General features: G+C 40.7%; 12 protein-coding genes across 16 annotated transcripts in view; 7 read left to right on the top strand and 5 right to left on the bottom strand.

The window, feature by feature from the left end:
• evi5 (ecotropic viral integration site 5) overlaps positions 1-859 on the bottom strand; it is a 34,250-nt gene extending 33,391 nt beyond the window's left edge. The window contains exon 1 of the mRNA XM_022759374.1: positions 792-859. The gene's annotated coding sequence lies outside the window, so the exon portion shown is untranslated. The remainder of the gene's footprint in view (positions 1-791) is intronic.
• Positions 860-3,678: 2,819 nt separating this feature from the next.
• Positions 3,679-10,160, top strand: rpl5 (ribosomal protein L5). Its single transcript, XM_022759179.1, has 8 exons — positions 3,679-3,903; positions 4,414-4,483; positions 4,592-4,707; positions 5,078-5,212; positions 5,482-5,684; positions 7,777-7,954; positions 9,695-9,783; positions 10,001-10,160. The coding sequence occupies exons 1-8, from the start codon at positions 3,679-3,681 to the stop codon at positions 10,098-10,100; spliced, it is 1,116 nt and encodes a 371-aa protein (XP_022614900.1). The 3' UTR covers positions 10,101-10,160.
• Positions 10,161-10,235: 75 nt separating this feature from the next.
• On the bottom strand, positions 10,236-19,150 carry fam69a (family with sequence similarity 69 member A). Its single transcript, XM_022759377.1, has 5 exons — positions 18,941-19,150; positions 12,104-12,238; positions 11,851-11,958; positions 11,572-11,748; positions 10,236-11,474 (listed from the first exon to the last, which is right to left on the bottom strand). Exons 1-5 carry the CDS (start codon positions 18,992-18,994, stop codon positions 10,662-10,664), a joined length of 1,287 nt encoding a protein of 428 aa, XP_022615098.1. The 5' UTR covers positions 18,995-19,150; the 3' UTR covers positions 10,236-10,661.
• Positions 19,151-36,649: 17,499 nt separating this feature from the next.
• LOC111232033 (adseverin-like) lies at positions 36,650-44,158 on the top strand. The gene is made up of 17 exons (XM_022759375.1): positions 36,650-36,778; positions 37,972-38,164; positions 38,296-38,450; positions 39,491-39,652; positions 39,749-39,898; positions 40,048-40,137; positions 40,231-40,363; positions 40,571-40,659; positions 40,765-40,980; positions 41,068-41,201; positions 41,874-41,964; positions 42,344-42,514; positions 42,615-42,789; positions 42,878-42,993; positions 43,103-43,180; positions 43,279-43,339; positions 43,423-44,158. The coding sequence occupies exons 1-17, from the start codon at positions 36,665-36,667 to the stop codon at positions 43,590-43,592; spliced, it is 2,298 nt and encodes a 765-aa protein (XP_022615096.1). The 5' UTR covers positions 36,650-36,664; the 3' UTR covers positions 43,593-44,158.
• A 283-nt stretch (positions 44,159-44,441) lies between these two features.
• LOC111232038 (retinol dehydrogenase 8-like) lies at positions 44,442-47,836 on the top strand. 2 transcript variants are annotated; one of them, XM_022759380.1, is made up of 7 exons: positions 44,499-44,585; positions 45,786-45,802; positions 45,957-46,118; positions 46,285-46,464; positions 46,550-46,643; positions 47,131-47,314; positions 47,444-47,836. In XM_022759380.1, exons 2-7 carry the CDS (start codon positions 45,796-45,798, stop codon positions 47,681-47,683), a joined length of 867 nt encoding a protein of 288 aa, XP_022615101.1. In that variant the 5' UTR covers positions 44,499-44,585; positions 45,786-45,795; the 3' UTR covers positions 47,684-47,836. The 2 variants fall into 2 exon arrangements, with proteins under 2 accessions (XP_022615100.1, XP_022615101.1); XM_022759379.1 differs by lacking the exon at positions 45,786-45,802 and having other exon boundaries at positions 44,442-44,585.
• Positions 47,837-48,412: 576 nt separating this feature from the next.
• dr1 (down-regulator of transcription 1) lies at positions 48,413-51,747 on the top strand. The gene is made up of 3 exons (XM_022759382.1): positions 48,413-49,307; positions 49,444-49,607; positions 50,553-51,747. Exons 1-3 carry the CDS (start codon positions 49,088-49,090, stop codon positions 50,697-50,699), a joined length of 531 nt encoding a protein of 176 aa, XP_022615103.1. The 5' UTR covers positions 48,413-49,087; the 3' UTR covers positions 50,700-51,747.
• Positions 51,748-51,834: 87 nt separating this feature from the next.
• Positions 51,835-55,387, top strand: LOC111232034 (protein wntless homolog). Its single transcript, XM_022759376.1, has 12 exons — positions 51,835-52,061; positions 52,244-52,507; positions 52,610-52,734; positions 52,824-52,979; positions 53,084-53,220; positions 53,795-53,963; positions 54,053-54,150; positions 54,235-54,298; positions 54,410-54,553; positions 54,661-54,744; positions 54,864-55,029; positions 55,143-55,387. The coding sequence occupies exons 1-12, from the start codon at positions 51,956-51,958 to the stop codon at positions 55,241-55,243; spliced, it is 1,614 nt and encodes a 537-aa protein (XP_022615097.1). The 5' UTR covers positions 51,835-51,955; the 3' UTR covers positions 55,244-55,387.
• Positions 55,388-55,487: 100 nt separating this feature from the next.
• Positions 55,488-83,005, top strand: LOC111232040 (guanine nucleotide-binding protein G(I)/G(S)/G(O) subunit gamma-12-like). 4 transcript variants are annotated; one of them, XM_022759384.1, is made up of 4 exons: positions 55,488-55,562; positions 62,457-62,520; positions 80,786-80,906; positions 80,991-83,005. In XM_022759384.1, exons 3-4 carry the CDS (start codon positions 80,814-80,816, stop codon positions 81,114-81,116), a joined length of 219 nt encoding a protein of 72 aa, XP_022615105.1. In that variant the 5' UTR covers positions 55,488-55,562; positions 62,457-62,520; positions 80,786-80,813; the 3' UTR covers positions 81,117-83,005. The 4 variants fall into 4 exon arrangements, with proteins under 4 accessions (XP_022615105.1, XP_022615104.1, XP_022615106.1 ...); XM_022759383.1 differs by lacking the exon at positions 55,488-55,562 and adding an exon at positions 56,409-56,616; XM_022759385.1 differs by lacking the exons at positions 55,488-55,562; positions 62,457-62,520 and adding an exon at positions 79,290-79,344.
• A 2,871-nt stretch (positions 83,006-85,876) lies between these two features.
• LOC111232041 (growth arrest and DNA damage-inducible protein GADD45 alpha-like) lies at positions 85,877-88,006 on the bottom strand. The gene is made up of 4 exons (XM_022759387.1): positions 87,849-88,006; positions 87,215-87,316; positions 86,898-87,105; positions 85,877-86,663 (listed from the first exon to the last, which is right to left on the bottom strand). Exons 1-4 carry the CDS (start codon positions 87,896-87,898, stop codon positions 86,550-86,552), a joined length of 474 nt encoding a protein of 157 aa, XP_022615108.1. The 5' UTR covers positions 87,899-88,006; the 3' UTR covers positions 85,877-86,549.
• Positions 88,007-89,900: 1,894 nt separating this feature from the next.
• Positions 89,901-102,757, top strand: sec16b (SEC16 homolog B, endoplasmic reticulum export factor). Its single transcript, XM_022759180.1, has 21 exons — positions 89,901-90,172; positions 92,430-92,632; positions 92,724-92,875; positions 92,969-93,030; positions 93,213-93,351; positions 93,436-93,666; positions 94,073-94,170; positions 96,006-96,087; positions 96,207-96,324; positions 96,419-96,530; positions 96,717-96,822; positions 96,947-97,084; positions 97,168-97,284; positions 98,657-98,741; positions 98,882-99,041; positions 100,104-100,264; positions 100,364-100,392; positions 100,563-100,670; positions 100,757-100,849; positions 100,943-101,012; positions 101,304-102,757. The coding sequence occupies exons 1-20, from the start codon at positions 89,901-89,903 to the stop codon at positions 100,961-100,963; spliced, it is 2,487 nt and encodes an 828-aa protein (XP_022614901.1). The 3' UTR covers positions 100,964-101,012; positions 101,304-102,757.
• A 2,183-nt stretch (positions 102,758-104,940) lies between these two features.
• On the bottom strand, positions 104,941-105,825 carry LOC111231908 (zinc finger protein 648-like). Its single transcript, XM_022759181.1, has one exon. The coding sequence runs from the start codon at positions 105,823-105,825 to the stop codon at positions 104,941-104,943; it is 885 nt and encodes a 294-aa protein (XP_022614902.1).
• Positions 105,826-117,280: 11,455 nt separating this feature from the next.
• LOC111231924 (glutamine synthetase-like) lies at positions 117,281-119,969 on the bottom strand. Its single transcript, XM_022759201.1, has 7 exons — positions 119,886-119,969; positions 119,259-119,441; positions 118,987-119,148; positions 118,750-118,896; positions 118,515-118,642; positions 118,222-118,421; positions 117,281-118,119 (listed from the first exon to the last, which is right to left on the bottom strand). Exons 2-7 carry the CDS (start codon positions 119,422-119,424, stop codon positions 117,801-117,803), a joined length of 1,122 nt encoding a protein of 373 aa, XP_022614922.1. The 5' UTR covers positions 119,425-119,441; positions 119,886-119,969; the 3' UTR covers positions 117,281-117,800.
• Positions 119,970-141,323: the final 21,354 nt, after the last annotated feature.

The following is a 141,323-nucleotide window of genomic DNA, read 5'->3' on the forward strand; positions in this document are numbered from 1 at the left end:
AAAATCTACTAAGTTGCTGTAACAAGAGTAATTTCCTCACCTGGAGGGGACAGTTTGGCATAAGTTATTGTGGTTATCAAGGGAGCATTTTGTCATGTCCCATCACTGACATTACTGCCTCAAGAGTGTCAATCACCTATCAGCACTGACAGAATGGCTTGTAATAACCCTTCCAGCAGCCCATAAACCAAACTGTGTGACCTCTCTATTGTTCATCCATTCATCAGTTCAACATAGATTGGATGACACTAATGAAATGGATAGATGGATAAATTTACACTATGCCACGGGGATGCAGGTATAAAAATATTACACAGTGACAACCTTACCTATTCAGACATAACATTATCTGAAACAAGACACATTCCTATTATCAAAAACTTCCCTGATATAGATTAAAAATGTTTTAAAGGTGAAAAGGTTTATTACCTCATTCCATTTATTCAATTATTCTACTCCATTTTGGCAGCACTCTCCAAAAAGGGGGTAGACCGTAGAGGACATGGTGTTAAGGAAACAGGAGTCGATGAAAGGGAGCATCTTACACACAGCCAAAATAAACGTATAAATTCTTTCAATAAGTGTATGATGAGATATCACCTCACTTTGTGACACTTTATCAGAGATATTACAGAGTCACCTAACAAAATTACAGGCCCTATAGTATGGTCTCTTTGTGTTTCAGCCCAGCGCATTATTAGTGCTTTGTTAAAGAAAAGAGCTTAAAGCTTCCTGTAGTGTGTGGTGTCTGATCAGTATCTGATCAGTAAGAGATCCTCAAAATGTCTTACCTGAAGTTCATCGCTGAGAGGAAAAATACTTCTGTTGGTGAAGACTGGAGGTTCAAACCCTTTAGACTCAGAACTATCTGCAGCTCTTTCAGTGGAGGTGTGTTGTCGTCTTGAAGAAACTGAAGATATCATGAATCAGTTTATGAAAACTGTATTCTTACGTTAGTTTTCACTAAACCAACCTATAAAGTTAAATAAATGCTGTATATAACAAAAAATAAGTTATTTGTAATTGACTAATCTAGCGTTCCCTGAGCGAGAGATGTCAACAGAAACTCACGATGAAGTGAAAATTCGACTAAGCAGACTGCCTTGATTCACATACCAAACAGTCATAAAACCTACTCTTCAGGTTTAACATGGGAGCAGTGACGCATATCTTTTGTCGGTTGTTGGACACTCCTCTATTCATAGAAGTAGATGAAAGCAGCTGACGTTGAAGGCTAGACTTGGCAACAGCACGGTGACTGTAGGCCTCTCAATCTGGTACACTGTCACAATAATCACATCTCAGTCATCAGACATAAATAATTAGAGAGCTATGAACACAGTCAAATACTTCTCAGTAATGATATAGTCCGTGAGGAAACAGTTGAATCACTCCTGCACTAAATTAAAATGGAACGAAAAAGAAAAATATTACAACTATAAAATGTCAAACTAGCTTTTTATAAAATCATTCATTCTAATCATTATCATTCATTCATTAATCATCATTACTCAGGTAACTGCTGCTCTGCTGGTATTGTTTGCAGTCACACTCATATCCCCAGATCATCCTACTATATGCACCTTTTAACCCAAGCTGATTAATGGTTAACTACTCTAGTTTTGATTCATAACTACATAAATAACCTCTGTTTGATGTATGAAGACATCGTGGGTGAAATATATCTTTATGTGTTGAACAGCATTTCAAGCTCCTCTCATGTGGTTTGAAAGGGCTTCAAGGACCCAGAGGCGGTAGATGTTTGTTTTCCAGAGGATAAATCACTTCACCTGATTTTAAAGGGTAGGTTTACCTTAATGGCAAATACACTTGCCCTCTATACTACCTAGCCATGCTGCTAGTTTTAATCTTATTTGCAAAGGTTTTACGATTGCATACTAAGACCTGCCACCACCCCGATACAATGGAGGTGAATTGAATTTCTTTGTGGTGCTACCATCATTGAAATCAGTTTGTCTTCACAAGAAAATGACAGTGGATCATCCAGAGGAACAAGGATGTTGTTTCCGGTAAGGGACATAACATAGGGTTTTCAACATGTTCTTTTTCAATGTTGTGAGTGCCACATATGAAACAGTGACATCAGAAAACATAGTGGCAGATTCTATCTTTAAACATCGCCGATGAAACTATCTGCCAGATACCGCTAGTAGCAGGTGGAAGAATTTATTTGTTTTGAATCGCATGAACTGATCTTTTAAGGAATGAAAATCAACAAGTAGCTGTAGTTGTAGTTGCCTATAAGATTTTGATTTTAGCTTTCAATTGTTGTTGTAACAACAACTCACAACTTAAAAACTAACACAACTAAAATGACTTAATCTGCAACTCAGTTAGGTATTGACTATAGTCTTAGAGGGGCAAATGGTTGTTCCTCAGTGGCATTGTACAATAAATTCTACTTAGGCATTTTGAATGAAAGGACTGATCTAAGATATGTATATCTGGCTACCAAACTCTGTGTACTTATTATGAATACCAGAAAGATAATTTCCTGCAGAAAGTGCAGGAGAAGAAGGAAGGGGGAAACAAATGAAGAAAACACTGAAATTTGACAATATATACTGCTGACGATTACATACATTTGTCAATTGTCTGAGATTTTGACACAAAAATTATACAATAAGTCTATGAACAGCTCTGTGTAGGCAATATTAGGCAAGGCAATATTGCAAATCAATGATAATTTTATGGCAACATTTTATATATTTGATTTTTGTATCAGTGCCCAGTATTTAAATTGCTGGACTAATCAGATAACAGACATTTCTGTGTAGTTATTTTGTCAGGAAATAGTTTCTCCTGTGCTTTTCCTACTCTAACATCAAAGTGTCGTCCATGAACAAGGTCTACTGTTCATAACTCTTTTCATTCTTTTAATGTGAATGAAGGAGGCTTTTCTGAGTCTGCATATCAATAATGTGTACACAGTGGGGTAGAAGCAGGTTAAAAGTGCCTTCATTTTTTGTTTTTGCCAAAGACAGCACTAGATGGAATTACAAATCTGGGCAGCACTCCCTCTGCTCCCCTTGAGCTCCATAAATGATAAACCAAGCTCATTAACCCAGTAATAGGCAAAACATCAATGTTAAAATCTGAAAAATCTTGAAATTGTAATATACACTGTAAAACTATGTAAAGGTATTGAAAAAGCTGAAATAAATGCACTGAATAGTGTTAAGTGTTGTATTATGTTATGTGAATGATGTTTGAATGAGAGTTGTAAGTGATTGAGGAAGGGTTAACAAATCCTACATTTTGCCTTCATTATTTATGTATGGAAAAGTAAAGTTATGGGTAATATGAAGGGTATGAATTAGAAAGATTATTAAATGAGCTCAACATTTAGTCCTTATGAGGAAAAATACTGATGCAGATGGTTTGAAAATTGCAAGTATCTTAAATTGTGGGAATTATTTGGTCAGCTTTGAATCTCAATTAGACTCGTTCCTTTATTTTTATTTTATATAATTGTTTATTACGTTTTTTTCTTTCTTTCTTTCTTTCTTTATTTATTCATTCATTCATTCATTCATTTTCTTTCTATTCTTATTATTGCTTGCTCTGTTGTTCCTGTTGTTTCAGCAGTTTTCCCTCTGAACGTCGTTTGTGCCTTTTTGTCTGTTATAAAGATTGTTAATAAAGTTAGACTCGTTCATGGTTAGAAGAAGAGAGTGGCGTTATTATGCTAACTGGCAGCCCCAGCTCGACAGGGGGCAGAGTGGTAAATCCTCTGCAGCATGGCGTCTCAGCCGCTCATCCTGTGACACGCTATTTACGGCGCATGCGCACGCCCGTTCTTCCTTTTTCCAGTGCAGCGGAGTCAAGCCCCAGTCTTTGGCTCCGGGCTCCTTCATAAGGAGACAAAAAGACTGCAAAATGGTTTGTAATTCGTCCCAATATGTACCTACGTGAATACCTAAGACATACATTTCGTGCCGTGTGGTGTCAGATGTTTAAAAACATGTTGCTGATGTTCAGATGAAGATAGATTCAGTCCAGCTAATGCTCACCAAGGGTCTGCTCAAACGTGGCCTAATGGCTACCTTCACAAACTCACTGCTTCCTGTTGTCTGTAGACTGCTTTAGTGTTATTGTTTTCATTAGCATGTGACCAGTGTGTCCCCAGGTTCACATCCCCCTGAATTTCCAATTTATACAGCTTTCCAGCAGCCTGTCTTGCTTATCGTCAACCCTGTGTAGCAGTTGTGCTAACTCCCGTCGTTCATTCCCTATGGCTCAAGCTTGCTGCTGTTAGCCTGGTCTAGCTTTACCATTTGACAGCACAAACTACTTACCACACAGCGAAAAGCAGTAAACTAACGTGGAGTTAGCTCTTGTTTCTCTCATTGTCAAGTCCCCGATGATGAGTGGATGCTTGTCTTGTTGCAGGGTTTTGTTAAAGTAGTGAAGAACAAGGCCTACTTCAAGAGGTACCAGGTCAAATTCAGGAGGAGGAGAGGTAAGACACCCCTGCGACTACATCCTACCTCCCCAAAGTTCAGGTTACATTGAGTATTATTTGTAAGTAATTAATGTGTGTGTGTGTGTGTGTGTGTGTTCTCCCCAGAGGGAAAGACTGACTTCTTTGCTCGCAAGCGCCTGGTCGTTCAAGATAAGAACAAGTACAACACACCCAAGTACCGGATGATTGTCCGTTTTTCTAACAGGGACATCATCTGCCAGGTGAGCGCACGCTGAGATTACTTTTTTCCTCACTTAATCAACATATGTGAATGCACAGGAATGTTTAACTGGAGAGCAGCTCTGTTAATCCCATAACATAAATCTGTGCATAATAAGTTGTAGATAGTCTTGTCTAACGAACCTTAACTGTGCTAAAATAAATACGGTCAAATCCAGATGTGAAGAATTCCATCTTTAGTTGGATTATATGCTACATAACATCACTCTGAGCTGCTTGAACAATGTATGTAAGCATTAGAAATACTGTCTTCTGTAGATCAATAACAGTAGTCAATATTCTTAGTCCATTGTCAACGTTCAGGGATATGAATGTGCTGTAAATTCATGATTGCTTGCCATTGCGTTGCAGATCGCCTATGCCAAGATTGAGGGTGACATGATCGTGTGTGCTGCCTACTCACACGAACTGCCAAAGTACGGGATCACCGTGGGCTTGACGAACTACGCAGCAGCCTACTGCACTGGTCTGCTGCTGGCCCGCAGAGTATGTATACCTCTGGTTCATACTGGTCCTCACGCCTGATGTTGACCCTAGATTAAAGTGACTTGGTGTGAAGAGATTCTGTTCATTTAAAAAAAACAACAAAAAAAAAAAAAAAAACCTCACTTCTCACTTGAAATTGTGTCATCAAATAAAAAATGTGGCTTGCATAGGTAAACCTGTGGAGACACGTTTTTAAAAGTAGTTGGCTTCTGAACCACATATTGAACTTTGAATCTGAAATCTTTTTTTAAAAAACTTTTTGTCTTCAGCTCCTGAACAAATTTGGCCTGGATAAGGTGTACGACGGCCAGGTTGAGGTGACAGGTGATGAGTTCAATGTGGAGAGCATTGACGGTCAGCCAGGCGCTTTCACCTGCTACCTGGACGCTGGGCTTGCCAGAACCACCACGGGCAACAAGGTGTTCGGTGCTCTGAAGGGGGCTGTGGACGGAGGCCTGTCCATCCCACACAGGTAACCTTGTCCCACTTTTGCTTACAGACATGTTTAGATGGGAACTTCTTTGCTTGGCAACGCAGGCTAAGTGGGGGAAATATTTTCAAGTGACAACTTTGATGAAATGTCAGTAAGAAACTTAAGTGAATTAAACTCAGTAAAAGCTGCACATGAGAATGCGGAAACGGTTTACATCTTTTTAGAAACTGTCGATGTGGCTTCTTGATGATTCATTCCTTTGTTTTTTTTCATGGAAAATATTTTGGCATGCCACAGTATGAAAACGCGGGTACAAATGATAAACGGCTGGTATCCATTTAGCACATCATTAATGTTATTAACACCTTGTAAATCCTAAAATGGCAACGGTTAGCTCTGAAAAGTCTATTCATGACTTTTTTTAAGATAACCTTCATTTTTCTTTGTAGTTGGTTTTATTTCCACTTTAATCGGAGCGTAAACAATCTTTTAGTTGAAGTGCGCAGGCCTCCTGTCAAACCACTGAGTCAGTGAGGATTGCTGTAAGAATGATGCAACGAATTACACTTAGGAGTGGTTGCTTTTATATTCCGTTTTATCATTTGTGAAGTCGATGTGAATGTTTGTCAAAGCTTGAGCCGAGGCTGCTCTTGTCAGATTCTGGAATTACAATAGGTTTCATCTCATCTACCAGCAGCTTTTTGCTATTTGCAAACACTGATTTTTACTTGAAATATTTAAATATGGCTTTAAAAAAAAAAAAGAAATCACATAAAATAGAAGAAATTGGAATTCATCAGTAGCATATACCTCATTTAAAAAAAGCCATGCGGGTCACAACCACAGTCGTCCTATGAGGATGTGTCATCTGGATGTCTCGTCCAACCATCCAGAGCATTGTTGACCAGGGAATGCAAGTCAGTCACTGCCTTGGGTGAACAGGCATCACCGTTAGGAATGTAAATAACTTTTATAAGAGGCTTTTATCCTCATAAGAACGGACTGAATAGAGAGGGAGTTGTATGACTGGACTCAACACAGGTTGAACGCTAGCTCAGCACCTTTTGCGTCAAATGTGCATCTCCAAAAATGAAAGATAATAGTAGGTGAATAATCTGACTCATAAGACTTTAAACAGTGGTTTTAACCTCAGACTGACAGTTTTACTTGTCACTTTGGCAAGTCACTAGCTACTTGTAAAACTGCTCATCAGGTTGTCGCCATTAATTTTTCATTCAGCAGCTCCTACATCCTGTCCGTGTCATCTATTGTCAGTTAGCGGAGGAGCTCAATCACATAAAAAACATGCAAAGCCTATATGTTTGCCACACGTACCATTGTTGCATATATGTGCACACAATGATTTAAATGAATGAATCTTGTGCTTCACAACACTCGGGTGGCATCTGATTTTGTATACTGGCAGTACTAAGAGAAGACATTCAAAAATAAAATGGGCGTGTGTGTGGTCTAAAATGAGGAGGAAGAATACTTGAGGATGATTTCAGTGTTGTATTGAGTAACTGAATGTTTGTTGTTTGGTTACTAAAGATCCATTTAAGCAGTTTCCAGTTGATCTGCTTCTAAAATATGATGTGCACCAGGATAAAGAAATTGATGCGTTTCAGCGGCAGTGTAGTAGATTTGCCTGACAACATGTTAACTGTTTATATTTTGGTCTAAGCAGATTTAAATAATGTCTGTACAGCTTGTTTGTGTTCACGAGAAAGCGAGGTGGAAATAGCAGCTGAATGCTCGACTCCCTGCTCGCCACCTCTATAATTTCCATATACTGACATCCAGTCACAGTTTGGACGGAATACAAATGAGACGGAAATAAATAATAAATACTAAGTGTAGATGCAAGAAGCACAATGTGGAGGTGCTACCTGGTAATTTATTTAGATGCAGATCGTTTTTTATGGCAGGTGGGAACAGGGCCCACGTGGAAACGAAAGTGCCGGCTGCTGAAACAGCAGCACGTCAGAAGAGTAACTGTACATGCTGTAATGCACTGCTGTTCTTAGGCCTTGAGTTAATGTCTTGACACAATGTCTGGAGGTCGTTTTTTTGTTTTAATGTTTCAGTATTTTTATTTGTTTGTTTTTTTTTTTTTTTCTTCATCTTCCAGCACGAAACGCTTCCCTGGATATGATACAGAGAGCAAGGAGTTCAACGCTGAGGTCCATCGCAAACACATCATGGGCGTCAACGTGTCGGAGTACATGAGCTACCTGATGGAGGAGGATGAGGACGCTTACAAGAAGCAATTCTCCCGCTTCATCAAGAATGGAGTCACCCCTGATTCGGCAAGTCTTTTTTAAATTTTATTTATTTAATTTTTTTTTTTAATTTTAAAATTAATTTTTTTATGAATTATTATACAATGTACAAAGACTTAACTGGTACTACTACTTATGACACTGCTTATTGATCCAGTATTTAAACAATACTCTAATTGTTTTTTTTTTATCGTTCTAAGAGAAACAAAAACAAATTGAAAACATAATTAACATGGTTTATTTTTTATTTGATATACATTATATTAATTAACATTCTTGAGTAGCAAACTGCAACAGCATTATTTGAACAAACCACTAATGGTTACTTTTGTGTTCATATTATTTAGTTTGCTCCGTGTGTGGGTCTCTGACAGATGAACTACGAACTAGCCTGTCCAAAACTGTGTTCTTTCATTTGTGTGCGAGATGAACTTTTTCTAGGTGTCTCCGTCCTTACAGGCAAAAGACTTGTTGCACTTATCGCGATGAGCGTAAACGCACTTTTGAACATTTAGCGCTCTCTGCCATTGTCACTTATAGCAAGGGTCTGAGTGTGTTGGAAGGTGCTGCAGTGTGAGAGCTGCCCCTTACACTCAGGCTCAGGGAGAGAGAGAGAGCTCTTTCAGGACTGGAAATGTGAGAATGCATCATAGACAAATGTCTGTAGTTAGGAGAGTACAACAGAAAAAGTTGGAGCTTAATGATATTGAATAATTAAACACCATGGCTCATTTAATACCTGGTTTTGACATACTTTCCATGTAGCAGCCACAATTCGTAGCATGATATAGTATCTTTAAAATTTGTCAGTGATGGCAGTCGATGCTGAAAAAGCATTTGATCGTCTTGAGTGAGTGGCCTTTTTGTTAAAGTCTTAGAAATATGTAATTTTCCAGCTGAGATGACACATTTTGTAAAAAAAAAAAAAAAAGAGAAAAAAGAAATTATACAAAAATCCTAGAGGTAGGATTCATAGAAATGTCTCATGCTTGAGTCTTGCCCTTCAGTTAATTTCCTGGCCCATGAGCTAAGAGCTTTTGCCTATCAAATGAAAATTACACTCTCATTAGTGGCAAATTTCATTTGGCCCATTAGTGATTCCTCATTAGAAAGCTGTGTCATGCTGTAGTGATCATGTCTTTTGAATCAGGAAAGTACCAGTCTGAATTCACTCCAGTTAGCGCTTGTGTAGATGGATTTTGTACAATTTCAAATAAATCATTGACATCAACTAGCTTTAATTCTGCCCCAGCTTGTGCACAATTGGGCACTAATTGATATGATATGACTAATTGATATATGGAAGTCCTTTCAAAAGTTGCATTGAAATACTGATGCAGGACGTGGTTCCCTCTGTGCAGGCGTCTAGAGGAGCAGTACCGATCAATCCCTTGTACAGAATCAGAAATGACTCGTACACACAACATTGCATTTGTTCATTATGTTACCTAATTGTTTACAAGCTCGTGGATCTGTCTTGGTAACCCAGACCTTATTAATCACAACTTAAAAGGCAGAGCATTTGCCCAAAGAATTTTCCCACCAGATGGGATTTTGTATGTTTGTGACTTATTGGACCACGATACAGCAACACTGGAGAGGAGCAGGGTTTGGCCATCATCTAGACTGATGTGGTTTTAGGAGGAAAATGACACCAATATTTAATACTTATAACGGTATTTACCATTACAACTACTTTTAATTTAGGAATGAATTGTACCCAGGGATGATGTGAAGTAAATTTTTGGCTGGTTATCCATCTTTCAGATTGAGGAAATGTACAAAAAGGCTCATGCTTCCATTCGTGAGAACCCAGTCCATGAAAAGAAGCCTCCCAAAGAAATTAAGAAGAAGAGGTAAGAAATTTAAAATGCTCTAACAAATGAAAAACTTGTATGTAGTGACTTTAATACATATGGCTTTAGTATAAATACAATTGGGAATTTAGGTTAGACCTGTGGACACACCAGTAAGGTACAAAACACCACGTGTCTTTTTGAACTAGTTTTACGTAGCATTTTGGATGTCATTGTATGAAATGGCAGATGCTAATTGTGCGTATCTCTGACCTAGGTGGAACCGTGCCAAGCTGTCTCTGGCCCAGAGGAAAGACCGTGTTGCCCAGAAGAAGGCCAGCTTCCTCCGGGCTCAGGAACAGGAGGCCACAGACTGAAGCGTCAGTCTGCTGGGTTCCTAATGCAAAAGTTTGTCCTAATAAATCTTTCGAAAAAGAGTCAGGAGCTTTTGTGTACTTTGTCATATTGCACTTAATGTATCCTATCCCTGCCGTGCCGGGGTCCTCGTTTTTTTTTTTTACAGGACTTGATTTTGTCATTTTGAGTCATGCAAAGAAAAGACTCATCATTTCAGCGAACACATAAACCTTCTACACACAAGTCGTCATCTGTCTCGAGTCAGATGGATGTAGACGGTGCGCTGCACTCACTATTCAGGAATATGGTTCAAATTTATTTATTTTTTGTCATGGTTTCAAAAAATTGCACTTTCTAATTTTGCTCCAGTACATTAACAAAGTTTACTTAATATTACATCATTTAATAAAGTGATATTTCATGACGGAACTAACTCCTTCAAAATAAAATACATCAGTTATACATGTAAAGTTGAATACAAGAGGATTCTTACTGTTTCCACAGTGAAAATGACCATTATTTAATTTAAAAACGTCATGGGGCAGGAGTCTGTCCTTGTGCCTGTGTGCAGTGCTTGCTTACTAGGAGTCTTTAGTATGAGAGATTTTCTTCCACAGCAAAGTCTTGAGATTGTTCAGAATCAGTGAGTGCTCTATTTCCATCTGTTCCGATGAGCCTTTCAGTGCAATGCAGGCATACAGCTGCTTCTCAAGCTCCTCTCTCACGTCAGATGGTGCTCCCCTCAGAATATAGTCCTTGAGTGCTTCGCAGGCTTTGGCTAAGTTTGGCCTGGTCACCTCGGGTGTGCAGCGGTGTTTGGTGAGGTCGCAGGAAGTGAGGCAGTCGGCACCGTAGAGACAGTCCTCGTCCACATCGCAGCGCTGCTGCCTGATAACCTCTTGGAAGATTGCCTCAGGAACAATGTACCGTGCGTCCATCACCTTCAGGTCATGGCGGTCGTTGTAGCCAAAACTGGTGGCGCTTACATCGCACATGAGGAAGCTGCCAAAAGTGCCATGGAAAACGTCCTCGACCAGCTCCAGTAATCCAATGGAGATCTTGGACTTGTGTGGCCAGGAGGGGGTGAACCACTGGTCCATGCTGCGGCGCAGACCCGCAGGAATCCACACCTCGATAATCCACGGTAGACTGATCCCATAAAGAGGAGAGTGTGGCACCTTCTCCATCACATAGAGGTCTCCACAGAAGCCCAGCAACTTGGGTGTGTGCTCTCTATCTTGTAGGACTAACGCCAACAGGAACTCGTTGAGCTGCAGCAGAGCCCACGTGGAGCGAGCCTCAGGCAGCGAGATGTGACCATCCTTATTGGCATCTGCAATAGACAACACTTGGGTTGCCAGGTCTGCGAGGTTGGCCTGATCCCCGACTTTAGCCTGTCGACAAATCAAAAAGTCACATGACAAACCAAGGTTTTTGATTCTGACCTGGTGTTGGACTTAAGTTTCTAGTGTTTAATGAAGACTTTCTGACCTTTAGGTGGTTGAGGATCATCTCCCTGAACTTTTCCACTGAGGTGCCCTTGGTGGGCTTGTTGAAGGCCACAGCCTCCTTCCTGGGCTCCATCTCATTTCCCAAATCATAATGAGGAGCCTCCTCCATCTGGCACTTAATGACCCCCTCCAGGTCTCCCCAGCTCCCAGAGTAAACCTAGAATAAAGGTAGGCCAGAGGTGAAGGTGGATTACTAACAAACAGACTGAAGAGGACTGTTTGATTAACAGAAAAACAACAAAAAAACAAAAACACTGACCTGGCTGTTGGGCTTGGCAGTGAAACACTTCCCCAGGTAAAGAGTATCTTTCTCACACAGGCTGCTGCAGGCCGAGCCATCAATCACTCCTTTTCTGTATTTGTCACACTGGGGGGAAAAAAAGAAATGGGTGGGAAAAAATGATCAACAGCACAAAAGGAACTGGAATATGAACTTGTGCTGCAGAGGGGTCAAGTTTAGGGTCACGCATTTTGCAGGGCAAGATACGTACGGGGGGAAAAAAGACACTCACTATTGAATTTTTGCAGTCGTGCCCACGACACAGCTCCGTGTAGGATGAGTACTCCACATACACTATCCAGCTCCCCACGAACACCGCCAGCCAGGAGAAGAACAGGTACTTCATATGTAGGTAGGAGAATCTGGCCTGTTGAAAAAATGTCAGAGATTTGAAACACCATCCGTCGGAACAAATATCTGCTTTAAGAGTGACTTTACAGATTTACTGTGATATGCTCAAGTACTTTCGCTTCAGTGGTATTTGGATATTTACCGATCGAGCTATTTGAATTTTACACTTGGGTGTGGATGTTTCAGTCCAATAAAAACAGATTTCTTTTTCATATAACATACATTACAAGAGATTAATGAAAGGATGAGAGTCATGTCTGTTGCCTGAGGACCTGTTCATCAGCCCCGTCTTTCATGTGAGGAGCACACAGTCTGCCCTTACCCGGAAAATCTTGTTTTTTTTTTTTTGTTTTTCAAGCAAAGCAGTGACCTTTGCATTAATCTGAATATTCTTAGTAGCAATGTTAAGTCTCAGGATAAATGCACAATACACAGCTGTGTAAGGAGATGGGTGTTCACCTGACAGGGAGGTCTAAAGAAAGACACTAATTATTTGCACCATAGGAAATGTAGGATCCAGCGTTTTCCCAGCATGGCACATATTAGGAAATAAAAGTGAGGACACCTCAGCTTGTGCTGCTGTGATTCAGTTCATTTCAAAAAGATTATTATTTTTTTTTGTCTCTTGCAAGTGACATGTCCTCCTCTTCTGCCTGCCAGCCTCTCTCCCCCTTTTTTTCCTTCTCTCTGTCTCTGTGTGTGTGTGTGTGCACTTAATTACAGGAGGGGAGTCAGGTGCGCAGGAGTCTAGTGAGCAGCTGCCAGCCATCATCATCTTCCTGCTCTGACTCAAATAGCTGGTTCCTAACCTCATCTCTCCTCGACTGTCTGTCTCTCGTGGACTGTTTACTCCCGTCAGTCATATTTTCAGCCTCTCTAATATATCCCCCCCCCCCCTCCCGGTTTCTAAATCCTCTTCTCCTCTGCCTGCAGTTCCTCGGCCTGATTTCTGCCCTCGTCTTCACTCTTTCTGTCTCCACACTTTACGAGTTGGCTCTGTTCTGGATCCCGGCTCCCTGGACTGCACTTCCCCAGCTTCCTTTAACAGGATCCCCACCAAACCCTGATCCAACTCTGGCTCCAGCCCCAGCTAAGACCTATCCTGCACTCTGCTCTGGCCCAGTTTTAACTGCCTCTCAGGCCCAGTCATTCCCCTACATCTGAGCAAGCTATCAAATTAAACGATTTACTTTATTGATCCTGCTTCAAGCCTCTGTGGTCTGCTCTTGGATCCACTAACAGACTTAACAATAACCGAATGGATGTGCAGTATTTATTTGCTTTAATAGGTTTTTTTTTTGTGAAAACAAATTATTTGGTAGTTGAACTGATTAGATTTAATCTTTTAAAACACTATCTAATGGAAAGGCTGTATTCAGGCACATTTCTTTACAGACTAGCAGTATTAATTAACACTACTTCATTTGGGGTGGCTGTGGCTCTGGAGGCAGAGTGGGTTGTCCACTAGTCAGTTGGAGGTTTGGGTTTTTTTTTGCCCCGCTCCTCCAGTCCACAAGTGTCTTTGTGCAAGACACTGAACCCCAAATAGCTCCTGAAGGTAACCAGCACGTTGCATGGTAGCTTACCTGTGAGTAAATGAATGGGTGAATGAGGCAAATTGTAAAACGCTTTGGATAAAAGCTCTAAATACATGCAGCCATTTACAAATATATTATTTCTGGCTCTTTGGGTCCAGCAGAACATTATCTCCTTTTTAAGTTAAAGTTGTCATGTGGATGTTTTTTTTACACATCCAGCTCCTGAGGGAAATATCTCGCTCTTAAGAAGGTAAACGCTCTACTATGTTCACCAGGTAGTTGCTAACTTTGCCTGCCGAGTCCGTCATGTGTCTCTTTAAAAACGATGAGCTAAAAGATGCTCAAAATCCTCCACAGGACTGACAGGAGCTGTTCGGGTAGGGTCGTCACCATGATATCAATTAAAGGCCAAGCTGAAAAAGAATAGTATGAGAACATGATACATCAGAAAATGCAAACTCTGTTATGGAGCTGAAGTAGCTGTGGATGTTGACCGTATTACCTGACATCACAATAAAAGCGTACCATCATAGGAGATACTACTGAACCATTTAATGAGATGAAGATGCAGTTTTACAGAAGTGACAGAAAAAACACTTGGCTTCTTTTCTTATCTGTGGCTAACATCTTTGGACCACTATTAATAAATTGGGGCATGTTATGTGCTCAGTGAGTGGTGTGTCAACCTTACTGAAAACATTTTTAAGAGGTTATAATATGCTAAAAGTCAATATAGAAATCATTTAATTCATGTTTCATTTAGCCTATTAGTAGGAGAACAGGCCTGTGAGTGGAATACAAATTAGTTCCAAACTGAGTTGTATCAGACTACATCATTAATGCAATTGCCTCTAAATAGGTGCTATGTAATTAACAGTAAATGCTGTTTGTGGTCTGGCACGGCAGCAGTGGAACATTTAGAGCGACTCCAGACTCATTACCTCGTCTTTTGATTTTCTTTCTAATTCCCCAGCTGATAAATACAGTCTGTGTAGATCCATAATGGTGTTCCTCCAATTGGAGAACATTAGTGAAAAAGAACATACTTTTTTGCAGCCCTACTTTCCACTCTATTAATGATTCTTGCACTCAGTGCTTGATATTGATGGACTCCCTCTGCCTCCACCCTCTGCCCCTTTCACTTCCAGTTTTCTTTATTGGCTTAAGTGTCTTTATCTCCCTCTGCTATTTGTATTTCTGTAACACTTTGTGCTTCATCTTCCTGTGAGATCTTTTTGATAACTTTTACAGTAAAACAGAAAATAGCTTGATGGTGTGAGAAAAGGCAAATGTGAGTTTGAGTCATTTGTATTTGTCTTTAAATGGATTTTCCATCCGCTTTTTTTTATTTATTTTGACATCACTGACAGTGCAGAACTGAAGCTCTCAGACAGCCTCTGTATGGCACACTCTAATCTAACTTTAATCTTTTATCTCATATAGTCTGTATTGTGGAAATGCCACGATCGGCAGCAGAGTTAGATGACTTTTTGATTTACTGGATGGATTTTTTTTTTTTCAGTAAATTATGTAGGAGTACATATGTCACAGAAAATATATTTAAAGGTCCCAAATTGTATAAAAGTAGATTCATTCTTTGATTATACAGCAGGTCTCACACCGCCTGTATTCAGAAACTGAGCCTTAAGACAAGCCATCAGGACTTCTGTAACTTTGTGATGTCACAACAAAACGGTCACCGCTCTCAGCCATGACCCCAGCATGGCCCACTCACCATCCAGCCTGGCAGGATTTGGTTTCTCTGTTTACCTGAAATCTGGTAGATTTTTATTTGCTCACTCAGCCAATCAGAAGAGAGGCTCAGAGCCTCCTCTCCTCTGATTGGCTCACTGCCCTGTTGTTACTAGAGCTCCAGAGAGAAGCCTGAGAGAGGAGATGAAAAACTACATCGAGATGGTTTTTGGTTCTTAAAACCACAAATACATCTTCTTATGGATCAAAACCTTAAACTAAATGTGAAGTGTACAATATGGCACTACAACTAATGTATAGAATGAGAATTAATATTACTAATCAGAGGCATTCGCAGGTATTTCATTGCGGCTGGACAGAAAAATCTGTCTGGCCTGTCTAGAATTCGACCCAAGTGTTTCTAAAATCTGATTGTCACTCGTATTTAATCGTGATCTGTCCACAATTAATAACAAAGGCTACACATATAAAATGTGTGTTATAGTCATCAATCAATAGATGTTTACATTACAGCATTTATGTACCATTCATCTTACAAACACACCACATATCATCATAATCCAATTATCCCCGGCAAGCTCTTTGAGTATGATATCTGCTGCCTGATCTATTGATTGGTTTGCTTACAAATCTGACCATACAGACCCACAGCAAATTTAACAGAAGTGACCACACAAGTAAGCGCTCCGTCCACCTCGCATCGATTTTTCCCTAGGTGAAATGCATCAACAGCAAAAGCATTATGGAAATAACACTCTGCGGGGGAAACAAATGTATGGCTGGCCTTTCTCTGATCGATAGATTGCGGCTTTCATTTCAACTCTGGCCGATGCATTTCTATCTCTGGGATTACATATTGACCCTTTGTGAGGAGGAGAGAGTTACACAAACATGGCTAATGAGGTGATATTGATTGTGGCTGCTGTGACAGCTATTAATTAGAGACTGACTGGGAACTGTGGCCATATGCTGAGGTGGGTGGAAAGAAACGTCAGTCTTGATCTAGATGAACTCCTTCCTCTTCTACCCACCCACAGCCCCGTTATCCAAACCACATTAAACCTTAAAGTTCTTTGAAATGACACACCAGCATATGAGTACATGCTGTACAGTTACAGAGAGCCACCTGACGTTGAACTACAGAGGCAGAGAGGAGATTAAAGCTGATCAAGAACAGCACATTGCTGCTCTGACACTTGGTTTTTGCAGCCGGCACACCATTCATCCATTATGTATGATTATAAAGCTATCCCTCAGAGGCTGCCGGTTAATGGGCTGCTGAGAAAGACATGAAAACATGGAGAGAGCTGGAGGAGTGAAAAGCGAGATATATATATATGAATAGTTTGTTTGATGTCATTGACAAATATAAGCCATAACACCTGAGAGAGTTACGCTCCTACAGCAGTCCGTGTCTCGATGCCACAGTCTGCACATACACTACAAAGATCTGACTCATCAGAGTCCAGACAGCTCGCAACCCCCCACCACACACACACACACACACGCCACCACCACCCCTCCACACACACATACAAGGAATGCATTTCCATGCTGACTCAACACTGCGACATTCACACATGTGAACATTACTTTATCAACGGTTGCTCTGTCTGTCATGACGCTGTAAATCTTAACAATCCAACAAACAAACACCATGTGCACATGGTCCTCTCACAAACAATACACACAGTAAAATGCAAGCACAAGTTATTGCTGCAAGGACTGCGGCTTCCTGTTGGGGGAAACTCCCTCCAATATCTGAACTAACAACAGCTTTAGTGTGAAAAAAAGTCCATAGTAATATTTTGCTTGTAATAGCTTATAGGTCATATTTGTAAAGCATTTTAAATCATCACTGAAATCAAATTGGAAGTTGACCAAATTTGGATCTTCATTACTTTACTTTCACACAGCTGCAGCTACAGTGCTCTCTCTCTCTCTCTCGCTCTCTCTCTTCATTTCCACTCTTGCTGATGGAGCTGTATTCACAAAATGTCACGATTTAACATTTTCTATTAAATTCAGGTTATTCATTACATTACATTCCATCATTTTAAATGTAAATTAAAGAAAAGTAGAATATAAAATTATTCATTTATACAATACATCTGTGAAAAAAAACTACAACAGTGAGGCCAAATAGTAATGGAAATTCAAAAATAAAAACTGGTGAAATGATTAAAGCTCTTAATGCAAAGAAAATCAGTCTCAATAGACGTCACTGTTCAGCATCAGCTTGACTGACTGACACTAAAGTTTTCAACTGGCACTTCATGCTTTTACCTACTTCACCTTTAAACTGTGTGTTTGAAGCCTCTCTGCAGTATGACACGAAGACATAAGCGACGACATGATCCATTAAGCGTGTGCAGGAAAACTGTGCTGGATCAAACATGTTTGTACTTGATTGTGATATCTGTACTTGATTCTAAAATATGAACGGGCTATAATAGGCTACAGCAGATCTGCATACGAACAAAACCATAATTTCGCGGCTTACAGGACTTGTCAGTTTCTGTATTTCAGTGGAAGTAGCTTCTCTCCAAGGATCCCTGAATGACACTTCTTAAGTTGTCACTGGAAGGCTGAGGTGGCCTAGAAAACTGAACGATGCTGGTGGCTGTCTCTTGAGACTGGCTGTCTCTCCCTCTGTTCCCTTCACTTGACAGTTTTTGTCTCTAACATGCAGCGGCAAGGACAGGAAGTGTGCAGCACCAGCTGAGGCCCAAGGATCCTAAATTTGGGTTCCTCAGACCTACACATATCCTTGAGGGGCTTCCCCAGCAGAGTTTAATTTAACTTGTGAAGAACGTCACTGTGGACTTCACCTAATTTCACTCACAGCAAACTGTTACATAATGTTCTTCAAATGCTTCCCAGATGAGGATGATCAGGGCAGCACCACATGAAATACATCTATGATTTAGTATTCATCCACAGGACGTGAAAGGTAATTCCACTGAATGATGGTAAAGCAGCCCAACAATGTAAAGCATTTCTTACTCTGTGGTTATTTACATGTAGAAAGCCCCCCCCCCCAAGAAAAAAAAAGTCACGTAAACAGCATCAGACTTATGTAATATAATGAAGGTTGGTGATAAAGTTTTACAGCCTCAGACACAGCAAGCCTCGCTTGAACGTATGACTGTACCAGCTGGATGCATCATGGAAGTGGTTGCTACAGCAACGGGGATCAGGAGGATGGTTGATTCCTGTCGAGCCGTCGAGCATCAAGTGAAACCTAACAGCAATACCTACAAATTATCACCAAATCCATTTGCAATATATGAAGGTCAAATGATGAAACGGTTGAAGGCTGTGACAGTTATCAGTCGCTTCGTCGCTTGCTGTCTACTTTTAAGATTACCAAGTGTGTGTAACGGACTACAGCTACATAGATAGAGACGGGTAGATTCCCAATTGCACTTTTCACCGGAGTGAAGAGGGATTTCCCAGAAGCTTACCTGGATGTACAGAGGCTTTCTGAAGAACCCCCATGGAAACAGACCTCTTGCCATGGCAAATGCAGAACATCTCACAACAGCTGCTGAGGAAATAAATTCGGCGTGCACTCGGTATCAGACAACGCCTATTGGGCTAACCCTGGAAAATGTCCAAATATTAAGCATCAGTGATTCTGTCGGCGGCAGCGTGGATGTGCACTTAGATGCGGCGAGGCAGCGGACTGAGCTGCGCCGCCGACTGCAGCGAAGTCAGACTCATGTTGGCCATGAGCACTTCTGGGGCGTTTTGACCAGTTACAGGAGGATGGGCAACACTTCGTAACCACTTGTGCTTCATTTTCAATTTTGCACGTTTTTTGTTGTTGTTGTTTCTCTTAACAAAAACCATGAGCTTTTTTTCCCCTTAACAGCCATGTAGTCTATTGCTATGAACAAACCACAAATTGGATAAAAAACGAAATTAATAAATGAAGTCAGATGTTGTTAGACAGTTTTAGAAGTGTCTGAAAACCAGGTGCTTATTTGCCTTTTTTATTGTGAGAAAACTTTAAAGCCACTATAATCAATATTTTTTCCATTAAGGCTGTGACTGAGTAATGTGAAAGAGGTTGTTTGCAGTGATGAATCTGCAGAGAAGTGTCTCCTGACTCTGCACGGCTCTACACAGTGATATGCATAGACTGTAAATAAAGATGGTCGTAGCCTCCGTGATGTCAACCACAGGTTTCTGAAGAGCGGTTTTTTGAAGCTCAAGAGTGGGCTGTCACGCTGTCGCCACCTTGGCAGTGCCTGACCCCAGCGAACTCCCTGGCTAATCCAATAATGGGCTAAAGATATGCACACGTGCCCCTATAGAGCTGAGACTTCGGTGCATGCCAGTATGTGGCGAGCATTGCTCACCTACCTGTCACTCAAAGCTGCATGCCCTCAATTATGCATAACTTCAAGCTTTAATAAAATTTAATGAGTGAGTTATGTTAAAATTCAGACCCTGTACAGTTGTCATGAAGGAGGAAATTAACTGTAGAGACCAAAGCTGGTATGCAGCCTGTTTGTTATCAAACAACAGACAGACAGAGTGAACGACTATCTGGTGAACATCAGTGTTGAGGAAAAAGGGGGAAATCTAGTTTGGTTAATAAAGCCACATAGAAAAAGTAGTTCAAACTACTTTATCAAATTGACAATGTACATGTGATGGAATTATAACAAAGTATAATACAAAAAAGTAATATGTCAGCAAATAATGCCACTCAGTTGAGTTTATTCCAAAAAGTACCTACTTGTTCACAGGTCATAACATCAACCAAAAATAAAATACCCCACCATTCATGGGAAAGTGCAAGGAATGTCAGTTCTGGTTGCGTAAACAATAACTGATTAAGTATGGCCATGGTGATTCTTCCTCGGGCTGAGAATCAGGAGGTTTATCTATGATGATGTTGTAGCTGTGAGACCACTGAGCAATGCCCTCAGCTTTTGCACATGCACTACACAAAGGTCAAGTATGTGGTGTGGACTGCCTAACAAATGCATTGCCTGGAAGTGTCTTCACAGCGGTCAGGGCTGCTCAGAGGGCGTTCAATTACAGTAGAGAAGCAATGGTGAAATAAAAAGTCCTTTTGTGGCCTAAAATTGTTTGTAGTTTCAGTAGTTAACTCCAACAAAAATGGCAAAAAAAAGGAGTAACTAGTTGAATCACTATGCTCATTTGAATATAGTTGAACTACCAGCAAGCTACTGCAAAATGTAGTTAAACTATTAATTTAATTACATGTAGTTCTCTGCTCCCAAAACACTGGTGAACATAGTGGGTATCCAGCTGCTAAAGAGCCAGATATTTTTCTCGGGAGTTGGTCGGAACCAAAACAAGCTTGATGGAGAGTGAATGTGGATTTACCTACATACATCTGGTGACCAAAAAAACCTGAATCCCAATGGATACTAATGTTGTTCTCAACCACAGTTATCAAGTCAAGTCTTTCTTCAGTTAATAAGTAATTATGTTCATCATAACAAGTCTATGAAGCGATAATAAATGGAGCTTTAACTAATAGCCATAAGGTTTATTATAGGTCAGGGTAGAGAATGGTTTTGTCTGTCAGAGGGCTGAGCGGATTTATAATTGCACAGCCTGATCTCCACCGCGGGGCCTAATGTTAGTTCAACACACCATTCAAAATGAACCCAACCTATAGCACATTTCAGCATAAAGTTACCAGTGGGAAAATGGGTGAATGCAGATTCTTGGATGTTAATAAGCTTGACTACAATTGTCTAAAGTCAAGTTTTTCTTTTTTTTTCAAATGAGAAGACCTGTTCGATAAAGATAGAAATGTGATTTTGGAAGGATGTAAACATGTAAGGGAACCCCTGTGAGGCAAAGATGGACAGAAAATTGTGAATTCTTATAATGTTGGTTGAACCTAATAGCTAGCTTACTAAAGCTGAAAGGGACCTTTAAATTCTTTCCTTGCTACATTTTGGAACAAATGACCAACACAATCAACCTTTGTTCCTAGAAAAGTTGCCTTCAGGGAAGCGTTGCTGGTTTAAAACAACAACAACAACAAAAGGTCCTTCCAGGCAGACTATCTCAGTCTCGTTGGAAAGTGCGAGATCTGTCTCCTCGGAGGACGAGACAGATCTTAAGGGACAAGTCTCACAGCTCAGAGGGAAGCAGCTTGTGTCAGCGGGGGAGGAGGAGGAGGAAGAGGAGGAGGAGGAGGAAGAGGAAGAAGCTGTCAACTTCAGAACCAAAGTGTGGTCATGAATCACCACCATTTTTTGTCTTGATTTATATTTTATAGGGTTTAGCCGTCATCCATGTTAAACGCACGTCTGTTGCTGGACACTTTCTAACAGTGGGGACGCAGAGGTAGCAGGCAGCGCATCTTCTTCTTTATGTGCTCAGATGACGCAAACACAATTGCATATTAAAAAAGCATAAATATCAGATTATTACTTTGTCTACAGTCTTTTGTACTTGACTCTTTGGGATGTGAGACGTCTTGCTGGCATCCTATAAAAGCAGAGATAAAAGACTGTAAGACTGCTTCTCAGGGGAGTGCACCAACAAAAAGGTAATGGGCACTCAGTTATACAACACATTAGCATGGGCAGCACATGCATTATCATCCATCAAAACAAACAACAGCCTAACTTTTCTGTCACTGCATTTCAGGAAAAATCTGTGCCAAGTGTGAAAACACAACAGAGCAATTTGTCTTTACAATTAGATATGACGGATTTAATTGCGCAGGAATAAAGAATTCATGAAGCACAACAGAGCTGCATCGCTAAATTCCTTATAGAGAGAAACACAGACTTGTAGGAGCCTTGAGGATGGTAAGTGGATGCAGATAAGGTATTTCCTGCGATTATGTAATACTGATCACCTTGAGGCAGTTTGAGTGGGCAGATAAAAAAAAAGAAAGACGAAAAGAAAGAAAATCATATTTCCACATAAGAACCATTCAACAACAGCCTTGCTGATGCAGAGATGAAGATAGCGGCACCACTGGAGTGCACAGTGGATATGACAGAGAAATATGGGCTTTTGCAGTTCGATGGAGTCCTCTTTTGTTGTTAAGAATAGATAATTATGTACAATTTTCACAATGTATTCACAACATAATGAACGCCTCATCCACAAACATAACCTTTCAGGTTAATTAACACTAGAAAACATCTGCACTCATTTTGAATTTCCATGCCTAAATTAAATTTACCGTTCATCGCATACAATAAACCTTGCTCTCGCGTCCTACAGCCCACACCTGCTCATTACCTTGTTGGTCCATTAACATCCATCAAAACCCAATAAGTGGCCTGCATGGGCAAGGAATGAAAGGAAGTGTCTGACACAAAGCACAACAGAAATAATTTACCATGTCAACATTTACTGATGTTAGCACAGTGTGTACCCGTGATGAAAATAAGGACAATGACCAGGAAGATGTTTGTAGCAGTTATATGTTTGAGGGTGACGACTAATTTCAAAGAGGGTGATAAAAATGAAAAAAAAAAAAGAAGAGATTCACAACAGAGAAAAATACTTTATTAAACCTGCTTTGCAGGGAGAGAGCAAACAAAGATGTAAGAATAACTGTTGCTAGCCTTCCCCCTCATGGCGACACGCTTGTATTACAGTTACATCCAGCTTTCTTGCAGTAAGTCACTTGGGATGCAAAAGAGAGGAATATTCAGAACATGTGGGAGTAAGTTCAGGCTGAAATATGACAGGAGCTAGAGAGGTGTAGGAAACATCACACCAAGAATGTGTTTTTTTCCCTAATGCAGCAAATCTCATTGGATTGGAGTTTTTTCAGACTGAGAAAAATACCAACACAATGCAGGAGGAAAGTCTGTCAACAAATCCCAGTATGAGATCCAAACTTAGTATAGTGTGTGGATCCTATCTTATTCTTATCTTATTATGAAGAACACATCACTGATTGTCACTGTTGCACTGGCTGATATGTTCTCTTATTACCATGGACACACACGCGCAGTAGATTATTAGACTCAATACCACATACACGATATCCGACTGGTGTAGAATCGTGTGACATATGTGTGAACCAAACAGGAAACCAGCCCCTGACAGATGCACTCTTTCCTCTTGTTTGCTGTATTAAACTGTATTTGACTGTATTATATGTAGCTGTTTGATCAAAAAGGGCTTTCCGATGTTAAACCCATTCGCACACAGAGCTACCATTGTGCAATTTTTGGGTTCAGCGTCTTTCCCGAGGCTTCTTGTTAACCTTTTTTTTTTCTGCTCACAACAGGCGCATTGTGTGAGAGTGCTGCATTGAATTTAGTCAGGACTGTGAAATCCTTGCTCTTACATTCTGTGAATTACACGGGGAAAGCACCTCCTTCATTTTCCACTGACATAATGGTTACAACCAGCAAAGATGTTAAACTCGCACATAAACCTGGATTATTGCAATTAAACCACCATCCACTGGCCTCTATGAAACCTCAGTCTTACCTCAGTAATATGGGCTTATGCTCATCATGCATTAAGTCATTAAACGCTAAGACCTCTCTCAAAATATATTACACAACATATGCAAAGACAAATCTATTTATGGAACAGGATTTTTCTGGAAATATGCGGCTCTCAATTGAAATTACATAACAGATGTGCATTGCTTTGAGAGTGTTCTTTGTAAATGTGATGACTAATGTTTTCGCTGTGATGCTGTAGAATGAGACACTGAAAAATTATGCACAGTGACCCTGCTATGTTCCACTGTAGCTCGCTCTGGTGAAGATTTTAGCAAAACCCCTAATGGTTAATTTCGCTATCTGCTCCTGACTCAAATTTTTCTTGTAAAGTTTTATAACCTTTGACAACAACAAGAAAATTTAGTTAAATCTTCACGTGCATTTATGGGAATTTCTGGAACACAATTAGCTCATTGTAGACAAGTGTATCAAATGTATTCACTCGCATTTTAACACAGCAGCCTTTTATAGGTCGCTCCTCACCCCGAAGGAAGACGTGTTTCTTCCTGAAATAGATCTCATATCATCCAAGAAATGTTTGTTTTTTTTCATCTTTTATGTTTTAAAATCCCATTTGATTCCTTGTTCAAATAAATAAAACACTCACTTTTATTATTGATGAAATAGCCTGTTATCTAATATTTTATTGTTTTGTAATTGAGGCGCAGGGGAGCAGAGGTTCAACTGGTGTATGTGAAGAAAGTGAGAGCATCAGGAAACAAGAAAGCTCAAACACCTGAATGCCAATCACTCTATATTCAGTCTCAAATATCAGGTTAGTCAGTGAAGGTAATCATGTTTTTTGTGCCACATCCGATTTGAAATTTTATGCGGCTCGACTCAGTAAAGATGCTGTTGTTTGGCAAGCATGTCTAATTCTCGATTCTCCGCATGATGCAGCCTGTACATTATATCACCCGCTGTTTCATAAGGTTTGATTTAAAATTTTCAAAAATAAAAGTGATTTTTGTTTGTGTTTCTGCATGTGGCCAAGGGCCTGAGGGAAGGAGGTGGAGTCACAACGCAGGAACCAGAAGAGAAAGCCACAGAAAGCCTAGAAGGTGAGTGACCCTCATGCAGGGACATGTGGCGGAGTAATAATAGCACAGAAAGTTGAAAACATAGAGCGTGGCCTTCAGCGTGACCCGCTAACTAAGCTCGTTTGAACATGATTTATCAACAATTAGCCTACATTTATGTCTAATCACTGCAGTCAGTAGCTACTGATTAGCTCTGCTTGACACCAGAGAGATGTGCACAAGACAGAGGAGGAGTTGAAGAAGCAGCACCAGCAACAGAGGAACATGACAAAAGGCTCAGTTTTCATCAATCATGGAGCAACACAGTCAAGTGAGCAGCGTACAGAAGCCATAATAACTCTCTCTGCCTTTTTTTTTTTTTTTTGTGCACTAAATCTTGGCACCATAACTGCAGTACACAGCTACGAGCTACAGCTACTCTCCTCCCACGGCCAGTCATCAAAACACCAGAAAGACTCTCACTGTGCCTCAGGAGTATATCTCTTTGCAACGGGCCCTTGTGAGAATACAGCGTCACAAATTCCTGCCAGTAAAGAAGAAAGGCGGTACATGAAAGGGGCACAATCTTTAATGCACTCAAGTTGTAAACAATATGGTCAAATTCAAAACTGGCACCTGCTATGACCTGATTCACAGGTCATAAAGTTAACATTAACATTAAGTTATTAATGTGTAACTGGCAAGTGATATTTATGTTACTTATAAAAATCAATACTTGAATGAGCATGCTTCCACTACAAATATTAGCATAAATATTCACTAGGACTCAAGCATAAACTGATTAGATTTTGGTGGCTAAAGGTCAAAGGTCAAAGGTCATGGTGACCTCATAAAACATGATTTTGGCCTTGTGATCCCAATATCTTGAGAACTCCTCCAGGGAATCCTTTCACATTTGGCAAAAACATTTACTCGGACTCACAGATTAATTGATTAAATTTTGGGGGTCATGGGTCAAAGGTCAAGGGTATGGTGGCCTCACAAAACATGGTTTTGGCCTTGTGAACGCAATATCTCCGTAACACCTTGGATGGAATTTCTTCAAATATAGTACGAATGTCCACTTGGACTCGAGGACAAACTGATAGACTTTGGTGTGGTTAATGGTTAATATGTGGTAAAACAGTTAATATTTTATATGACTCTGACGTAACCTGAAACTAGTCTGAGTGGAGGAGGCAGACAACCGTTAGGAGGTGATTCCAGTTCTTTACTGTTGCTCTTTTGCAACATGAATCACACACTATTGTTTGTCTCTGTTTTGCTGGTCAGTGGGATGAGATGATTAAACAATAAGAATGAACTTTGATGTGACTTTATCTATCTGGAGGCTCTGGATCACAGCCATACAACGCCCTGCTGTGATAAGGGTGAGTGTCTATAGGTCAGAGTACAGTCTGTGTTGTCCACCCGTGTGTTCATGACTGGTGTCCAATGTGCCGATCCTAGTATAGCCGGGACAAGATAAAAAAAAAACAACTCCTTTTTGGATTTGAAGAAATTAGTTTGCACTGTGATCTCCATTAACAAGCAATGTCAGATATTACTGGTAATTGGTACATCTGTTATGACGCACCTTATGAGGTCAGGTGAGAAGATTTGTCACCACGCCCAACTCTTAATGTGAAGGACCGACTGTAAATGAACAAAACATCCAGGGATGCTCGGGCACGTCTTCGCAAATGTGACTAACTGCCAAGCCCGAAACATAAAGGTGTGCTGTTGTCTGAACAAGATCTAATTTTGAGAATTAAGACTTTAGGAGCTCCATCCACTTGCTGGGCAGGGGTGGAACTAAATCTTCTAAAACCTAACACAAATTATACAGCACAGGATCTCCACTGATTCTCTATTATGTATATCCACTCCCACCTCAAGTGAACTCATTATTTAGTGTCCCTGTACTCTCTAGCAGAGGTGGGAGTAAGTCACAAGCAATTCTCAAATCACTGCGGAGAGAATCAAACAAGTCAAGTCACGTCATTGCTCAGATCGAGCAAAACACAAGTCGAGTTACACTAAATTGTGATGATGACAGTGGCCATTAAAAGTTTAATTTTTACTTTCAACATGAATGAAACCTGTTGAGCTGCTTACACCATATAAATCTTACTAATGTTTAAAATTTTGTGGCAGTCATATACATAGTCTTATTATTATTACCTGCGTCAAGGAGGTTATGTTTTCACCCGTGTCTGTTTATCCGTCTGATTTGCACCAAACTTGATGGAGGGATGGTGCATGGGTCAGGAAAGAACCCATTAAATTATGTTTTATCACGTTCTTTAATATTTAGGATTGTTTATATAGCATGTATTATATGTTTATTATAGCTATTACAATACATCTCTGTGTGATACTTGCATTGTGCTGTGTTCTCTTTCCTCCTGCAATCCAGGTTTTAGCGTTTGTGGAACCTAACCCCTCCCCGTGAGAACCGGTCTGCAGGCATCGCACTAGAAATCACCCGATCATCAGTCAAAAATAAGATGCAACTTAAATAGAAAAAATGTGAGTATTTAGCAACAAAAAGTCAAATCCTTTCAAGTCGTCTGTCTCATATCAAGTCAAAGTCAGGTCGAATCTTTCATCAGTGTTAGTGGAGTCAGGAGTCACGTCTGCGCTTGAGAAGAATAAACAATGAAGACAACGACAGAACAAATAAACAACACAATATAAAATGAATACCACATGTACATATATACATAGCCTATATCCTAGCCTATAGATTATATTATCTGAATAGATTTGGTCTCAGTAAGAATGAGTGTGCCTGGCATGCGGGAACAAGCATGACTGCTGTGAGGATCACTCACATGGAGCAGAATAGTGCCTCATTTTCTCTCTAAGTAGTTCACTGACATGCTCACTGACTGACTGCTTCCACAGATGATATGCTCTGTAATAAGATTACACAGACTGAGTTGGAAGGACACTGTTTTGTTGCCGCCATTGCTGGTGTTTTCTTGATATGTGATCAATCTGAGAGAGAGCACACAGCGTGTTTGTGCCTGTCTCACTTACAAGAGGTTTTTTATCCTTTTATTTTTTTATCTCACAGACCTGTCCTGTGTTGGCCAGAAAATATTTTTTATTTTAGATGCTTTAGATGTGTCATGCTCCTGCCAGTGTAATATCATGAATAACACACTGTTGTCACTGCATTGGTTTCATAGTCAGCTCATGTTCCCCAAGAGTTTTAAAACTCTCCCTCAGGTGTGAATAAAGACAGTTATTTCATTTGTTTTAAATCATACAGAGGGACAAGCTGGCCGACTTCTGTTCTTCCTCAGAACTTTTTCACCACTGACTAAGTATAAACATTATCAATTTTGCTCGAAGGCTTTGTGAAGCCGGTCTTATGACTCGCCTATTGTAACGGTGCGTACTGAGAGTTGGCTGTTTTCAGATGACTCCCAGACACGTGCTGGGGTTATGGCCTATAAAAAGCTAGATATCTCCAGCAGTACACTTCATTTGCAAACAAACCAGCGTTTCATGTGCTGCAGCAGAAGAACGAGAAGTCCACGCTCTTCAGACGATCCAGAAGTGGGACATTAGTGGATGTTGAAATCGTTTTTTAAGAAGCCTCATCTTGCGTCTTATGTCCCCCGGCTGTTGTGTCGTAAGCCGTTCAGTGTCCAGGTGTTGCAGGTTGGGCTGTTCAGATCTTTAACACCAGATATGAGTAAGTATCACAGTGAGCTGACCCAGAGGGAGCAGGAGTTACTGAAAATGCGTCGAGACAGCGACACTAAAGCCGCTCAACTTGTCAAGATGGAGAAGATGCTGCAGCAGACCAAGAACCTGATGGAAAAGAAGCCAGAGCCTGGTTCAGATAGCATGGGCTACCAGGAGAACATGGGTCTGTATCACAAACAAATGTGTCTACCTTCATACTTTAAACAGCTCCTGTATGTTAAAAAAAAACTCATACCTGTGTGTCACTGTGTTTTCTGGTCGCCTATTGCAGTGGAGGATCTGGAGGAAAAAGTGCGCTCCAGCAGACGGTACAGGAGAAACTCCCTCCATCACACACAGATGCTGGAGAGCCAGATGAAAACAGTGAAAGGTGAGTTGGTGGGCACACTGGACCATCTACAGGAGCTGAGGAACGTCTTGCGCCGCTCACAGCAGAAAGCAGAAGAGCGCAAAGCGGCGATGGAGAAGCTGGCAGCGGGGCTCAGGTGAACCACCTTTAACACACCAACCGAATGTTCCGATCCGACGTCCTGCATCCTGCCAGAGAAGCTGTGCAGAGATTGCATCTAACAAGACCGCACCCATACACTGGTTAAATGGTAGAAGAAAGAGACTTGAGCTGCTGTGTTGGTCCTCACCTTGTTCTTCTCCGTCTCTGCAGTGAGGCCATCATTCGGCATCACTAAAGACTACATTTAAAAAGACTACCCATGGTATTTCAGAAGCTGCTTCTAACAAATGATTAAAAAAAATAGCATCTTCTTTTTCCTTCCTTTCCTTCCCAATTTTTGTGTCATTGTCTTATTACTCTCATATTCTGAGGGCTTCATGTTGAAATGCTTTGAATTTGTCAGTTGGTTTTTTTTTGAGCACTGACAAAGTTGTTGTGTCTTCTGGAAACAATTTGAAGATTGTTGTAAACCACTGCAAGCTGTAAAGACACAGAACAGTTTTGAAACTACAAGAAATTAAACACACAGTCTCCACAGCTCTGTTTTTTTTTTTTAAGTCTGAAGAACTAGGGAGATTTTTTTTTTATTTTTATCTCAGAGGCAATAATGACTAGCATCCAAACTCCAAAAATAAATAAATAAATAAAAATACATCATCTCCATCAACATGTTTCCTCTTGGTTTCTGTGTGTCCATCTATTATAAAAAGTAAATATCTCTATGATATCAACTTTGTTTGGACACTTTCCATCTGCAGCCCCAGGGATCCCCTCAGTGTTATTGCTTCATGAATCCAATTTTAATGAATTTAACCCTGCCAATACATAACATGTAAGTTGTCTTTTATAATGTGAGTAGTACGTAAGTTTGCCTACCAATAAGTTCATGCGATAGTATCAAAACAGATATAACAAGCTGATTCTTATGCATGACGAGTTTATAAATTCTAGCTTTATTTGTATCTATACGTCCACATCATATAAACAGAAAATATGTGTGATAACAGCACAGAGATCATTATGCTTTAATATCCTTGTGTTTATCTTTTGTATCCGGCATAAAGGAAAAAAAACAAACATTTGCCCTAATTTGTCGTTTAAATGAACTGTTTGATCATTTATTGTCAGGATCATACAAATAAAACCATCCTGAGATGTGAACATTAAATGATAAATTACAGACAGATCTGAAGAGAAACACAGTTGCATTTTCTTGTCTCTGTAATGCAGTTTTTTTTTCCTGGATGACAGAGAAGCGTGTTCAGTGCTGCGCAGATCCCTCCAGTGTTTCGACTCCCTCTGGGATCAATAGTCTGTTGTCTGTTGTCTGTTTCCTGCGGTGAGTCATCTGAAAGCTGTATATGTGCCTTCCCTGTGGCTGAGATGTGATCACATCTAATTTAGCACAGTTTGTTTTCACACAGTGTCACATGCTGTGAGGCTGTGAGGGGATTTCATTCACTGACCCTGACCAAGATCAAAACTGTAATTATGACCCCATCACAGGCCGAAGGTACATCTATTATATACAGCTGTGTGTTCTCTTATGTGTCCTGTCTCTGATTTTAATCAATACATGAAAGTGATGATTATATATGATTATTATTATGCGCCGGATTGTAATGTTCAGTATTTACTGAATCTGTTTGAGAAGTGTTGGTTTATTTTAATGGTCAGTGTGGAGGCTGTAATTGTAATTGTGGTAATGTTTAAGTGTTCTGGGATGTACTGAGAAGTGTTCTTAATGGGACCCCATTATTTTTATATTCTAGTTATTATTTTTCTCAGCTAAAAGTGTTTGTGCAACAGAAACTACTGGAGAAAAACTCACGAAACATTGGCACGGTGATTGCAAATTCCAACCACTACTCAGGCACCAAAAATGAAACTAATTGCCCGATAGGTGGCGCTACAATAATGAAAAATACGTTTTTGCAATTTTCTCAAACGGCTTGGGCTACTGTTAAAATTCTTTTGTCATTTTGATCTCCGAAATCTTCTGCATCTTTGCTCATATGGTCTTCTGCTCTAAAGATGCTTCAGTTTTCAGCCATTAAAAAAAAAAAATCGAATGAAAACCCAAAACGAACAAGTCCCAGTTCATCTAATTCTCATCAGATTTGGTCTGAATCATCTATAGACAATGCTAATGAAAAGTTTTAAAAAGAATTTCAGTTTGTCAATCTGTTTTGAAATGATAAACTTTTAAACCTGTGTAGTTAAGATCAATGTTATCAAAATGCTCTTAAATAAAAAAATTGGCTAATTTAAGTGTTTTAAAGTGTAACAAGCTAAAATTTTGCACGTGATGTCATTGCCTCAACTTGTGTGAAGGCAGGTGGAGCACATGGTTACCCAGAGGCGCAATCAGTAAGTCACCTTCTCTGGGGATACCAAGGTCAGGGGGTCAAAACCCCAGATGGCCTAAGTCCTGCTTCAGTCCTGATCAGCAAAAAAATTAAATGCTTGCGAGCTGCTTGGTCCCTGATAATTGCTGCTGGCAGCTTTATTTATTATTATATTTATCATTATAAACATTAATGTGTGTGGGCTTGTTGCCACGAGTGAGATGCTCATGTCTGTATATTTAACTGAGATTCAAAAAGTGAACCGAAGCTGATTTGTGATCATTAGGGGAAGAAGCAAGATAACGAGGAACCACAGGAAACACTCAAACATCCATCATCACATTGTGAATTAAGGACATCGCCCTTGTTCCTATCATTTTCAAAGGAGAATTCAATCATTTTTCTTTGATTTTTAATTGTAATAATCAAAGTACAGAGGCGGTTTTTAAACAGATCAGATGTAGAGGATCACGACAGATGACCCTGCAGGGGGCACTGGAGACTTTTCTGTGAGTCTGGAGAAACAACAAGCAACATGTTCTTACTGTGCTCCTTTAAGACCAAATGTCGAGACTTGTTTGATTAGGTTTGTATTATTTGGAACTATTTAGTTGAGCTTTTGACCGTAAGATAACAGGCCACAAAAGGTCCGTGGCCAGACTTGCATCCTCAAACTTTTACATGTCCAATCATGCAATTTATTCCCCTTCAAATACTAGACTAACTAGCACCAGAACAACCTTTCTCTGCAAGATGTCTCACTGAGAACAGATGACTTGACTGTAGTGAGAAAACTCACTTTTTCATTTCCAGAGTCACAGACATGGAGAAAACTGCATGGAGAGCTTCACATTTTTCAGAAAACCAGGAAATTTATTTGTATCACAGTAATTCTTGATTTTCAAGGAACCAAAAATTGAGTCAAAGGGACCAGAAGGTTTCCCTACGGTTGCTTTTACTGAATACTGTACATTCAGTTTGCGTCATAGCTCTGTGAAGGAGTCGCACCCCCCTGAACAGGCTGCATTTGGCTGTCAGATGTGCTCAGTCATAAAAGCACATAATTTGGCAAGTCATTAGAGGGTTCCTCGTCGGCATGGTCGTTATTGCTCTCACCCTTCATGTTTCTACATGCAGTAGATTGCTCTGGGAACACTTAAAGTTTCAGGAAATGTTCCTTTTTTGTTTGTTTGTTTTCCTATGGAGATTTAGGTGAAAAGATCAATACCACTCTTGTCAAGCTGCATCCAAGAGATGTTAGCTTAGCTTAGCATTCAGACTGGAAAAGGGGAAAACAGCGAGCCTGGCTCTGTACAAACTATAGGCTAGCTAACAAAGTTTACCTGGTAACCTGGTTGCTTGGTTGGTACCTTAGTTTTTTAGTTTTTGCATGGATTAATCAATCAAAATGTAATGTGTTAATTAGTGAGCTTTTGAGGTGCTCATATGGCAGATTGGACAGAGTCAGGCTAGTTGTGTCTATCCGTTTCCAGTCTTTGTTTTAAGCTAAGCTAACTGGCTTAGTTAGGCTGAGTATTTCCCAAAATGTAGAACCATTCCTTTAATTCTTGCCGCATCTAGATATTGACGGTTTCACCTCTGTCATTTTTGTGTTTATGCTGAAATAACTTAACCGCACAGGGATTTTTTTTTTTTTTATCACCCTTATTTCTTGCTTTGTATGCAGTGTTCTCCCCCTTCCCTCATTCAGCTTTGTGTAGGTAAATATTTACTTATAATACCTTTGCACCGCCTAAATAATGGCTACCATCTAACTTCACCAGCAACACCTTTCCACTGCAAGGAGGAGGGAGAGAAAACAGGTTAGCCTGCCTGCCAATAATAGTCTTTGTTCAAGTTAAATGTGGCCGTTGACGACTTTTAAAGGGTTGCCTTTGAGTTTTGAGGCACCACCTACACATTCGCCACAAGCATTATATAACATGCTCCATCACACAAATTATTCTGTTCTTGTGTTGCACAATTAACAACCCATGTAAGATTGCGCAAGCACTGGTGACACAACTTCAGAGGATTGAGTGAACGGATTGTGTGAGTTGGTGCTAAGTTTATATTGTATATGCTTCCGCAGCTATGACAGATGTGTCCTTGTTGTGACAGTTTTACAATATTTACATTCACTAAAACCACAAAGCCCTGAAATAGGCATCATAACAATGAATGTGGCGATCTCAACCTGGGGGGGGGGGCAGGAATGACAAAGGCTGGTTCATTGGCGATGGGTAGACGAGGCTGCTGAGCCCAAAGCTGTGTTCCTCGTGGGGCAACCGATTTAGTGTGAATAGGTTGCTAAAAGTTTGCCTGCATTGATTAAGTATCAGCTAAAACAGGAGCAAAATGTAGAGTTTGCAGAGTTTTCTGTGAAGATACAGATGTATACGGATGTATGTAGCCACTATGGACTAAGCTAACAGAGTAATTGACACCACTCACAGACTGCACCCACATTTGTTTGTGAAAGATTGGGTGACATACTGTTGCCCCCAGTTTCCTCTCTCCTGTCTTTCTTTTATTTCTATTATTTATTTCTATTCATTTCTTTGGCTTTTGATATAAATTGCTGAATTCGCTCTGTTTTTGTTCAGGCACTGTAACATAGATCAACACATGGAACAAAAATCCACTCAGGACCAACATATACAATGTACTGAGCAGGTCCAGCACATGCATCTACACCTACGAGAGCTCCACTCCTGACCTGTGCTTCATCTGCACTCTTCAGGTGAACTCTGCCTGAAAGCCGACCTCGGCCTCTGCAGCATTATACAGTATTCCAGTCAAGTTATTGTTCCCTTTCCTTGTATCCTGAATAAATCCCATATACATTAAAAGTAAACTTTGTTAAATGAAGGACAGGGTGTTATAAGGGGCTCTATGGGGAATTGCAGATAGGCCAAGAATATTACTTAACAATATTCATCTAAATGTATAATAAAAAGCAGACTCCTATTTCTCTTTCAAATAAGTCTGAATTTTATTTGCTACTTGCGGTAGCAGTTTTGTTGCTATGCTTTTTTTCTCATCAGCAAATGAATGTGTTAGAGAAAATATATTGCTTTAAAATAATAGTTCAATATTTTGGGGAAAACACTTATCTGCATTTTGTCTCTGAGCTAGATTATATCTGTATAAAGCTACAACACAGTTAGCTTAGCATGCAGCCTGGAAGTGGGGGAAAGCTAGCCTGTCCAAAAGTAACAGTTCAGTCTTTTTGCCGAGCTACGATATCGCCCGCTAATTGTATTTAATGGACAGACATGTAGATTTGTGAGCTTTAGAGATGCTTGGAGGCTGCGTCTTACGTTTGGACAGAGCCAGGTTAGCTGTTTCCCACTGTTTCCAGCCTGTGTTAAGATAACACCTAAGAAACAAATAAGTGTATTTTCAAAAAGATGAATTTATTTTAATCTAGATTAGAAGAGTCAAACCTATCTAACGCGTGATAAAACAGATGAATTAGCAACGATCAAGACTGGTGGCAAGTAAATTCCCTTTAACAGCTGCAAAAGATCTCCTTCATGAGCAAGTGCTGTGGCAGGAAATTAAAACTGGGACACATCTGCAGACAATTTTCACATATCCATTGTCCAACCAGGGAGAAGCCTTGGTATCAGACTTCTGAAAAAACACTGCAGAGGGCTGCTTGTGTCTTCATGTGAAATTTTATGGCCCTGTAGGCTATGATGGCTGCTAGTATCCTTCATAGTTTTGCAATATGAATTTTCAAGTTAGAACAAGTTGCCTGTAGTTGGCAGCCTTTGTGTTCAGCCACCATGCTAGGATTGCGTGTGTGTGTGTGTGTGTGTGTGTGTGTGTGTGTGTGCGCGTGCATGCGCTTGTGTATGTGTTTAGTCTTGTGGAGGCACAGTGGTATGTTCCAGACAGGGAATGTGTGTGTTGTGTGTACACTACACAACAAGGCAGAATGTGCTGATGCAGCTCTAACAGTAGGAGTGATGGACCCAGCCCTAACCTGAAGTGGCGGCTCAGAGGGGAGATTTATGCTTTCCCTTTCTGTCACGTTGACACATGGGAGTCAGAGTGGTCACAGACTCCGGCCACTCCAAACACATGCTAAAAAACAACAACGCAATTACCAAATCAACTGTGCAACCACATAAGTCGAGTGTTTTGCACAGTTCACACAGGATTAATGACTCCCAGGAGATGGCTGCTGGTCTTGCCACTACAGATCCACTCTGGGACTGAGGAAGCAGAGGAGTCAACAGTTCATATTAGATCCAGTTCACTAATGTGATGATTATAGAACGGACACATGTTGCTTCATTACATTTCATTTCTGACATAAAACTAACATTTACATTCTCATATATCTTGTGTAAGTCAGGCATCAATGTTAAAGCTCTGATGTCTGTTTCCTACACTTACAATCCTGTCGTCATGCAAAATTAGCTTTCTTTTTTTACCTACAGTGGGCTACTATGAATTGTATGATGAAAAAGATAACAGTGCTGATATGGTTTTCATTTTTTTTTCTCTTTGCAAATCATAAATACCCCCAGGTGATGTCAGAATTACATCACATGAACCATCTTTCATTTATAAAAGCTGCATGCACTGACTGTTCATGAATGCATCATGATGGATTTTTGCTTTGATGGAAGAAGCATTCAGATCAGATCTACTCAAACAAAAATCATTCAAATGTTCTGAAAGTACAAAACTAAAACTAAGAAAAATGACACGTGAGTGTTATTTTATTATATTAGTGGATCAGTTGCACTGATGCATCAACTTCTAGTTAGCACCACCTCCACCAGCCTTCAACTTCTGTTGAGGCTGGTGGAGGTGGTGCTAACTCTAGTAGCGGAGAAAGTGTGAAGTAGCAGATTAAGGAAATATACTGAAGTAGAGAAGGAGAATACAAATACCAAAATAGCAGAGCACTTCTTAAATAACTAGTCTTGCCCAGTTTTCTGTTGTTCTGAGTTTTTCTATTATTTCATACACTGGATTACCCTCCGTGGAGAAGCATATACCAACTCTAAGGTTTCACTTTTAACCCAGTATTGTGTCATAATGTACATATCTTAATTCGTGGCTGCATGCAGGGTGTTGGTTATGTAGACTTTGAGCAGAGTGGGCTGGTTCGGGAGGAACACGCCTCTTGGTCGGAACGCGGATGTTTTCTGCAGCTTATATAGCAGAGCAGAGCGCACACATCCTGGGCGGAAAACCTGAGAGAGCAGCAGTTTCACCTTCTTCACATCCAACATCTGTCCTCTGTCCGCACCAGGTAATGGAAAATTGTTAATCATTTGCACGGGCCTATTGCATATTTCTGCAAAAATGATTAATGCAATAGAAAAACTCTCTGCAGCGTCAAAGAAATTATAGAGCAACTGGTTATTTTGGCGTCTGAGAAAGTAAATTATTCACAGCATACTTACACTGACAGGAACTTTTTTTTTTACAGTACATTTGTAGAAGTTTTGAATACATTGTACGTCAAATTTAGGACAATGAAAGAATGCGTGAATAAAGTTGTTAATGTTCGCCTGGCATTGAATAATAACCAGAAACTCTGTCACTTAACAACAGGGGGAAACGACTGTTTCCTGTGGAACATGATATCGAGTCATATATATTTTTTTATTTTTATCTGTGTTGGATCAGAACATGGCAGGGCAGTAATAACATATTGAAACAGATGCATTATCTTTGTCTGTTGGGAGTGGCTCTTCATGCCCCAAAATACAATTACCATACCATAACACTTTCCTTTGCAGTTTGACAGTGAGTGGAGAGGGCACTCCCTGACACATCAGCTGATTTATCACCACTTTATATCACCACATGTCTGTTAATAACATGCCACCTGTATTACAGGTTAAGCAACATATGTAGTGTAAATACAGGAGAAAGAAATAATTAATTACTGACAAAAAGATAAAACTGCTTGAGTGAGCACTTGAGTGCTTTGTGATGTGCATCGTTAATTTTCCTGAGATTCTCAACATCTGGACTATCTGTGGTGATGATAAAAAACAAGTGGGGATCAGTATGTTTGTACTGCTTGTTGTTCTTTAGTCTGGGAGTTTTTCTTCAGTCTAATCCAACTTGATGAGAACGGTTTCCCGACTTCAGGAGTCTCAGTGGCAGAATTCAAATTTATATAAAACCGGAGCAACAATCGGTTATTTTGAATCTATAAAATGTCAGTAAGAAAAAGAAACGCTGGAACTAGAGGATGTTTGTGATTTATGCTTGAAAACTTAAGTTGAGTGAATTTTCTGTAGATCAAGAAATTGCTTAATCAATCATTGTTTTCAGCCCTGTATGAACCTGTCACAAACTAACTCTCTGTGATTAATTATGGTTATTTATATATATATATTATTTATTTATATATATTTTTATATTAAGTTGTTGTCCTTGCTGTGATCTGGTGAGTTACTTGTTAATGAAGACAGACGTGTCTCCTCTCAGGCCTTTAGCACTATGGCGTACCACAAAGAGTTCGAGGCTGCAGGGAAGAAGCCCGGCCTGCAGGTGTGGCGGGTGGAGAAATTGGATTTGAAACCTGTCCCCTCTCAACTCCATGGAGACTTCTTCACCGGAGACTCTTACATAGTGCTTTATACCACCTCTGCTCCTTCTTACAACATCCACTCGTGGATTGGTATGGGATTCAGATTCTCTCTGGCTTATTCCTCACATTTGTCTGTCCATACTCTCTTATCTGATCATCATTCATTGTTTTGTTTTGGTGTGTCCCCCCCCCCCCCCCCCCCGTTATCTGTTATACCATAGGCAATGAAGCTTCCCAGGATGAGAGGGGTGCTGCCGCCATCTTTATGACCCAGCTGGACGATTTCCTGCGAGGAGCCCCAAGACAGTTCTCTGAGTATCAAAACCAAGAGTCAATCACCTTTCAGGGCTACTTCAGGTCCGGCATCAAGTACAAGGTGAAACATGATACATGTAAATCCTTTAAAACATATTTTCACATTTCCCTTTAGGAAACAAGAGAGATTCAGTCATTTCTTTGTAGTCTACCAAACAACAAAAGCAAGTCTTGAGCTACCAATTGAAAACATTGTAATGACCTAAGCTAAAGTGGTTGTTTAGGTATTGTATGTGTATAAGGGAAGTGGAACTCCTAACGGTGCTATTTTGGGAACTGTTTGGAGCTGTGGTTGGTTGCTCCCTCAGGTTTTCCGCTGAAGGTTTCCATGGAGAGTTTGATCCAGAAAACAAGCTGAGCAGGAACATGCTCGCTAATGCCAAAACACCAAAGCTGCAGATGTCATGATCTGAAGTGGCCAACTGGAAAATAGACAAGCCTGTGTTGTATTTTTGTATCACAGCTGGTGCAAATTATCCAGTCAGAATATAAACACCTCAGATACACTCATTTGTTTTCTTATAAGGAAGATTATGGAGCTACAGCCAGGACACAGTTATCTTAGATTAGCCCTAAAGACTGGAAACAGAGAAAACAGCTAAACTGACTAAGTTAAAAAAAAAAAGTGCTACTACCAGTGCCTCTAAATTTCATCTTTTTTGTGAAATCTGTACAAAAACCAGTAAAACTGACAAGTTGTGGGTTCTTGCCCAACTGACTTCCTTGAATTGCAGATGGTTTCCTGTCAACATTCTGGTGATGACAAGTCTCCACTGGCCTGCCAAGAAACAGATCCACCATGTAACAAACTGTAAAACAGTTTACTCTTTCAGTTTTTGTACATAGTAAACAAACGACAGACCAAGTGCCATATCAGCCGGTGTAAGCAGTTCCCCCTTGTTTCCAGTTTAAACTAAGCCAACCGTCTCCTCGCTGTAGCTCCAAACATGAGTGCTATCAGTCTTTTCATCTAATCTAATCCTTCATCTTGGCAAGAAAGTCTAATAATATTAATCTTTACAGCTATCCTTTGAAATCTACATACCATACAGCTTTTATTCAAATAGTTCTAATGCTTTGTTCAACTTGACTTTGTCACAGAAAGGGGGAATAGCTTCGGGCTTCCAGCATGTGGTGACCAACGACGTAAATGTCAAGCGCCTGTTGCACGTTAAAGGTCGCCGGCTGATCAGAGCCACAGAGGTGGATTTGTCCTGGACCAGCTTCAACAAAGGAGACTGCTTCATCATCGACTTGGGAAAGGTGATCCAGAATTAGGACCGGATACCCAAAATATGTTAGACAGCGGTTCACCATAACTAATCTTGTTTTCCTCTGCTGCTCACTGTGAAATCCTAGGACATCTACCACTGGTCTGGCAGTGAAAGCAATCGCTTTGAGCGCCTGAAAACCACTGAGCTGGCCTTAGATATCCGCGACAATGAGCGAAAAGGCCGTGCTGAAGTACACATGATTGAAGAAGGCTCTGAGCCGGAAGATGTCATTAAAGTGAGCTTTTTTTTTTTTACTTTTAAAAACAGTTTTGTTTAGGAAACCTCTGGAAATATTTGTGACTGTGGCTGTGTCAAAGAATTTATCTGGTGGCTCATTTGCCTGCTGGGAAGGATGTAGCTAATGTGGGGTTTGTTTATTTATAGGTGCTTGGAGCTATGCCCAACCTCCCACCAGGAAGCGCAGATGATGTGTCTGTTGATAAGAAGAACAAGGGCCAGGCATCTCTCCATTTGGTAAATACACACAAATATAATCAGCCCTTTAAATGAACTCCTGTGAGTAAAGTTTACTTTAGATGATGCTTTGTTTATCCCTTTTCTTTCTAGATTTCTGATGCCGCTGGCTCCATGAAGACAACTATGGTGGCTGATAAAACCCCGTTCAAACAAGACATGCTCTCCAGCAGCGACTGCTACATCTTGGACAATGAAGGAGACAATAAGATATTTGTCTGGAAAGGTATGAGACATGCACATCTGTTCAATTCTGCAACCTTTTTGTTCATTGGATACACTCTATCTGGTGTATTTATCATTGTTCAGTTTTATCATAGCAACAAGCTCTTAGTCTGCACTCTGTGGTTCCTCTCCAACTGAGAACAAATGAGTCATTCATAGATGTTTGTTTAGAGAGTCTCTAACCACTGTACCACACCCCAAATTGCAGGAAAGGATGCAAATGCTGATGAGCGCAGAGCAGCTTTGACTGCTGCAAACAAGTTCATTAAAGACAAGAACTACCCCAAAAATACTCAGGTAATGTGGCCATGTAGTCAAAGTCTACTACCAGAACTTCATCCGTCCTTGTCTTGCTGTTTATGAATATGCACGCACACTTCTGTTTGTTTCCGACATGTACAGATCCAGGTCATGCCAGCAGGGGGTGAGACCACCCTGTTTAAGCAGTTCTTCTTCAACTGGCTGGACAAGGATGAGACTACAGGCCCAAGCAAGGCCTACACCATCGGTCGCATCGCCCAGGTGGAGCAGATTCCCTTCGATTCCTCCACGCTCCACAGCAACAAGATCATGGCTGCCCAGCATGGCATGGTGGACGATGGCTCCGGGAAAGTCCAGGTATGTTCACTAGCCCAGGTGCACTCATGCTTTATATTCACCTCTTCAAAATGTCAATATAGATGTGACAGCTGTGGGTGTTTGTAGATTTGGCGTGTGGAAGGAGGTGACAAAGAACCTGTGGACCCATCCACTTATGGACAGTTCTTTGGAGGCGACTGTTACCTGGTGCTATACTCGTACAACACAGGAGGCAGAGAGAAGCATATCATCTACACCTGGTGGGTGCACCCTTTTCAGCATGGTTGGATTTACCCATTAGACCCCCTTTATTCAGGAATGTGCACCATGTGAGCACAATCTAAACTAAAATGATAAAGGTCTCAAAACTAGATTAGGACACAGACACCATCTACAAGACAGGTTCACAATATTAAGTAATACGACAGGAATACTAATAGAGGAAGTAAATAGTTTAGCTGTAGTCAGACAAGATATCTGGATGGCCGGATGTCTTGAACCCTAATAACATCTGAGAAATATTGGTTTCTGGATCCCATGAAGACTAGTCTACAGACATGCTAGTGGCTCCGTGAGGCTATACTTAGGCACAGTTGAGCTAAATGCTAACACACCAGCATGCTAATTTCTTGCATAGTGTTTACCATGGTCGTAGTCTTGGTGTAGCATGTTAGTATGCCAATATTTTCCTATTAACACTTAACATAAAGTGCTACTGAGGCCGATGGGAATGCTTTTTTTCTTATCAAATAGATGCTGGTAGCATGGCTTAAAATTAACATCTGGCCACACAAAAACATCTGGGTATATTGTTTGTTCCTACAGATTTTGTATTACAAAGAAAGTTGCCTTTCACATACTTTCTTGTGAATATCACAATTAATTTAGTGTGAAGCTGGAATGAGTAACGGATGTGGCTTTGCTGTCTTTAGGCAGGGGCAGAAGTGCACTCAGGATGAGCTGACTGCTTCGGCCTTTCTCACCGTCAAGCTGGACGATTCCATGGGTGGAGTAGCTACACAGGTAAGATATTTCGTACAGTGAAAAAAAAAAAAAAACTTGGTTTTTTCTTTCTTCCAGAATAGTTCAACATTTTGAGAAATACTTGGCAAGAGTTGATGACTCTTATAATTGACTGTTAAAAATGAAGCTACTGCCAGCGGCTGGTTAGCTTAGCATAAAAACAGGAAATGAGGAAGCAACTAGACAGGTGATAATTTAGTGTTGTTAATGTTGCCATGTTACCATCAATCTTTTACCTACTCTCAGCAAGAAAGGGAATAAGCATTCTCCAAACTGTTAAATTATTCCTTCAGTGGCTTACGCCTGCCATTCTAGCATAACTGCTATCACCCCCGTCTTCGTCAGACATATAGGTTGAGCTACTGCCGTGTCTCTGCAGGTTCGTGTCACTCAGGGCCAAGAACCCGCTCATCTTGTGAGCCTGTTCAAGGACAAACCTTTGGTCATCCACCTGGGTGGGACATGCCGCCATGGCGGTGAGAGCAAGCCTGCCACTACACGGCTCTTCCATATCCGCCAGAGCTCCACCAAAGCCACACGGGCTGTTGAGGTCAGCGTCGCTTACCACATTGAATGAGCATAAGCTTAACAACACCTAATAATGAACAATTTACACCATTTCACCCTCCCTTTGTTTCTCATTGACCCAGGTGGAGCCCACCGCCTCCTCTCTGAACACTAATGATATTTTCGTGCTGAAGTCACCCAAGTCCCTGATCCTGTGGATGGGGAAGGGAGCAAATCCAGGGGAGATGGCAGCAGCTAAGCATGTTGCCCGCCTATTGGGAGGAACTGCCACTGAGGTGGAGGAGACAAAGGAGCCGGGTGAGTGCTGAAAGTAGAGCTTTTAATCTCTGCGGGATAACAATACAATAGTTCCTTTGGAAAACTGTCATTTTCTCCTCATCGTCAGCTGATTTCTGGGCTGCGCTTGGTGGGAAGAAGGACTACCAGACCTCCAGGACCCTGCAGAAAACAGTTAGGCCTCCTCGACTGTTTGGCTGCTCCAACAAGACTGGCAGGCTGATAGTAAGTATTTAATTTTTTATCTATTTTGATTTATTAAGAATTCATTTTTTGGCTTTTTTTTTTTTTTTTAATACAGCCACTTTGTAAATGTGTACTGCTCAATTTTTAGGCAGAGGAGGTGCCAGGTGATTTCACACAGATGGATCTGGCAATCGATGATGTCATGGTTTTGGACACCTGGGATCAGGTATGGTGTCTTCACTTTTGATGAAATAGATCAGTTTCAGTTTTCATTTATTGCTGACTTATTCCTAAAATGCTGTTTGATTATTGCTTTCCCACCAGATCTTCGTTTGGGTCGGAACGGAGGCCAATGAGACTGAGAAAAGTGGATCTCTCAAGATTGGTAAGAAAAGCACAGCTATTAGAGATGGGGAGAAATTACAGAAGAGTACTAGTTCACAAATGTATCCTTGTTTTCCTTTTCAGCCCAAGAGTATGTGAATTCTGACCCCTCTGGCCGTCGTGGTACCCCCATCACCACCATTAAGCAGGGGGAGGAGCCATTCTCCTTCACCGGCTGGTTCCACGCCTGGGACCCCAAGATGTGGGACAAAGATGTTCTGCAGCGCATACAGGACCGTATCAAGAAGCATTAGTAGAAAACCACAAAGCAGTAGCTTTGGCACAACATCAGAAAAGATTGAATCCTCATGGTGGGTTTGGAATTTCAAAGTTCTGTGTGGGTGGACGGCAGCTTGGAGATACACGGAGCTTTAGAAGATTTGTCATCCCATTTTGCAAAACAGGTGTAATTAGCATCTCAAAGGCTGTATTTGAAATTACACGGCAAAGTCTGAAATAACATTCACACTGTCATATAAGAACACAGACAGGATCTTATTATTCCACCCTCACAGAATTTTAAATATATTAAATCGAACCTTTGCTGGAAAAGTTTCTGGGATTTTTCTTTGCAGCTTGTTTTCCTTCTTTCATGTGCATTAAAACAATAAATTGTAAAGTGTTTACGATCCAGTTGAAAAAAAACCTGATGCCTTATGTTTCATATGAGGTGCTGGAATTTTAAACAACACAAATTTCTTTGTGACGAAAATAATGTATATTTTTACTTAAAACGTACCTTTCACAGCCTCGATTGCCAAGATGAATTTAGATAAAGAAATGCTGAATTTTAAATAAAGCATCACCTTTTTTGAAAGTGGTCTTTTTCTGATTGCATTGGTTTTCATTCAAACCAGAACATGCAGCTTTTGCCATCGAGTCTTTGACTATGTTTTTCAGATCTCACGACTCACTGCCACAATAAACTTGTTATGATTATCCTAAATCCTCACTGCTCATCAGCACCGTGTGTTGGCCATGCTTGATGGTAATCTCCAGGCCATGTGCACAAGGCTTCTGCTGAGTTGCAGACCTGTGGATTAAGGAGTGGGCTTTAAAAGTGCCTTCGTGTCACCTATTACTGCTCCTCTTTTGTCCTCTTTCATTCTCTGCCGCTGGATCTGCAAGACAAACACTATAACCAGGCACAATGAACCAGAAGGTGGTACTCATCACAGGCTGCTCCTCTGGGATTGGCCTTGCCTTGGCTACCCGCATCGCAAAAGATGAGAAGAAGAGGTTCATGGGTAAATTTGCCACGTTTTTAAAAGGCTTTGTTGAAACTTGCTGTGGTTGACAATCCATTACTGAAACTGTGTAACTGGTGTGAAAATAGAGGGAGGAGCAAAAGTCGAATGAAAAGAAAGAAAAATTGCATTTTAAGGTGTCGGTGTGGCACAAGTATTAGATTGTGGAGAGAGGGGAGGTCAAACGGGGAGAGTTTGCAATATAGGTTTTCTTTTTATTGAAGAAGTTTTTAGAAGGATATGATGGGGTCTTTTAACATTTTCTCACACAAGATTTCAGCCTTTCCTTGAACACAGAGCTGCTGCCTGAACCTATTCATTTAGTCACTGATGGTAATAACTTAGTTGCTCTTGGTTTAAAAATAGAGTGGCTGTAGTATTTGGGTGCGCTCTTTGTTAGCCATAATTTCCAATGGTTTAGGGTTAGGGAGGGTTGGATATGATGGAAAATTATTGTTCCATTTACATGTTCAGATTCAAATAATACACCATTTTCAATTCTTTATCTTTAGTACAGATAAAGTTATTATTCAACAAGTTGGATCAACTGCTGTTATATTATTTTGAGATATTAGGGGAGGCTGTTACAGTGTTTTGTGTTTTCTAAGTCAAAGTTGGGTTCTGTTGGCAATTTCAGTAAAGTTGGGGAGGTCCTTTTAAAAAAGCGGACCATAGGGTTCAGCTGCCATCCACACCCCAATAATTTCTGTGCAGTCCCTTGTTTAACCAAAACTTTGATCAAAAATAAAGATGGTGGGTAAACAAGTGACTTTAATAAGACTATTAGTCAGCAGTAATGTGACAGCAAAATGTATTGCTCTTGAACACTATGCTTTTGTACTGCACACATTTCCACCTTAAATAAGTAAAGAACATTTAAGAGAAGAATGGCTGGTGTGTTCAAGGGTCAGTTTATCCAAATCACAAAAGGAAAGGTATTTTGCAGAATTTTTTGGTTTGGTTTTTCATGCGTGAAACTTGTGCTGGCACCAGTAACACCTCTTTCCAGAAATGATGTCCTAATCACTTTGGATAATCCACACACCACACTGTCAACAGTTCTTCAATGGGACTACTTCCTATGAAAGAAATAGTCCTGAGGTCTGTGGGACATTGTTTCTGGAAAAAGGTTTTGTCATTTTTCAGTGCTTTGAACTTTAAAAACTGAATTCTATCATGTCCATTGTATTGGTGTGGCAGCAGACATACCATGACGGGTAAGTTAGAAAAATGTGTTATAAATTTGTAATGGCGGACTTGCTATTTAAGAATCAGTGTCTGATGTACTTTGGTAGACTTTCATTTCACCAGCGCCTCTGCATCTAAGTGGTAAACAAAATCACTGCCTCAAATTAATTTTGTTTGTCATAGTCTACGCCACCATGAGGAACCTGAGTAAGGGTGAGGCGCTGGTTGAGGCAGCAGGTCGGACTCTGGGCAGGACCATGGAGATCAAACAGCTGGACGTATGTAACGAGGACTCCATCAAAGCCTGTGTGGACAGCCTGCCTGAGCGCAGGGTGGACATTCTCAGTACGTCCGCATCATTTGGTTCAGTGCGTTCAGAAAAACTATTCGTTCTTCAACCGCAGCCTTTAATGAGTATTGCTTTGCGTCTACGCACATTTTTCCAATACATTGCAACTGTGCTGTACATACCTTGATGACATTTCTTTCCATGCTTGGCTTCCTCTCACAGTAAGTAATGCTGGGATGGGTATGATTGGACCAATCGAGTGTCAGTCAATTGATGAGATGAGGTCTGTCATGGATACCAACTTCTTTGGGCTCGTGCGGTTGCTGAAGGAAATCCTTCCTGACATGAAGAGGAGGAAAAAAGGCCATATTGTGGTCATTAGCAGTGTCATGGGTATTCAGGGTAAGGATAGTTCCCCCTGTGTATCATTAGAGCACTTATTCATAGTGACAAAACAATCTCCTAACTGTTTCTTTCTCTGCTTTAGGAATTCTATTCAATGACATCTATGCAGCCTCGAAGTTTGCAGTGGAAGGCTTTTGTGAAAGCTTGGCAGTACAAGCCCTGAGATTTAATCTCAAGTAAGATACAGATTATTTTATACTGCTACTGCAGAACACAGACACTTGCTACTTCATTGTGTTCTAGTTTCTCAGTGAGAACCATATTGTGCTCACAAAACCATGAAAATGCCTGCAAACCAACACTTGTCCATGTCTGAAGCATCTGCACACTCTTATTGCACAACAAGAGCCACCATTATCCATTGTCTCACCAGTGAGAGGAAAATATTCCAGGCAAAATATGTCACGTCTAACCACAGCACACCCTGGTTTGGGGCAAGTCCAAACACAGCATCATTCAGTAACCAAATGTCAAAGTGAAGAGCTCTGCAGGGTGGTTTCAAATAGGAACTGATGAACTGGGGCATTTACTTAACACAAAATGTTCAATTACAGTGTATTAAAAATAATATTAGCTCTGAAGCATTCAGCCTGCTGCCCTTCAGTTTCTTATTGGGACGATATGATTATGTTTGCACTGACATTCTTTTTCTTCTTTCCTCAGTATCAGCCTGATAGAGCCAGGTCCAGTGATAACAGAGTTTGAGCGTAAGGTCTATGATGAGGGCTTGAAAACAGATCTCAGCAAAGCTGACAAAGTGACTGCTGACATGTTCACAAACATTTACTTGAAGAACTACAAACAAATCTTTGAAACCCTTGGGCAGTCTGCAGACGATGTAGCAGAGGTACTGTTCATCTACAAACAAAATCCAGCCATCATATATTATTTTGTCTTTACTACACTGCAACTGACATAAATTAGTGAGCATATTCTATACCTCTGTTTTACGTTTGTTGTGTGTTTTTTCTCCTAGCACACATTCAAGATCATCACCATGGAGAATCCGCCTTTTCGTCATCAGACCAACACTCTTTACACACCTATGACCACACTCAAATACGCTGACCCCAATGGCGACCTCCCAATCGACACGTTTTACAAAATGGTGTTTGAACATGACAAAGTCTTCAACGCCAGTCTGAACTTCCTCAAACTTCTGCGCTGGAGAAGTCGGAAAAGTTTTACCTTGGAAAAGGACAAGAACAAAGACTAACAGAGAGTCCATGTCTCATCCTTCTTATTTTTGTGAGATACATTCATCCATGCATGGTTTCCTGTAATTTTCCTTTACTTTATTTTCAGCTGTAAGACTTCTTTGTGATGAAATGCTGAAACACATTTAAAAAACTGCAAAGCAACAACTAACGGTGACTATGTAATCTCTTTTCACATATGTGTCTGTAAGCTCCTGCTGCGGGTTTTAAACATTCAACTGACTACCATAACTGTCTTAACTCGTTAAGCCTCCAAGCCCCATATTATACAATATGTGAGTAGTAAGCAAAAGAATTTCAAGGGCAACAGCAAGGTCAGATGAAGCATTTAGATAGTTAAATTGATTAAAATACCTTATTGAGGAGTTATATGTATTTCAAAAGACACTGTAAACATTTAAAAGCAACCTTTTAAAGATATTAATTACCATGCTGACCAGAGACATATTGTGTTATGACAGTGGATTATGGATCATTTACACATAGTCTAATCTGGGATTTAGTTGTTTGATTTGAGCCCCACACCTCATAGACATTTACTAAGGAACATTTCTATTTAAAAGAAAACAAAGCTTTTAATGTGCAGGCAGAAAATAATGCACAATTAAATAGAATACAATAGAATAAAAAGGAATATAAAGGTGTAGTTCTCTATGTGGACAGTAGGTGGCAGTAAGCGCTAACTAGGCGACTTCGAACACCTCTTGGTGACACCCCGTATCCGGCTCTTTGTTTGACGTTGTATCCGGACAAATCTAAGCTAACATTGTCCAGAATACAAAATTATAAATGAATTGCTAGTAGCTTTAAGATTGTTTGACATGTTTGGCATATTTGGTGGATGAAAGGACGAATTACTCGCTGTGTTGTATCAACTTTATTCTACTCGTCGTCTCTTTCTAGCCAACTATTTAGCTACATATGGCAGGGACAGTTCATTGTTAGCCTAGCTTTAGCCATGCTCTCAGACTTCGCTTTCACTTGTCTTCTGGGTTGCGGCTTGCTTGCGACAGGGACCACGGCTACTAGCTAGCTTGTTAGCTAGCTAGCTAAGCATTTTCTCTAGTATCAACGTCGTTTTTGTGTTTTCTTATTTGTGCTTTAACGTTTCTCGGATATTTCATTATTGGTCTCATTCCGTTTAGAAGCAACACTGTGTAGAAACTCCACTAAGTCCGCTTTAACGAATAAACTTAGCTGTTAGCTTAGTTGGCAAGCTAGGCAGCCGGCTAACTTTGAGGAAACGTCTCTTGGCTTGATGACATTTAAGTCGGTGTTTACGTTGTATTGACCCCGTTATCTTCATTAAGGGTTAGGGTGTCAACGTGTGCTAACTTTTGCCACCACTCAGCCAAGGATCGGAGTTTTCATTTATCTGGTTTGTGATCATTTTTCCTGCCACGATGGCTTCTTCCTCTGGAAACGACGACGACCTCACGATCCCCAGGGCAGCTATCAACAAGATGATTAAAGAAACTCTCCCTAACGTACGAGTGGCTAACGACGCCAGGGAGCTCGTGGTTAACTGTTGCACAGAGTTCATACACCTCATATCTTCGGAAGCCAATGAAATATGCAACAAGTCAGACAAGAAAACCATATCTCCTGAGCATGTCATCAACGGTGAGTCCTGGTCCAAGTTTGCACAACAGCTAATGCACTGAGTTGTGAGAGGAGGGGGTGTGTCCGACTCCACGCCAAGAGTCTTAAACCACATGGAGTAATTTTTTCGCTTTCATCTCTTGTTTTCACACCACAGCCCTTGAAAGCCTCGGTTTCGCATCATACATCACCGAGGTGAAAGACGTCCTGCAGGAGTGTAAAACTGTGGCTCTGAAAAGGAGGAAGGCCAGCTCTCGACTTGAGAACCTGGGCATCCCAGAGGAAGAGCTCCTCAGACAACAACAGGAATTATTTGCCAAGGTATGTTTATAAAAAAAATACAAGTTACACACAAGTCTGCAGTTCTTCATGTATTGAAGTTACTGTACATCTCATGTTCAGGAACTGGGGATCACTGTATGGTTTAATCTAGTATGATAGTTTCAGTACCCACAATAACAAACATAAAGGATAATTGGGTGGTAGCTATATGTGGTGTATTGTAAGATTGCAATATTGGTGTCTGTGTAATTCAAGGGGTAAAAACATGCTTTAATATGAGTTTTTCCATTGGGAGTATTTGAAACACTTTTTTGTTTGATCACCCCTTCTACACAACTAGATAAAAAAGTTTATATAGTAGGTTAAAGTTTTGTGTACAAACAGGGGAGGAAGCAGACATTTAAACATGCAGATGTATGATCAATAAGTGAAAGGTACTCCAATAGAATAAAGAGGTCAATGAATAACTCATGATGGTATAATGAAAAAAAGATGAAATAAAACAAAAATACGGTCTGACCAAGTGTTGTGCTGGAACTGTAGTGTAATACATGAAGATAGATGTTAAATAGGTGGACTCAGTCATATGCTGTATCTGTTTGCTGAATTGTGACATGCTTTCACTTTCATATTTTTATAGAAAACTTAGATAACACAGTGTGTGGAGAATTGGAACGGCAACTTGGCCATAGTTATTAAGACAACTATTCTAATTATTATGATGATGATGGTTATTAATGTTCAACACTAACCTTTTAGCATGTCCTCTATGGTATGCCACACCTGCCTCAGTAATGTATTGCATAAAACCCTCATGTTTTTTTCTCATGGCTGTTAGAATAATGGCATAATATCTTCATGAATCAAAAAAGTTCTAATCAAACATCAGATATCTCCACCAGGATCCTTTTTAATTGCCTAAAAAAGCTCTTCATTTGACTTCTCTTGTCCTATGTCCCTGTTTTGGTTTGACTGTAACTGCAGGCACGGCAGCAGCAGGCAGAGCTTGCCCAGCAGGAGTGGTTGCAGATGCAGCAGGCCGCCCAGCAGGCACAGATGGCGGCAGCATCTGCCAGCGCCGCCCAGCAGGCCGGTTCCTCTCAGGATGAAGACGAAGAGGATGACATGTGATCCCAGGACGCCGTTCAACTTGTCCAACTCCCTTCCTGGGACAGTGTTGGCACACAAATCTCCCAGTACTGTCATAGGCAGAGACGTGATGCGTGTTTCACAGCTGGTATACATCAGTGAAACATGGGAAATGCACATTTGGAATGGACAGTGAAGAGAATGATGGAGGGGGATTTGAAGATTGCCACCCGTTCATATAACAGTACCTGCAAATGATTTGGATTGAGAGGCTGTTGATGAAGTTTTTGATTAGTCTCATCTCCCCCCTTTTTTTCTAATTGCTTCTGTTAAATTTTGTCTTGATCTTATGTTGTGAGTAATTTGTAGAATTCTGGATGTGTTGTGGACACCCTGAAGGCAGCCGTTGCCTGGGATTTGTCGGTGAATTTCAGTGATAATGCTGCAAGTGTTCGCTCAATAGCTTACTTTTGTTATCCATTTTACTGGATCACTTTGGTGGTTTAGGAGAACTGGTTTGGAATAATTTCAGAGATGTCAATTCCTCCTTTCTTGTGGTTTGATGGTCATTTTTACAGGAAGGGTTTTCTTCACCCCGTCTTGGTATATTTGTTCAACAGAGGATGATTTGAGCGCTTGTGAATATTGGAATTGTTTTTGTCAAGTAGAGGAATAAATTGACATTTAGCTTAATTTTAGCTCAGTCAAATATTTTATGTTGCATACTCTTCTACCTTGAACCACACACAGTATTGCTCATTAGCTGCACCTTTCAGAAACAGAATATTTTTGTCTCATAGAACCAAAGACAGAGGACAGACTAACAGCCCAGACTTAGTGTATTTTAAAGGTGTAGGTGCTAATGTAATTCTTGTTGCTGACTCCAGGTCTGTTAAGGATTATCAACCTATGACTTTGTAAGATGCTTTGATATTCAGGCTGAATTTGTTATTTCCCCTCTGCACGGGTGCAGTATCAAACATTTGCATTGTGACTGTGGTCAGTCCTCAGTGTAAAGGCAAGTAACCTAGTTGTGATACACATACTTCAAACTTGTATTCTTTAAGCAATAAAGGAATTGTGTTTTATAGACAATTGTTTGAAATTTTTTAAAATCTAAACACATAATGGTTACACCCACCATTCCTCCTGCACACGCTCTGTTTGACAGTGATTGCTGATGTTTTCCCGAGGACAGTCAGATCTGTGCGAGCAGGTAGACAAGCTGCAGTGAAGCACTTAGCCTGCTGGGACCAAGAGACGTTTCGAGCGTTACTTTTTCAAACAATCTCTTAAAAATGGCAGGGGCAATCATAGAGAACATGAGCACTAAGAAATTGGTTTTCTTGGGTGTTTTTATTTTTGTTCTTCAAATTCTTTCCATCATGATTGGAGCTTTAATAGGTAAGTACACAAATTCTATTACTTTATTATTGATTGTAAGTAGAAATAGTTTGTTTTTTTCATAGAAAGTGTGATGCATGGTTTATGTGTTAAAAGTGCACCAAAAGTCTATTTGAACCAGCTTTCCTATTGCTGCTAAATAAATAAGCTGTCTATGACAGATCATTTCCCATTTGCCGTAGCTCCCAGCCCCACCAGTGCCATCCGCTACTTGGCCACCAAATGTATAAACCGCCACAGGGCACGCGGCTGGCTCGTGCCGTGGGGATCAAATCGATGCCAGCAGGTCCGCAGTTTTGATGAGCCTTTGGCAAAAACACTGGATGCCAATGACATTGTTTTTGCTGTACATGTCCCTCTTCCCAACATGGAGATGAGCCCCTGGTTTCAGTATATGCTGACTGTTCTACAGTTTGACATTGCATTCAAGATGATCAATCAGATTGGTAAGATGTGTTGTCTTTGTCAGGAAAATGAATAATATGGCTTCAAGCCACTGTAGTTCTTGTGGATATATGATAAACTGGATTATGTCCCTGTCTGTGTAGAGGATGATGTTGTCATCACTATTGATGCTGGCATCGCATACAGGGATGATCTGATGTCTGAGTGGACTGCAAAATTTCGCTCAGTGGAGCAAAGGCCCCTCAGATGCGTATTTACAGTCCCCAAGGTAAACCTGCATGACTGCTTTTAATGCATGCAGATAAGTTCTATCAAAATTTGTCTCTGCTCAGTAACTAACAGTCCACGCTTCTGCAGACGTATGACAACGAAGGTCGCTTTTATCACTGTGACCCCATACCATTCATGGAGCTGGGTACTGTTGCCCACAAATATTTTTTAATCAACCTGCGCTTGCCAGTGAATGACACAGTGAATGTTGGCATTGGAGAAATAAAGGACATCCATATAGTGGTGAGTTAAATTCTACTATTTTTACTTCCATTATATGCTTTGATTGAATTGAATTCCAGAGCCTGCATGTGTCACAATCACATTTAATGTCCCCCTTCTCTAAGGGCATCCATCAGAATGGAGGCTTCACTAAAGTGTGGATCAGCATCAAGACTGTGTTCACTCCCTGGATATTTGTGGCGACGGGTTGGTACTGGCACAGAATCAGCCTGATGGCGAGACCGCCAGTCCTTTTGGAAAAGTATGAGCCAATAAGGAAGAATGCATTTATTTAACCATTACTAGTAATGTGTAGCCACATCAAGAATATTGCTAGATTTTAGTATTAAACATATAGAACCCAAAACTGTCAATATTATATATATATATAAATTATATGTTATGTATATCAAAACATCATAATAGCATTTTCCCAACTGACCATTTTATTTCATGCCACATCTTACTTCATAATGTCACTTATACTTTATAAACCTAGTTAATTGTACAGGCTTTAGATACTGTATTTTATTGCAGACTGAACACAGCGTCATCTTTTTTTAAAGGCAGGGTGAAGTTATGCAACACAGCCCCATCACTCTTAAGTTAAAGTGCACCTCTTCTCTCTTTTAGTCTCTCCATGAGAGCTTAAAGCCACAGACGAACCTTGTATCATACTTTTTAAGAGGTTTGAAAGGCTTCAGGGGTGGCATGAAAAAGTCTTGATCTTGAGTGCATGATTGGCCTGGTAGAACCAGGTCAATACTCTGCCTGCAGAATAATGTTACTTGCCTTTTTAAGAGCAAGTCATTATAGCATGTATCTGCCCTGTTCAGGGTGATTTTCGCTCTGGGTATCTCTATGACGTTCCTGAATGTACCCGTGGAGTGGCTCTCCCTGGGCTTTGAGTGGACATGGATGCTGCTGTTTGAGGACGTCCAACAGGGCATCTTCTACTCCACGCTCTTCTGTTTCTGGATCATCTTCTGTGGGGAGCATCTCATGGTTAGCGTTTCGTACTTGTTCTCAACCGTACCATCCTCCATACTTTCATGACAGTTAACGCTGTTTTCTTCCGACAACAAATCCTTTAGGACCAAAGTCAGAGGAATCGTCTCTCAGCGTACTGGTGGCAGGTTGGACTCGTGGTGTTCGGCTCATCTGTTCTCCTCATATTTGACCTGAGTGAAAGGTAACGATGCAGCTGCTCTTGACGAGGTCTTGTGTTTCTCGGATGTTGTTTTCTGAGTATTAATGTGCTTCATTTCTATTAAAGGGGGGTTCATTTGACCAACCCTTTCTACAGTGTGTGGGCATCAGAAATTGGGACAAAGGTTTCAGTATCCTTCAAATATTTACACTGTATTATAAAAAGTCAGATTAAGATCACACCTTAAATGTGCTTCTCTCAGTGACACCAAGGCTTTTTTTTTCCATGACCGTCCTCACAGATTACCTTTATTATTGTGGCAGGGATTTCTGTTTGCCTGTATTTCCTTTCCCTGTGTTGCATGGTGCGTTGTGTGTTCAGGAACATCGGTGGGAAAATACAGCAACTTCCGTCAATGCCACAGGCGAGGAGGCTGCGCTACAAGGTTTGTTTTGTTTTATCTAATATCTTTATCACCAAAAAAAAAAAACTTTTATACGATGGATGAAACAATATTCTGGTTTGTTTTTCCGCTCTCGCTGGTATTGGCAGGGTATAATCTTCAGGTTCAAGTTTCTGATGCTGGTAACTCTAGCATGTGCAGCCATGACTGTCATCTTCTTTATCTTAAATCAAGTAGGTATTATTCCCATAATAATCAACATGGAAGTTTTAATGACTGGTTTTATATTATTTAGTATTTTTCACAAGACTGAGCTCCTAAAATAATGCCAAATGTTGTTATTTCTCACCAGGTCAGTGAAGGTCGCTGGCACTGGGGAGACTACACTCTCCAGGTCCACAGTGCCTTCCTCACGGGGATCTACGGCATGTGGAACCTCTATGTTTTCACCATCATCTTCCTGTATGCACCTTCCCACAAGCACAACCGAGACAAGTCGGGAGACGGTCGACCCGCAGGTCTGTAACGTTTCTGCTGTATACTTAGCATCCAGTTCTGTGAGAGCAAATGAGAGGAGATAGTTTTTGGTGAACAGGAGACAAGATAACAAGGTCATGCTCACTATTAACAGATATGATGGAGAAGCCGGAAAGCCAAAACACGCAGCTGACATGTGGAGAGCAGGGCCCCACAGAGACCTACAGGATCACTGGGAAGGTGGCTGAGGAATAACTGCCGGCCTCGGTGCAGTTTAGAAAACCTGTTTTGTTGCAGTATTTTCTTCATACTGTAGACGTTGCCTGACTTTTGTCCCCTGTGCCATGGCGTCATTAAATAAAACACCCCTGTAATTATCATGCGTGAATATGCTGTGTATGCGAGTATTTGTGTATAAATGTGGATATATCCTATAAGAATGTTTCTTTCATGTCTGTTTTTATGAAACCTCCGCGGTGGAGGAGGATGGGGTCCCTCCCAGCGGACGACCATCTATCCATATACCAGGCGCTGCGCCGTCCTGCTGCTGCCAGAACCTCCAAACAAGCCCAAGGTCCTATTTACAATCTCGCCTCCGTAAAGTTTGTGTCGTGCTGATGAGATGCAGTACCGACGCATCATCTTTACCTGTGACATTTTCACTCAAACTAATATCTCAAGTTTGTAAAGCAGCAGCAGGATTGATATTTGCATCTCCAGATTTAGAGAGAGGTGCTGTGCTCTGGCGCCCCCCAGAGGTCCGACTTTGTCATTTGAATATCTTATGACAATGATAATAATCTAATACTTTATTATTTAACTCTATTCAGCTTCTGTTTTCTGATCTGTGCCCTGCCATCAGCATCATCTGTAAATTAGTATCATCATGTGCACACAGTTCTGTAGCCTATTATCCTGGTTTTAACCATATTCAGGACATGATATAGAACATGACCTGATTATTCATGGCTCTGCGTGGTTCTATCAGTGTCAGGTTACTGTTCATCTGTGTCTTTTTAATGCCTCTCCTGACCACATTTTATAATGTACAGTACCAGTCAAACATTTGGACAAACTTTCCCCGGTCACTCCAGCATTAACAGCAGCGCTGTAGAGTTGTGTTCACCCTAAATATCACTGCAGTGAATGCAAAACTGGCTTTGAGCAAACATCCGTATTTCTACCTTATCATCTGTTTGAACACTAGTCTCCATTTACAGGTGCCCACATGAGAAGTTAGGCCTCAGTTATCTGTAAAAAAAATACTGTCATAAAGACTTATCTAAACAAACGGAGCCTGTTGCCTGTCGAGGATGAATCAGGGTTCAGTGTTACCGACAGAGGGCGCTGTTGTCTTTTGCAAACAGGAGAGTCCCAGCCTCTTTACACAGTCCATGGTCCCAGCCCAGCAGCTCAGCAGCCGCCAGCAGCAGATGACTGTCTCCGTGTCTCTGCGCTTTCACATCAACAGGGTTAAATGTGTGTTTTCGCTGTTGTGAAACTTTTCGTTCGACACAACTAGAGAACAGTTATTTTTTCTTAAATTAGAGAAGCTCCGTCTGGATTATTTCATGGCTCGACTTTGAAAAACAAAAAACAAATCCAGTGTCGGATCCGAGAGAGGCCAGGTGAGTATCGAGTATCGGCGGAGAGATTGCATGAATGATCTTTGAGCAGCTGTAACATGTCATGATAGCTTTGTGTTGGTTAAACAACAGCAGCAGCAGCAGCTGGAGAACTGGGAGCTCCAGTCGATTAACACAAACCACGAACATACATATGTAAACAAGAAACAAGCACACCACCACGATGAGCAAAATGTGTGTTCATCAAGTTGATATGTCTGTTACATCTGCCATATGGGATTTAGGATGTGAAATTGTGAGTAAATAACATCCTGTAAATACACTGGATGGTGAACAGGTGTGTGGAGGCAACGTAGGTGACAGGTGGTCGTATAAGAACAGAGGAATAGAGGAGGGAACGACCTGTTTCTCAGTAACATGGAAATGTGTTTCTGTGAAGCTCAAGGCTGTTGTTAAAGTGCAGTGAATACCAGAGAGAGATTTACAAACAGGGATATGGCTTACAGTTTTCTTTGATAAAATAAAACCAGTGTGGAATCAAAAGTTTATGCCATATGGAAAGGCATGGACAAACCAGAGAATACTATATAAACTCTCACAACAAATTGTGAGGGAAACACTGTGAGAAACATGTTAAATGTTTGGAGGAGGAAAAACATCAGTGATTACATGAGGAATAGAATCAGCGTTCAAAAACCAGAGTGCAAAAACTCATACTCAAATGTGTCAAATGTGGGTTTTTTTTTTTACTATTTTTGTACAAGGCCTTTTTACTTCTGTCTGATGCTACACATCAACAATATTAACAAGCAAGCATCCTGACCTCACTGCATTGCACATTGCAGTGAGGTCAGGAGAGGAAGATTGCTCGGTGTCACTGTTACAACGAGAATAAGGCAGTCTGTTATCTCGGTTAAGTCTCTGTAGTACGTCTGATTTTTAACCTTGACTACTAATCTTTGGTTGTTGTGTCAGCCTCAGCTTGGCCCTGAAGCTCCACTGATGTGGTTGTGGCTGCAGGTGCTGGTGCTGGTTTGTGCTGCTTTTGAGTCCACACAGATGTCAATATGATACAAGAATGACAAAATAAAACTTTCTTCTTTTTTTTTTTAAGTGGAGAAATACATAGGCCTTTGTGAAAGTGCACGTTTTGTGCAGTGAGCCAGTGCAGAATAGCTGCAACAAATGATGATTTTCATTATCAACTAATCTGTTTATCAAATTCGTCAATTAGTCTATGAAATGTCAAAGGAGAGAGAAAATTGCCCGTCACAGTTTCCCAGGGCTTTAGGTGTCACTTTCAGATTTGTCTCATTAACAGCTGAAAACCTAAAGGTGTTTAATTTACAATTATATAAAACAGAGACAAGCAGCAAATACTGACATTTAGGAAGCGGTGCAACACGCTGCAGACATGCTTGAAGTTCAGTACCCTTCCTAGTAGTCTAACAGTGAGCTGTCTTAGGGGAACACATGGTATTAGCACAGTAACAATGATTTTTGCTGCTCACCAAACTGATGTGGATAAATAGCGCTTTCAGGCTGTTTAGATGGTTTGAGCTGTTGACATGTTTATGTGTCTGTAAATCTTCAGAATGAGATTTATGTGAGCGTGTTTCAAACAGAACTGTGTGTGGAGTTTACGGCATCTCAAAATGATTAAACAGGAATATCTGACATAAACACTTAATGTGACTCTTGATTAACTCTGTAACGGAGCAGAAAAAGAAAGGAATCCGAGTGCTTTTTTGTGACTCCACCTGTGTGAGTTTTTGGTTGCTGACGTGGGTTTGACCATGTTGCCTGGTTACACCACAGTCACTGGTACAGACCTTAGTGCAGTTTAATCTTGTGAGAGTGTTGCCCCCGCCGCCCGCCCCCACCCTCCCTTTGCCCCCTCCCTTTGCCCCCTCCATCCCTAGACTCAAATTCCACGCTCGGCCTCTTGGGAGCTCGTCTGTGCGTCACTGGTCTGGTCACAAAGACCTTCAGAGAATGCTTCCAGTCAACACAGAGGAGCTGCCGCGCTCAGCCTCCAGCCCTGTTAGTCCACAGCGATATGTGAAAAATGCTGCGCTGCTTTGACACACGTCAGAGCTCACGTCTCGGCCTCCTCACCGGAGCATGAGCATTAACTGCTTATCGGAAAGTGATGCAGGCTTTTCACGACGGGCTCTAATGGCTTTCCGTCACAGATACTTGACATTTTAAAATTGATGATATGTTTGCATGCACACTGTTGTCCCAGTAATTGATCTTAAAATGATCTGGTTCTAGCTTTGCAAATGTGAGGATGTCCTGCTTATTTTGGGTTTTATACCATTGGTCAGACAAACCAAGTAACTCAAAAGTTGTCACCTGAGAATTTGTGATTTTGCTTAATTTTTTATTTTTTACTCTTTTTTTTTTTTTTTTTTTTTACTTTTTAATCCGTGACCCCACATTAATAAAAAAAACAATTATTATGGATTTCAGCTGTAAACCAAAGTCCTGGTTGACTGTTAGTAGTTACAGTATATTTAGCTGTTGTGTTCTTTAAGTTGAAGTTCAATATTTATTGCCACCAAGTTGAGGAGCAATTCTTTACATTAAGTTGATGTAAAGAAACTGTTTCACTCCTTTTGATGCTCCTGTGTGCTGTAATGGTAAATGGACTTCACTGATAAAGTCTAATCAACCACTCAGTGGAAGCCACATTCACCCATGCATTCATATAGAGCTTTTTCTAATATACACACACATTCACACACCGATGATTCATTGAAGGAAATTTGGTGTTCAGTATCTGGATTGACCTTCCCGTTAGTGGACCACCCACTCCTCCTCCTGAGCCACAGCCGCCCCGCTCTAACAGGCAACGATCAGGAATCTGGATTAGGTTAAAATAACATCCTGGTTTCTGTAGAAAAAACCGAGAGTGCAAACACAGTATTTAGTTTGATATAGGTCCATTATATAGACTGGCCTTTGTTGGTACAATATCTTAAGTGGATTTAGCTTGTGATGAGGGAATTAGCACATTTTTTTGGGGGTATGAAAGCAAATATGTTCGACTGGGATGTGACGCCGATGTCAAATAGCAGAGTGTTGCCTTGAAATAGCAGATTGCTGCAGGTTAATGCTTTATTCTTACTGTCAGTCTGTTCGGGTCATGTGTTTCTGATTCAGAGCAGCAACAGGTAGAAGCCACATGTGGTGCGTATGTTCCTGCGTATGTTTGGTGGTAGGTTTGACAGAGTATTGATTGATAGTAGTTGACCTCAGAGTCATTGATGTCTGAATTAAGAGAGCAAAGTAGGGCGCAGTTTGGTTGCTTTTGAATTTGTCTTTGTAGTTATAGCTCATAGAGCCCCTGGGACTTCAAAACTCTTTAGCCTTTGATCAGACAGTGAGAGTAAAAAGTGCTGCCTCACTGCTGCCCTTCCTGTCCCTGTGGCAGGACGTCCTTGCAGCTTCTGGGTCGTTGTCCCCGCCGAGTGACACGCGGGCCTGTGTGACAGCAGCCAGGTCACCGGCCGGCGTCGCCCTGTATGTGGTCTCGCTGACATTGTGGGATCTGTCATGTCGCTGCAGTAGGACATTTATAGATGTGTGCTTTGTGCAGTCCCACATGACATGCAGCTCAACTGACACAATTACACAGATCAACTCCGGGTCTCTGTGGTGCATCTGTGCAGCATCAGGGGAATGAGTCTCCTAATAAAGCCACTGTCATTAAATTTAATTATCTTCTCTTTATGCCCGCCCTCCGGTCAGCTGCTGCCTGTGGGTCAGGTATGCACTGATGTGTAATTAGTTGGATAGGTTGTACTATGTATGTCTCTCAGGGTATTTCAATTAAACTAGACCTATTGAACACAGATGACCACTATATAACAAAACAAGTCAAAATTACACATTTAAAATGATGAATAAAGGAAAACTGAGATTACACATGACACAGATTTTTACAGCTCAGCCTTGTACTTTTTTCTGTCCACTAAGATATTAGAATACCTAAGTTGCAACAGCAAAATACTGCAAATTTAAATATTTGTTTTGAAGCAAGAACACCATGCATATTTAAAAATTTAAATTTAATTTCTATGACATGTGTCCCTGATTTAACTGGTTCAGTGTGGGACTCGTATTTGTATGAATATGTTTAATATTGTTAGGCTACTGATAGCAAAACATTTCCCCCTGATATTCTACATATAAAAATGGATTTAACTAAATACTTGCACAAGTGAATGAATGCATGAATGATAACTGTAAGGATGTTACTCATATCCTAGTGAGGAAGTGTTTGTATGTACAGTTTAACACATTTGTAAATCAAGCTTTATATTGATTTCATTATATGGTAATTCCCGTTAGGCTACATTATTTTTCTTATACTGACATACAACAATTCTCCACCACCCTGCACTGATACTGGACAGCACAGTAAATTACATGGAGGGAAGAGGTTGCTTAGCAACTGGAACACAGCAGGTAAAACATCTTTGGTTTCAGTATTGTACAATAACAGAGCTCTGGGTGTTAGTTTAACACATGAACGGTTCTTCCTACTGTGATAATATGTTGTATTTCTGTGTCATATAACTTGGACTGCTTTGCTATAGGCTGAAATAACTCAGAGATTCACTCGACACACTGACTCAAGCAAAGCTGTGGTTCACCCTAAACTGTTTTATTTTGTTATATTCACTTTGTTTTTTTTTATGTTTTATCATAATTCAATGAAGACGGGCTGTTTTAGTCCTGTGTTCACAAACATGCCTGCTGTAAACAAACCTGTGGCAGTGTCATAATTGAATGGTAGCAGTGAAAGGTTCATATCTTAGACTTGGACTCCGGTAAAGCTTTTGTTTTCAATCCCAAACTGTGCTTTTAATGAATCATTGGAAAAGCACAAATGCTACTTAAATATGCACTAAACCATATTTATTATATAAACAATGGATCAAATGATACCTCTAATGTGAAAGGTGTCATCCATAGTCACAAACACACAGAGATTTATCACTGCCTACTGCTAACGTCTTCTCTGTAACAACTTTATAAGGTGATAATAGGTTAATATTATTGTATAGCTTCGTTCTCTGCCTCAAGTGGCCAATATTGTATTATTGCTACTTTAATAAATGTGAGCATACTGTATAAAGCATTGCCAGTTGGCATATGTAAGCATCTTCGCGTAGTTTCCTGACCCTGAGATCAAGAAAGTCTCCTTCGTAAAATCCATTGATAATTATCATCATTATTATTATTTTGCAGGGCAATTTCCTCAAGTAAATTCTCATTTTTATGTTTAAGATATGCGTATGATGGACTAAGCCTTTAAACGAGGGAGAAATGTGAGTGCTGAAAGCAAACAGAGAGAAGTGTGAGCAGTATTTGGGACTGTCTACTCTCCAGTTCACACCACACACTACCAAGCCCCACCCCTACTTGTTGTGATGGAGAGTGCAAAGACACACAGAGAGTTCTCACACCAAAGGACTGGCCATATAACTGGTTTCACTGGAATGTGGTAATGAATGCAAATAGAGTAGAGGCTCGAGTATCTCCGCCCACAAGCGACTCGGCCTGCCAGCACTCAACGTTTTTCCCTAAGTGATGAGGCAAGTGGTGTCAGTGGACTGGCATTCATCGCACTGTGGGAGCTTATGGTCTCACGGTCTGCTGAGAAGACTGATGGATAAACAGTTTCCTACAAATCTTGTCAGTGTGTCTGATGAGGTTTAACTGTTTGCCATTGTCTTGAACGTTGATGTTTTCCACCTTATGCTCACTTCCAACTCTCTGGTGTTGGAAACCCATTTAGTTTCACTGGTTGGTTTGCTGTCATAGCTAAGTGACAAATTCTAACACATTCACTTTTCTTTCTTTTCCAGATTTATGCTGATCACAGAGACTGGGACACCCAATACATGCTCCTCGAGACCTTTTCCCACACAGGTCAGTGTCTCTGTTGTAGACCGTGTCTCTCGTTCGAGTCAGCTGTTGCCACCAGCGTCCCCAGCCTCTACTGTAATTGAGAGAAGGATTAGATTACAAACATTGCTACACCAGTCTATCCATTATTAATCTGACCCAGTCTCCATAAGTCTTTCATATCTGCAGTCACACTATGAACGGCCTGTGCTGTGAGGTGCTGCCCTCTGGTGATAAAAACAGAGTTTACAGTGCTGTTGTAAATGGCGGCGAGCAGGCTGTAGCAGTTTGAATATGTTTTTTTTTCTTATTCTAAAATGTGTCCCGTGGTATCATCGCTTGCTGAGGGGAATACCACAGACTTTACACATGAAGTCCGGTCACGTGTAGAGGTTGAATGATGTCATTTGAAAGTTCACCATAGCTAACATGAGGCTTCAGTAGTGGTCGTCTGTTGAGTCAGGTGGGAAACTCTGACAGTCACAGTAGTTTTATTACGAATTCCACTCTTTCTGTTGCCGTGCCTCTCCTGTGGCTCAACAGAAACAGGGATCATCTCACTTTCTTTAACTTTGGAAGATGCATACTTCATTTGTCTGACTCAGACTGCTAAAGCCTAAAACGAAGCTCTGTATGGAGATTTTCCCCAACCACTTACAGTGGAATTACATTAGAAAGACATTTTGTTTCCAGCCATCGTAAACAGGAGGAATGATTACAGCATCCAGTAACTATTTCAGTGTACATGTGGGTATAGCAGTACTGCATTAAAAATGTGAACATATCCTCTAAGCAGCTAACGCCTTGTAGTAATAAATTTACTCCACATGATGGCAGCATTGTGCAGTCTATTCCACTCAGCTGTAAGAAAAGCAGTCATCATTGTAGTGCTCTTCCTACTATACTGTATAATGCTTGAAAAAAAAAATCAGTTAGCTAAAACCCTCTTTCTTTGTTTATTTGCTTTTGCTATTGAATCACTGTGAATCAGGGAGTCATCAGTTTTTTTTATAACTTTAGCATGTACACCTGCTGCACTCCTTTTTTCTATTTTTATCTGTATTTTCACATGTGATGGACATTCATGTGTGGTGGCATATGTTGCTTAAAGGCTCATCATCGCAGTGCATTAAAAGGTTTTTCACGCAGGAAATATTCTGCACATATGTGAGTGCAACACAATAAAACTCAAACTTCCCCTCCGTAGGGAGAAATGAGGCAGGACAGTGGATGTCTAATGGCACCCAGAGAAAGAAACATTGACCAATATCAGCACAAGGTAGTTTTGAATTAAGTTAAGTACAATGTCGTTTGTGGGGCAGTCCCTCAACTCAACGGAAAGAACAGGACATAAAACTTTTTAAAATTAGCTCTAGCTCAGAAAAAGGGAAAATACCAATAGATGTAACTTCCTAAACACACACATATTATGAGAGGGGAAAAAAGTGACCCAGTCGACATGCAGGTGTTAAACAAAGGCTCTTTTTTGCCAGTGTGCAGGTGTGTTGCTAATCAGCTCCAGGGCCTCTGTCTATTGTGCACAGTTGGCAGAAACAGAAACCTGCTTCCTCTTAATGGATTCAGCACTGATACCACTGGTTATTTGTGGGAAATTATAAATCATCCCAACCCCTGCTTGCATTTTGAACACCTGATTGTATTGATCATTACATAACAACAAGGTTTCGGGTAAGGATGTTTACTGAATACACTAGACCGGGGTGTAGGTGTCAGGTTGAATGAAAGTTTGGGCTTGCTGCAACTTGAGCTTCTCAGTGCCGGGATGTGTGTTTATACATGTAGGAGGAGGTTTACACATTTACTGCATTATTGTTGCACCCGGGGGAGATCTCAGGCCTCTTCAGGCATGTCCTCCATCCTGTTTCATAAGTATCTGCTCATATATGGGCATCTTCCTTCCTTCTGCTCTGCTGCACTACGTCCGCTTCCTGAACAACCAGCTCCTTCCTTCCAAATCTTCCTCCCACTCCTCCCCCCCGCACCACCCTCCTCATCACGCACGCACACACACACAGACACACACACATACACACTCCTACTCATGTTGGTTAGCTACGGGGCAGAGGCGGGAGTGGCTGTTCCTTGTGCAGGAAGTAATGTGGTTAATACTCATTTGATCACCAGTTCTGATGGCTTGCATCCATGAACAGCAAGCCGGCACTGGTTTTGTATGGTTTATGTTTTTTTTTTTTTCGTGGGTGCAGGTTCCATCTGTAGCCATATGTTAATGCAGATGGAAATAGCTCATATGTCTGCACGTGAAGCTGTGTGTTTCTCTCATGCCACACATGCTACGCTTTGAATTTCTTTAGAAGCAGAAGAAAAAACCTGTTTGATCTGCGAGAGACAGATCTGAATGTATTCTTTTTCTCATGTACAATATCTTCAGAAGCTTTCTTCTCTTCCCAGGATCTATGATGTAGTTTGTGTTGCTTATAGAAATAAATCTTTGACTCGCAGAGATTTATGTTCTCAATGTTATTTATGGACATGGACCTCCGATTCTGGAAATTCAAACCAGGATCTGTGTGCACTGGGTGGCCTCTGAGTGCCCTAGATGCATGCAAATACCACTTGAGATTAGCTGTGCTATCTGCACAGCTATAATGTAGACACATGTTGGCTTTGAAGTAGGACTAATAGTCTCATTAACTTTTTGCCACAGGGCTTAGAAAGTATCACTAGTGTGCCGCTGGGGCTTCTTCAGCCACTGAATTCAACCTTTTTCATGTTCACCTGAAAAAATATTTACAACATGAACCACATGCATTAGATTAATAATATAAATGTTCTGTAGTTTATTAGCACAGGGACGTTTCCCGTGTGATGCTTTATGGGAAGAAAACAGAATGTTAACCCCGTGCCAACATCGAGCCTACACAAAACCATTAGTGTGGATGAATTATTACTGCAGGTTCAGATGTGCAATTACCCCCCCCCCCCCCCCACCCATTGCCTCTTTGTGACATATTATCAACCCACTCAACAACTAGGTCACTGCAGATCCTGTTTCCATGGGTAGGATTCTCACAGAACTGCCTGCCAGGTGCTGTCTTCACCTCTGTCTGCGGAGGGAATTGCATGCAAGGTTATGTGTATATATTGTTTTTATCCAGGCTAGCGTCATGTCTCTGGGGATGGATACGTCAGCAGGCCGGTCTACTGCTTACTTATAGGTCCAGCACGACGACCAAATCTCCACGACTATTGGATGGATAAACATGAAGTTTTGCACAGACATTAATGGTCGCAAGAGGATGAACCCTGCAGATTTTGGTGATGCTCTGATTTCTCTTTTTTCTTCCTTTTTGTTTTTTTTTTTTTGTGAAATGTCTTGAAAGGGAAGTGCGCTGATTTTACACATCAAATTCTGTACAGGTCTTGAGGAATACTACGGCATATGTGAAGTGGTTTCAAACCTTTTTTGGACACAGAGGCAGCTGCAGAAAATCAGATAAAAAATCTGAGCCTGTGATGTTAGCCCGCTCCGCATCTCTGCTTGAGGCTAGCCACTAATAGCATTACACACTTTCAATCTTGGACTGAACTGTTAGCAGTCTAGTTGCATTGTGGGTAATGTAGGTGCCAGGAGTTGACAAGGAAAAAGAACATGTGGAATAAAAAAAAAAAGATGATAGGATGCTTCACTGCTGAAGTGGTGGGCTGCTCTTTTGAGGATGAGGATGAATCCTCCAAGACTGCCTGACCTCTCTTCTGCCTTCACCAGCAGGTCAAAGTTTTCACTTATCCAGAGAAATATCTCCACATCTATTAGATGCATTTGCACAAATATCTGTAAAATATCACTTTAGTGATCCCAAATGGTTCAGACATTCATATTCCCCTCAGGATGAATTATAGTCACTTTGATGATCTCTTGACTTTTCCTCTGATGCATCAGGTCAAATTTTTCATTTGTTCAAAACGTCAGTCTACGACCAAATACCTGTTTAGTGCTTTCTGTTTAGTGGTAATTAGCAAATGTCAGCATGCAAACATGCTAGACCAAGAGGGTGAACATGCTAAACATTATCCTTGTTTAACATCAGCAACATGCTAATGTTAGCTCAAAGCACTGCTGTGTTGGAAGTACAGTCTCACAGAGCTGCTATGGTGCTGTAGACTTGTTTCAGTTCTTTGTCATTCTACATGCTTGTGTTCAATATCCTACAAAGTGCTTCTGCATAGCAACACAATGTTTTCTCTTAAAAACCCCTGTAATCATGGCAGCAGGGTCCTGACAATAAACAGTCCACACAACTTTCTTTATCTGTTCAGTTGCTGCCGTGTCCACTTTGAGACACTCTTGTGCCACGTGTCTGCCAGACAAGAATTCCAGCCACCCTGATCTTTGCTGGAGGAGCCGTCCAGGGAATGTCGGCATCCAGTTAACAAACATAAGGGTCTGGCAGTTAGGAGAGGAAGACCAAGCAGCAGTCAGGATGTCACCCTGCCCAGAAAATCTGCCCAGCCACTGGTTACATGCCTGACATTCTTTTCTACAGGCTACTCTTTCCTGGTTTGATTTTTTTTTTCCTGAAACGTTTTCCTCCACCAGACGGTGGCAAAGGAAATATTTTCCAGTCCAGAAATAAGTTGTCTTTGACTGCTTTGCCTTGCACGTATACACTTGGTGGTCTGTAACGCTGTAAAAATGCACCTTTGATTGATGTTCATTAGGGGCGAAACAGGGTGGTATGCTGCTCAGCATTGCAGCCGCGTTCCATTGGAGTTACACTGTTCTGAAAACAAACCGCTGCAACCGGCCCGCACATACTTTCCCTGTGAGATCCTGGTCGGTGCTTTGAATGAATACAGCATTATAATGCTCCAAAATGCATGACTGAAAAAGGCTCAGTCATCAGTTGAAGTCTCTGCACCAGACAGGGTATGAATATCATATAATCTATGTCATTGTTAACTGAGGTAAAGCAGAGAAGATGAGTTCCTTATTTTAGATAATAAGCAGGTTAACATTGCATTAAATAACAGACCTCTGCCCTTTAAAGGAGCAGACTTGTCTGGGTCTTTGTAACCTCATGATGGCATAAATGTTTTCACTCACGTAAATCATTTACTCTAGCGTGATAATGTGTATTTAGAAGTGTGTTTACCTTGGATTGTCAAACCACATTCTGGTATTTGTTCTCAGGAAGAAAAGCTGTTGAGTTTTACCTCCACACAGTGACACAAAGGTTCTGTAATAAATCTTGTGAGTGCATTCAATAGACTGTGGTAGTTAGTATGCACGTGTGCAGGCCTTTGAATTAAGATAAATGCATATTTCACATTCCTCCTTTGCAAATATCTATACATTTCCTTGGAATTTTAACTCTCATAACAACTGTCACATCCGATTCACGTGTTGGCATTCATCTGCTACTGAGCAGCATAGAGAGCATGAGACAAACGTGCCTATTTGCATGAGTGAAGGCACAACAGGAGTCATACGGTTTTGGCTTTTGCCACCACACCCAGGTCTATACTGAACCTACACCCAAGACTCTTTTTTTTTCCAGATTCTCTTGTTGCTGCTTTCTCATTTTGCAGAACTTCACCATGATGAATTGTGCACAACTGCCACAACTTCAAGGAGGAAAAGAGATGTGTCTCCTCTCTTCGCCTTATCACAACATGAAAGGTCTTTGCCCCCACTGCTTGAGAGACTCTTTCATTCTTAGTTTCCTCAAAATGAAACTGTGCAGCTCCCCGGTGGAAGAAGAAGTACTCAAATCTTAAAGTGGCTATAATTAATATTTTCACATCAACAATGAATCAAGTGGCAAATATGGAAACAATGTGATAGTATGTAAAAGTGGTCACTTGCAGTGTTGAACCCACAGACACTTTTTGTCTGAACCTACAGCTTCCCTCGGTTTATGGAGCTTCATAGAGAGTTTCAGCTCATTGTTTATCTGTTCACACCACTCTCTTACGTTGTTGCTTTCAGCCACAGCAGGCAGCTGTTTTCACTGGAAAAGCTCTAAAATAATGTTGCTCCATAACGATAAAAAAAAGATATGATTTTTTTGCAGGAGCATTTTTGCCTTTAATATGAATCCAGGCAGAAAATAAGGGATGAGATAGAGAGAGGCATGACAGTCTTAGACACAGCTGCTTTGAGCTAAATGCTGATTTCAGCATGCTAACATGCTCACAGTGACAATGCTGACATGGTTAACATGCTGATTTTTAACAGGTCCAATGTTTAACATGTTCAGTCTTAGTTTAGCATATTAGCATGCTAACATCTGCTAATCGGCACAAAATACAAAGAACAACTGTGGCTTATGGGATACTGCGAGCATTGCTGAAATGCATCATATTTTATAATCTCATCACGTGTTTTGTATGTAAAATGTTAATCTGCAACTGAACTAGAAACTATAGCTGTAATATACATGTACAAGGTGCAATATTCATGTCTAAAATGTGTAAGGATAAAGTGCAATAACGAATAAATACAAGTAAAATAATAGTACTATAATACTTATGTACTTTCCGTCTCAGAGAGAGTTATATTTTCCAGGGATGCTGTAAACGTTTCTCAGACAAACAATCAGCAGGAAATAAATGAAACGTGTGTGTGCTCCCTCTGAAAACGTGCACTTTGTGCCTGCAGTGCTGCAGTGACCCTTGCGCGGATCTGGGTGAGGTGCATGTTTGGGATTCTTTCACTGTTAATAATACCTTCTTCATTGCTCTGAATCGCTCAGCTCACCGTGTATGCAAACTCTCTGGTAATAACGTGTAGGGCCAAAGGGCAGATTACTAATGCACCAAGACTTCAAGCTCACAATCAGGTGGCTTCCAGACAGAGAGATGTCATGAGACAAAAGCTGCAACCAGTTGTGGAGCCTCCCTAAAAGGACACTTTGGAAGTGGTGTCCACCCCAACGGCTCTTACGTCCACAGCCCTCTCCTCTGCCTCCCCCATGGCTGCTCATTATGTGCTGTTTAGTGCTCACTCAGCTCTGGGGCACTCCAAAGTTCACAGGAAGGAAAAGAGGGGGGAGTCATTCCTGTTACTGAGGTCAGAAGGCTGTGTTTTTTTCCCAGCCCTCCCCTTATTCTGTCTCTCTCTCTGTCTTTTGTTCATCATGATAAGCAGTCAGGTGGCAGCAGTGAGGAAGCCTCCCTATCACCTACCACCAACACGGTCCCTCAGTGCTGGGCATGTGCTGATTAGATCGTCCTCTTTAAATACACACACCACAAGACTTCTGTCATTTCCTAACCATTAAGTCTCTATTACCCTGTTGATGCAGTCACTCTATATGCATGGTTCAAATAATCTGTCATGCAACATTATACAGCTGATTCCATTTGATGCATTTTTTTTTTTTTTATTGTGTGCAATATTAGAATTGAAATGCATTGCTCCGAGTGGTGGAGCTGATTTTCTCCAGTGTAAAGAAGTTCATTAATACTCTGATCCACAAACCAAGTATCTGACATGACTGATATTTCTCCACTCAAATTTCATGAGAAACATCATGAGGAAGCTCGTTGTCAAATTCTTCCCCCACTGTATTTTCAATCTGAGAATATTGTTTTTGATGCCAGTACAAATTAAACTCATTTAAAGGGGGATGGTTCATTCCCTAACCTTGGAAACAATAGTTTGCAATAGGCTGCCATATACAGTAGCTGTTGTGGAGCTTTCAATCACATAACAATTTTATGAGAACTGGGTGAACTCCATCTGCAGAGGAAGCTCCACAACAGCTACTAAATGGAGAACATAAAGCAGAGCTGCAGTTGCGTTATTGATCTTATCGTAGAACATTAATGTTGAAGTTATGTCTTTAGTGTCATAGCCTGTTTTGTTATGGGAATTTTGGAGTTTTAGCAATCTGGGGAATTCTGCAGATAAAAATGTTTTCACAAGTAGTAATTGAACTGGGTGATTCCAGTAGTTTTAGATATATATGTTTTACATTATAGTAAAAACATAGATATAGGATTTATTGTTTCCCTACCAGGATTTAGTCCTAGTAGCAGAAACATCATTTAGACATTTCATGGTTTCTATTTTACGAAAAATAGAAACTGATCAGTAGAAAAAAAAAAATGGGAGAGTATTCAGAGCCTTTATATTTCGTGGGTGGTCAGAATTTCCTCAAGGTTGAGGGGTTGCAGAGGGGAACTCTGGACTTACAACATCGTGTATTTCTAAAATCCTTGCAACTGTCCTGCATGGAAACGTATCTATTATCCCGCAGCTGTTAAAATGAAACCTGAAGTATGAAAGTTAAAAAGTTAAAAAATGAAATGGTGCTTGTTGCTGAATGTTCTCATGCACAACAGTGTTGTAAAAGTGGGGGCAGAGGGAGTTATTTTAATATAAATGTACTAGAATTTGTTGGAAAACGTTACACCCAGTAACCCAGCAGTCTGTATCATGCTGAGTAAACCTTCCCATGAAACAGAATCAATAAAAGAAAGACACAAAGAAACCTTAGCATGCATGTGAAATGATGACTGTGTGGGTGGGTGTCTGCTTGCAAGGCATGGGAGGCGGGAAGTGGGGAAAAGGTGAGAGAACTCTTGTTAGTAACCTCGAAGGAATTGCATGAAAAGGTCGGCTCTGGAAGCTCGGTGAGGCTGGGGAGGAAGAATTGCTGATGTTTATCCTAAAGCAACAGGCCGTGTAAGAAAAAAAAGAAAAAAAGTGTGTCGCCCTCTCGGATTGACATGTTATTCAGTTCTCCGTGCCCTCACCCGACACTGTTTGCATCCCATATTACTGGTTTAGATGCTTGATCTGAAGCAAGCAGAACACGATCGGTGTGTGTTGCAGTTGGAGATGGAATGAGAGGAATTTTCTGCAGCTGGTTTTACATTCCCACATAGTTAGAGTGAAAGAGCTGATTTTAATGCACAGAAAGAAAAAAAAAAAAAACCCTGTTAAGCAAAATGCACCAATTTCTGTTATTCACATGAAAGACAGGGAGGTGCATTGAGCTTGGAGTGTAAATGCCTGATCGTTGTAACAATGAGACCTGTGACTCGGTTTGTTTGGTGCCATGTGAGAGCGTCAGGCTAAAGGTGGTGTGAGAATGTGGGACTGTGGGTTTACTGAATTCCTATCCGGTGAGCGGAGCATTGGTTTCTGTCTAGACAAAGCTCAGTTGTCGGGGAGACCCGTGCAGATCCAGGGCTGCCCCGGTCTCCAGGAAGTATTGGTGGGAGACAGCGGGCTCTTTTTTTTTTTCTTTTTTCTTCATCCTGCTAACTTTTCCCTCCTTGGGAGATTTCAACGAATGCAGTCAACTGTTCAGAGCAGAGTTTTTTTTTTTTTTTGGTCGGTGGTGGGAGTTTTTCTCCCATGGTAGGGTGGAGACAGTTTGGTGCATTTGGGCAGAGATATCAACGGCATAAAATTCTCACTGCTTTCATGTCTCCCACTCAACAGGAAATAGCAGCCTGGCCCACCTTGCACACAGGGCATTCACAGACACACACGCACACACACACACACACACACACACACACACACAGATTCATGCACTCACTGGTGTAGGATACTGTGTCTTATCCATTGAATTTGCAACTTTTTACCTCCTGACACCAAACCACAAAAGCAACTCTCAATATCTGTGCTTGTGGAGCCGCTCTGTGCGGCTCTATTGTCTTTGAGTGAACGAGATAAGACAAAGACCGTCAGCGTGACGACTCACAGCGCCGGACCAGGGAGCAGACAGGGCAGACTAAAGGGTTCATTAACTGTTACACTCAGCTGTGCCCTGAGGGCTCTTTCTTGGAGCCGTGTGCGTCGTTCCACTGAAGAGGCAGTTTCTTGTTTTCAGAGGATTTACAGTGATGACAGCTGAGTTATTAGGAGAAAGTAATCTGATCTGGAAAAAGACAAAAATAACCCAAACTGTATTCGTTCAAAGTTTTCCACACTTGTTGCTGGATTTTGAAAAAGAGGAGGATCATTAACCCTTATAGGCTGCAGGACCTTGTGTATGCCAAAGGGCGGCTGTCAGGGAGAGTGGGTCGTCCACTAATCGGGAGGGTGGTAGTTCAATTCCCGGCTCCTCCAGTCCACATTGTGAAATGTGCTTGAGCAGAAAAGCGCTGTATGAATGTGTGTGTGAATGGGTGAATGTGACTTCCATTGTAAAGCACTTTGAGTTTAAGAGTAGATAAGTGCAGTCTATTCAACATGCCTTTTCAGGCAAGTTTAGGCCCATTGTTACTGTCAATCTTAAAGTAGGAACTTAAAACTGAGAGTAGACATAGATACCAACTCCAGTATTACCCAGTATAACCCTAACCCTTTAATAAGTGGAGTAGAAAGGGTTTGTTAACTTTAAAATATGTTATAGTATAGTCTGCTTATGTCCCACAACCTGAAATATAATTTTTATCTTCTAATTCTTCTTTTTTCCCCCACAGTTATGCACTTCACTGCCCACCACTGGATGGCTAACAGAGGTCTTATCCCCTTTCTAAAACCCTGAGGCCAAAGGAGTTGTCTCAAATTTAAACTATTCCATCACGTAACTTGTAATAGTTATCATCCTTTAAAACAGATGTTAACTGTATTAACTTAGTTAGGGACTTGCATGCATTATGCTGCTGTTGTTGATAAATGCACTGAACACAGAGTACAGCTGAGGCTGATGGGAACATCATTAGTCTTGATAATAACAGCACCTGTTTCAGGGCTGTGTAGTTCAAATTGAATTTCAATGTGATGATGACACTAGAGGAAAAGTCACAGGGTTAAACTAGAATTACCGCTTCGCGGTTGTACTGTATGCCTCCGCCACTCAGACTAGTTTCAGATTACATCCCTGTTTATTCAGGATAATACAGAATATTAACCGTTTGTGTGAAGTGTGACATTTTGTCATAATTAATGTGTGAAGTCTTGAGTTACGGCTAAAAAGTGTTCTGTGTGCATCCTTGTGTCCCAGTGGACATTTGTGCCAAATGTGAAGAGATTCCCTTGAGGAGTTCTCGAGATACTTCGTTCAAAAGGCTAATAATATGTTTTGTGAAGTCACTGTGACCTTGGCCTTTGACCTTTAGCCACCAAAATCCAATCGGTTCATCCTTAAGTCCTAGTAAATGATGGTGTTAAATTTGAAGAAGTTCCATCAAGGCGTATGTGCGATATGGGACAGACGGACAGACAATCCGAAGACAATGAATACAAATTCTTCCTGACAGGGACGTGATTGTCTTTACCATACTTCATGGCCACCCAGCGAATAACTGTCAAGACATCTCATACAAAACCATAAATGTCAACCTCATGGTGGCGCTAGAGGGACAGTCAGGGGATCACCAAAGGCAGCAGGATTCATCCTCTGGGGACCATGAATGTCACTGCAATACATCCAATAGTTGTCGTGATATTTGAGCCGGGACCAAAGTGGTGGAGTGACTGAGTGTGACACTGCCATCCCCAGAACCACGCCACTGTCATGACAAAAAAATGTCATTCTCATTATTACACTTGAGTCATAAGCAGTGATCTGCATGCAACAGCTTGGCATGATGACCCCCACCCACATGCATTCGTGTGACAGCATTTCTGTATTAATATTAGCAGCTGGGGGCACATTGCGTTGCATCTGGCCTTCCAGATTTAACTTCAGACATGGCAGAGCAGATTCTCTGTGTCACTTTTTTTCACTTCTCTAATCTCCCCAAAGCCAAAAAAAAACAAACAAAAAAAACAATCAGCTGAACACATGCAGGATGAAATGTAGTAGAAGAGAGCAGCACCTGGTTCAGGGTTGTTTTAGCTGCTTCTCTTCCATTGATTTCTAAAAGTCACCAAAACTTCAAAGACAGCCCCTAATCCGTGGATGTTACTCACTATACCTCTCCACAGGGTGTGTATGAAGGGCCATGCATGAACTTATATCTCAGGGAATCAGAAGCACATTACTCAAAGCTTTGAACTTTTAAACGGCTGTGACTGTCTGGCCGGCTGTGTGACGGGACACACACACACACACACACTTATACACACTCACAGGAACCTGTTTTTCTGCACATGGGGCCCAGGTGGGAAGAAAAGGACAGGATGACAGAAACTGGAGTGAGAATCTGTTGTCCTTCAGCTGACCCCACCCTTGCCGAAGCCTGTTCCCTGCCGCTGCAGAGCTTCGAGGTCGGGGGGGGGGGGGGGGGGGGGGGGGGGGTACAGTGAAGTGTGTGGAGTCCAGGGAGAAACTCGCAGCCCGTGACTCAGTGTCTTGGAAGCCTCATCGCCTATTTAAATCTGCAGCGTGAACACCGACGCCTCCTGTGTTTGTTTTCATGTTGGCTGACTTCACACATCTCTTCACACAACACTTTTTGGACATCATCCATGACGCCTTTAAAAATCTGTCACCATCAAAGCTTGTAATTGATGATATGTTGCATAGACTGGAAGGTTATACCTTTAGTCATACAGTTTGTCTCACCAGAACGTGGAAGAGACATTGTTTGTGTTTGTTTCACATTGGGAGGCCTCTGTCTCTTTCCTCTGCACGCCTGACTGGACAGGCTGGCTCCCAGATAGCATCAGGCTGTCTGAGATTAGCACTCATGAGGGCGCAGTTAAACTTGTAAAAGCTCCTCTAGACTCCTGTCCCGGTGCCTCTGTCCTACACAATGCCCAAACAGCAGTTGTGAGTGTGGCACAATACTGATAGCCCGTCTGCATTGTCACTGCGCCTCTCACATGTGCCTAAGCTTCAGAGCTTATTGTCGCGGCAGCCACAGATCCTGGCCCAGGAGCGGACTGTGGAGGCTGCTGCTGTTGTTGCCAGGCAGTTTAGCACTGTTTCGCACAGATAATGGAGCTGCTCACTGTCCCACGGCCCGGCACTTTTGGAACTGGACAGCTGATAAGTAATCATTCAGGCTGCAGCTCTCAGCCTGCCTTCTGTTTATCAGACGCTGAAAAACACCACCGTAATCGGTGAACAAGATGCTTATTATGTTTGCTTGTTACACAATTAATGTGATAAATGCTTGGAAGTTTGTTTTCACTGGTGAGGAGATATGTCTGATATAATGCATAATAGTGGAACACAGTTCAGTGAAATTATAGGGCTGCAACAACTGGTTGTTTTCATTGGGATAGTGTGATATTAAAGGTTTGTCTATACTCATGCTCATATGTACACTGAAGCCATCTTTGTCCAATTTAGTTGTTCCTACTGTTCATACTGAGAAAAATCCACAATTCTTGCTCTACGCAAAAAAAAAATGCACAAGTTCAGCTAAAGCTAAAATGAGGCCTCAGCAGTCTGTCTTGGCCAAATCATGTTGGTATCTTGCAGTTAGTCTTTTTATGACAAGACTCCCTGTTTGTGCCTCCATCCCTCCACTACACTACTGCACAGCAAAGAGATATTGTCTGTCGAGACACAAAAAGGGATTTTTCTACTAAAAATCAAATAGCTGTGGTAGATGCTTCAGCATAGAGGGACATGTGAGTACAGTTTTGAAACAGACTCTTTCTCTTTTTTTTGATTGATTTAAAAACACAAGAATATTCAATTTAAAATCATATAAAACAATGCTCACATATGAGAATTTGGAAACTCAAACTGACAGACTTTTGAATAGCAAATATATTTCTATATATACAGTATATTTTATTCTAAATTAAAGGCTCCTTTAACAGTTGCAGCCATAGACTGTACAGTATATAAAGGTGGATGAAGGCTCCATGACGTCATCCATCGGTTTGTGAAGAGCAGTTTTGAAGCTCAGAGTGGGCTGCTGCGCCGTCGTCTTCATGGCAGTGCCTGACTCCGCCTAACTCCTGGCTAAACCAAAAATGGGCAAAGAGGTGGGGCGCGTGTGGAGCCGAGACTTGCCAGTTTATGGCAAGCATACGCTCACCCACCAAAACTGCTTCCTGTAAACATATTTATTTCTGCTATTTCTGTTGGTCATTTGAACATGGGAGTCTATGTCTGTTATAATATATAATAAGGGAAGACAGTTTGTTGCACCATCATCAATTATATTGTTTTATGTAACTTTGCACACAGTACATCTGCCATATTGCGATGCATGTAAAAGAAAAAATCTTATCAATATTGCTGAGACACACTAAAGTTCTTTGTGTATTTGTTCAGGCAGCAGATCTAAGCAGCGAGTAGTTCCTCAGGGCAAAATGTGGTGTCATAAACTCTGCAGGACCTCTGTGTTGGCACTGCGTGAGCCCACCTGTGTAAAGCTCAGCAGCCACATCAAAGAAATCTCCCTGCTGTAAGACTTCAAATGTACTTTTTTTTTTTTTTTAATCAATGCTTTCAGTGTGCCACATGTTACATTCACCACCCGTAAGTACACATGCTGGAGGCAGACAGGCACACCACAGCTGAAGGCATTGCTGACATTCTTTTGGCCAGAAGGATTTTAAAGGTTCAGTCCACATACAGGAATTACACACCCTACAGTGACAAATTTCCCTGCTTGTTTGTGTTTGTTTTACTGGAGTGAGGTCTTTTTTCTCATTTGTTTGACTGAGGTCTCTATTCAAAGATAAGATTATATGGCAATTAGGCAATAGCTTAAAATATATGTTTTATGTTTTTTTTTATGCAGCTTCAGATTTTGCATATAATTGATGTCGTGCCTCAGAGTTAAGAGTTAATTGCAGACAGAGTTGGTCACACATATGGAAGGTTGTGTCAGTTATTAAACATTAAAGCGACAAATAAACGTCTGTCTTAATGCTAAACTAAGCTAATCAGGCTGTAGCTGCAGAGTTAGCATACACACAGATCACGGTATCAATCAAAATACAGAATCACTTCTTTAATTTGTAATATTTTAATTGACAGCGCAGAGACCAAATATAAAATTAAAAGAAAATGAAAAAAAATAAAATAAAATACAGTACCATTCAAAAGTTTGGACGCACTTTCTCATTCAAGTGAATGGGAAGGTTGTGTTGAAACTTTTGACGGGACTGGTATATTTATATTTTCATAACAAAGCCTCGAGTCTGCGGTGTGTGTTATCTATAAACACTGACAGTCCAGTAGAAAAGTCACATTGATGCGGTGCATTAAATCTAGATGTCGTCTGTAAGACTGTTACAGATCCAGCAGGATTACTGTAAAGCTGCCCACCACACAGCCGGAGAGAGAGAGGATTATTTGAAGTTCAGCACTTTTGAGGTGAGCTGCACAGCAGAGTCTGTGTGTGTCCACACTGGGGGGGGGGTGAACCAGTCCTGGTGCAAGTGTGTGTTCTAAACTCATTCACCCCTGCCAGGCTGACTGCTGCAGACGATTTGCCTCTTGTGGTATCTTAAGCCTGAAGGGAAGAGTCTCTATAGTCCCTATTTCTGTGACAGCTGGTGGAACTGCAGCTCTACTTCTATGGATCAACTAATTGTTGCTTCTAGTAGAAGTTGCACATGGACAATTGTTTATCTCTATAATTATGATAGTAATGTGAATAGACTTAACTTTTTGCATTGTGATTACATTTTGGGCTAAATGCAATGTCACTGTAGTTTGTGAGCAAACAATTTGACAAGAAGAGTGAAAGAACAGAAGAAAAAAAGAAGCCCGAGTATGATTTAATAACATTTTTTCAGTGCTGTGAAGTTACTGGTTTCCATTCGTGCCGCTTTCATAACACTAGTACAACCAGGGGCTGAACAATAGTGCAGTAAAACAGAAAACACTTAGCCTTGTTAATTTCTTTTACAACCAGTTACGCCTCTTGTGCCCCCCTCCAATTGTAAGAGCTCTGTAGTAGCTGCTGGCGTCACGGTGTCTCTGCATATGTCAGTGAGTGGACTCCAGCCCTCCTGTGACGCAGCTCTCCCTTTCCTGTGTCCACTCATGCCTGGCCAGTGCAGCTGAGGGTTTAGAAATTACAGCTGTGTTGATAACAGAGCCACACCATGAAGTGCTAAGTTCCCTGGAACAGTGAGCGCAAAGGTCAAAAAGGCTGGGAAAACAGATTGTTTATACAGTGTTAAAATTAAATTGAACATGAGCATGCACTCCTTAGGAAAGCCAATGTTCTGCTATGCTTTCCGTTTCCTTGGCTCCTGGCCGGTGTGTGTAGCTTCTATTTTTAAAGTCTCCACCCCATATTTAATCATTTACACTGCAGAGGGCGAGTGGCGATGCTGCTTCCTGTGGAGGAAGCGGAAGGGAGTAGGTGGGAGAATTAGAGGGATGCATAGTCTTGTCTCCTGTCTGTTGTCAGTTCTGTAGTTTCATCACCCTTCCATGTCAGTGTGTCCCCCTCTTTTGTGATATCCTGCACCAAAACACAGAGCAAACATTTCCTACACCACATGTCAGAGATTATTTCTGTCTGTCCCACAGAGCCACTGTCTGGTGTCTTTTCTTCATTTGCTCCAGGAACAAGAGCTGCAGTTGTTGGAAAGACTGTGAAATTCTCAATTATTGCTCAACAACATATGCACTCTGTTCTACTATAAACTTGAATACATGGTGTTCTGTTCTTGCAGTAGAAGATGTTCCTCTTCCCTCTGTCTTCTAAGAAATTATGTTTGTGCAGAACGGAAAAGAAGCACCACCTCTTTTGCTCAAAGGCTGCTTCCCCTTTGAGCTCTGCACTGCAGTTGGTCAGGGTGAAAGGAAGAAAATTACAACTGTGCAGCCTCTCCTTCAAGTAATTCAGAAAGTGACGTAATGAGCTGGTAAAAGTAAACCATTGTATCCTGGAAGCAGGAATTGTGAAACAGGATTCCGTTAGGTTGGGCCACGGCTCTTACGCACATTGAGTCAATTCCAGATTAGGTCAACTGTCACTTCTGAGAAGTTGCACAGCTCGATGGATGGAACATGAAGTAACATCTTAGTACGTACACTTTATAATTTCTGCCATATTGTGCGAAGCTGCTCATGCAATTACATTCAGTGCTGCAACCAAAGATGCAGCTTTGATCTTTTTTATATTTTTTTTATGTTTATCTTTTAATTTCATGCTAGCGTCATGGCCCCAGGGGTGACTGTTGATCTGTCCCTCTCTGTCGGTCTGTTGGTCAGTCCACGACTTTGATCTAAACTGAAATATCTCAGCGAATATCTGTTAGACTTTGGTGATTCTCTGACTTCTCCTGTCACCAGCAGGTCAAAGTCATCACATATGATGTGAAATATCTCAGCGTCTAATAGATAAATCCTGTTGACTTTGGTGATCACCTGAGTTTTCCACAACTTGCTGACTCTGCCTTCCCTGTTCTTTATGTTTGGTGATAATTAGCAAATATTAGCATGCTAACACGCTAGGCTAAGACGATCACAATGGTAAATGTTGCATACTAAGCTGTTGTTGTAATGAGCATGCTATTCGGCTGACGTTAGCATTTAACCTAAAACACCACAGGTACAGTCTCATAGAGCTGCTAGCATGGCTGTAGCATGCTTAGCCTTGTTGTAGTTCTAGGTTTTATGGAAATATACCGTGGATAAGTCCAGTGATTCTAACCCTATGCCTTAACAAACAAGTGGTGATGTCAGTATGAGCAGCAGCTATTTCTCAATAAAATTCCCAGCAAATCCTTGGAAAAGCCGAAGAATACATGGGTTATTTACAACTACGTGCCTGTTTCGACTGAATGTACCACACCCACAGCAAATTGGTTTTCACTAGAAGTTGCAGTCATGACACTGTCAGTGTTATTCTCCATACAGGATAAAAATAATTTTGTGCTGCTCATTTTATTGGCCTGGAAGGATTCGACGAGGTCAATCATATGCTTATCATAATTTTAAGCTTCATTACGAATGGCAAATTTATTGCTCTCTGTATGACGAAGTTGGTCTTCATCTCCTTATTTTCAGCGTTGACTTTACTGTTCCAACTAGCTCCCTCACAACTTGTCACTCATAAATATCTGCATTATATATTCCATTACTTACCTAGTCATAGATATCGTATGCATACTAACCTTGGCCAAACAGGTGCTATGGATGTTTTAAATGGGAGGAATTGCAAACAGCTTTCAAGATAGATAAATAAGGTAATTAGTTACTAGTTACTATATAATACCAATAACAACATCAAATCTAAGTGAACTTCCTATAAAGTCAATAGCAGCTTCTGCAGTATAGTATTTTTAGCAGCAGCTTGACCTTTATGTTGCTTCTTTAATCCCTCAGGAACAGCTTGTTGCCAGGCAGCATGTGAATAGATTTATTACACTGTGACTTTGTTGGGTTCCTTTGTGCAAATACCCACTGTATATCTACACTAATTAATGTACATAAAGTGAGTGCATTTTTTTTTCCTTACACAGATTTAAGCACAGCTGTCCAAAAACTGCAATGTCATCAAAAATGCAGAGCTCCAGCAGCATCGCTCAGGCCAGGCGGACAGTGCAGCAGCTGAGGATAGAGGCCAGCATCGAGAGGATAAAGGTGTGTTTATATTCGTAGTCATTCACCCCGAGTGGTCTAAATGTAAGTCAAGCTAGATGAGTGTGTAGATTGATTTCTTTGCAGGTGTCCAAGGCTTCATCGGACCTAATGCGTTACTGTGGAGAACATGCCAAGAATGACCCGCTGCTCATGGGCATCCCCGCTTCAGAAAACCCTTTCAAGGACAAGAAGCCTTGCACTGTTTTGTAGGGGAACACCTGAATTCTTGCTGCTTTTCATTTTGATGCTTATGAGGGGAAAAAAAGCTGATAGTAATACTGTTCACAACCTGCCTTAAGGCCAGTGCACCCCCATACTTTTTCCACATGCCTGCTGCAGTTTGATAAGGAATATATTTCTCTCTGCCTTTCAGCCAGATCACAGTTACACCAAAGAACAGGCACAAATCTGAAGCTCTGGCCTCGGCTCAAAGGTTTAGCTCAAGCAAGTTTGATCAAAAGTTCGTACGGAGGCTCAGTGGCAACTTTTTTTTTTTTTCTCTGTGTAGTGCTTTCTTACAAGATCTAGAAAGCCACAGACCTCAGCCTGAAAGGAACTGTGCCATTGAGGGAGAGTTCCTGACTCTCTAATTATCACAGCAGGCATAAACAAGCCCCCTCAATGATTGGTCCAATCAGATCTAGGCTTTCAGCTTTCACCTCTTACTTTCATCAGGCTTGCTTCAGGAAATGGTTGTTGTAGTTTGTGTGCTACTGATAATGAGCGCTCGAGATAATGATGTCCTGTCGCAAGACGACTAAACTGTGCTGTCCATTACAGGAGGACAAATTACTGTTGCAGCATCTAGTCACAGTCAGAAATACTAGTCGTCAAAAATTAGATATTAAATTGTTCCCAGCTCTTTCTAAAAACATGTATAAATTAACATTTCCAAAGTTAAAACATTGATTGGATTTTCACTTTTGAGATTGACTTTTGGATATAGTAGTATGGTATTATACAATATATAGTAGTAGTCTTGCAGTGCAGTGTAGTGCAGTGCAGCTGCATTCTGGAAATGCATCCTAGTTATGCAACAGACCACCACTCATTTCAACTGAATCCAGTGCAAAGTCATTATATATGATGTCTGAAAGTGATGATTAATTTTTCTAATTCTCAGAACATTTTGTCATGCATTTGCCTTAGAAATGAATGTACAACATTTGACCTTTGAGTACACCCATCTGTTAATATGAGACACACGTAATGTTTGCATAAGGTAGTGCTTATTCATTAAAAATGTGGAAACAAATATTGCAGCCATTATTCCTGAGGAAAATTGTTCACGACCAATCTGTGCCATCTCATCAGTGTCTCTATCAGACTTCTGGTGTCTCACCACAAACTTGGCTTGGCTTATTACCGTTTACTATTACTCATTACTATTCAGGCACTTTGAAACCTGTAGACACCAGATGACTGTTATACTCGTGAGTTTGAAACATTCCATGTTTACAGTTGCTCTAAAGCTTACTTTGACTTTACTATGAGTATGTTAGACCGGCAGTATATAGCTGTAACTTTTCATGTGTGTGTTAGTGCTCATGCAAAGCGTAAGCAACTAATTTTGCAATTGTACCAGCCAGGGCCTTAATAATGAAGTAATCCTGCTTCAACCTCTTGACTACTTTTTAGTCACACAAGTGCTGTTGTCTAATACTGTGAATGAAAAAGGTCCTTTAGGTGAAGGAAGTGTATCTTACAATAGGCTATGAACCCTGTGTATGACATCCTATTTCAAAATGACACAATGTCCAGTAATGATTTGTATTAAGGTTTCTCTCATACGTCCATAAGTATAGTAGTAGAGTATGTATGTCCATGTATCACAGTATGTGCTTGCTTGTAACTGTTTGATGTACGTGATTCAGTTGAACCTCAACTTGAAATTTCGACGTTAATTCAACTTTTTGAATTAAAACCGAATGTGTTGTTTTAGATAACAATGTATTTGATTGATTTTTCTAGTGAGTGTGAATTTGTGTTTTTATTAGAAAAACACAGTTACAACGTTTGTGGTTTCTCACACATGGTGAGTATGGTAACAACATACTCTATGTCATGTTTGTGGTTTTACCTGTTTGTGGTAAACTCAAATAAATCTATGGTTAAGTTTAAATAAGTCTTTTTTTCAACTAATGTAAGAATTTTTTTTTTTTTAATTCACCTTACATGCACATTATGGGAGGTCTTAGTTGCTTAACTAGAATATTCGATTTGTTTGAATTTAGTGAACTAAGACTGTGCTGAACTGATGCATTAGTCTTTATGTGAAGTAACACCTTTAATCAGCTTAAAGCATCATTTATATGACTATAAAGCTGCTTTAATCATTATTGTGGCATTAACAATGGGTCAAATGACTATAAGCACTGTGAAAGGGTCACTCACAGTCACAAATCCACAGAGAATTATCGACCAACTTTGCAGTAGCCTTCATCTCTGCAGAACATTTTATCAACTTTCAGCTCGTTGTTTTGTTTTAAAGCCCTGAATGTCACTTTCCCTCCGTCTCTCAGTTCTGGTCAATCTTGTTTCCGGCTCTATGAAATCCCCTGTACACACTACCTGCCTGGCACCAAACAGCAGCTAAAGATCCAGATATTTGAGGATCTTATGGAGACTAAAACAGAGCTAAAAGAAAAGTGAAACACACAAACAGGACTCCACTGGATGATTCGGCAATTCATGGCTGGAATACTGCGATCGGCCTGATTGGTTTACTGTATATCAACTTTGTAAGGTGATAACATATCAGTGTTGTATTTACAGCTTGTTTTGCTGCCGAGCAGCCAACAAAATCAAATAATATTGCTTTAAAATGTCACTATTTATTGTGTTTGGATTAGTCCTTGAGGCTTGTCTTCCCCTAAGTGAGAAGAGTAGGTACTCAGCCAATTACTTGCAAATGCATCCAATCTTTTTTTGATTGTAGTTTGTTGCACATGAACATGAGCCCCTTGGGTTATGCTGTAGCTATAAATTGTGAAAGTGTAGACTTTGGTCTTTTGGTCATCAACAAGTGAAAAGCATCCCTTTTAGAGAAGGTACACTGATGCATCCAACACTAAACACTAGTATCTATCAGACACAACATAGTCTCTGCCGGTCTTCATGATACAGTGTCTTGTCTTTTGAGGTTGGCTAGGTCTGTTGTTATCCCATTGTCATGTCTTTGTCTGAATCATAGGTCACCATGTTCGGAAAAAAAGTGGACGAGTGTCTCTAGTATCAGGTCAGGAGCACATAAACATTCTGGATCGCTCTAATTTCTCAGTAAAGGGGTTTCTGTGCCCCCGAGCCATAGCCAGCCTGTTATGCAACAACCCCTGCTGCTCTGGGCAGCGCTTTCTCTCCTTTCTCAGTCTCCTCAGGTGTGATGTTACATGCACAACAAGGTCAGCCCATATATGTTGGCCCACATAGAAGTAACCCTCACTCAAGTCAGATGATTGATAGGAGTGGCTTTGTAGCAGCATCATTTGCAGTGATTGTGTTACCTGTCAGTGTAGGGGAGAAGCTCAGCGATAAGCCAATAATCCAGTATCCCCAGTATCTCACCTACTTTTAGTGACCTCTCCCTGTGTGATGGAAAATGTTTGGACAAAGGGGAAAAAAATGTGTCTTTTAATGATCAAATTGGCTCTCAGGTGTCACGTTACTGCCATCCTGCTGTGGTATTTCTGCTCTTATTGTTGCGTTTTCCAAGAAAAATCAAAACTCTGACCATTACTTTGGCAAGTTTGTGTCTCATCTAGAAGCACAGTCAGCACTTGATACTAAAAATGTTTCAGTTCTGCTGACTGGCCACTTCTCTAAAGAAAGACAGCAGCAAAACTACAGTGTCATTGGAAAATTGAGACTAGAGTGTTCTGCCCTAGTCTGTGGGACTGAAGCGACTCCAACATCTGTTCAGTGGTGTGTTTTATCTGCATGTTTTTGGCCTCCGTGCACACTTTGTCACATTTGCAAATGGCACCATTTAACTTAACAGTCAATTTAACATGGCCTCAAAGCCTCCAGCCACTATCACACCCACATTCCTCTCCAGTCTTCCAGTCAGTCCTGCATTGTGACCCAGTTTTTCCTCATCGACCACCTGATTGCACCACCAGAGAGGTTTGCTGTTCTCCGAATATCCTGGGCTGCACACTGACGCCTCTGCAACAGGTCAGCCTGCTCTGCGTACACTGCCTGTTAATTACAAGTGCTACTATTGTTAGCGTGTCAGTGGTCAGGGGGAACGCCTCTATTCATGGGGCTATTTTTAGCCATGAAGCTAAAGTACTGTACAGCTCTAGCAATGGGAGACCTGAATAGCCCTGACTCATACATCCATTGTCTCGTGACTCTCTGTGTAGAAGGCTTTGTCCCTCCCCATTCTACGCAAGCACCAATAAGTTCTGGTTTTCTCTTTTTGCAGTCTGAAATGGGTCTTCAGCGTGGATTTTTCTCTTCTTGCCTCTCTGCTATTTTTAATCCCTCAGCAGTAAATTTAGCTGTGATTGCGTAGATGCAGAAGGCTGCGGCGAATGAGCTGTCACGATGAGACCCATCCCACTCAGATTCAACTACAATGGGAATTCTCCCCTCAATATATGTAGACCTTCAAAATGTGCAAAGGGTCACATTTTACAAGAGTTCCCATGCAGATGGAAAGAAACTCAGAATAGGTAACTATTTTAAGTTGTAAATAACAATATTTTTGACTCAAGTAAAAAGGTCATAATTTTTGCAAGCACAAACTCGAAGTTGATCCAAGAAACGCAAGTTGCATAAAAGGCTAAAAACACGCTGAGTAAATACTTCAGCCGGCCAAGTGACATGCCAGGCCAATATCCAAACCCCGTGAGGTAACACATTGCTTCGTATGAGTTGGCTGTGGGCACGAGAGGCACGCACTATTCCTACAAACACGCTAAACCTGTCGTATCAGGAAATCATTGAGGCAAAACCAGTCGGGAAACTGTTGTTTGTTTGTTTATTTCATTCAACTTAACAAAATTCCATGAACTATGCACAATAAATATAATTCCTTAAATTAATAACATAAAAACATCAGTTAGTGGACAAGTCCAAACATTGCATTGCCCTTGAGATAATAATAACAATCAATTTGTGAAACTTTTTCCTTTTTGAGTTATCAAAGTGACAAGTCTTAAATACTATTAAATAAAATGTGCTGTTAAAAGAAATTCTTGGATGTGGTCAAATTTTCATGAGGAATTCTTCAAGCTGAGAGCCCTGACTGGTCCACTCCACTGTGGTCCAGCTGTTGGAGTCTTGTCAACTGAGGCTCTCTTTCTGCTTTTCTCCAGTCCTGCGCTTGTGCTCACCACCACGTGTGCTTGTCCGCTCACATGATTCAGTTTCCTGTAAAGGCGTCTATCTCGGCAGAGAAAGGCAATCCTGGAAATCATGGAACCAAGACTGCTGAGTCACTCTTCGTTGGCCCTCGAGTTCACCCTGACCTGGTAAATTTGTTGGAACGTTTCTCTTCCTTGTGCTCTTTTTTTTTTCTGCCCCTCCTCTCTCTGTCTCTCGGGCACTTTCCAAAGGAATCCAACACAGACATTAACACAGGCCTTGTGAAGTTACGTTTCCCCCAATGCACACAATACATTAATATTCCAAACAGTTTCATCGGTCGGGCAGGTTGATGACAGGCACCCATTGATCCAAACAGCGGCTGTCTCTGCAGAATCTGTTCACTTTGCTCAGTGCAGGGTCCTTCCACAGTGACGACTGAGGATTCTGCAGGAAGAGGGGACAAAGCAGTTACTATCTGCTGACGTATGAATGTGCAAACAGTGTGAGATCCTTCATCATCCTGATTGCACAACAGTTTCTTGCAAGTATGACAAAAGCCTTGGTAGTGTAAACCTGCCAAACCTCAGCAACAGCCGGAAAACTATTTTTTACAGTCTGAAGGGAAGTGAGCAATATACTGCAGCTCTATAGTAAACAGACATGAGTAATGATACTTACAGTAACTAGCACACAGTGCAGGTCCATAGGCTCCCCTCCAGGTTTCACTCCACCAAGGATTTCTGCCAGACGCCTCATGTTGCTCACCCGCAGGATGTTGATGTCATTCTCACAGCAGAATGCCTGGATTAAGGTGAAATGAATCTGCAGAGCCACATCCTCCTCATCGTCTGTGGCCAGCAGACACAACACCACATTGTCTGGATCCCTGAAAGAAACAAAGAGAAACAGTTGTAAGGAAAAGGAAACTGAGATGTCTCACACTTATACTGAATAGATTTACCAGAGCTGCAGCATTTATATTACTTTTAACTTACGCATTTAGTGACTTTGCTGCTTCATAGACTCCAACAGTGATGCAACCCTGAGGCAATGCAGAGCTCAGCACCTCCTCTAATGCTTTAGCCACCGATTCCATCCTGAGGAAACAATCATATCAACACATTTAGTCAAAAATCAAAGCTCTTAAAACACACAGCAACACGCTTAAATGCGACAGCTGACTGTTATTTTAGATTTTTAAGCTTATGTCAACCAGTGCATGCTATTCGTGTGAGGTGAGCGATAATCCAGTGATGTAACGTTGCAAGAGCCTTCCTGTATCAAACATATATAATGAACACGTAGCGTTAACGTTAGCTAAAACTGCTAACTAGCATAACTAAAGCTTGACGTTGACGTTAGCTGGACGTTGCACTTGTGTGGACGGACGATACAGTAGGAGCTAACAAGTTCAAACGAGTCTCAAGTAACGGTATGGAAAAAAAAAAAAAAAAACTCATCTGAAAGAGTAAAATAAAAACGTGTCCGGGTTAAAACATTTGCAAAGGTTGTTCCACTGAAGAGTCTTAAAAAAAAAAAACGGTAAAAAAAAAAAAAAAAAAGTTCACAACCTCAGCAAACGCACACAGTGCAAAGTAAAAAACAAAAACAAACAAAACAAAAGCTAACCTTTCTGAAGAATTATCTCCACTGTTTTCTTCAAAAGTCATATTGCACATCCGAGCGGCTTGGTGTCCCACAATATCCAGAGCGGAGACGGACTTGTTGTGTGTGCGCGTGTGTTTGCAAGGATGCAGAGATCGTGTGTGCCCGGTGACTTCTGTGTTTCCAGTAGTAAAAGCCTGTGTCCTCAGAACTGATTTGCATGAACTCGTCTCATTGGTCACATAGAAATACAATTCCCTCGTGTCTTTGTGAATATAGCGACACCCGGTGGTCGTGACCTCGCAACTACACTGCTGTTTTCATGTTTATGTTGCTCAGGGTCATGTCGAGCAGTAATTAGTCATCTCAGTGTTATGGCAAATTAGCCCATACAGAAATATAATATATGACATATATGTCCCTATATTAAAAGTGATGTTGCCTTATATGTCACCTATAAGGAGATATATTATATTCACATATATACATCCTCTGGATATATGAAGATTTAAGTTTATAACATATATGAAATACCCATAGTAAAATGTGTATGAGTACATATATTAAAGATACCTATATGATGAATATTTACATCGTATATGATATATTTACAATATATTCAACTTATATATACACGTTTATTAAAACAACATAAAAATTCTCTTTGTTTATAAATGTTTTTTTTCTTATCAGTTTCTCATTCATTTTAAACAAGTCGATCTTCCCATTCTGGGAAAGTGGTCTAAGACTTTCGGGAACCCATGGTATAGAATATCAATATATATATTGACTGGTTTTGGGATGGATATATATTTATGTAACATATGTTTACAATATAAGTATACATACATGAGGATACATGATTGTTGGGGCTAGACATATATGTAAACATATGAAATTTTTTCGATTTCGATTTAAAGACAGATTTTTGCTATTTTTTTTAAAAATAGCAATATTGTAAAGATCAAATTTACGCAAAACGAAATCAAAATTGAGGAACTAAAGTGAATATTTCTAAGGGCAAAGAAAAAGTAAATAGATGTGGAATGTGGGATATAAAAAACTGTATGCTGGTGGGACATGAGAATCCAACAAAAGGAGAACGTGGACATTTTAGAGGACAGGAAATAGAGGTTAATATACAGTGTACTGTAATGTAAAGTAAGGAGGAGAATGAAATAACTGAAGTTAGCAGAAGTTTTCAGGACAGACTTCGAAGACAGGAGGTGCTGCAGCTTGAGTGAACCTTTCATCTGACAGTAAAAACTGTGATGGAGAGCCTCTAGTGGAGGTGTAGTGAAAAAGTTTTTCACTACAAGAAACTACAGTTGTCACCACTGACTCGGAATCAGTTTCCTTATGCCCCTTTTCAGCAGCCCCTCGCCCTGTTCGCTGTAACAAGACCGACCGGAGACCAGCCGACTCTGAGTAACTGTGACCGTCCTCTACATCCTCCCCTACCGGCAACGTGGCAACACTCTAAGATGCGCCTTTTTCCTCATGCAAGCTACAATCCGATGACACGGATATTCATGTCGAAATGACACAGAGAATGCTGTCAGTAGTTTTGTTTTTCCTCTCTCATGTTTAGCCTGAAGATTGACGGGATTGCCTTGTGGGACTACAGCTGTCAAACTCCTCAGGGCGTGCTCCACTGTTTACTCTCAGCTCACTGAGAAGACACAGGCTGGGATACACAATGCAAACATAACGGAGATGAAGCATTATGCACAGAGACCCTGGTAGCTTTTTGTTTTCTAACTCACCCTCTTCTTTTTTTTTAGCACTGGTGTTTACGCAGCAACAACACCTGGTTATATGGGCCACAGTATTTCGTGAACTTTAGCCTCTTGTTATCATGCTGTCTTGTTATCAGCTCATGTTGTGACTTCCCAGTGAAATGATGTGGCAGTCGTGAATGTACTTTGACTGCAGCCAGCACGTGTGAGCTGTAAGTACCTCAACAGAATTTGCACAAATCTTTGTGTAGACTTATTTTGAAATAGGATTTCCTACAGACGGATTTGCAAACTTCTCAGGTGTGAAGGTGGGCCGGTCTTGTGTGGAGGGGTCATCATGGATCACAGAGGTCACCCCAGGCAGGACTCTGGCCGTCACTCCCACAGGACAAAAGACAGAGAGGACTACTACAGGTATTTTCAGCAGGACAGGGACCAGAGCTATCCACCGCCAGACCCCAGAGAGAGGGACAGACACTGGGCTCAACCTGATCCCAGCTACAGGGCTAACTTCACCAGTCCTCCGGCCAGACCGGAGCAGTATCCTTACAACTCCCACCAGTATCCCTATGGCCATGGGCGACCAGAACACCAAAGACCCCAGTCCAGGTGTGTATGATTAAACTTCTCTAAAAGCTGTGCGAGAGAGTTTTCTATTAATGATCTTACCAGGAATTATCTCACACCGATTTCCCTCATTATATGGATTGCGCCCAAAGTGACTACAGCTCAATATGAGGAAGACGTGAATAATAATTTGAGAGTACATCATCATGCAGTGCAAGACAAACACAAAAGATGTACCACTTTATTGTATGGTGTACTGATTTGGGAGCAGGGTAGTGGTGCAAAATCTCAGGCTCAAATACGTAATGCAGTGGGTTGAGTGCATGTGTGCCTTCCTGCTGCTGATACTCACCAGACACCTGTCACCATGAAATCTAGAAAATGTAGAAAGCCTTGTCATTGTAAGCTCTGCACACAACGAAATTAGGAGCTCTACATAAAAAAACATTAAAAAAAACACAAGACACAGATCATTACTGACTAAACTAAGGTAAATAATATAAAAACTATGTATGAAAACATTCATATATGTGTCAAGTTGTGTTACATCCGAGGAAAGGGAAAAGTGAACATTCTTAACTTCAATATAATCTTTAGACTTTAAATTCTGTAGATCCGTATTTGAGCACATTATGACATTATGTCTTCATCAGGATGGAAAGATTAACAGGTGAAGAAAGTGAACAAATGCACTGATGTAACTAGAGGCTCTTTATTTCCAGACATGGGTACGACTATCCACCCCACAGCCACTGGGACTACAGAGACAACTATGGTTATTATGACCATGACTACTACAGAGGACAGCATGGGCGACAAGGTACAGTTACACAAAAGATCTTTCATGAGCAACGTACTACACTCTCTTGGTAAAAAAAAAAAAAAAAGAAGTAAACTGTACTATATGTTAATCTTCACTTTAAGATGCCGGCCAGTGGGATCCCCAAGACTCATGGAGAACAGACCGATATCATGAGAGAAAATACAATCAGGAACATTCAGGGAGCTACTACGCAGAGGAGAACAGGTGAGGAGCAATACTACACTTGTATGAAAGTCGACCCTTTTACTTGGATTGAGACAGCTGAAACAATTACTTGGTTAATCTGTTGGTCAATCTATAAAAAAAATAGTTATTTTCAAAGAAAAGTGTCAAGAATTTTTGGCTTTCAGCTTCCCTAATGTGAGATGCTTTCCTTAGTCTTCTATGATAGTAAACTGAACATCTTTGAGTTTTGGACTGCTTGTTGCACAGTTCTTTTAAAATGAGTAAACTTGGTTTCTGTGAAATTGTGACCGTAAATCGAATATTAACCTGTAATCTTTTAAAAAATTCATTAGTTGCAGCCCCAATTGAAAGCAGTAAGATAATACATTTGGGAAAACTCCAAATGGAAATCAAATGGTGCCATTCACCAGTACTATAATTGTGTTTTTTTGATGGTTTGTTAATAATACTAATAATAATTTTGGAGCAATAATAACTTTATTTGTGTTGTACTTTGTACAAATTCTTTACTGAGATATGAAATGAAATCATAAAACACAAGGAAGACAAAAATAACCTAAAAAAGAAGAAGAAAACATACAATGGCCAAGTTACAATGGTAAAACCAAAGGAATATAATTTATTCACAAAAGATTTCTTTTAAAAGAATATTTTATAAAGTGATTTAAAAGATGTCAAAGATGTTCCAAAGTCTGGGGGCTTTAACTGCAGAGGCATAGGCACCCTTGATCACCAGCCGAGACATAGGAATAACCTGCAGAGTAGGACATGTGCACACAAGAAGAAAATAAATCAATAGAATTTTAAAATCAATGTGAAACCCAAAAGGGCCCCAGTTATTAGTCAGACAGCACTGATCTGCACCAGGCTGGAGCTGGTGGAAGGAGCTCTGACAGATACAGATACCGACAGAATAAAGTTTGTCACATTAGTCCAGGAGAGAAAAGCTAAAAGCACGTCTCCAGTTTAAGTAAACATGAAGAAGACAAAAAATGACTAGAGGTACTCTGATGAACTTTCTGTGAGAATTCTCTGTGTTTGATCAGACATAGATTATCAGACTATCATTTTATGTCTTTGTAGTTGTATTGTGTCTCGTTGTTGTCATATAGTGTCTCGTTGTTGTCATTTCTGTCTGACTTCCCAACATGAAATGTTAACATTCAACTCAGACAGACGTTCTGGTCCAGGAATCCTTAGAATAATGTGCATGTTTGCAGTAATACAAACTACCAAAATGGACATGTAGTTATATGAAAAAATAACTAATTATTCCTTTAATTCTTTCAGGTATGACCAAGGGAGAGACAACTCCCAGCATTACCTCAGTGACTATGAGGAAAATCCTTCCAGAGAAAATGAAGAGGTTTCCTCTTATTACCTTGGGACTCTAGAGAGTTCCAAAACCTCAGGGTTATCTTCCAGCAGCTATGAACTGAGTCAGTACATCAATGGAGCTGAACACAGTGACCCTGTCCCACAGCCTGGTGCAGGTGAGTCTGCAGTTGAAGCTGTTTTCTCTCAGGTTCACCTCACTCAGTGTTTATCACGACACATGTTCTTTTATGCATCATATCTCCTCAGAGCATGGAGCTGTGTCTCAGATGTCAGCGCCTCTGAAATACTCAATCCCTCATGCGGTGGTCAGCTTCGGACCTGCAGGCCAGCTGATTCGGGTCACCCCAGGCTTTTCAACACAGAAGAACGTCAGCCAGCTGGAAATCCACAGCCTGGAGGTGGGTTGACCTTTTTAGAATTTCTTGTTTTCAATTACCAGTGCTGCTTTCTTGAATAAGACAGATAAAGATTTTGTGTGTATGTCTGCACAGGTCATTCTGAGTGAGACACAAGAACAACAGGAGATGAGAAAATTCCCTGGTCCCCTAACTAGGTAACTTTTTCATCTGTGGTGTAATTCTGAAAATGCTCACCACAATCTTAACATTTTCTCCACAATCAGAATGTATTCTGCTGAGTTGTCATTAGTCTTGTCCAACTTATAAAGATTATATTTCAAATTCAATTTTGTATGAATTTGATTTTGTATGAATTTGGTTTGTCATATCTCTGAAGGGAAGATTTGCACAAAGTAGATGCCATAGAGTTTGCGCACCAGAAGGCAAGCGCCTGCTCGAGAGACGACAAGCTGCCTGATAAGAGCTCTGCTGCCCTCTTGTGGCATCTACTGATACTTCTCTGCAGGCAGAATGGAGTAAGAGCATCATGATTTGTCATCACATAACATCATGATCATGTTTATTCTGAAACAATTCTCACTGAATTTCCATTATTTCAGCAAATAGTTGGATCGGATATTGCTGAACTGCTGATGCAGGGCTCACATTCAGATGGAAGCTGGGAGTCAGAGGCTCCCACGCTCATTGACTTCAATGAGGGCGCGGTTGCTGAAGCACCACCTCAAAAAGGAGATGACCTGCTCACAGGGAACTGGAGCAGCTTCAGCTCTGAGACCTCAGAAAAGGCCCTGCAGAGCTACACTCAACTGCTGCTGGCTGGAAGAAAGAAGGTTTCTCTATCTCTCTAATCATGTAATGTTCTCTTTAGGTTCTCTTGGCTATCTCAGTGTTGCTCCGAATGGAAGATTATGAATTATTTTTACATCCTGATACAAGATGTAAACATGTGTTTGGATTGTTATCACCATATGATAAAACTGTGTTTTATTAGGCTGTGACTGACTCTCATCCAATCAAGATGCCTCAGACCAGGCTATAAAAATAAAAGAGGAGTCAGTGGTGCCAACTTTTATGACTGACTGGCATGATTTAAAAGCTATAACCACAGGTCAATATTTGAAAGGCCATCATAGATACAGTATTAGTCCAGTTGACAAAATTACTTCTGTGTTATACTAGTTGCCACTGATGTCATCCTGTGCTCAGCTCTGAGTGTTTTGTCCTCTCACTTTCCAGGAGGCTTTAGAGTCAGCTATGAGCAGCGGCCTGTGGGGGCATGCACTTTTTCTGGCCAGTAAAATGGACAACAGGTCTTACACCACTGTGCTGAACAGGTGAGAAAAGCAAAGTCATCTGAGACGTGACAGCTGCAAGAAATCATTATACAACTCTACGCACGAGCGGTAATTTGTGAAGAAATGCTCCCTCTGACTAAACATAGATGCAGCTTTAAACTTGTGTTACAGCCACAAGCAAGTATGGGCAGTATTTCTGTCACTTGTATCTGGAGCATGTCCTCAGCTTCCTGTGCCTAAGTTTTAGTCTTGTAAGTGACATGGCTCTGGGGACGGCAATCTGTTCAGACTTTTGATCCAGACACTTAAGTAAACTATTGGATAAGATTGCCATTACATTCTGTACAGACACTCATGGTCCCCAGAGGGTGAATTTTTTCAGACTCTGGTGATCACGGCTTTTTCTTTAGTGCCACCAGCAGGTCAGAGTATTCACTTATCCTGTGAAATGTCTCTACATCTATTGGATGGATTGGCAAAAAGTTGGTTAGTTAATTGTTTAGTGAAAAATAGCAAATATTAGCATGCTAACAGGCTAAACTAAGATGGTGACAATGGTGAATGTTGCATAGTATTGTCATAGTGAGCACGTTTGTCCGCTGACATTAGCATTTAACCTAAAGCACCACTGTGCCTGAGTACAGTCTGACAGAGCTGCTAGCATGGCTGTAACACGCTTAGCCTTGTTGTAGTTCTTTCCTCTAGATTAATGTCTGTGGTTTTCAGCGTAAAAAAAATCTCAACGGTTGTATTTTTTTACCGTGAAATTTGTAAGACAAAGTTTTAATCACATCGCAGAACTTTTGATCAAACAGCTGCAAAAATAATGACGTTCTAATCAACGTCAGCTGTTTTTCAGTTTAGTGCTAATTAGCAAATTTGAGCTAAAATGCTAAACTAAAATGGTGAATTTGGTAAACCCAATTATTTTCAGCATGGTATCGTTGTTATTGTGAGCATGCTATCATGCTGACGTTAGCATTTAGCTCAGAGCAGTGGTTTGCCTAACAGCAGCCTCAAAGAGCTGCTAGCATGGCTGTTTGTTCATTTGTGGAACAAATGTAGTATGGTCATGGCATTTTTTTTTTTTTTTTTTACAAAAATGTATTTGAAATCTGTTCTTGACATGTTTATGGGATTAACTGCACCCTCTGTCAATATTTTCCACAGCCCTGTGTCCAAAAATAGTGTGCTTTATTTAGAATTTGTAGAAAGTAGGGGAGAATAATTTGACATGGATTCATATTCGTAAACATTTTCAACAAAAAGAGAAAATTAGTTTTATATCTTTGCATAATTGTCATGGTTTTTGTTGATCAGTGTTTAGGAACTTAATTCTGATTTTGAATTACATGCACCTTGTTTGTCAGTGTTTATCTTGGCTTGTGAGTTATTTATAATTTGCTGTGGGTGATCTTATGACAGTACAGTAACAGAGACCATTAACGCTTTCCTTCAGAGTGTAAATCATCTGACTTGACATTTAGTAAGTTCAGTTAAAACACTTTACTCTCTGTGCACCAGCATCAGAGAAAGGAGAAATAGCTAAACCGCGGTTAATGTGAACTATTTATCATGGAACCCAATCCATTTTTACAGCCTATTTTGGCATCAGCAATATGTCCGACAGCCGCGCATGTTTCAGTAGAGGAATGTCTGGGGGAAGGCTGACAGATCGCCAGGCTGATTTTGATTTGTAATTGACAAGAGGGGTAGAATTTAAACTATAAGCATGGTACAGTATATCACTACTGTACAGAGTAGCAGTGGGGATGCTCTTTTAATGCCCCGTTTTAAGGACAGTGGTTCTGTTGCTAGCATGAAATAAAGCCTGTAATAAAGATGTGCAATGACACAAACTGTTCTATTGGCAGGTTTACAGGCCAGCTAACAGCCAGTGATCCCCTCCAGACTCTCTTCCAGCTGCTGTCTGGGAGAATCCCTGCTGTAGCCACGGTAAAACATGCAAAACATAATTTAAGCTCTCAAACAACCCATTTATTGCATTCTAAATCCTATGTCAGTGTATACCTCGTTAGCCGATAAAAGTTCTGAGAGTGATGTTTTGTGCCCAGTGCTGTGTAAATGAAAAATCGGGAGACTGGAAGCCCCATCTGGCCGTCATGCTCTCCAATGAGACGGGAGATCCCGCTGTTCATCAGAAGGCTATCATCACCATGGGAGACACACTCGGTATAGACACGCTGTTTGAGTGACTGATTGGTTGTAATGCTGTTTCTGCCCCGGCGTAAGAGCTGATTGTTTTGTGCTTCTCTTCCACGTGCAGCCTCCAGAGGCCTCATTCACGCCGCCCATATGTGCTACCTGACAGCCGGCGTTCCCTTTGGGCCGTTCACACAGAAGGCAGAGAGACTGGTGCTTCTAGGCAGCAGCCACAGGTGAGCTGTGCTTGCTCTTTAATGCTACTTATCAGTCTAATTGGTGTCCATCTAGTCATCATTTTGTAAGTAAAATGTAGGATCGAGTGGCAGCAATATAATTTTCAGCCATTTTTATAAAAGTTTACAATAAATCACTACTAGAAAGTTGATTTAATGTCTTCTCTCCTCTCTCCTTTTCTTTAGACAATCTTTTGAAGACTTTACAACAAACTCTGCCATCCAGTGCACTGAGTTGTATGAATACTGCCAGACACTTGGGGGCAAAGGTTTTTCAATACCAGCCTTTCAGGTAGCCCATCAGATCTTACTGCCTTCTATGTATTTCTCATTTGCCTAAGGTATTTGTGTCTTTCAGGTAAAGAAATATAATTTTAAAATGTATGTGATGCTGAATATCACTGTGTCGTGGTCAGGTGTATAAGTTCCTATATGCCTGTCGACTGTTGGACTGTGGGCTCCCATCTCAGGCCTTCCATTACTGTGAGGTGGTAGGACAGGCGATCCTCAGACAGAGGGAGCCTTTCTTTGTGCTGACTGGCGAGGTTATTAAGGTATGTCTTAGACATTTGAGTACTCTAATCAAAGTGATTCAGTGTCTGTTAAGGTCTACATGGTTGTATGTTTTCTCCTGCAGCTGGCAGACAGACTGAGACACTCCGAGGGTCAGTTCGTTAGTGAAGCAGGTGTTAGTGGAGCCGTGCAGGAACCCGAATGGCTGAAACAACTGCGTGCTAGGCTCCACAGTTTCCAGGTGATCAGCTTTTCCACTCCTTTCATTTCACACAATGTTTACCCTCTGTCTGAGAGGAGAAGCGTCTGGCCGCAGTGCTGCAACAGAAAAATGTCTGATGTGGAGGAAAAATAGGAAAATGAGACATCATTTTTTGGTTTTAGCTGATCAGTAATTCAGTTTTAACATTAATCACAAGCTGTTAGATACCAGTTGCTACCAGAAGCAGAAGTGAGTAGTGATTTTATTGTAGGATGCAAAGCTGCTTTATTCCATTCACATCGCACATCAGTCCTTGAATTGGGCCAGTACCCTCTGGGCCGGTACCCAGTCAGGGCATGTTAGATTTGAGTACAAAAGAGTACTGCAACTTATTATTCAGTGCCCACACTTTTAATAAATGCAGGTGCTCATGATGTAGTTTTTAGCAAGTGCAAAGTAGGTCAGTTTTCTGTCATGAGAAGAGGCAAAAATGTGCAGCTGTGTGAGGCACTATTTGCAGTAGATAAGACCACAGATTCAAATTCTCTGTACCTAGATCTGTGCAGAGCACAGTCTGTATGGCTGTACTGTATAGGATTTACTATTAGTATTTCATGTGACGACTTAGTAATTTGTGCCCTCAGACTAATAATTGTTGCCCTTGACTGCTGTCCCCAAATGCTGGATGGGCATGGTTAGCGTTGGAACCTTTTTAATCCAATTACAGGTTACATTGTTGTTCATTTTCTTTATGAAATTCGATTTTGCTTCCACATGGCTTTTTCCGTGCAGCAAAACATCTTTTAGCCAGGCTAGCAGTGACGGTCTGGGCTAACACTTTGGTCCGCACTCAAATACTGTATATCAACAACTACTTTACAGATCGCCATGAAATATTGTACAGAAATCCATGATGATGATGAATCATACACATGATGAAGCATAGTGACTTTTCCTCTAATGCCACAAAAAGGTAACAATAGTAATAATAATTTATGGTTTTGTGTGGCGTGTCTCAACAACCACTGGATGAATTTCCATTAAATTTACAGTCATGTCCCCCACAGGATGAATTACACATTTTGGTGATCAATTTACTTTTCATCTAATGCCATCGTCAGATCAAATTCTCATTTGTCCACTGGTTTGGTTTATGATCAAATACCTTATCAATACCAAATGACTTTCTCATCAGCTAAAGTGGAATGTGTTAAGCTGCTAACAAAATTAAACTAATATGGTTGACATGGTAATTACACCACCTAAACATCGGCATGTTGTTATTGTTATTGTCAGTATGTTAGCATGCTGACGTTAGCATGCTGTGTTTCAGTATAGCGTCACTAAGTGCACTAAGTCTTGTTTAGACACTAAAACTACTGTAAATGTCTAAACTTGTTCTTCTGCTCAGACGGGGAGTTACGACTGTACTGAAACACACCAACCAGTTCCTGAGGGACGCGCTTTTGCACATGAGGATAACAACGTGTACTCAGGTAATTTTAGTCACCTCATTACTTAGAATGATCTACTGTGTTTCCCACTAAAGAACAGTGTCTTCTTTCTTGTGCATCTGCTAATGAAGAATACCAAGGAAAAATACTTATTACTTGTGTTTCTTTCTTTTTACCTACAGAATCTGGCTTGGATGACCAGAACTGTGACCTCCAGAGTCCTGAGCCTGAGCTCCTTTATTACAGAGGCAGCGAGGATCAAGAAAGCCTTGTGCATCAAACCGAAGGAAACACTGAGCAAATGGCAGAGTTATCATGGGATGTCAGAGGAGCTCCGAACTGGTATAAAATGTGCAGCGCCATGCCTCTGTCCACTCATGTCAACCTCATAGATGAAAACTCTTACTACACTTATCATGATCTTACCCTCTGTGTTACTCCCTGTTTTGACTCTGTGTTAATTATATCCTGTTTTATTTTGAAATTGCGCAACCTTATGTGTCTATAGTTTTTTTTACTTCCTGCCCTTGTGCGTTTCCCGCTTTTGACCTTGCCTGCTCCGCGTAAATTACTTTCACCTGTTCCTAATTATCCTTGCCTTCCTTGTGTATTTAGTCTGTGCGCTTCTGTTACTGGAACGTTCCCTTGTGGTCCTCGTGCTCTTGTTGTTTGTTCCTCTGTGCCTGCCTGCCTGCCTTGCAAGTCATCTGCCTGGTTATCCACCTCCTACCTGTAAGCCGTACTACGAAGCAGGATTTGAGGTCAGCGAGGTAACTTCAGGTTGAACTGTTTTCAGGGTTACCTAGGGAAATCACCATGGCGACCGATGCTGAACTCCTAACCTGCTTCATTACCGGTTAACTTCAGACCAATCAGGTCCCTGGAAAAAGTCATCATTCCTACAGGATCCCGACGGGAACAAAAGAGTTTTCCATAAAGTGACAAATACATCACACCTTGTTGAATAATTAATAATGTAAACGGGTTTCACAGTTTCTTCTCAAATCTTTAATTGAAAATGAAGTACTTAATTGATGTTTCTGACAACGCTGCTTAACAACCTCGCCTCTTTCACATGAACACACTCGTCGCCGGATAGGAAAACCCAGGGTTCACTGAGCCAGTTGATAACCAGCTTCGTAGTTCAGGTTATCAAGGACGGCCAATGTTAGGTTCAGTTAAGCTGGATAACGAAAAAGATATCCCGGGTATGTTGATCCCGCTTCGTAGCACAGGCTTCTGGTTTCTCTTTATTAAAGGATCTCACCTACACCAGCCTGCCTCTGTGTGTCTGCTTTTGGGTCCTTTCCCATGTATCTGGCTTCAGCCATGACAACACACGTGATATCCTGTCCTAAAAGACTCCTTGTTATATCACCGTCCTCTCCCTGTTGCTCTGTTTAGGCCACTCGCCAACCCTCCGATTCCAGTAACCGTAGTTTATGCTCCCCCAGCACCCGCAGCAGCCCCGAGCCAAGACTTAAGTTATCATAACACAGATAGTACTGAAGTCAGAACTGCCTCACCACATTGTCCTCTGAGTGATCTGCCATCAGCAGCAGAGGGTGAGGCTCTAATGATAGAGAGCATTCATTCCTTACTCTATTCAGATATTTACTATGGGCTTCGGCTTGTGTGATATTTTTATTTCACTGCTCCTACAGGGGCTGGGTCGTTTTCTGGACCAGGCCTGGTGAGTAATGTTTCATTCATCATCTCTTCCTCTGGGTTTATTTATATTGCTAAAATGTAAACCTTTGCTAAGAATTTCAATGTTCTATCACTGTGTCTTTCAAGATTTTAACTTCTTTAAGTGTGCAGAGCATTGAGAAGTTACCTGTTGGTGTGTATTTGCCTTTGAAGATGGGCGGTCAGATCCTGGAGGTCGACATCCGCCACCAGGGACACGGCCAGCAGAGCATACCACAAGGTTTAGAGCCCTCTGAGCAGATGAACACATCTCCTAAGCAGGTGGGTGGATCCCCTGTTATACTGACATCTGGTTAAGCCACATTAGAGTCATTTGATATCAGTCACTTCAACTGTGTTACATGCAGAGCACCAAGGGGGGGTGGTTCAGTGGCTGGTTCACGTCAAAACCCAAAGATCTCCAAAAGGAGACTTCGGAGCAGGGAGGCCCAGCTCAGACAGTAAGAGTCAAGTTAATTTACGTTACACAATCAGTTATAATCAAAGTTTTCAATTCAGTGATGTAAGATCTATATTTTCGAACATTTTCTTAGGCGCTACCGCCCACAGCTTGATCCCAGCAGCCCTCCTCTGCAGGGATCAATCCCTTTTCAAGGAAAGCCGGTGAGTTCTGTGATAATATACACAATATTGATTATATATTTGAATACATTTAAACTACACATCTTTAATGTATTGCTCAACTTTCTTTTTATGTTATGTTGGATTTCTGAGGTCATTGACCCTTCTAGAGAAACCATGTCCCTTCTGTGTTTCTGACTTAAACATTTTTAACATTTTCTTTTTAGTATTGTAACTGAACACATTGCAGTTGCCCGGCTGCCAGTGATGACATTTTACTTATATTAAACCATGCCAATGTGATGGCTTCCTGTTAATCTCTCCAACACATAGGCCAGCAGCTGGGGTATAGGAACTTTGCACATACCACTGTCCTACATCACAGGTAAATTAAGTTTCACTGAGAAACAGATTTGCACCATATTAAAGATCTTTAAAGGATATACATTAAATACCTTTTAAATCTTTTACATGTTTACAGGATCACTGACACCACTAAAACCAAATAAGAGGACCTCACACCTTAACAGTGCCTATATGTCTAATGAGAGCTTTACCCGAGCTTGAAGGAGATCCATACCACTCACCAGTGCCCTTTGAAACCCCCACAGCTTGCCCACCGTCATGTTGCATGTTAGATACAGAAATACTCTTGATGGACTGACACAGTAACTCATATTGCAGTGACTGAAACAGCTGAGGTGGACTTTCGTAAAGGCTGACAGCAGGGAAATTGTCGGTGGATGCAGGACATGTGGAGGGAGAGAGATATCTTAACTTGAACCTGGAACATCAATGCCAGAAAGACTGAGGGAAGCTGCACAAAAAAGTTTGGAATAGTTGGTGTAACTGTAACCACCAATGTATCTGCCCACTGAGTATCAGTGTCATCAGACTCTCACAGCTCAGATCATTACTAAATGATTATCCATGCTATATGCTGCAAGACAGTATGCATGTGCTAAATTTAGCTACTGTTCAAGAGTATCCATCAATCCTATCGTATCATCTTTTTATGATAAAATATCTATGCTCTTAAACACAATTAACCAACATATCAAAAATGCATTAATTGAAATGTAATCCAATGCCGTGGTCATTCGATAGCTTCACAGACGCCAGCTTTAATCTTCCAAGCTGAGTGAGGAGAAAGCGCATAGCCAGACTTAATGATATCACAATGTGAGCAACATTTCATTATTTTTTATAATTTTTTTACAATGTGTAAAAATGGAATAGTTTTAGTTAAAATGTGTTCTCATGTTGTCATGCTGCCGAGTTGGACGATACCACTTGGTTGCGGGGGGAAGGGGAAATTGGGAAGACCCCCGTCAGGCAAACAGCCAACATGCATAACGCCCTCAGCCAGCACACATGTACAGGATCAAACTGTTAAATATAAACCTTCTTTGTACAGTACCTGTTTATGTGCTCACGGTATTTGCACTGCCTTCATGTTAGAAAGGGACTCAGTAATAGCCCTGTTATATAAATAACTGTGGGAACAAAGCCAGTGGAGGCTCTTTAAAATGAATATACATCACATAGTAATATATACTCGTGGAATACATTTTAGAACAATGTTTTTTTTTATCACTTTGTCACCTTGTAAACATGTAACAAATTTATTCTTTTTTACATCTGTCATATGGCTTTGTGTTTTATGTATTACAGTATATATGTGAAAGCTTTTTTGTACTTCTGTACCAGCACCTGAAATGTATTAATTTCTAGTACATCTGTGGAATTCTGCCCCAGAGTAATTTCTCAGTATTGTAAAGTGTTAAAAGCTCAGCACAGTCTTCTGTTGTTTGTTTGTTTGTTTGACATACCATTCTGGCAGTGGGCAAAGTAAAAGTCACATCCTGAATAAATTCATCTTGCCAAGAAATAGCTGGCGCTCCCAGCAGGGCCTCTCACTTAGTATAGAGCGAGTGACAACATGGCAGGTGCCGTCTCCTTTTACGATTAGTCTGCATTAGTAGCCAAGTGTGAGTGGGACACACTGGCAAGAGTATCCACCACGATGTGTCACCACTTCATGTCAGAGCATATAGCTTTAAGTAGTGGCCTTCAACACATCTCCCCAAAGAGAGACCTTCTCTTTATTTTTTGGAAAAAATTACTTAGCAAGACGTTTTTTAAAAATTTGTAAAAAAGAAAAAAGAAAAGTTTAGTTTCATGAATTTGTTGTTTCCTGGTTTTAAATGATTCTTAAGTAAAACAGAAATTGCCCTTGTGATGTTCTGATTACCATTTTGGTAGAAAATTTTTATTGAGATTCACCTTCACAGTAAAAATTTTTTAACACTACAGGTTTACAAAGTTGGTTCACTTTTATCAACTCATACAAACTGAACATTCGTCTGTGTGTGGCAGTATTATTGAAAAGAATCACAGTTTTAACACCTGACATAACATGCATAGTGAATTTAAGAGATTTGATCTACCATACATCTTAAATACTTTTAGTTTACTTAGAAAATAAGAGCACAATCGGTGCATTGTAACATACAGATACTTTACATCATGGTAAATTGTGTATCATTCTCACATTTTTATTGCATATAAAAACTTTGCTGTGTCCGATACAAATTAAACATAAGACCAAAACTATAAAACCATTTTTCAAACAAAACTTCCAGCTCTGAAATAGCTGTATTATCAAACACCTGGTGCATTTTACTCATACCAAAAGACATCATGACAGTGAGTACAAAATTACTACTGTAACTTCACAGAACAATGTCTCCTGGCAAAAAAAAAAGCAATGGCTGACCAATTGGCTGGCTTCCCTGAACCTTTAAAAACTCCTCTGGTCTATGAATGCAATCACAGTAATGTATCAGGGACCATGCCCCCCCCCTTCCCCCAGCCACCAACACCGCCCACAATCGACTCAACGACAGGAAAAAAAGAAAAAATGGTGGACATGGTAGGCATTGATGGACTGACAGCATTAAGCTGTCCCTCCGTATGTCAAGACAAAACAATGTACCAGCTGCCCGTCATATAAACTTGTTATGAAAGCTGTCATCTACTGTATGTTTGGGTGATGTCACTGATACTAAATTTGGGTCTTTGTACCTATAAATTCAGGGTGCAAAAGTGTTGGGCCCTCTGAAATGCCATGCAAGCACAATCCCTGCTTAAATTGATTCAGTGTGTCCCGCCTCGACCGCTAGATTCAGAATGACCCAGGCACGCTACATCATTGGTAGCCATTCATTATATTATATACTCAGTCTGCAGTTTATTAGGTACACCTAGCTAGAACTAATGCAGTCTAATACAACAGTCCTGCAATAAAGCTTCAGTTTGTGTTTTAGATACAGTTTGTGGTGCTGTTGAATTGTATTGAGTTATACAGACAGGCGTCTCTATTATTTTGCCCACTCCATTTATATCAATGGGAGAAGGCTAAACACACTTCTCTGTATAATGCGATACAGTTCAACAGATCCACAAATTACACCCTTCAAAATGATCATACAGTTGAATCAGCACCTCTTTTTTTTAAAAAAACAATGTCAATATAAACTAAACATTATAACCACAGCAGATTTGACTGCATTAGTCTTAGCTGTGTGTTCCTCCTAAACTGCCAACTGAGTGTATGTTGTCACTTTAAAAGGGTCTAATGCTCTTGTGACCACTGTCATTTTACACTGTGAAGGCTGTCAGCTCAAGTGTCAGTGGTGTGCTGGTGGCAATTTTTATCCTATAACATTCCCATGGGAACCAAGCACTGTGGGGAGAGAGGGTGTGTGACTTATACATTTAAAAACTCATGACGCACAATTCTTACAAATAATAACCTTGACAGAAAATACACTGGTGCCCAATGACCTTGAATGAATCTCATTAATATTAACATGAATTAAATATAATACCAATTAATTTAGATTTACAGTTGGAAATTGAGTCTGCACGCTGCTGGACGTGTACAGTACCTGTCGTAAAAACAGACTCAGACATTTTTGTCCCTGTGGTTCAGCATGTGCTGCGCAAGCTTTGCAGCACACTGGAAAGATTTGTCACATTCCACACAGACAAAGATCCTCCCGGCACAGGTTTGTTCCTGGTGTAGCTTCAGTGTTGCTAGGTGGCTGAAGTTCTTGCTGCAGCCCGTGCAGCTGTGGGGTTTCTTTTTATTGTGGACATACTGGTGACGAACGAGGCGAGAAGCCATGGCAAAGGCCACGCCGCACTCTGTGCACTTATAGGGCCGTGCTCCGCTGTGAATGGCCTCGTGCTCGGCCAGATTGGAGGATTTTGTGAAACACTTGGAGCACACCGAGCAGACATACGGACGCACTCCTGTGTGGATCTTCTGGTGCTCTGCCATGCGACTGGGCAGAGCAAACGCCTTCCCACAGTCGGGGCAGGAGAAGGGCCTCTCTCCCAGGTGCTTACGCTCGTGACGCTTCAGGGAGAGGGGTTTATTGAAGGTCTTGCCACAGTGCGTGCATGGAAAGGGCTTGTCATTGGTGTGCATGTTCCGCTCATGCTTCCTCAGGTCAGAGGAGCGAATGAAATCCTTACCACAAGTGTCACAGACGTAGGGCTTCTCACCAGTATGTGTGCGGATATGCTTGCGGTAATCTGAAGACCAGATATAGGTCTTGACACAGAAGGGGCAGTGATATGGTCTTTCGCCAGTGTGTAGACGCTTGTGTTGCTGCAGCGTGCCCTGATGGGAGTAAGACTTGCCACATATATCGCACACATGTGGCTTGAGGCCACTGTGCGTTTGTAAGTGACTCTGCAGGTTGCACAACTTCTTAAAAGCCCAGTCGCAGTGTGTGCACTTGAAGGGACGGTGCTCTGTGTCAACCCCACTACGCTTTTTCATTGTTTCCAAAAGTCGAGGGATCTTGTCATTGTCATGCTTTTTAAGTGATTTCTTAACAGAAGGACTATTCACGTTTTTCTTTTTGGTCTTGTTCCTACCTCCACCTGGAGAATATTCCTCCACATTTAGCTCTTTGAGTTTAGATGCCTCAACCTGTTTGGTTGAGGCATCCCTTTGCACTTGGCGGCTCTTGAGGTATTTAGAGCAATTCTTTTCAGCAGCATCCGCCGAGAGCGCTTCATTACATCCATGTATTTTATTGTTCTCTGGATATTTAGTACATTGTGACAAAGCTCGACCACTGTGGTCTTGGTCATCACAGACTCCCATTTCTTCTCTCGGAGTGAGCTCAGCGAACTTCTCCACGAGAGACCAGTTTGGTGTTTGAGGGTTCAGATAAAGGATCCCAGCATCACTACTCTCTGAAAGCAAGTTCACATCTACACAAATACCATCAAATGAGGGGTCAGTGTTCACAGCATGAGTGTTGCTTACAAACTGTCCATCCGGGAGAGAATGAGTGCCACAGTGTCTTTCTTGAAGCTTCCCTTTATTTCCTTTTTCATCAGCCATCCCGCTGGACATTTCTTCAGCCACGGTCACTTCTAAGGTGGGGCATGAGATCGTCTGCATGTGTTTCAAGCTGCTCATGGATTTCCTGACGCAATTCTTCTTGAAATGTCTTGAAAAATAAAATACACACAACATCTTTTTAGCATCCTCTTGACTGTTTAGTGAGTTTAATCACACCATCCATTTTTTATACATCTTAATATATATTATCAGGATTTGTTCAAATAAAATAACTTTTATTCTATAGATAACTGATACACTGACACACACAGTCATTGCATATACTTTGCTGCAATCACCAGTCCTACACAACACATTTCCTGACACCTTGCAGGCATATGACACCTGAAATCTTAAACGTGTTTCTCCAGAGGTCTTGCTAATCTTCCCAAAAAAAATGAAACGCAGAGAAGTTGAAGAACAAAAAACATATACAAGCACTTACCCTGTGGTCTCTTTCCGTGCAGGTCGAGTCCAGGAGATGCCACAGAGACATTCTAGCCCCGGCTCTGGTATATCTCTAAAGGGAGATGTCCAGTGGTGTTAACGGGCGGGGTTTGGCAGCAGCCGTCTCTGGGTCAGCATCTATCCTGCTAGTCAGCAACAGCGATGATTTCTTCACAGCCTGGCTCAGCTTACCCTCCACTGACTTAGCTTACCGCCTGTTTGTGTAAGTCTTAAGCTATACAGTTGGTGTCAGAGACTTACATGTTCAAATTCCCGTAACTTTGAGGTCATTTACGGGGAGGGGGGAGGGAGGGGGGCGCTTTATGAAACCAACCTATGACTTATGAGATCACACACGTGCGTTAATGATCTCAGCCAATTAAAACAAATGACAGAACTCTCCCTCACAGTATGTAGACTAACTAACCTACATTACAAAAGCATTGCTTTAATTGGGAGTCAGATGAAACTGTCTGCTTTTTTTCTGTGAGCAAAACAAACGTTTTCTAAAGAATGAATTCAAATGAATGTTTCCGATTAATGCAAAACTCCAGCAACTTTCATTTCTATTTTAAGTTATTGAGTATTTCTTTACAATGCCCACAAGATGTCGCTGTGCACTAGTTTAATTTAACCGACTGTGGAAAATCACCCACTCCGTTAAAAAATCCCAACCTCATCAGGAAACTTAGAATATATCTGATTGACATGTGTGTTGCTTAACACTGTGTTTTCAATTTAATATTTGAAACAGAAAACAAGTTTGGTGGCTTCCTTTTTCTCTTTCCATGGCAGCAGTTGTTGTAATTTGCTCTATTTTCTGAGTCCTTTCTGCTGAAAACAATCAAAGTGGGGAATGTCTTTTATTTGGTGTGAATAATTTTGAGGACACCATGTACAGCTGTTCTTCTTCTTCTTGGGTAAATAAGTTGCACTTCATTTGTTTGGTCAGTAGATGACCTGGCAGATCTAGCATCTATGAGATACACCTCTAGGTCAAAACTGAACTTGCACATACATGGCATGCATATACATACAGACAGTATACACATACACACACACACACACACACACACACACACATATATATATATATATATATATATATGCAGTATATGGGGATAGACACCCTTTACTAATCCTGTGTATTTATTTTGCAAGCGTGAAACTAAGTTATGTAAACATAATTGCGTAAACACAAATTTAATGAATTGAGCAAACATAAGTTTAGTAATATGTGGACCACTGAATTTTGGAAAAAAGTTGGGTATATATTGTTTCCACTGTTATATTCGCATACTATACACATACTATACCCCACTTATTTTTTAGTTATACTGCTAGTTATACTAGACATGTCTTCATCAGTTTTCTCATAAAATTCACCTCCCAAAATCAATGGCCTACAGTCTCCTGCCTTAACAGTGACCCCTCCCCTCTACACTGTAGAGACAGACAGGGTTTGAGCAGCCTGAATGTATTAGGTAATTGAAAGGTTCTCGTGAGACTGATCCTGTAATTAAATGGACAGTGCTGGTCTGCACTCCATGCGTTTTCCCAGGAGAGCAGACTGAAATTGGACACTGAACAAATCACCTTTACAAAGCTGTGTTTTAAACTTAGATGTACTTTTTTCATGTGCTCACATCAAGTTTTGGTGTTTGTGGAGTTTCTCTTCTTTGCAGTTTCCACCACATATACAGTACATGTATAATATATAATATATAACTCAGTTTAGGAATCTGTCATGCGAATAAATAAAGTGTATGACATGACCTCTGGAACTCAGGGAAAAACTGATTGTGAACATTATGACTGGCAACTCCATTCTTTCTGATTTTATCTGCTGTAGTTATATAACTGTATCACCGTGCATATGTAGCCTATATGTTGCACAACACAGTTTGCAAGGAGTTTCAACTCAATTTGAAGTTATGACTTAAGAAAATCAAATATTTGTTTCCAAAAGTAAACATTAAGTTCCACATTTTAAGCTTCCAAACGTGAACGTGTTTTTACACAAATCATTTCAAGTGAATCCTTTAACGTGATCCAAACCTAGAGCTGCTCAGAGTGAGTTGAAACGTTCATGACTCCGTGCCTTTGTGTTTGTCAACTGGAAGCTGTCACAACAAAGCTGCGGTGGATGTTACGTAAGTGGTTTTCGTGGTGACGTTACAATTGAACTCTGATGCCGAAGCTGTACTAACAACTAGCTTAAGGAGCATCACCCAGGAAGTGCCTGTTGGGATTAAAAAGACTGTGGTTTGTTAGTGTAATGGGTGTTTGTGTTCCTTCCAGACCCCTAGTCAGGAAAGTTGTTTTTCCCTCATGACTGCCTCAAAGAAAGAAGACATGTGCATCCTTCCTCACACTCAACTTGAGAAGTCTGAGCTTCATTTGAATGCTGTTCATTCATTTAAAATCTTTATTTTACACCAATACTGCATTTCTATGCATCCTGGAAAAAAATGAATGAATATTTCATTGATTTATACTTAACCCACCGGCACACTGCACAGAAAAAAGTGCAGAGTCATTCTGGGGGTGGGTCTTGAATTTCATGGTGGAGCCTTAATTGAGAACATACCCGATCTTGGAATTTTCCACAGAACTACATTTTCTGGCAGTGGAAATGGTTGGATTCGCTTCGCAATGCATCCAGTTGCATAATTGTACCCTACAGAACATCGACCCATGTTGTACCTCTCAGTGCAGACTTGATGTATTTATGCTTCTTCTCATCACTATGAGGATTTGTCTTTTTTTGGCCAATGCTTCTTGAAAAAAAACCCCAATATATTTTGTTTTTAATTACTGAACAAAATAAAATTGCACACTATTTACTTTATATAATTACAATTAATTAATTATAATTATTTAATTAAAACTAACAATGCAGCAGAACTGATTACTTTTATGTTTTGTCTCAAAATAGTGGAAGAGAAAGTTTTATATATATTAAAAAAAAAAAAAGTCCCAATAAAGGAAAATGTTGTATTTTGCACAGTACAATGACAGTGAAGCTTTTGAAGGAAAAACTAATCGCGATGTTGTTCGTCCGATCTCACAGAAAAAGTGAGTATTGTTTGCCTTCACAATGAGATGGGAGTACTGGGACGGGATCACTTTAGAAGGACAGTGTTTGTTTACACAGGGTGTTGAACTGGGGCTCCAAGTTGATGATCAGTTTCCATCTTCACCTTGCTGCGCTTTCATTTTTGTCATAAATCATTACAACTGTGGAAGCGAGTTAAAGGAATGATGGGACTCTGAGCTTTTACATTTCCCAACGTGCACCATCATTGCCAGTAGAATTCCTGCCTTCTTTGTTCTCAGTCTTTGGACTGGTTGTATTTAAAATTATTATCACACACATGATAATAGCACATTATCACACCTTCTTTCTCATTCAACACTTTATTTTATTTTTTTACTCTTTATAAACCAGCTAATTATTTGTCGTTGGTTAAGGGCATGACTGAGCTTGCCCAAGTCTGAGCCGCTTTTGAAATGAAGTGTCATTAAAAGTTTACAGTCAAATGCGAGAGCACTTATAACTAATCCAATTTGTGGGACAAGGGTATTCTCTAATAGCAGATAAGATTGTTAACTGCAAGTACTCAAACTTAGATTCCGCTGTTGTTTCGTGTTAGTCCACATATACGCATTCATTTAAAAACAACTTATAGGGTAACCAACTAGCTGTACCTTTAAAGGTGCAGTCCCTCATATAGTGTCCAACAGACCCCCTCCATATTTCCACCCAGCTGACTCTCAGTGTTTTGAAACTCAATATAGTTGGGTGAGTTTCCAAACACGTGATCCAGGAAGAAATTTTGAGATTTGAGCTTTCTTTTCAAGAGTCACCCAAGGGCATTAGAACAGGTCAGCTTAGTTTAGCAGGGAGAACCAGCTAGCCTGACTCTGTCTCAAGGTAAAAAACCCCCAAAAAACCAAACACTTATCAACACCTCTAATGCTCACTACTCGACATCTTATATCTCTTTTACTTAATCTGTAAAAAAGCTGAAGTGTAAAATCTCTACAGCATTATGTGTGACTATTACTGTGACTCTGTGTTAATTAGTGAGCTGTGGAGGTGCTGGTTGGTGGATTTTGTAACATCAGGACAGAGCTGTTTCCCCCCGCTTCCACTCTTTAAGCTAAAGTAAGGTAACGCATCCCCAGCTGTAGCTTTAAAAAAAAAAAAAAATGGTGGTTTCAATCTTCTCAAAAGGGCAATTTTTCTAAAATTACATCTTTCTTTTTAGGTTTTTCATATGAAGGTGAACACTCACAACAATTTTCTATCTCTGAATCTGAATCTTTTGACCAGGTACATCAAAACTTGCCAAAGTTTGCAAAAACCAAATGATGCGTTAAATCACCCTGTCTTCAGCTGACCTCATACTTTGATGCAATTCAAGAACGTCCTACATTTGTTCCAGACTGGTTTTCTTGTAGGAAAGCATCACATGTGGGTCAGTGAAGATCAGTAGGGCACGACACGATTGTTAACATGGTTTGAGACTTCGATTGCCACTGTGGAACTGAATGCTTAAAACATTTCATGGCATTTTGGATTTATAAAATCCCTTAAATACCATAAAATATGTTTTCCTGAAAATTCCCATGAAAAAAGGCACGACTGTCACAGGACCTTTTCTCCGAATTGCTGTTTGGCTGTTTTTTTGTGTTGTTTTAGTTGCACAGGGACGGCTCTGTTCGGTTTTTGCTCACCCTGTGCTTACTTGTTTGACCTTTGTGAAATTCCATTATCTTTGTGGCTGGAGGATGGGGGTGGTGTTGCCTTCACAGCTCCTGAAGGTTTTGGAATGGGGGATCGTAAACTGCAGGACAGGATTTGACAGTGGGGGAGGAGAAAACGCAACAGGAGTACCAAGGAACCAAACTGTCCTGAAAGAAAGTCCAAGTAAAATAAAATCAGTTGTTAAAACTGGGTGTGCGTTAGATTTATTTAATACAAATGTGTTAGCAGCAGTGATGGATTGATGTTTTTTAAATTCTATTCAGATATGTGACTGTGAAGAAAACAAAGACAGTTGCAGGGGGGGTTCACTGCTGGTGAATTCGCCCTGCAGGATAGAGACTTGTTTCTTGAAAAAACAAGGCAAAGCTTTTTAACACTTTTGTAAATAACATGCATGTAGACGTGTAAACACACACACACACAAACACACACACACAAGAAGAACTTTTTGTCCCCGCTGTGTATAGGCAACTTGATACCAGGGGAGTTCAGCAAAACAGGATTGGAGGAAAAAAATTCTTTAAGAGCGTCTAGCCTGGTCTTGTCAGCCAAACACTGAGCAGAAAAACAGGTGAAACTTTGACCCATGTTTACAGCTTCTCATGTTTACAATGACTTTTAGTGCAGGTCATCTTACTTTACATATATGCTATTCGTAGCATATATGTAAATAATCTGTATATGCACTTCCCTGCCAAGATTAACACGAGATTAATGCCCCTCCCATGTTGGTTAGCTAAATGCCAGCAGCCAGTTGAAGACATTTGATGCAAACAAAAACTGACGGTGATGTAAAAAAAGGTGTGATGTACCAGACTATTTTCTTTCGTGTGGATATAGCCTTAGTATGGATTAAACCAATGAGATATGACATGTTAATTAGAGTTGGTGGAAGTCAGATTGTGTTACCTTAGGACAGAGCCAGGTCTTCATGCTAAGCTAAGTGGCTGTTGGCTGTATACCTTCTCTTGTAACCCTTGGCAAGTAAGCTAGCTAAACATTTTCCCCATGCAGTTAGCTTAGCATATAGACTGGAAGCTGGGGGGAAACAGATACACTAGCCCTGTCCAAAGGTAAAAACACCCACATACACTGCATTCAGGTAGTGTCAGCAAAATAGTAAAAACAAGAAAACTTTGTGTTCCAAGATGGTTACTCTGACTGCTGATCTTGTAGCAGCAATTAGCATTTTTCAGAGCTTTGCAGCAGTTCATTAAAAAAGGGGAACCCACGTGTATCTCCCTTTAAATTAGCTGATGTAACTGATACAGGTGGCTTTGCAGCTACCAGTTTGTTGACACCTCTGTAGTTGTTTTCGTGAAGTGATATCTTAATTGCCAGACGTCCTTAAGATCTTCAACCTGGAAATGCCACGTGATTAACTGTGTATCTTGTGCGTTTAATCTTTTCAAAACCAAAGTGTAAAAAAAAAAGTTGTGGACTTGTGTGCTGACATTGCCTTGCCTAGTGCAGTGACCTCCTGACGTCTTGTCACTGTGAAGCTGACTGGCTTTTCTCCCTCTTGCCAGTCTTTCTACTAAACTAACCACCTTCAAATTCACCATGCAGACAGTGGTATCAAAACAGAGACTAAATGAAAGTGGTATCAATATTCCCATCTAACTTTCTTAGCAAGAAAGCAAATTAGCTTGTTTCCCAAAATGTCAAACTATTCCTTTAAGACTTATTTTTTCTATCCCTGCATCTCAAGCATGACAGATTTCATTGTGGCACTTTTTAAATGTACAACAGTGCCAATCATTTATTTGTCCAGTGCATCCTATGATTTGAGAATGTCTCCCTGCGTTTACATGAAGTTTTGTATGTTGAAATGCATGGAGCTTATTTTTAGGCTTGTCGCTTCTTCTTCGTCTCCTGCTCTCTCATGTTTCTTATCACCGGGTCAGCTGTGGTGCACGTGCAGCAAAATGGCCAAACCTAATAGGACACAGGCACACAGAGTTTTTTTTGTGCTTAATTTCGATGTAGCCTGACTTGAACCTTGCTGTGTCCCATTATCCAGCCGGACGAAGTATTGTACTTTGTATCAGTAAAAAATAAGATCTAGGCTTTAAGGTCAGATTTAATCATGACAGTCAGTAAAGTTCTCACCATAAAAGTGCTGCGTGTTTGTTTGAAACGCTGATGACGTGTGTCACAATTGGTGGTGGTCTGATCTCTGTCCACGCTCCTGTGTCCAGTGTCCTCTAACCTCCCTGTGCAACTCTGCTTTCACAGCTGCTCAAGTTTCCGACCATTAGGACAGCCACGTTGGGACAGTTTGCAATACATGTCCCCGAGACCCGCTGATGGGTGGGTGGTGGGTGGTGGGGGTGTGGTTGGGGGTGGGGACGAATAATAGCCAGTGTATTGATAGCAGTGATAGCCGGGGCCCTCCAAAACAGAAGGAACTGTATTCATGTGATGAGATTAGACCTAAGGCAGCCAAGGATGGTGCTTCATTTGCTGTTTGGACTCAAGATATCTGATTAGGTTTAGAGCCTCTGATTGAATTGCAGTTCAGATACCATTTTATTTACAATGAATAGTCTGTGTTGTGTGATGAAAAGGTCAAAGTGAGATTATGTAGTGTGTCTTGATATGCGATACTACTCTCACTTTTCTCTGCATTGTTTTAAAACAAGAACCAGAGTTGTGGTTTGTAAACTATGTTCTTTGTTCTGTGCACTATACATAAGCTACTCTTGACCTGCCTGTTATGTAATAGGCTCATATGGAGCACCACCCCCGCCTCTCCTCTACACACCAGATTGCCTGAGCTTAGACTCCGGCTGCCATGGAAACGGGGCTCAAGGCGTTATGTTTTTCTTCACGAGCCTTCCCATTTGGTCCAGTTTATCAGCCCAGGTTATCCTATCTGAAAAATCAACATTTATCCTTGCACTGTTGCTTAGGTGACGCATTCGCACACTTTCACACCCCTCTCTACAAACAGAACAATGGGATCAAGTAACAGGATAAAACGGGGGGGACGACTTGTAATGCAGTAGGAACATTTGAATGGGTTGTGCAACGGTAAAATATGCAGTACAGTATGTGCACACGTATACAAGGCATTTCGATTGGGCTCAATCTGCAACCAATTGCACATCTAGGATTTTGTCTGATATGTCCCTTTGCAAAAGGCATTTATGTGTACAGTAAGATTTCCTGCGCTCAGTTTGTGAATGTAATTTAAGGAGGCCAACGCAACGTGATTTGGACTTCTTAGTTTGGCAGTGGACTCCGAGCCAAATTGAATTTGGTGTGTTCTCAGACTGATGTCAAACACATCGCTGCAAGCAAATACCACTATAGCACTACAACTGCAGTTTATTTAATCGCATCCGTGCTAAATCAAGAAGAAAAAAAAATACAGAGCATTTACCAGAACTGTTATCTAGTGCCTCTGTGGAAATGAACTAAAATAAGCTCAGCTGTAGTTTTATTTTGATTGTAAACACCACATCTTATCTCCAAATTTGATTTAATTCAGTACAAACTGTCGTCATCACTTCGACAATGATATTAGTTGAAACTGATCATGACAAAGTAAACCTTTCTAAACATCTCACCTCAATTCAACTTCAATGAAGGCTGAGTTTAACTCAAGCTGAATGCCCTTATAAGGAAAACCGTCCCCGACCCTCTGGTGTGCTGTCATAATTCACACAAACACACCTTCATCCTTGCTGAATGAAGCGATTAGGTAACTTGCTTTAGATCTACAGCACCCTTTATATCCCACGTGTTCTCCTCATGAACCTTTACACCAGGTTTAATAGAGCGGAGCACGGTCAGGTCTTGGTCATGGTATAATTTTGTACAGATCAGCGAGTAAAGCATGGCATGAAACTAACACTGGGGTCACCCGAGCAGACAATGGTTTTCCCTTAAGCACTAAATACTTTTCAGACTTAGCTTTTCTTCGTCCACTCATAAAGATCTGTACATGACTGACACATGGCCGCCCAACGAACATGACCACAGCTTTTTTCCTTCACCGGCCACCTGTGAGAAAACTAAATCTAGTCTTTGTGACGTCTCACTGAAGGTTACAACTGTACAAGAGACAGAGCGTGAGATGCAACTTTTACTGGAGTACTTCTTTAGGTCACCCTGTCACCCTGCTGACACCAGTGATCCCAGTTCATGGCCTTTAGACTAAAATAAAAACTGAAACACAAATCATTTCATTCAGTTCTTTCATGTTAAATTTAGGATAAATTCCTAAATGGGAAGGTTAAGTCATTCGAAGATAAACTTACTTAAGTTGCACATTATCATAGAGTTATTTAATAGCAGTAACTTGAAAACAATGTCTGCTTTTATTTCTGTCAGTGATTTTATATTTTCATTTTAATGCATAGTGGACAACAAGAACGCAGCCTTTCGGACAATTAAAGTTCCAACAAACTCAGGCCTGATTTAAATCTCTGCAAATTCATTTTCACGTCGGAGTGAAACGAATGGATAACAGTGCCTGAACAACATGATGAGCAGTAATGAAAATTAGAACTTGAAATAATTTGTGGTAACCCTGTAGGAGGCGGGTAGAGGAAACAATGACCTGAGTTCTGCACAATAGAACAAGTTACGAAAACATGTTGCAAGCAAAACAAGCAGAGAAAAGATAAATATCCATTTAAGACTGTTCTCGGCACCAAAAAGTTTGAAACTAAGTTGGTTTTTTAAAACCCAAAACAAACATGTTTAGCCTGAATGTGAGGAATGAGTCGCCCTCACCAGCTCCATACATACTGTACATACTGTACATTCACTGCATCATCTAACCCAAACCCTAACCTGCCTTCACATCCAGTTTTTTTGCAGTGCTTTCGAAATGAAAGGAACCGTACAACATGGTATGAATTAAGTGAAACTAGAGATAGTCACAACACTGAACCAGATAGTTTGACTGCAATAAAAACAACATGGTGAGGAGCACTGTAGGAGAGCACAGCATGTGCAATTTAATGTGAAAAGTTAAAAAAAAAAAAAAAAAATCTGCCTTTTAATAATCAGTTAAAGCTGTTCTTCTATAAATGTGACAATTTCAGCTCTAATTACTAAATTGTGATAGTCACCTAAGCACCTAATGCAATACAGTGAGTGTTACAGCATATGATACAACTAACTTCTCAAGTCTTCAGACAGATTTTGGTTGGAACTCCCCATCCTCCCTTTACTTTCCTGACCTACTTTAAGAGCTAGTGCATAGGTTATCCAGGCTTGTGTCAAAACAACATACCAGACAGACACACTATTTTTGGACTGAAACATGCCGTAGAAGAACAAGGCTCCCGAAGAGTCAGCAAAAGTCTGTGCGCTCACGTGCAAGTTGTCAGCACCTGGGCAGTGAATGATAAATCTGTTTGCAGGCCCTTTGACCGGTTTGACGTCATGTTGATTTTCTAATGACGACACTCTGGTCTGCTCAGCTGTCTGAATAAGTAGAAGGATGTGGATTTCACTTGTCTTAATTAAGCACCATTTGTATAGTATTACAGTCGCATTTTTCCCTTAACGCCGGTCACATTTCGGAGATTCAGATCAGCTGACAGTATGGATGTGACACAACCGGTTTCTGTCAGAATATAACATACACCAGGAAACGTTTGGATTAAACCGACAAACTCAGATGTAAAAATGTTAGCTGTTTATTAAAGAGTTCTTGCAAGTCACATTTACAAGTGAAAAAAAAACAAAAAAACAAGACATGCATTAATTAAAAAAAAAAAACGACAAAAAAAACCCAAAAACATAGAAATGTAGATTGGCTTACACAATGACCTTAACTATCTATACATGACAGAGGCCAAGGACTACTAACAACATTCAGATGCCTTTGGGATCGTTTGTGTCAGAGGTACAAGATCTACAGCAATCTCCTGCTGCACTTGGACAGTTTATTAGTACAAGTTAAAATCATTACAATAATGCACTTCTATACAAATTATCAGCTACCGTGACAGAACGCCTTGCTGACAGAAAGGCAGTGTTTATGTTATCAAAGAACTTCCGCATACAACTGAATCCACAGAGAATGCAGGAACACCTCATTGTTTCATCCGTCAAGTAAAAAAAAAAAATAATAAAAAAAAAAAATTTAAATCCTGAACTTCTGAACTAGACACAAGGCTAAATACAGTACTGGAAATGACTGTTTGTTTCGCATTGTTCATTTGCTGTAATCTGTGGGCTCTTCTCCCTCTTCTTTCAGTAAACACGTGCGCACCAGAGACTCCGTGACGATGTAAGGGTCGCAGTTGGCGGACGGACGGCGGTCCTCGAAGTAGCCCTTCTTGTCCTGCCCCACAGAGCGAGGGATGCGGATGCTGGCGCCCCGATTGGCCACGCCGGCTGAGAACTCCTCGATGTTTGAGGTTTCGTGATGACCAGTGAGGCGTCTGGCGTTGTCCAGCCCGCCTTTGGGATCGTAGGCCCCGATGTGATACCTGTGTCTCTTTGACAGCCTTTCGATCGCCTCTTCGATGACCCTGCGAGGAGCAGATGGGCTTAGGATCACGCTCAAAAAAAAAAAAAAAAATCAAGAAATTCAAAATTTTTAATGCACTGATACAGTTAAAGGTCACCCTTACTTCAGTCCACCATCCTCTCGCATTTCCTTCGTGCTGAAGTTGGTGTGGCAGCCGGCGCCGTTCCAGTTCCCTGTGATAGGCTTGGGGTCAAAAGACACCACCACGCCGAAATCCTCACACACCCTGTGAAGGATGAAGCGGGCAACCCACAGATGGTCCCCCATGTTGATACCTTCACACGGCCCGACCTGGAACTCCCACTGACACACAACACAGGCGGTATCATTAACTGATTAATAATGGTTATTACTTTATTTGACAACTGAAATAAAAAGCATTTTGCCGGACAGTACCTGAGCTGGCATGACTTCAGCATTGGTTCCACAGATCTGAACTCCAGCATACAGGCAGGCTCTGTAGTGCGCCTCCACTATGTCTCGTCCGTATGCCTTATCTGCTCCCACTCCACAGTAATACGGCCCTAATCAAGCAAGGAAACCAAATATTACCACCCCGCTGGCCGTTACTGTTTCTCACGTATTATATGTCAGTAAACAATGAGACAAGCCAGAAAAACCCGACACTCACCTTGTGGACCTGGGAAGCCGTTGGAGGGCCAGCCAAAGGGATGTCCATCTGTGCCCAGGAGAGTGTACTCCTGCTCCATACCGAACCATGGGTGGTTATTCTCCACCATCCTCATGACCTGTTTGCAGGTGTGACGCAGGTTGGTTTCTGTTGGAACGGGAATCAGAAGTTAGCTTCCATACAGTACGAGACAGCTTTAACTGCAACGACGCTCGGGTTTCTTCTTCTTCTGCTCACCTGCTGGCTTACGGTTGTACTTGAGCACTTCACAGAGCACCAGCTTGTTGGGGTCCTTCCTGAACGGGTCCCTGAACATAGCTGAAGGGACCAGGAACATGTCGCTGTTGGAGCCCTCCGATTGGTAGGTGCTGGAGCCGTCAAAGTTCCACTCAGGAAGATCTGACACAGGAAAACAACCGATATCAATGATCTATTTCAAAAGCTTAAAACTGTATTTAATCGTTGTTTTCCTGAACGCTGTTATTGACCATAGCGGAGCCAGATCTTACCCTCAATCGTCTTCGGTTCAGAATCCAAAGTTCTGGTCTTGCAGCGTAGTCCCTCTCCAGAGCCATCTATCCAAATGTACATGGCTTGGACCTTGTCCCCCTGAGGGAGGTCCATGTACTGCTGCTTTACAGCTTTGTTCAGTTTTGAACTTGCTGAGGTGGCCATTTTCTTGACCCCAAGACCTACAGAGTGAAGAAGGGCACACTAAGCATCACACAGTAGAGCCACTCTATCCGGATCCACATGCTAAAATTATATACCCCCCCCCCCCAAAAAAAAATCCAATCACATGAAGCACAGAACAAAGAGGTTAAGCTGAATGTTACTGACAAGGGAAATCTCCAAGAGATACTACTTTATGACAGACAAAAACAACAACAGCAACAACATCATCAAGGATTCAGACAACAACCTGCTCCTCTATTCCTCTAATTCAAATGTTTAATAAAGGCTCATACAAGGCAAGTGAAGTGAAAACAACTTTTAACACCCGGTGACGTTAACTATCACGTAAATCCGAGGAATGTAAACATGTAAACACTGAAACCACAGGTTCAAACAAGAGAAAGTTTCAGCAGCACACGAACAGAAAACAAACCCAGCAGCAGACGTCCAAACGCTCCTACCTTATGTTAAGTGTAGAAAAAAATTAAAAGCTGAAAAGCGTCTCCAGATAAGTGGTCGCTGTGAAGGTGTCTATTGTTGTTCATTCCTACTTGCTTCACTGCTTCCACGTTGGATTTATAGCGCTGCAGAGCATCCCCGCCGCTTCTGATTGGCCAAAAGAAAACGTGATCGGTCCGTGATGAGGACATGTGGGAGTCACTGGCTTCACTGTTGGTGAATAACAAAAGGGGGGGAAACACCCCCATTGTAAAAAAAAAAGAAAAAAGCTTCCACTTTTTCACCATACTTTAATTAACATCTGTGAAGCCAGAAAAACAAAAACAATAACAAAAAACAAAACAAAACACACACCCAGAGAAGCGAAAGAGAGTAAAGCACGATTTAAAAAGTGGCACACGGTGAGAGAAAGACACACATTCAGACTGGTGGTGAGCGCAGAGTGTATGGGAGTGATAAACAAGTTGTGCGCCCCCTAGTGACACTGAGTCACACTGAACACGATTCTCATAAACAAGAACAATTTGTTCTCAGAGGTTCAAATGTTCAGTGGACAACCAGACCCAGAATTCAAACAACCGTGGACCACTGCTTCACCAACAACACGGGCTACTGAGAATTATCTTTTCACGCCACTTTACACTTTTACAAGATTTTTTTTTACGTACAAAACAAGAAGAGCTTATAAAATGTTCTGTTTTCTCATGAATGAGTGTGCACAAGTTGATTAATCAATTAGTCGTAACATTAAAAGGACTTTTTATTCATTGTTTAATTAACTTTTCATACAAACGTTTCACGGGTTCTAGCTTCCACACGTGAGGATTTTGCACCTTATTCTTGTCACAGAGGTGATGTGATGGCCATTTTTCACTGTTATAATTCAAACCAAACAATTTATTGATTAATTAAGAAAACAATCAGCAGATTAATCCATAAGAATAATAATCAGTTGCACCTACATATAAAATCGTCAAAAAATAACTTCACCTCAACCTACAAGATTAAAATGCTGCGTAGCCTGAGTGATAATAATCTAATGATAAATATATATAATATTATCACAATCACAGTGTGTTATTAATACTTTTACTTGAGTGATGGATCTGAATACTTCCTTCACCACTGCCAATAATAATATGTCTTATCCACCTACTAATGCACAGGCATGTTGTTTCACGTCAGCATATTACATAATGTGCTACTGTACTATACCACATGCTAACAGCCTTGTGGACATTGGGGTTATGCTGTCAGTATTTACAGGGTTGTTGCAATGGGAAACTTAAAGGATGGTGTTGTCTGTGGCCTTAAATCACCATGTGATTTGTTTTTGTTAAAACAGGTTTGCTTGATAGAATAAAACAAACAGTGAGTATTATGTTGTAGCATTCACTTTGTTTCCAGGTGTCTGCTCTCTTTGTGTCAGCACACACACACGTTTCTGGTAAAACGTTATAAGCTCTTGAGTCAGGTGTGCATTTAAAGGATCAAACAATATAAAAGTTAAACGGCAAAAATAATTTCTTATCCAGCAAAGATCACTTTATTCATTTTATTAGTTAATTGTGTTCATCTTTTGTAGAGAGATACAAATGGGTTAGAAAATGAAGAAGAATATATAAATAAATACAACAAATGCAGATGCAGATTGAGTATGAAAATGATGTGAATCATATGGCATGACTCTCACAGTCAGCAGATCTCAGTGCAGTTTAACACTATGGGAGTTTGTTGTATGTTGCAAGGATACTATACAAAGGAACACTGAAGCTGGTCTGGGGGCGTATCAAGCTATGCTACCATGTATAGACACATATGCTATCATCATCTTCATTACTGACTGTACTTGGTGTATATGCCGTGTATATGATATATTTACCACAATGTGTCAGACTCAGGCATGTAGTTCATTAGTGAACTTGTCATTGCATCTGGCAGTTGTCCAAACAAGACAGAAAAATCTTGGCGGACACCAAGGTTTTTTTTCTTTTTTTTTTTACTTTACTCAGCAAACAACACTGGCTCGTTGAAAACAAGTCTGTGCATTTCAAGATGGTTCAACAACTTTGAGAACAGGTAACAGGAAGAGTCATTGTTCATAGACACAAGTAGGTCATTGAAGGCTTAATTAGAGATCATGAGAAGGCAGTGTATGATATTTCAGATATGTTTTCACTTGTCTCCCTTCACAGCAGCAATGTATCAATCCATGCTTGAGGACACTTAAGCAAGACAGGTCTAACGTTTGAACCCTGCTGCTCAGAGTTTTATGTTGTGTTGGAATTAGAAAGGTGATTTGGTTGGTGGCGGTTATCTGTCAGAGAATGATGAGGTTGATGCGGTTGCACGCAAAGGAAAGACAACTGTGGAGGCAAAGAGAGGCCATTATAATTAGAATGGTGTAATACTGAATACTTACTGTTGAAATGTAAACACCACTGAATTTATATGATTTAAAAACCATATATTTTTCTTTTCATTTCTGAAACATAATTTCGGTTTAGCCCACTTAATTCAACTTATATTTTTTCAAATCAAAAAATTCAAATGAAACAGTTGCTCAAACTGGACCAGTGAAAATCAGACAAACATTAAAATCCATCAATTCCTGAATGTTCTCTTCTGCTCATAACGTGATCCAAGAAAAAAAAAAAAATCTGAACAAAAGAAAAAAAGAAAGAAAAATTAAGATCTCTGGAAACAATCATCTGGAAACCAAAAGAAAAAGAAAGTTGTTTTTTTTTTTTTAAATTGCAAAACTTAAAGATGAATGAAAATTAAAAAAAGAGAAACAGAATTTTCTGATTGAAATACTCTCCAAGTGCTACTCAATACATTAGTGGTGCAAAAAATTCAACAAAGAAATTCTAAAGTACTGCTGTGAGACAAAAGAGTGACTTTATTTATGAAGTAATGCTACAGAAAACTTAACATGAAGGAAGCATTATTATAGTACTCCCTCAGACGGGGTTGCCAAAGCTCAAAATAGCAGAAGAAATTCGCACTTTTTCTTGCCAATAGCTGATAGGTTAATATGTTGGCAGACGGAGAGGTGAATGAAACAGGTTTTTTCCACTTAGATTATGGAAAACTCTGCAGTGCTTTATAATTATTTGGCTCTTTATGAGAATGACAACTGGTATATGAAGCATGGGGGAAGTGTAACTGTGTGCTCAGCATAACACAGACCAATAATTTTTGAACATAATATTTTTTAATGACAAACAGGCATCTGTTGTTTTTTAATTCTGGAAGGACTCTGAAACAGAATAAGGCCATGGCACTTTGTGAAATCAGGGTGAGCTCACATACAGAGAAGCGGATCTAGGCTGGCAGAAGAGGAATGAGCCCCCTGGTAGTGCCGTTAATTTCCAAAGAAACCAAGATTTGTTCAATGGAAACCAGCCCAGAGTGCAGATGTCCTGAGACTGAGACAGCTAGTGTGGGTTACAGTCAGAAGAGAGGACAGACCTGAACAAAGGAACAATACAAGCAAGTAAACAAGCTTCACTCTGTCTCTGTGAAACTGAAACCGTAGTGAAATGAAACCTCCAGAACAAGTGATTCAAGCACACCTGTGTGAAATCCCCTCTCTGTTCCTCCCTGTCAGTCCACCATCACGACATGCAGACTGACAGCCTGCGTGTGCGTGTCCTTTGCTTTTTTGGCCTGACTGCAGCTGCTGACCCTTTGGCAGGATCCCCAGGGCGTTTCTCTGAAGGGGTCCATGTTTGTACATTTCATACAACGCAAGCTATATAATGCAGTGTTCTGGGGCCTACTGAAGTCTTTCTACAGGCCATAGCGTGACCATCACTCAGCTGTTATTTCCTCATTGCCACATGCTCCATTACATAGTCATCTAAAACTATTTAAAAAAACCTTTCAATCTTCTTACACGACAAAACAGCTGGACAATGTTCTCTGCACTTTGTGTTTGTTGTCATGAGCGACATGAGATCTGTGGTGAGACTGTGACATCTAGTGGCTAAAAGGCAGAAGAGCAGGAACTGTCTCCTTGTCTGTCGAGCCGTTTGCAGTCACTGTGTTTCTGTGGTGCATTCCCATCACACAACCTTACAGATAATCTGACTGTTACATTATTCCAACAGGGAGCTGACGTGTCCGGGATACCGATCCGGCAGTTACCCACGCAACTTCCTAACTGTCATAATTCATTTAAATTGTTCAGGGAGCAGGCGTTTGAGGTTGAGGAGGGATTACATGAAAACAAACAAAGGAATGTCCAAAGGGCAGCCAGAGTAAAATCCCTCGAAGCCCTTTATTAGATCTTTATCTGCTGTAAACATGTAAGAAAAAAATTCAAGGTCCAGGAAAACTCACAGAGATTGAGATCTTCAGTGGTGAAGAATTGTCCCTCTAATATTCATTGTAAACAACATTTTCTTGTCAGTACTTGTAATTAGAAATTAGTTTGTTCTTATGTAGACATGTAACATATTGAGCATTCACTGTCCATTTTCTCCTATGCACATGGGTCGGCGATTTTAGTCATCTGACATCTGGATCTTAAGCTATCAGAGCTAGGCGGGCAAATGTTAGACAGCTCAGCTCCCTGGAGAAGTCCTGTCCTGTGGCCAATGATTTTTAAAATGTAACTGCTTTATTCATTTACTAGTTTTAATTCCCTGATGCGATTGTTACGGAGAGGAGGGCACCTCTGCAGATAATTCGGCTGCTGGAAACAAGATGTCTCCTAATGCATGCATCAGTGTATATGTGCACAGGAGGCTCCAAGTTCCCACATCACATTTGTGTAAGATGCACATTGGACCACAACTAGCTACCTAACTTTACTGCAGTGTCACAAAATCCTGCTCAAATGTTAAAGTGAGATTTAAGGTGAGAACAGAGAAACTTGAACATTAAAGCAATTCTAGTATCAAACTCTGCACAGACCGTACATCTTCCTGCACAATGAAGCTCAAACATACAAATGACAATCAGTGTGGAAGGGGACTCTGTGTGTATTGCTGATTTTAGCTGCTCTCAATTCAAATTCAGTCACTCCGTGCGACTGAATAAGGTCTCTTTCTTTACCTGATGCACTCACTTTTAACCACAGGGTGGTGCAATTACTCCACCTACCACAGACGGTACTCTTCCTCTCCCGGGAGACTGCTGAGAGCCACAAACATCGTAAATCTTATTTTAGAAAGCCATGGGTAGTAACATCCAAAGTTGATCTACAAGTTGTTTTTATTGTGGTTGATGGTCCTGACATCTGGACAGTGTTTTGTGCCACAGTGCCTCCTGTAACATGACTGAGTGAGAGAAGATGAATAATTCTGTCACTGGCTGAAAATCAAAAAAAATTGGTGGATTTCTTTTAAAATGAATCAATAAATACATAAAACCAAATTCTGCGTTTGGTAATGTAACTCCTGCACATGTTTGAGGGCAGATATATTGGCCTGGTTATGAGCTCTCTGTCTCTCTCTTTTGCCTTGGAATACTAAATATTTGGGGGGGGGGGGATTTAAAAAACCATTAAGTGGGACACATAAAAGGGAGTCAGGCACTGTGATGGTCATTTCACCCCTCAAACAGAAATGGTAATTGGCTAATTTCTGTTCTAACGTGTGCCATAAAAGCCTCGCCAGCCCTTTTAATTACGCCTCCATGAAAAGACTTGCTTTGCACAATAAAAAAAGGTGTCAATTAGTATGCAGAACAATGTTTAACATATCAGAAAATTAATCTACACAGCACTTTGAATTAAAAGTTTCTTTTTGGAATAACTAGGGCAGGCCAGCTGAGAATGCTATTGTATGTGGTCTAAATTACTCCTTTGTTACCGCTGTTGAAAAGCAATTAAAACAGGGATTCGAGTGTGGTCATATTCTCCACAAACCTGTCAGTGTTATATAGTGGAAATAAAAAAGCTCTATGTCTGCTGTATCTGTTCAAATTGAGGCTCGGGCTCATTTATGTCGAGCCTTGAAGTGAATTGGATTCTGAAAGGATAAAGTATGGAGAAATTGGAAGATATAACAGAGAGTCAAGGATGATTCTTGCCAAAGGAAGTCCTGTTTACTCATGTTATTGTTACGGAAGAGATGAGCTTATCTGATACCTCGCTCTTATTAATGATGAAGGACTGCGCGGCTTAAAAGCTGCCTAAGGCCATGTTTTTATGCAGCTGGACTACATTTCTCCTCCTTACATCCTCCAGTTGCTTCATGAGTAGTTGTATAGCATAATGCTTTCATGTTAAAGATGTTTAAAAAGCACAAACATGCTGGTTTTATTTTTATTATTTTGTTACATGTAGCTGTCTTTATTTTTCTCCTATATCTAAATGATCAGATTGTCACACCCCGGCTAATTAGGTGTACATGGCTTAAAAAACAATACAATTTTCCACCAGCTCTCAGGTCTGATCAATTTCACCCGGCTTCTCCATCTAAATGCCAGCAGCTCACGTCCTGGTGAATCACCCCAGAGGCTGTCGACAGCGGCTCATTTCCCTAAAACACACTCTTTTAATTAAACAAACGGGCATAATAAAGGAGAGAAAAGAAAAGGAGATGCTCCTGCTATTCCCGCGCGAGGGAGAGGTTCATTAATATTTAGAGACCCTGTGGGCTTCAAGGCTTTTTTTCTGCTGTTCTGCTCGGCCTTTGCCAGTAATAAGGCAGAAAGGCATCAGGAGGCATGCTGCTACTGCAGTCTTTAAATGACTGTACACTTAGCTCTGGTTAGAGGTAGAATTACTGCACATATAAGACACTCTAACTCCTGACGCTAAATTATTTGCTTCTTTTTTTTATGCGACACTTTAGATGAGAAAATCAACTCATATTTGTCCATTAAATTACAATCAGAAATTGCATAGCTTAGCTTAGCATAAACACTGGAAGCAGGGGGACACAGCTAGCCTGTAAGGTAAGAAAATTCACCACGCATGTATCGACCCTTCAATCGTATAATCAGCAAAAGAAAAAGTTAAACTTAAAACATTTAAAAGCTTTCAGCTTTCTATCTTTGTTCTGAATCATTAATTTTGCATTAATTGTGTGGGCTCAAGTTAAGCTCTTTAACACACGACTCTATTAGCAATGGATCAAGTAATTATGTGAACAATGTCAATCATAGTAACAAACCCAGAGAAAGTTTCCACCCAGCTCTGCATGTTTTCTTCAGCATTACACAGAGTTTTAGTTTCTTTCAGATCACAGGAGGGAGCTGTTTTTATACTCTCAGGTTCAAGGGGCCTCTGTAGCGAGGCACTGGTAAAACAGTTCACCTTTATTAAGGCCCAGCAGGCTGATACAGGCAAGGGCAAACAGTAAGCAAAGTCAAACTGTGGGCAGTGGTCATTAACAGGTTGGCAGATTTACCAGGCAAAAGCAGACAAAAGCGAGGGCACGACATAGAAGGCACAATACACAATCTGTCTGGGAATGAGTGGAAATGAGCTGTTACACATACTAAGAGCTGATTAGGGAGGAGAACCTGGTGAGTAGGTGGGTTGGGAAGAGTCGGGTTGCTGAAAGGTGGGAAAGCTGGGGTTGCTGCAGGGCAGGAGGGCGTGGCAGGGTCTAAAATGACAGAGAATTAGTAATAAAAAAATTTTTTTTAAAAAGCTGGCAGAGATTGAATGAATGCATGAATGAACTGTGACACTGCCCAGCACCAAACAGCTATCAGTTAACAAATAGCTGGGAGCAACTAGCAGCTAAAGGAGTTTGCTTTTTTTTTTTTTACTGTGTTCATTTCAGCTTGAACAAGGTCACAGAGTTTAGCAATAGAAAACACAGATTTTTTTTTTGTTCACCTGAAGTATTTTAAGTACCTAATAGTATAAGATTCAGGGGAATATTACTCAAAATAACACTAACATTTCCGTTTCTTGAGAATAAATTTGATACCTGTTTTATTCCTCCTTTGGGGCTCAATGCAACTTTTGAAAAGCTCTGCAGTAAAACCTGACTTTGATATCAAAAAGAAGCTGCTGGGTTTGTTGGGCGGGCGTTCCATACTGTAGGCTTGTTGTTGCCTTTGTAGTCATCTTGTTCCTTGTCTCTTAATTGACAGAGAAAGTAGACCAGAATGTTATGGATTGTGGGTGTTATCTCCAGTCTAGCATCCCCTCAGCTCAACGCACAACTCATTTCTCACTTTGGTTGCATGGGTTTGGAGCACATCTCTTTCTTACAGCCCTCGGAAGTCAGGTGGCCCTCAGCCATTCCAGCTGCCTGTCGGGTGTCATAGTGAATCAACATCACACAGGGGTGTAAAAGACAATCACACAGTTTTACATGCTACATTTGCCTTTAATCGAGGGGAAATTGTGCACAGAGCCGAGCCCCAAATAGAAATCTCCAGCAACACTTCTGTGCATGTGTAATTAGCACAGTAAATCTCCTAATTAGCTTGTTGCATTGTCAGTGGTTATAGCAGCATCCGGATAAGGGGGTGGGTGGGAGGGTGGAGGGTCTGGGGTGTGGTGGTGGTGGTGGTGATGGTGGAGGGGGATCCAGCAGATGGCTGCGTGCTGTCTTGCAGGCACACGGACGCGGAGCGGAGAGGCTGAGGCTGAAGCTGTTTGTCAGACATTCCTACGTCAGACCAATGCCAGGAGCCCACACCCGTGCCGCCCCCCCCCCCGCCCCCACCCCTTGGCCCCCACCCCCCCCCCCCCCCGGGATCCAGCAGATGGCTGCGTGCTGTCTTGCAGGCACACGGACGCGGAGCGGAGAGGCTGAGGCTGAAGCTGTTTGTCAGACATTCCTCCGTAAGACCAATGCCAGGAGCCCACCCCCGTGCCGCCCCCCCCCCTGCCCCAACCCTTGTGCCCCAGCCCTGCCCTCCTCCACCCCAGCAGCCACAGAATCAGAAGTTAAGAATAGAGGAAGTCTTGTCACATTGCATGTAAAGGCATCCTGTGTTCTGAGGGGTGATACACACTGGAAATAAACCGCTCGGCTGTGCAACCCTGATGTTTGTTTTTTTCCCCTAGTTATTAGACCCTTTTGGTCAAATACTGTCAGAGATCTGCACCATTTACAGTTGAGTTTAGGCCTCAAGTTGACATAATCCAGTGTGGGCCCTACTGTTGGGTCCCTTTATTGAATAGAGTCTGAATATGCCACTGGATTACAGCACCTACGCTGATATCACTAAAAATGTTATGCTGTCAAATCTTCTCTTTTCAGTTTTTCATTCTACTGTATTTGTCAGGGGAGTGTGGATAAAAATGTTTTAATGAGATGACAAAGATTCTTTGTGTGGGATGAGTGTGATTTATTCCAGAACTTAATAGGCTATAGACTTGGAATACGATTTGGATGTGCTCCAGTTCTGGGCACACTGAGGCAGAAATCCTAATTGAGGAATCCTAAATGTAAACAGAAGCTGTGAACGCCCTCCTCAGTCGGTCCCTGCTGCTAAAATCCACCCTGTTTAGGACAAATCATTGCAGCTGCCCTGAGTCGTACCTCAGCCTGTCTGAAATCCGTTCTGACACAGAACAAAAGCAGTTTCGGGGACTTCTTCCTCCTCCAGATGTTGAACTTGATTCGAAAAGAAAAGGTGATTTTGAGGGGGTTGGGAAAAAAAAAGGGAGGAGGGAAAGGGGGAGCGCAAGGGCAGCTGCTGCAAGAAAGAGAGCAGACAGCGATGGAGCATTACAGTGCAATGCCGAAAGGTGAGACAAAAACAAAAACATTTCAGGGCAACAGCAGCATTGGGCAAAGTGGGCACTTTGTTTGTCAGATGTTGTTTATGGGTGATGGATTTTTCACTGCGCCGCCTTGTTTTTCTCTCTTAAAATGACATTTCATCCTTAAATATGTAACCGTGGAAGATAGCTGCTTACTGTTTGACATTGAAAACCAAAAACCTGCTTGTAGATGGAGCAGGAAATTTTAACTGAAATAAGATTTTTGATTAAAAAAACATTTCCATTCAATTAATTCTCCTTATGAACAACAGTAAAATTTGCTTTTCTGGCTCTTCTTTCTTTCAAGACCATTTCTTTCTGCCAACTCTGGTTATTGAGCCTCATGGCTAACCCTCTCACTGATGGTGTCCCACAAGGATCAATTTTAGGCCCTCTCTTCTTTCACATTTTCATACCTCCACAGGAGCACACATTTAGAGTCTGTCCTCCTGAGAAGAATGACAGCATGAATCATTTCAGCCGGTGCGACAAAACATCTGTTTACCTTCATGTGACAAAACTCTGGTAATTATGATGAGAGCAAAGGAGGAAGTCAGGTGACATCATAGAGCGTTTGTTTTGTTTTTGTTTGTTATTTTTAGGCATGACCATGGACGTTTACTCACCCTCTACCCTTTCATTATGGTAATAATATTGATATGGTCTTTTGTTACTACTCTCTTGGTGGTTCCAGCTACTCAATCATTACTTGGGTGACACGGCCTTTTTGCTCCAGCCCCTCAGGTTTGAAACTCCCAGCCTGCGTATCTCAGGCACTCTGTAGCATCTTTAAAATCACTTCTTAAAACTCACTCTCATTGGAAACCCCTCTCAGAATTTAGCAATGTTTTTTACCTGATTTTGTTTCTTATTCTTTATATACCCCTCATTGTTTTATTGTTATTTTCCTTGCATTTTACTTTGAAAATTTTCTGACTGTCTGCTCCAGATTTACATGGGATGGGTCTTTCTTTCGTTATTTTGACCTCTGTCATTACGTTAGTATTGGCTCTTCTTTTCTTTCTGTCGAAATTTATGACAAGCCTACAATAGTATACGTGTTTAAATATAATGAAACTGGTGATTTTGTGTAACATGCCTATTTTACTACAATTAATAATGCAATGATAAGTTTGACATGAATATTATTTTGTCAGATGTCAGTTTGCCAAAGGCACAAATATTCCGAAAGTGTCAAATGTCAAAAAAACAAAAGAGGCAGAATGTCCTATATATCTCTGATATGGTTTAATTAAATGACATACAGTGATTGAAAAAGATATAGTTTCAATTAAAAGGCTTTAATTGAAAAAGGTCATTTCAAAAACTAAATGTTCTATTAGAAATTCAATTACCTCCCAGAAAAAGGAATATAATGTAATTCTTCATAATGGACTCTGGAATGTAATAAGTCGGCCAATTAACTATTTTTTATTTGATTTAGGTAGATTTTATGATCTTTGTTCACAATATCAATTACATGGAGAGCTTTGTGTAGGCAATGTTCATAATGACTGCAAATGGCAGAGGAGGAAAAAACCCTTGACTAATTAATGCATCCCAAACCAGCTTTCAATTATAACACAAATCATGCACTAACACACATCTAGGTCAGGATTCGCAGCCTTTGTTCAACATGGAGTTTTATTACAGAAACTTCAGCTGACATTTATGAAGAAATAGCGACATTGTAACAACGTATATTGTTAAAAGTTATATACAGCAGTTAATGTTGAGTTGGTTTTCAGATTGTCGAGGTTGCGCTGGTGCTTCAGACACTGTCAGGTGAATCTTTGCTCCGTCTGGTTGCTTTTCCACTTTTGACAGATATCAATCAATCCAGCAGATGAGGTCAGCTGTTTTAATTTGCTCACGCTGCGTCCTGGGAAATGAATATTCAGCATTTTGATGATAGAGCATTGCAGTTAATGCACGTTGAAGACATTCATTTGCTAGCACTATTTTTCTTCTTTTTTTTTTCCAGTGCATTTACTACAACATGAAGGCCAGGTGAAGTTCTGCTGAGAAAACCACAACCAACTGCCAGAAATATATCTGCATTTATAAAAGAAATTAGCTGAACTTTTTACTACTTTATGATTCAGCTCCAATATATTTTGAAGGAGAATGCTGTATTTTGCAGTAGATTACATTTATTTAACAGCTACAGTTATTAGCTACTTTTCAAATAAAGATTTTACATACAAAATACACAATGACTTTTAACATATGAGGCATTGTTACAGATTAAACTATAAAATTGTTCAAATTTAGCTCCATTTTGTCCAGCCATAACAGTTAAAATGCTACTTACACACAATTCAGCAATAATAATGATCCTAATACTGGATAAGTTCCATCAAAATACTCTCAATCTCCCAAGTCTGTACATTTTTGTATTGTATTCTGTTATTCTATTGGTTCATTTTATATCCCAACACAAGTACTAAGTTGTTTGAGAGCATAAAATTCTGGTGGAGAAATAAGGGACCGTGTTATTTACAACTACTTTGATCCAGCTATCCCTCTACAAGTCAAATGTAAATAAACTCAGTCTGTGAGATATTTATCAAGATTATAATTGTAAAATGTTAACTCCCTCCAAGTCGATGATCTCATTGTCCTCAGTTGCAGCTGCAGCCATTTTCCTGAAGTGCATTACTTTTGATATTTAAAGTACATTTTGATAAATACACTTCACACACTTTCACTTTACATCCATTTTGAATGCAGCATTTTAATCGTAATGGAGTATTTTTACAGAGTGGTATTACTGCTCTGATTTAAGACAAATAAAACATGCTTGTGAGTGAGGTGGTAAATGTGTCATAGCAGTCACTTGAGTAAAGGTGAGTCAACACCAGTGTTATAAAACAAATTATTTAATACAAAGGATGCCAGAGGATGTATTTGAAAAAGATCAGTCACCTCATTTTTCTTTGTCTCTCCTGGAATTAACCTTCACCCAAACCGTCGCTTAAATAAAGTTGAAAAGTTAATGACGATAATGTGGATCCTTCTGTTATAACATTATTTTCTTTCACTTAGAGCTGAAACAAGTAGTCCGTTAATTGCTCAGTGAACTGACGGAAAATCCAGTTTATCATTAAATCATTTTTAGCTAAAGTTTTCATATCTTCTCAAGCGTGATGATCTGCTGCCTCTCCCTGTTTTACATGTAAATTAAATAAATGTAGATTTTTGGAGTCAGACAAAACAAACAAAGACATGGGCAATTTCACTAGTTCCTAAAAATTGTTGCACTAAACAATGATTTGATTAATTGAGAAAACAAGCAGCAGATTAATTGATAGTGAAAATAGTTAGTTAGTAGCAGCCTCACTTCAAGAATATTATCATCATCATCATCATCATCATCATTATTATTATTATCATTATTATTATTATTATAGTGTGGTTTCTGAGCATAAAGATGGCAACATTAGTTGTATTCCAGCAGGGGGCAATGTGAACCAGGAGGGAAGAAGAGCACAATGAGGAGGGTATAACTGGAATCAAGGAGAAGAACATTTGTTACTTCAAACCAAAACAGTAGAATGAAATCATACATTGCATGATATGAATTAAACTTTACACCAGGAAAATAACAAAAATAAATGAAAAAATAGATAAACTATGATGTGGTAAAGTGAAAAATAACCTACAAGCATAACTGACCCTGATTATAACATGCACACAAATGATTCACAGAATGTAATAAACTGCTCCTGAATGTTGAGAATACACCTCAAATGTACAACTGCTGCTGCAGAGAGAAGTCTGCTTTAAATGATCAGCTCTTTTTTGCGAAACACACAAAGTAAACAAACACCTGCTTCACAGGCACGAGACACTTTGATACCAGATAAACTGACTGAAGCTGCACACAATCCAACTTTATTTCACGTTTAGTTCCAAACCCCCACGTGAAAAAAAAAGGCGTGTGTTGTTTGAAAGGCAACACATCACACACACACACACACACACACACACACACACACACACACACACACACACACACACACACACACACACACACACTGTAACAGTGCTAGCTGCATAATTTCATAGCGCTTCCTGAGGCAAAAAGGAGTGAGACTACCACATGAGCAGTGGATTATTATCACTGCATAATGTACTTTCACCTTCACAAGTGAAGTGAAAGTTTGAATTTCTACCAGAAACAGAGCAGAAATCCAAAACACCACATTTGACACACATGAAGGAGACGATAGAGGGTTTTTTTTCCTGAAATGTATATCCATCAGTATTTTTTACATTCATCTTTATTGTTTTTATGATCTTCACCTTTGCTTCTGATACACTGCAACTGCTTCTAGAAAGTGGGAGAAAGTAACTAAATACATTTACTCAAGTTCTGCACTTAAGTAAAATTTAGAGGTACTTGTACTTTACTCAGGTATTTCTATTTTATGCTGCTTTATATTTTTTACTCCAGTACCTTTTGAATATATTGTACTTGTCATTCCACTACAATTACATGACAGCCAAGTTCTTTTACAAACTAAAAATCTTCATACAAAACAAAAATAAAATATAATGCACTTTTATTAAGGAAAATTCCCAGCACTATATTAACTGGTTAAAATTAGCTCTGACTGGTTGCATATTCAAAATGTTACTTACATGCTAATTCATTAATGACATAAAGAAAATATGTAAAATATTACCTCTGAAAGGGATCATTCTGCATAATGAGCACTTTATATTTTGTTGCTAATACTCTTATACTTTTACAGTAAAATGGATAAAATTTATGTTGTCGGTAAAATTTTTAATTAACTGCTAATTTTCACTATTTAAAGGATCTATGTCCTTCCTCCTATTTCACGTGATATTTTAACAAACACACTTTTGAGATAATGAAAGTAATATTAAAAAACGAATGTTTAAAATGATAAATGAAATGAGGAAATAGTGAAAGTGTATAACGTGTGTCATCAAAGTCACACATGTAGTGTAAGTTGTTATTTTATTGTTTCTTCTTCTTCTTCTTCTCTGCTCAGCCTCTGAGTCATCTGTGTCTCGGCCAGGCCACGGGGTGTCTATCAGAGTTAAGTTGTGGAGGGAGATTAAGCTTCTATGGTTGTGCGTGTGTGTATGTATACACTATGTGTTTGTGCACTCCTGTGCGTGTGTGTGTGTGTGTGTGTTGTGTGAGTGAAGGGTTGGGGCGGCAGCTGGCCGAGGCTTTTTTTCAGTGCTCCCGCCTTGGGGAGCCCCCACTCCAGCTGTGATTGATGCGCTCCTGTTGCTGACCGTGCAGAGGCCAGAGCACAGGGACCCGCTGAGGCTGATGTTTATTTGTGGTCAGAAACCGCCTCGGTCAGGGGGTCCTGGTCATCAAACATCTTAATCCTCACAAACACAGCTCTGGGTCTGATTTTCTCCTCGGGAAGGACACATCAAGTTCTCTTTTTGCTCTTTGTTGTACACTGAGCTTAATCTCATTGTAGTGTTAGTTGTTGTTTGTACCGTTGTGTGAAACATGTAAGGAAAAAAAGCTTCTAAACATCAGAATAGTATTCATGTTGGGTTTTTTTTATATTTTGGACTTTTCTATTCACAAGAAAGAGATGAATGTTGCGAAACCTTGTGTGTTTTTTTTCTGACGCAGCCAAATATAGTCGTATAGACAGCGCAGTCTAAACACTCAGGACTTATGTTTCTGTGGGAGAGTGGGAAAGTGCCAAATGCACTCATGTCTCTTTGATCGCAGTGGACACTGGGTTCTGGGCTCCAAATGAAGAATGCTTTTTGTATGTGACATTCTGGAGCACTTCAAGGAAATGATCGGTCAAAGAGCAATCAACAGGCGAAGCCAGAGCTTCATACCTAACTCCCTGCGGGGCTGTGAAGGTAAAACCACCAAACCACCAACCTCAGTGGGGGAAGACGAACTCAGCCAGAGGAGCCCGGTGGTTTGTTTGCTTGAGTTGAGCTGTGATCATGTGGAGGGGAAATTCTTTACAATTACAACTAGTTTTGCAAAAAGCTGATTCTTAAAAAATTGTGGAGCATTATACAAAATTATTTATTTTTTGTTAACTCAGATGAGAAAAGAGAAAAGAGACTTTATAGTGATGAACACACTGCACAGCTTGGTCCTTCTGCTAACCATTAAAAAATAAACCTACTGCAAATCTCACATATGTTAAAAACATATAGTAAATCAACCAGACTGTTTTTTTTCCCACATATATAAGATGTATATGCATGAGGGACTACTTTGTCTCAGGGTGTCACTGTCAATAAGTAAGTATATTTACTCAGTGTTGTACTTCACTATAACTATGATGCACTTTACTCGAGGATTTCCATTTTGTAATTTCATACTTTAATATACTTTGTATTTCTACACTAGATAATAATATTGTGCTTTTTACTCCGTTACATTTATTTGATAGTTATAGTTGGTGTATAGATGTATAATTGTATATAATTGCAGGAGTAATATTAGTGATACAATAATGTTAACATAGAATTTCACTGTTGTAGTTGATTGAGAAGGTTTAACTATGTGATATAGTGTTAGGTAGTTAAATGTACAACAGTGCATCACATGCTATAAACTCATATGTTTTGTCATTTTAATCTGTGAAGTAATTACTGCAAAGACTGAAGAAGTCAAATAACTGTATTATAGTAAAAAGTACAATAAAAAATAACGTGCTTCAGTTCAGTACTTCATAATTATTCTACTTTTACTCACTTATGCAGAACGTCAGTGTCTCTCTGAGCCACGTCTGCATGGGTGTTTGTTTTTATAGAGACCTGCCTTACCTCTCTCATTCCACATTACACCAGAGGTTAATGGTTGACTTTTAAAGTTAACGACCCCTAAAGATATACAAGCTCTTGAGGTTAAAGGCTTGCTGTACAATTTCATTTCATCATTACTGTTGGCCACAATTTTCAATCCAATCTCAAAGCCAAGTAGAAAGATGCTGCCAAAGAGAAGGATGTTATTTTTTGTTGTTTTTTCAGAGGTTTGCGTTACCATAGTGCGGTGCAGACTGTTTGTGGTTACAAGTGTAGATGAATGATGATGTTGTTTGCCATGATTCTTATCTAAATTGACTAAATTCTTCAGAAGTAAGAGGCCAGTGGGATGGCTAAATAAATGCAAAGCGTGTTTTATTGATTAAGGTCACACTGGGAAGCGATGCTGCGCGGTGACAACAGATGCTATACATCCTCCCAGGTTAAAATTAAGCTTCCTCCACTTGGCGTGCCAGAGTGTGACAGTGATGCTCTCGTTGCAGTGTCCAAAACATTCAGTGGATTACCAGGAATAATAAAACCAACACCCAGCACTTTAAACTGGATATGCCTATCTGATGCAAGGAGGGAGGGAGATTGATCTCCCATAATGCTTTGTCTTGATGAGACAATGAAAAATGGCCCTAGCCAGTGACATGTCAATATCAGGGCTGGAGATGCACCGACGGTCCTGGGTTCTTATTTAATCCGGTTTTCTTTAAGATGATAGCTCTTGTTACATTTTCACTGCCTGTCTGTCAGCTTGACATCGCAATATTCCCCCTCTCCTCACTTTCCTGCTCGGTTTCATTTATTTTAAAACGCCATTTCACACACGGCTGACTTTAACAAGGCATTATACAGCACTGAGGGAAGGTCTGGGAGATAGAATTGTGACAGATACAACATTTTTTATGGTGGAAATACAGAATATTGTAAACAGCGGAGTGTATAAATATGGCAGAGTTCAGAGAGGGAAAGCTGCTCATGTATGTATAGATGTCATTCAGTCTCATCCTCCCTGTGGAAATAATGTCCACTGTCAGGACTCCCATTCATTCAGGGTTTATAAGCAACAACAGCAGCAGCAGCAGCAGCAGCAGCAGCAATTGTTCAGGCCTCATTTATTAAAACACAAACATTAAGAGATTACAGATTTTAAAGTATTGATTACGTGTTAGTGGAAAACCATAAACTATGCCGCACAGGCAAATATATGCAAATAGGTCATTTCACCAGCAGATATTCTGTGACATGCTGTATTTTTCTCCTGTCAAAATCCAGCCCATCTATCCTGACCACAAAGATACTGATTCAGATGAAATGCTTATTAAATCCGCTTTATCTTGAATTGTGTATACCATTAAAAACAGCTGACACTGTCCTCCCTTCTTTTAAAAAAAAACAGGAAAATAAATTTAAAAAATATAGGCTGTATATTGCCATTGATGTGGCAGGTCATGACAGAATTTCCATGAAATTCCCAATACAAAATAATAAAAAAAAAGCTCCACCCTGATATTAACGGTTTAGTATTTTTTCTCCCCACTATGGCGTTTCACTGTGAGAGTGCAGTGACAGTAGGGGTGTAGTTGCTCACTGCACCCTCCACGATGCAGCTGTGGGTGAAACATGCCGTGGCTGACATATCAGTGATGTTTATTAAGAGACGAGTCTATCAGGTCTCATAAGCCAGTTCTCGCAGGCGGCAGATCTTTTGTTTCTTCCGGAGGGTGTCATCAATCTTGCGTGGCTGCGCTCTCCTGAGCGCTTGATGGGAGATCACGGATTCCTCCCTCCCATTGCAATGGGTTCAGTGGTGGAGGCAGGTAGACAGCGCGCACACACACACACACACACACACACACACACACACACACACACACACACTCAGTGAAGCCTACATGCTCTGCAGAGCACCTCCATTCTAGGGCTGAAAACACAGAGGAAGGCTCCATTGTAGACATGACACTGTAATCCTCTCTGTGTTACTAAGGGATGAGCTTACCAGTAAAAAAAACAGTAAAAAAAAGTACAGTATTTATATTTTTGTTTTGACACACCATGAAGCCTTTTATATATTATATATTCAAAAAACATTCTGTATAGTATGTTTCATTATCCCTGCTGTAACCTATACTAGAGATTTTATGCTGCCTGTATGAACATACCAGCACATAACATACTGTCACTAAGAGATTTAAAAAGGAGAATACTACCCAGATGGCACAAATGAATCTGGCCCATACATGGGCCACATGCTTGTTTTCTTCTGGCCCAGTATAAACCCAGCTCCACGGCCCAAATCTGAACCATATATAGCGTGATTGTAAGACGCTACTTCCACATCTGGGCCAATTCTGGCGCAGACACTGAAAATTTCTGCCCAGTTGTGGACGTATATGGGCCGGACTTGGGCCGAGGACCCAGGCATATGTTGGGCCAGAAGTTTCATTTTGCTATCCGAACTTCAGAATTCATCCTTGACCTTGGAAACATTACTCAATCAACTCAAGGTCCATTTAGTAGCTGTTCTGCCCAGCTGTCAACTCAGCTTTTTAGTTAGGAATCTGATTGTATCTTGATGAGACTAGATGAGAATACTGAAAGTAGGAAATCATCATGACTGGGAAATTATTCACTGGCAAAGTTTTTTAAACGCAGGTTCATCCTCAGCAGCCTGGTCCTGGTCCTGGTCCTGGTCCTGGTCCTGGTCCTGGTCCCAGACTGGATTGTGGCAGTGCGATCTGCAGGAGGGTGTCTGAGTCGGACCAGGCATGCAAACAAATGCATTACACCACACGTTTGAGCCTCATTCAGCGATGCGTTCGGCTTCTCAACTGCTCCAGGTCAGTGAGCCTTCAGGTCTGAATGGTGTGAATGATTGGACCCCAGTTTACTTGCTGGCAAATCCAGTTATATTGGATTTGTAATGATTTTTTAATTAACCCTAAATATCAACATTATAAATTAGACAGTTAAAAGCCTGTGTAATTCAATGGTTTCCTATTTTTCAGGAAGTCTAACAGTTCTAATTGGAACAGATTAAATCCCTGAGCCAACAGCAGATTTGGTTAATACTCTTTAATAAATGTCACATATTATCCAGGGATGAGATAAAATGAACCCACAGCACACGTTAACCTATAAAAGTACGTTTTCTTACTAGTACAATAGGTGTAAATCCAATGCTAAGCTAAATACCGACTGAAATGTTTTTATGGCATGGCCTTGCAGCAAGTGTCTCTTGCCCATAATATGAAATTGATATACTTGGCATGTAGAGACTTGGATCAAAAAGTGCCCTCTGCACCAGCTGAAACCAAATGAAAGTAGATAACGGCATCGACTTGCAGGCTTCTGCAGTGTCATAACTTGTATGTAAATCTCTGTGGCCGGGATCGTAGACCTTCATTAAGTGCGCTTTAGTAGATTTATGAAGTGATCTGTGCAGAAGTCCTTTGTAGACGCTGTTCACTTTAGACCTGGACATGATGAATATACTCCACTTGGCTCTGGCTGGACTGCTGAATCTGAAATTGGTGCTGTCCAGAGAAAGCTGCGTGTTTCCAGAGCTGGATGGAGCTCTCCTGTTTATTCTCTGCCTCTACTCTGCCGTGATGACCTTTAACAAAATATGCCACCACTCTTGCAAAGGGCATTCATTCCTTTAAGTATTTCTTGCCATTATGATTCTTTTACAGTCTCTGCTGCTACAACATGGTTACCTTTGTCAAGGATATTAACTGTGTAACACGAAGCAGCTCTCAGCGCTTCAGTTCTTATTACAAATGGTATTCAGACCGCATAGAAAGGTTAGCGTGTTCGGCCCTGATTCCTCATCTCTCTCCCAGTAGTGATAAATTTAAGGGATCATTTCATACTAATTGCTTTTTCAGGATGATAATCCAAGCAATAAACTGCAAAGAGGCGTCGGCTGTCTACAGGGAAATACGCCCCAAATGAAATAAACACCCATTCATTTATGATTTGAATCTGTTCAGCCTCAGAACAGAATATATGCTGGTGCCTGGACACAAAGAAGGCGAGGAAGTTTGAATCAATATTTCCTATTAGAGACGCCGATGCTTAAACCAACAATGACCCATGTTGAATGAGGTCCAAAGCATTGTGTGTTCAGGTGTGTGGAGTAATTGAATTCTCTACTGAAAAGACTCCTCTGATTAAACCAAAGAATAAAAGGAAAATGCAATCAAAGAGACGGTTGCTTGGGACAAAGAGTTACCTTCAAAGTTTGTCATCAAAGTTATTTTGATTAATGTGGGACTCAGTTCCTCAAATGGAGCTACGAGAGGAATGCACTGGAAGATTTTATTTTGAAAGCATAGCTGCTCATGGTTTTCTCTGTAAGATGTATGTTCAACTATTCTTGTTTTTTTTGTTTTTTTTTAAGTTTTTTTTAAAGTTTTATCCTAAAGTATATTTTGCACAACATACATGCATGCGCTATGTTCTTATTCATGTGTGTTTATAGCTGCCAGGTGGTGTATTGTGTTAATAGACAGATAAAAATCAGCGAGGAAATGGCCCTCCCAGCGCTGACCCTTCCACCACCCCGGCTCTATCTGTCAAGCTGTCCTCCCTCTGACTTTTCACCCTCTGATCCCCATCTCCTGCTTCGGAGTAAGAGAAAACAGACCAGTTCTTCCAGACCACACTACAAACCATTTTAAGAATGCTGCAGAAAAATGCCTGGAAACGCAGACCCATTTTGATAAACACATACCGTACAGTCTGATGAGGAAAACACAGAGACGTACTGTAGGATCAAATAAAAGAAAATCAGTAAATTGACTTTTTGAATTTGTTCTTTTAAAGTCAAACTTATATTAGACTTTAAGTTTAAGCGTCTAACCTTTAAGCTCCTGAGTGGGTATTTCCCATGGCGGCAGATGACTGATATCTGAGGACTGGTGCTGCTAGCAGACTCTGTGTTAACTTCAGT

This window comes from Seriola dumerili, unplaced genomic scaffold (assembly GCF_002260705.1).
Source record: "Seriola dumerili isolate Sdu_G_001 unplaced genomic scaffold, Sdu_1.0 BDQW01000321.1, whole genome shotgun sequence".
Classification (NCBI taxonomy): domain Eukaryota; kingdom Metazoa; phylum Chordata; class Actinopteri; order Carangiformes; family Carangidae; genus Seriola; species Seriola dumerili.

Excerpts from the sequence above, each read along its gene's own strand:
- rpl5 (XM_022759179.1), top strand. The coding sequence starts at position 3,679 with ATGGTTAGAAGAAGAGAGTGGCGTTATTATGCTAACTGGCAGCCCCAG. Across the intron at positions 5,213-5,481 it reads GTCTGCTGCTGGCCCGCAGA|CTCCTGAACAAATTTGGCCT; the intron begins GTATGTATACCT and ends TTTTGTCTTCAG. Across the intron at positions 7,955-9,694 it reads ATGGAGTCACCCCTGATTCG|ATTGAGGAAATGTACAAAAA; the intron begins GCAAGTCTTTTT and ends TCCATCTTTCAG.
- fam69a (XM_022759377.1), bottom strand. The coding sequence starts at position 18,994 with ATGGCAAGAGGTCTGTTTCCATGGGGGTTCTTCAGAAAGCCTCTGTAC. Across the intron at positions 11,959-12,103 it reads ACGACTGCAAAAATTCAATA|TGTGACAAATACAGAAAAGG; the intron begins GTGAGTGTCTTT and ends TTTTCCCCCCAG. Across the intron at positions 11,475-11,571 it reads TGATCCTCAACCACCTAAAG|GCTAAAGTCGGGGATCAGGC; the intron begins GTCAGAAAGTCT and ends ATTTGTCGACAG.
- LOC111232033 (XM_022759375.1), top strand. The coding sequence starts at position 36,665 with ATGTTTTCTGCAGCTTATATAGCAGAGCAGAGCGCACACATCCTGGGC. Across the intron at positions 38,165-38,295 it reads CAACATCCACTCGTGGATTG|GCAATGAAGCTTCCCAGGAT; the intron begins GTATGGGATTCA and ends GTTATACCATAG. Across the intron at positions 40,660-40,764 it reads ACTACCCCAAAAATACTCAG|ATCCAGGTCATGCCAGCAGG; the intron begins GTAATGTGGCCA and ends CGACATGTACAG.
- LOC111232038 (XM_022759379.1), top strand. The coding sequence starts at position 44,489 with ATGAACCAGAAGGTGGTACTCATCACAGGCTGCTCCTCTGGGATTGGC. Across the intron at positions 44,586-45,956 it reads TGAGAAGAAGAGGTTCATGG|TCTACGCCACCATGAGGAAC; the intron begins GTAAATTTGCCA and ends TGTTTGTCATAG. Across the intron at positions 46,465-46,549 it reads CAGTGTCATGGGTATTCAGG|GAATTCTATTCAATGACATC; the intron begins GTAAGGATAGTT and ends TCTCTGCTTTAG.
- dr1 (XM_022759382.1), top strand. The coding sequence starts at position 49,088 with ATGGCTTCTTCCTCTGGAAACGACGACGACCTCACGATCCCCAGGGCA. Across the intron at positions 49,308-49,443 it reads TCCTGAGCATGTCATCAACG|CCCTTGAAAGCCTCGGTTTC; the intron begins GTGAGTCCTGGT and ends TTCACACCACAG. Across the intron at positions 49,608-50,552 it reads AACAGGAATTATTTGCCAAG|GCACGGCAGCAGCAGGCAGA; the intron begins GTATGTTTATAA and ends CTGTAACTGCAG.
- LOC111232034 (XM_022759376.1), top strand. The coding sequence starts at position 51,956 with ATGGCAGGGGCAATCATAGAGAACATGAGCACTAAGAAATTGGTTTTC. Across the intron at positions 52,735-52,823 it reads GCGTATTTACAGTCCCCAAG|ACGTATGACAACGAAGGTCG; the intron begins GTAAACCTGCAT and ends ACGCTTCTGCAG. Across the intron at positions 54,745-54,863 it reads TCTTCTTTATCTTAAATCAA|GTCAGTGAAGGTCGCTGGCA; the intron begins GTAGGTATTATT and ends ATTTCTCACCAG.
- LOC111232040 (XM_022759384.1), top strand. The coding sequence starts at position 80,814 with ATGTCATCAAAAATGCAGAGCTCCAGCAGCATCGCTCAGGCCAGGCGG. Across the intron at positions 80,907-80,990 it reads CCAGCATCGAGAGGATAAAG|GTGTCCAAGGCTTCATCGGA; the intron begins GTGTGTTTATAT and ends ATTTCTTTGCAG.
- LOC111232041 (XM_022759387.1), bottom strand. The coding sequence starts at position 87,898 with ATGTGCAATATGACTTTTGAAGAAAACAGTGGAGATAATTCTTCAGAA. Across the intron at positions 87,317-87,848 it reads GGAGATAATTCTTCAGAAAG|GATGGAATCGGTGGCTAAAG; the intron begins GTTAGCTTTTGT and ends TTGTTTCCTCAG. Across the intron at positions 86,664-86,897 it reads TGCACTGTGTGCTAGTTACT|AATCCTCAGTCGTCACTGTG; the intron begins GTAAGTATCATT and ends CTCTTCCTGCAG.
- sec16b (XM_022759180.1), top strand. The coding sequence starts at position 89,901 with ATGGATCACAGAGGTCACCCCAGGCAGGACTCTGGCCGTCACTCCCAC. Across the intron at positions 96,088-96,206 it reads GAATCCCTGCTGTAGCCACG|TGCTGTGTAAATGAAAAATC; the intron begins GTAAAACATGCA and ends TTTTGTGCCCAG. Across the intron at positions 97,285-98,656 it reads CTAGGCTCCACAGTTTCCAG|ACGGGGAGTTACGACTGTAC; the intron begins GTGATCAGCTTT and ends TCTTCTGCTCAG.
- LOC111231908 (XM_022759181.1), bottom strand. The coding sequence starts at position 105,825 with ATGAAAAAGCGTAGTGGGGTTGACACAGAGCACCGTCCCTTCAAGTGC.
- LOC111231924 (XM_022759201.1), bottom strand. The coding sequence starts at position 119,424 with ATGGCCACCTCAGCAAGTTCAAAACTGAACAAAGCTGTAAAGCAGCAG. Across the intron at positions 118,422-118,514 it reads CTGAAGTCATGCCAGCTCAG|TGGGAGTTCCAGGTCGGGCC; the intron begins GTACTGTCCGGC and ends GTTGTGTGTCAG. Across the intron at positions 118,120-118,221 it reads CGAGAGGATGGTGGACTGAA|GGTCATCGAAGAGGCGATCG; the intron begins GTAAGGGTGACC and ends TGCTCCTCGCAG.